This window comes from Cibotium barometz, chromosome 7, assembly GCF_041138505.1.
Source record: "Cibotium barometz isolate CiBa-2024 chromosome 7, ASM4113850v1, whole genome shotgun sequence".
In the NCBI taxonomy this organism is placed as follows: Eukaryota; Viridiplantae; Streptophyta; class Polypodiopsida; order Cyatheales; family Cibotiaceae; genus Cibotium; species Cibotium barometz.
Window position 1 is genome coordinate 2609770 of NC_141052.1, and position 144179 is coordinate 2753948.

General features: G+C 42.2%; 1 protein-coding gene across 2 annotated transcripts; it reads right to left on the reverse strand.

Moving 5' to 3' along the window:
* Positions 1–21511: 21511 nt before the first annotated feature.
* On the reverse strand, positions 21512–103323 carry LOC147636588 (thiol-disulfide oxidoreductase LTO1-like). 2 transcript variants are annotated; one of them, XM_086800009.1, is made up of 8 exons: positions 102969–103323; positions 102534–102816; positions 79908–80209; positions 79675–79787; positions 71281–71428; positions 22066–22203; positions 21866–21955; positions 21512–21749 (listed from the first exon to the last, which is right to left on the reverse strand). In XM_086800009.1, exons 1-7 carry the CDS (start codon positions 103101–103103, stop codon positions 21881–21883), a joined length of 1194 nt encoding a protein of 397 aa, XP_086656135.1. In that variant the 5' UTR covers positions 103104–103323; the 3' UTR covers positions 21512–21749; positions 21866–21880. The 2 variants fall into 2 exon arrangements, with proteins under 2 accessions (XP_086656135.1, XP_086656136.1); XM_086800010.1 differs by having other exon boundaries at positions 21512–21955; positions 79953–80209; positions 102969–103245.
* Between the last annotated feature and the right edge of the window lie 40856 nt (positions 103324–144179).

The window sequence follows — 144179 nt, forward strand, 5'->3', positions numbered from 1 at the left end:
CATTGCACTCAACACGATACAACAAAAACTCTGCCTCTTCTTCAGCACAAGGAGGAAAGGTGTTGGCGAAGTTTCTTCTTCTTCATCGAGTTTGGTATGAGCTCTTCAACAGCTGGCCATTGTGATGAACGAGCTGAGAAGCAAGGCATGCTACCCAGTCAGAGAGAAGAAGAATGTGCCATGGAGCAGCGCAAGCAAGGAGGCTATCGATTCAGTAGCAAGGACGAGGCGAGCGGGTGGGTGTACCAGTAAGCAAGGCTTAGCTCAGCACTCTATGTCAACCCTAGCCTTCTTCATGTTGGCATTTTTTATATTAGAACAAGAACCCTACAGTTCTTCGGATGAAAACCCTCGCGATGTCAAGAATTCTTCAATGCCATGGTCCGGATCTACATGAAAACCCTTTGCAACCCTCAATCGGTTTAGCCAATTCACGGAACCCCGGAATTTCCAAGCGCTGTATATCATGGTAAGGTCTCCATCACTGACATTTATGTGTTCGACTGCTGCATGACTGGGTAGAGGTGAAGGTCTATACTCCACTAATGCAGAAAGAACGGCTGGGAGTGAGCTTCCATCGCTTATTGTCTGCACGAACCTGCAAGTTAAGCTGGGCATACGGATCGTCATTGTAAAGCAGAGAAAGGAAAAAATAAACGCTTCCAAATTAGGTTAGGGTTTCCCCACCTCTGCATGTGCTTGGAAATAATGGAAGAAAAGGGCGCATGATGCGACCACATGGTAGGAAACGGAGAAACAAGAGGGGCTGCAAGCTACAAAAGAAACAAAATCACATGATTCTGCAAAGTTTGATCGAGCAGAAGAAGCTAATGTCATCGAGGTAGGGTTGGGGCGACAATCTCATAAGCATATGGGGCTCTGTAGTGGGGCTTCCTGGTTATGTTCTGCTTTTGCTTCATGGCTTTTGTACAAGTAGCCCTACTAGCATGAGAGGAGAGAGAGAGGCAGTGTAAGGAGGTAGGCCATTAGTTGTGGTGGTGGAAGAGAAGCAGCTTTCTTACTTTGTGCAAAACTTTCACAAGCCATGTAAGCCCAACCAGAGGCAGGCGGGCCATTGATCAGCATTGCTTGCTCCGTTCACTTCATGGATGTAGCTAGATACGTCTCAGTGAGCGGGTGATTTGTGTGCACCTCAAACAGGGAGCAGACAGGAGCAACAACGCCTCCACTTGGTGGTTGGTGGGTCAGAGACTTGTCGTGCAATGTGAAGTCCAACCAGAGGCAGGCATTCATTGGCACCTTTGGCATAGCATCATAGCACAATGGCTAGAAAGCACATAAAAAAAGGCATTTGTATATGTAGGTGCAATCTCAAGTAGTGGGAATGGAATGGACTTCATGCATCCTTTAGCATACATGATCCTCAAAAAGTAGCAACAATACATGCCATCTATCCACTTGACCTTATCTTCCACATTCTTTTAGCATGCATTCCATGGTCTAATTATGCTTCAATGATGCCCTCTCAACCACATCCTAGAAGCACAACAACAACAACAATATATATATATATATATGTATATATATATTTGCCTTGCATCTAATAACATCCTTGCTAGGATTCTATCCTATCTGTAGCTCAATCCCATAGGCTCATTTGTGTTGAAAAAAAAGCAACCCAATCCACGCTTTTGGTCACATGCTCAACGCCACATTCACTTCTTTGTACCAGCTTGGAAGCCTTGACCCCTCATGCAATGCTTGGATGAGCACCCCATGAGAACGTTAGTTTCTAATCTCTTTCTCCTTGCACCTAATAAAGGAAAAGCTTTCGTGGCTTTGTAGTGCGGACTTCATGCTTTGCTATCTCTATGCACAAGTTGCCTGTATTTTGTATTTTTGATCTTTTCATTTTTTGAAATTTTGAAATTTGATATTTTTTCATTTTCTTTTTATTTGTAGACTAAAGAGTGAGATGCTAATAGCAAGGGTGCAACGGAGAGAATCTTGCACCTTTGCAAAGGGCGAGCAAGCAGTGACGTGTGGTATCATCAGATGTTTTGAGGTGCAGCAAAAATGAGAACTATCAATTTTGTCTTTGTCTTCTTAAGCCTTGGTCTCCAATTCGTTCACAAAGATGGTGTTACTAGATTAAATGGTTTACACATAGCTTCACGGTGTGTGTACACTTGGTCAACGTTGTGTATTGCTTTTAGTTATGTTTGTGACCTGATCCTATGTGTACTCTACCCTTGGGATCCCATAACTAGCATGAGAAACTAGGCCATGAGCCTAAGATTTATCCTTGACATAGTATGAGGTAATCACTTGAGGGGGCATTGTTGGGAATTAAGATCTTACTTGTGTGTGAACCCACTCCTAGAGTGAGGAAGTATGTGGGTGTGAACCATCGGGTATCAAATAATATCTAGATATTATATATGTGTATGACATAAACATTGATATCAAGAGGTAATCTTTGCAACCTATAAAGGTACTTGCACTTTCATTGAATTAATAAAGAAAAATAGTCACATCATTCAGTTCATGCAAACATAAGAAGTGACCTATAAATATACTTGTACTTTCATTGGATTAATCAAGCAAAACAATCACATCATTTAGTTCATTCAGTCATGTGATCTTCATCTACATTTGTGCCATTATCTCTCTCCTTCTCTCTCTATCTAATGCCATAGCCATGTACCTCTTTAAGCCCCCATAGCCACTCCTTCTCTCTCCCCCCTTACCATTAAGGATCCCCACAATAGTATATGGAGCAAACGTAGAGTGATTCCCTATTCTCTCTACTTATACATTTTTAGTGCCATTGCCAAGGTCTAATCTCTTGGCTTTTTTGTTTTCTTGTACAAACTTGAGTAGTGGAATAAACAAATAAGAATTTGTTTTGATGGATATGTGTGATTTTGTGGCACAATGCACTAGCATTGGCTTATCGTGTTGGGCACATTTGCATTAGTCGCGTCTCCTCTGAAGCCGACTAGGTGGTTTGGAACCATACAAGTGCCGAGTCTCAACTAGACACCGACACTTTTGGCAATCTTAGTGGGGGTTGGTATGCCAAGTAGGGAAGTAGAGAGATAAAGGCAAGTATAGGTTAACTCCTACACAGTCAGTCAAGTAAACTGGTAAAAAGAAGCCGTGAAAGAAAGCACACACTAACTAGTGTCAAGAATGCTAACTAGAGAGTCATAAGAGCACAATGGAACAGGCATCGAGAATGAAGGAAGCTCAAATAGGGAAATACGGTACCGCCATAGACAGGTTGAAGTTGTAGAACAAGAAGCACCACTCACCGACCAAGAAGATTAGCAAACTGGATTCCACAGCACCTAGAAAGACTGATTCTAAAACAACTAAGGAATCTGAAAGAAGATTAGCAAACGGGATTCCACAGCACCTAGAAAGACTGATTCTAAAACAACTAAGGAATCTGAAAGAAGATCACCCCAGGAACCAGACGGGATTCCATAGCAGCAGGAAAGATTGATTACGGAACCACTACGGAATCATGAAGAAGATCGTCAAGAACTACCAAACAGGAGACAAGAAGTCCAGGAAAGGGGAAGAATTGGCAGCTATGGGCAGGATGTCAAGTACTCGAAATTCAAAGGTAAGAGCGAGGAGGATCTAGATGCCCACATCTTCACCTTTGAAACCACGTTCTAGGCAAACAGCTCCTTTGGGATAAAAGACAGAGTATTTTACCACAACGTTGGGTGGCAAAGCCACCAAAACAGTTTGTAGAAAAGGAGAAGCGACAATAGATAGGAATAGAGGGCAAAGCAAATGGCGATGGGCCAAGGATAGTCTGCACTTCGCGTTCCCACCTTTGCCCTGGCTGAAAGCCGATTTCGACTTGCATGTGTTAAGCATATCGCTTCTAGCGTTCATTCTAAGAGCCAGGATCAAACTTGGTTTGTTGGTACGCTTAATACAGTTTGGAACACTTCCAGACATTTAAAGAGTCGAAGAAGGCTTTCTTGAAAAGATTTAGGAAAGACAAGACCATAACGGAGGTACTAGAAAAGCTACATAGGATGACACAAAAAAAGAGGCTAATAGAAGACTACAAAGCCAAATTTAGAGCAATGTTGATGCGCCTGGACCAGCCCAACCGTTCCACTCTTGCCACATTGAGATAGTGGTTTATGAGAGGATTGAGGGAGAAGCTCTAGAGATGACAGTAGCCTCATACGACCTGGAAGCCCTAACCTTCGAACAAGCGATGGCAGGAGTCGCAAGAGGTGAAGGAGTCTTGAAGCAAATGAACAAAGACTCCAAGAAGAAGAAGAAGAAGAAGAAGAAGAAGAAGAAGAAGAAGAAGGACAAGAGGAAGAAACCTCAGAATTTGATTCTGAAGAAGATACCTTAGAGTCAAAATCCAGTCACGAGTCAGATGTCGAAGAGTGAAAGCCTCGAAAAAAGAAAGGCAGGAAGTAGGCACAGAAAGTTCAAGAAGAACTAAGGGCTGCCCTAGCCAAAATTGCTAGAGGACACAAAGGATCCGGACTCATACCAGATGTCCAATACACGAGGTGTAACAATCAAGGGCACACAAAAGAGGAGTGTCAGTTAAGAGGTACATAACAAGTGTACACCATCTGTGGAAGGGACAATCACTCTGCAGAGACGTGTTGTAAAACAGGAACCCAAGGGTAGTGGAAAGGCAACAAAAAAGCCCCCACCGTTAACCAGGTTGCCACAAGACCTCAAATCAACCTCAAATCAACAGACTATATGGAAGAGGAGGTGGAAGATTTAGGGGGGAGGTGGAAGATTCAGTCCAAGGGGAGCCTGCTTCTATTGCAACGGTCTAGGGCACATATAGAATGACTACCCCATATTTCAGCGCCATTAGCAGGAACTGCAGGAGGCAAGGCCAGTAAGGGAGGCAAACATAACAGGAAATGATGCAGCTGTGAATATGGGGAAAATAGACCATGGGATAGGAAAGGAAAAGCCACCAGAAGTGATGGTCGTGTGACAAGATCACAAGGACTTGTCAAGATGCCGACAGATATGAATGCCAAACCAGAACAGAGACAGAAGCCAGAGCAGTGGGCGGGATAGCAGAGAGTCCATGAGACCATATCACCAAACTAGTGCAAAGTGCACAAGGAATGGTAAGGATAATATAAAAAAGCCCGCGTGTGGGAAATTCTCAAGGAAATCTGAACAAGACAAACTTGACCAAGAAGAGAGGAAATTGCGGTAGGAAAGAAGCTGGATTGCAAACGAGAGGGCAACGGAGGACAAACGCTGAAGCGCAAACCGAAGCCAATTACAGCCCAAAGCAATAAAAGCATCGCAAGAAAAGAAGTAGAGGAAAATCTGGAAAATCTCCAGAATGGAAAACTGACAAGGGAAAGTCAGGAAAAGGAGAGAGAAACAAACTAGGAGAAAGAAAGAATATGTAGAGGCCAAGATGGACCCACTAGCAACAAGGAGAAAATCAGCAATTCCATGAAGGAATATGACTTATGGGAGGATCTTAGCAAGATAAAATTGAATATCACTTTGGATCAAATGCTGAACCTAGTTTCCAACTACAGTTCGAAGATGTTGTTGCAAGCCATAATACCAAATGAAAAATTGGCACAGATGCCTTTGTAGGAACTAGAAAACTCGATGGCAGAATGTAAAAATGTGGAAATGGTTTAGGACTATGACACATCCGTTCCAGAAGTGACCATCAAGATTAGAGGAAAAATAGTGGAAAGGGTTATTTTGGATGGAGGATTGGGAGTGAACATTATATCAAATAGCATGGCCAAAAAGCTGGAAATCATTGATTTGCAGCCATAACCATTTCAGATCCACATGGTTGACTAGAGATGGGTCTGACGAGTTGGAATAATTAGAGGTGAGAAAATGGAAGTGGCAGGATGCATGTTCACTGCATTATTCATAGTCCTCAAGATGACGACAAAGATAGTAGGTGCATATCCCATGCTGTTGGGAAGGCCTTGGCTCAGGAGTGGGAGAATAAAGCATAACAAGGAGACGGACAAGATCATAATCAGAAGAGGCAAAAAGAAAGTCTGCATCTCAGTGGTAGGAAAGGACAGGCTAAAATCGGCAAGCTGATCAATGCATGCAGAAGGCCTAAACTACCTAGAAGGGGTAGAAGATGATGAAGGAGAATCCAGATCTGCCCTTTTTGAAGTAGGCATAGAGAGGATTGTGCAAAGGAATGATCCAAAGGTCATGGTAGCTCATCCTGAATTGATAGTGAATGAGAAAAGCACTTGTAAAGAGGAAGAGAACACTCAGGATAATGTGGAAGAGCTACAGGCAGAACAGGAAAAGGCCATGGTGGCTCTAAAAAATAGGAGGAAGCCGAGCTCAGGAAAAGGAATATCAAAGTTCAAGAAGACGAGTTCGAGGAGGTGAACCTAGGTGATGATCAGCTGCCCAAAAGAGTCAAGATTGGTGCCAAGTTAAATCAGGAGTTTGAAGGGAGACTCTTGGAATTGCTTAATTCCTATAAGGATGTTTTTGCTTGGAAGTATTCTGACATGAAGGGGATTGATCCCAGTTTCTACCAGCATAAAATTAACCTAAAGAAGATGCAACCTCAATTAGGCAGAGCATATACAGAATGAACCCAAACTATGCTAAACAAGTGAAGGAAGAGATTGACAAATTATTGAAGGTAGGGTTCATCTATCCTGTGGATGGGGCAGAATGGCTGTCACGGATAGTCATTGTTCCAACCCCCAAAATGGACAATTTGACAACTCACAAGTATCTACTCATTGAATGCTCATTTAGCCTTAATGAGTTATGTAAAAAAGTGATTAAGAATTAATCAAATATTAATTCTTTCACTAACCTTTTCCTCTTTTACACTAATCAAGGACTCTAATTAACCACTAATCAAGGACTCTAATTAACCACTAATTCCTAATTAATTCACACAATTGAGCACATCGTTGGATAGAGCAAGGGAATGCTAATAAATGTGCATCAAAATATGTGTAAATTAATCTAAAATAGGAGATTAATTGAGCACATCGTTGGATAGAGCAAGGGAATGCTAATCTATGTGCATCAAAATATGTGTAAATTAATCTAAAATAGGAGATTAATTAGACTCTTAATTTGGTTACCTCTTTTAAGGCAAAATTAAGCAAAGAGAGTCAAATTCCTCCTATATTGATGTAATTAAGTTTTTTGATGCATCTAAATGCTCTCAAAACACTAATTTTGACTACTCACATGATCAATTTAGACTCCGATTAACATATTTTCTAATTTTTTTCTCTTGAGCAAGATTAATCACCCTTAATTACAAAAACCAATCTATTAAGAGAAATTTTCTAATTTTTTTCTCTTGAGCAAGATTAATCACCCTTAATTACAAAAACCAATCCATTAAGAGAAATTAGTCGAATTTAAGGATTTTTTAATGGTTTTAATTTTTTTTTGAAAGATTAAGCTACTCCTAATGCTTGGTAACACTTTAATGCAAACAAATTCAACAAAAAATACACAATGAAGCTAGAATTAATGATTTTAGTTAATTACATTCTATTGCATTGTTTGATGCAATGGATGCAAACTAAGCCTAATACAAACTATGTGCAAGCCCTAAGAATACTAAAAACCACATTAACAACAACAAAAACAACAAATTAAGCTAAAAATTAAGCAAAAAGCATTCTTTACAAAAACACAAAAAAGAGAGCTATTCTACACCAAATCACACAGAAATCACCCATCAAATCCACATCTTTTTCATTAAAAAACCATTAATAAAGACAATGGGCAATGGGTAATGCATAGATTAGAGAAAAAATGATGGAAAAAGCGAAGGGATGGCTCCCTGACAACGGCACCAAAAATCTTAAGGCTCACCCTAACCCCCCTCAAAACACATCCAACAAGAGATTACCTAGTGAATCGTAACTATCGTGAGGATCTTTCCAATGGCCGAGCTCGTAACCTTTGAGGTCTCCAAGCTCTACAACTCCTTGAGAAGCAATTCCACCGCACCTCCCATGAGCGTTGTCACACTGCCGCGTTGTACTATGGGTACTCGTCCCTTCTTTCACCTCACTTCACTCACACACACTCACTAGCATGCATTAGTAGGGAGAGAGATTAGTAAGAGGATTAGCAAGAGCAAGACTCAATTAATGGGAGAGTATGTTGTATTATGAGAAACATTCACTTATATACATAACCATAAGTGTTTACACTCACTTAAATTGTGGTCGACCGGACACTTTAGGCTCATAAAAGGCTAATGCTATTACAATGACTACTCTCATAATATATCCATGAAGTACATCACTTAGAACTTCATCTTAACTTACTACTACATGCTCTTGAAGCGAGAATCGCCATAAATACTCCATCACACCATTACGGGCACCTGTCCAAGCCCATATCTTGAATGTATGACCGTTTGGTGTATATATCATGACTCCTTGATGTAAGGTAATGGCGGTACACCTTGTTAACCACCCTAGGAATGGGTTAACAATGCTAGATTAGAGTTGCAAGAGAGAGGGAGAGAGAACACTCCACTTCTATTGAAGAAATGGAAGAATGAGTTACAAACAAGAGAAATTGGCTTTTATAGTTCCAAGCCTTTTCGCACTAGGCTGCTCGAGAGTAAGTGACCCAAGGCACCTAAAACATAGTAACAAGGCTTTTCCCCTAATCAAATGACGGGATTTACAATATAGTGCAGGCGCCCATGACATAAGTATGCAGACATAGTTGTCGTAGGAATGTGTTAACCAACATGTGGTTAACATACTCCCCTTCCTAAACTCGATTGCATCCTCGTGATCAGTAAGAGGTTGTTGAGGCTTGCTGAGAAGTGTCACACTTGGTTGGTTCTCTTATCTCTCCAGAAATGAGAGGAGGTAGCGGAGTTAGTAAGATGGAAAGAAGTTAGTGTCACACTTGGTTGGTTCTCCTATCTCTCCGGAAATGAGAGGAGGTGGGGAGTTAGTAAGATGGAAAGAAGTTAGTGGAGTAATGGCGATTAAGTATCCCGCTAGTCTGATGGGCTCTTATGAGTTTTCTTTCATGCATGTGCCCAACCAGTAGTACTCTTTATTTTTTTTTCAGTGTTTTTCTTTTTTGTCGTCATTACAGCTAAGGATGGGACTTGAGGGGAAAGGGTAGTTGGGGGTGAGGGTGTGTGTATGTTTTCCTCTCGAACGAGGACACAAGAGGACTGTGGTCTTTTTGCTCTTGACTTCCATGGTGGTCGTTTCTTCTTGCCAATTGGCAGTGATAAGTGACATCAATCCACTCTTTTCCAATGATAATCCGGCCTTGGAATGCTCCTGCATCTATGACATAAAATCTGCACTCCAACTAGTTATTTCCTATAGAAATTTTAGGAATGAAATACCCAACACTCATTAAACACATTTCATGTGAAATTTGAATGTAAGTGTTTTCTTGTCTAAGTGTGGGTTTCCAAGAGTTTTCCATGTCTCCAACAAGAATATGAGATTGGTGTGGACCATGGGGTAGATGTGGGCTTGCCACTGTTGTAGACCGTTCTTAGTTGGGTGTCCAATCCATATTCTTGGTGAGTTCAGTTTTAGTGGTAGTTTGGGGGAAGTGGTGGAAGATTTACGAGTTATTGTGGAGGGTGAGATTACTTTCTGTGGAAGTAGCTTTTGCGGGTAGAGGATCGAATTCGATGCACTCCCCGTCCTAGAGAATCATTGTTACCTTGCCTTGGGGAAGCTGTGTGGTCAGCTGAGTTGATTGTACTTGTAGCGTTTTGGACCCAGCTTCCTCAAAGGATGACTGCTTATTTTGTCTCACCTATGGGAACCACATAAAACTTACAAGCCAATGCTTTAGAGATAGTATGTATAGTTTGTGTAAAAGACCCAAGGCTTTGTATATGTTGTCCACTAGGCAATTTAATTTTGACATGGGTAGTGTTAAGAGATGGTTCGCCTAGGGAGACCCATGTTTCCCATGGCAAAAGATTGTGTCTTGCTGTGAGAGACAACAAGGAACGTTTTCGTCACATATTTCTGCCCAAAGGGGAAATATAGCCAGACCCAAAGGGTGGTCGTTTTGCATTGGGGAGCTATGCTTACACTCAAGGTGTTAAGCGAGGCAAGGGCCTTGTAGGGTTTATGAAGGGGCTGGCTGTTGGGGAGCACAAATTGCATGTTGAGTTTGCGATCTGGGAGGGTATCAAGTGTAGTAAGGATTTTCAGCCAGTCATTGGTCGATGACTTTGTCACTATTGACATATGCGACCGTGTATGGCACCCGCACACGTCATCAAGTGCTTGATGATGACAAGCATTGCAAACAAAGAGATTGTCGCTCCTGGCAGTGGTCATAGAGTCTTCGGCAAAGGGACCTCTGGCCATGGGATGTGAGTCCCAGGTATATAAATTTACTTTGAGCATTTGAGACCCTTTGTGGAGGTAGACATGGTGTGTCCCAATAATGGATTAGTTGTGTTTGTCGTATATGAAGGGTCTTCCTAGGATGTTATCTCATAGGCAATATTACGAAAGTCCATGACGACAAATGTGAGGCTGAAGGTCATGTCACAGACTTTTACCTTGAGGTCATGTGCTAGGCCCAGGGGTCGTGCAGATTTCCCGTCCCACAAGCTTTATCATCAGCAATGTGGTGGGATCAAGGGTGGTTGGCCCGAGTTTTCCCAGCATGTTTTGGTCTTAGACTCTCTTTCATGCATCTTTCCATGGTCTTGAGGTTTAGTCTTAACTTCTTTAGATTGTGTAGTTTTGGCTTTCTTCGGTTTGGGAGGTTGTGAATCTTTTTTTGGTTCTTGTTTCAAGACATTTTTCTCGACCCCTTATGGAGAGTGTCTTTTTGAAGGGTTGGCTTGTGTGAGAGCATTCAGTGGTACCATGGACAAGTGTGCATTCTGCATATTTAAAATACTAAGTGACAGGTATTGTGAGGTAGCTTGCAACAAAGCATCTCTCCTCAAGTAGTCTTTGAACATGTGATCGATAGCACATCGTTCACACGGGTTGTGTGGTATATCAAGAACTACATGTGTATTCCACATTGGGAAATCTGTGACCTTGTGTGGTCCATGATAATAAAAGCGTTGTTTTGTTTGTCTAGTTTCTCTTTACCAGCTTCTATTCCTTATTTTGGTTCTGTTTGAGTCATGGAGATTAAATGGGTGCATGGGGCTCCTTGGCTTTGGAGTGATTGTTGTGCACTTGCTGTATGTGAACACACACATTGTGAGATGTTGTGACTAATGTCATGATTTAAAGCCTTGAAATGACCACAGTATAGAAAGACTAGCTTAGGATACATGCAATGCGAATTGGGATGGTGGTGGTGCCTGCAATGTGCACAACACATTAGGCCTATAAGAGAAAGGGCCATAGTAGGGGTTGCTAACAATCTAGCTCATCCCCTTTCTTATATTGACTTGTAAAGCTTTCAACCAAGGCATTATAGATTTCTAATATGGCAATATCATAGATCAATGTCCCTTTGCTCTATTCTTTCACTAGAAGAGCTCATCTCAATGGTATCTTCCATCATGTTGCCATCTAAATGGATTGATTCTTTACAAAATTGATCCAAAGAATCTAAATCACTTTGGCAAGCTACAACCATCATAGAAATCTTTCCAATGGCCGATCTCGTAGCCCTCAAGGTTTCTAAGCTTCACACCTCCTTTTGGGAACCAGGTTCTATTACCCTCCCGCAAGCGTTATCACACCACCATGTTGAACTATGGGTCCTCGTCCCTCCTCTTACCTTACAACACTTATAAAATCTCCCTAGCATGCATTAGAGAAGAAGATTAGAGAGAGAGGATTAACATAAGAGCAAGACTCTATTGCACAATGGGAGAGTATGTTATATTATGAGAGAAAATGACTTATCTGCAAGATCATAAGTGTTCACACACTTAACCTATGGTCGGTGAGATTCCCCACCAAGGCTCATCAATAGCATATTTCTTATACAATTATTAATCTCATAATACACGCGTGAAGTACATTCACAACAAGGACTTTATTCTAGCTTTTTGCCACATGCTCTTGGAGCAAGAATCGCCATAATTATTCCATCGGACCATTTTTGGATGCCCATCCAAATTCTAGACTTGGACACACAGTTGCTTCATAGATTGATCATAAATGATTGTGGTGTCTCCATGTTTGCAAACTATTTGATGAACTCCTGTTTAACCCAAAATGGGTCATTGCTTACTTTGGCCTCTTCTAGTAACGCATTCACAAGAGATTACCTTAGCAAGCTGCACAACCATCATAGGGATCTTTTCAAATGGCCGAGCTCATAACCCTCATGGTCTCCAAACTCCACCTCTTAGGGAAGCACTTTCCATCACCATCTCCTGTAAGCATTGTCACACCAATGCATTGGACTATGGGTCCTCATCCATGCTCTCACCTCACAACACTCATACAAGCTCATTAGGATGCATTAGAGAAGAAGATTAGACAAGATTAGTGCAAGAGCAAGACTCTATTGCACGATGGGATAGTGTGTTATATTATGAGAGAAAGTGACTTATATACAAGGCCATAGTTTAAGTGTGTTTACACACACTTAAACTATGGTTGGCCAAGGGCAAAGGCTCATAAGTTGCCTATAACTTATACAATGCCTAATCTCATATATTGCATGCGTGAAGTATGTTCACAAGGACTTTATTCTAGCTTATTGCCATGTCATGCTCTTAGAGTGAGAATCACCACCATAAGTATTCTGCCAAATCATTTTTGTGTGCCCATCCAAGTTGTAGATTTAGACAATTGTTGCTTTATAGATTGATCATACATGCTTATGGTGTCTCTGTCTTTGTTATTTGATATAGAATTATAGTGGACACTCATGTTAACCCCAAAATGGGTTAACATTTTTTCCTTTCTATTGTCGATTGCATCCACGTGATCAAGTAGAAAACTTTGTTTCAGGGAGATTTGAGAAGTTATTTTATTGATGCATATGTTGTTGCATGAATGTCGAATGGTCATTGTTCCTCTCAAAGGAATGGGGAAGACGACTTAGTAAACAATAAAGTTAGTAAATGGGGTGGGGATTTCTATGAGTGATTTCTCTCTCTCTCTCTCTCTCTCTCTCTCTCTCTCTCTCTCTCTCTCTCTCTCTCTCTCTCTCTCTCTCTCTCTCTCTCTCTCTCTGTGTGGCAATCATAAGCACGTTTACGTTGATTATCTCAAATTAGTAGTGGTTCTAAGGTTTGTTAGCAATGGAGGAGAAGAGAAGGGGGCCTGGAGGAATGTTGGCACAATTACCAAAACAAGAGAGTGAATGTGAGTTCCCTATTTGATACATTGAAGTGATGTGAATGCAGCTTCTTGGTTGTTACTTTGCCATTTTTGCAAGACTTTGTCAGATGATCTTGAATTGATCTCGTTAGGGGACCTATGAAATGATCTTGAAATGATCTTGTATTGGACCTATCTCTGTTTTCTTTATCCCATGTGCTTTTATATATTTTTATATATAAATATGTTTTGTGATCTCACAAGTAGATATACAATGAGTGCATTAGAGTGAGTCAAGCAGGCTCTTGATGTAGCTATTTTGCTGAAGTCAAAATCATTAGAGAAGCATGAAATAATTCTTTTGACTTGCGAGGTTAATTGAAAGGTTCTTCACCTTCTTAAAAAAAAGGTGTGGAATTTTATGTTGAAGAGATTATTGATGAAATGGGTCATTTCTGGCAAGTTTTGAATGGGTGTCATTAAGAATAACCTATCTAGTTTGCACCTGTAAAGGGAAAATCTAGGTGATGGGTTGTAACATTGACTAGACTTTCACCCACCATGGCCCCCCATCCAAAGATGTACCTAGAAGGATGTCGATGATGAGGCTATGGTGCATACAAAATTACACTTTATGTGGTTTCCACCAATGGGGGTGAGTATTTGTGCTGCTAGTCAACTCTAAGAAGAATAGGTAAGTCAATAAGCTTACCTATTGATGATGTGATTAGATTATGATGACAAGACCTGACCTTACAACCATGTAACTTGTGAAATGCTCTTCAGTGTGTGTGATCTGGAGATCTTCTTCTTCTTCTTCTTCTTTCTTTCTTTTCTCTCCTTTTTTTGTGTAGTGCATTCAAGTGATCTATAGGCCTATATAATGATTTGGAAGGGTTCCCCCTGGCGTGAAAGACCAGGCTGGTTTTTCATGGCGTGAATATAGATATTCATGTTTGAAAAATATTATTTTCTTGAGCCACAACTTAGCTAGAATGGTTCACTTATGCAAAAGAAGATGTGATCAATGTGTAAAGTACCATTATGGAATCCTTTTGCAAAGTGATTTTTCACAGCATGAATAAACTTTCACATTTCATGTTCTTTAAGCTGATTTTTGGGAGTACTTAATCAATATGAAGACCTTTATATGATTTACAATGCCTTTTGAACCACCTATTTTAGATGTGAAAAAAAACTCCAGATACTCATGGCCGTGAACTTTGACTTGTTTTTTACACCAATTGAATTTTCTACATTTTTCTTCTTTTGAGGTCGTCTTATGTTTCAAGTGATTAGTTAGACATGCTGGATATGATTTTCAATGCCTTTGGAATAACTTTTTTTGGCGTGAAAAACTCAAGATACTCACGATCATGAGTTTCCACTAGTCTTCCCCACAACACACTCTTGAGATACTCACGGTCATAAGTTTCCACTAGTCTTCCAACCTTAGTTGCAAACCCTTCTCAACAACCACCATCTATCTAATGGAAACCAAGTTCTTCATAATGTTTAGAACATGAAGTACATCTACTAAGTACTTCATTTTGCCATCCCGCATAGACAATGGCACTTTACCATGTGGAATGGGGTGTACAATATCAAGTGCACAACCGATCAAGATAAAAATCCCAACCATGTAATTCAAAGAGAAAAAGTTTGGTTTAGCTTTGATAAACTAGTTTTGCTCATGATAAAAATTACCGCCCACAACAACAAAACAAAAATCATTGAAAAAAGAGGTCACCGGGCTTGTTATTGTAGCATGAGGAGAAACAAACATTACACATTACATGGTAACATTCTCACATGTACAAATTTTTAATTAAAGGCATGTAAGTTTAAATTTCCTTACATGTTTGATTTAGATTAGATGTATGAAAAACTCAATAATTTCAATCAAATTTACAATACATTTTATATGTTCACGATTCATTCTACAAGAATAAGTATGGTTTTATGGAAACTTGGAGCACTTAATGCATGGAGAAATCACATTATCGAGTCATAAGTGTATATTTCAAAAATATTCGTTACGGAGGAGTCAACATTAGAAGCAATCACCTTATAGAAATGTTTGATTGGTTGTGTTGTGTAAGATGAGAAGATCAATCACGATGGAAAGGAAAACACCTTCAAAGCTATATACAAAGAATCCAAGGTGAGAAATGTCAAGTGCAAGCGCAAAACCCATCTTGAAAGACATACCGCTTGGCGTGCAAGGAATGGAGCACTAAAAAGATCAAAATGGATTCGCATACAATGACAGATTTTTATCATCCATGTTTTAGAAGTTATTTTTTTTAATGAATAATATGAAATGTATCTAATTATATATAAGTGAAAATCCCATTTATAATCAAAGATATCTAGTTTTAAAATTAAGCCTTTTTATGAACTAACTATTTTCATGTTTTTTAATATGGTTTTTTTAAATATGTCCAAGTGTGTATTCTTCTTTATAAAAGGGTGTGGCTTCTCTAGTTTTGGGAGACGGTTCTTGTGGTCTTCTTGTTGTTGCTTTGGCCCCCGTAACACCATTCGAGACGTGGGTATGCTTCTTCTTGGCACCAATGTTGGTGGTGAGGCTATTCTTGCTTTTATGGCCTTGGGCACCCAATGAGTAGGCATGTAGGCAACCAAATGGTGGAATTACCATCATAGTATCCTTGAGCAATAAGTAGGCCCCATTTATTATGAATCTTATGATGAGGGTGTTGGTGCCTTCGTTGATGAGGTTACTTCTTTCGTGTAAGTGGAATTACCATCATAGCATCCTTGAGCAATAAGTAGGCCCCATTTATTATGAATCTTATGAGATGAGGGTGTTGGTGCCTTCGTTGATGAGGTTACTTCTTTCGTGTAAGTGGAGGGGACCTTGTGGATCTCTTTGGAATCCACACATTTTCATTACCTTCATAGAATGCCTATGCTTGCAATAATTTCTTGGGAACCTATAACTGATGAGTTGGAAGAATATTGTATCGAGCTCTTTTGGGTTTCTACTCTTGTGCAGAGAACGGGTTTGATAAGTAGGCTTCTTTCCAAGCTTTTGAGATTTACGTTGTGTGTGTTGCCTTGGTTGGTGAGGCAACCAAATCCGATTACCAACCTCATATGGTAGCCTTAAGTCATTACTTTTGCACCCACCTTTCGATACCATGAATATATCTTGACATTGACTTATGGAGTGGATATACCTTCTTGGAGGATTTGGACTAGGGTGAAGTTTAGGTGGTGTGGGGGAGGTTTCAAGCTCCATGGGTGGTGAAGGTTCTATTTCTGTCATAATTGGTCTTCCTATCAAGCTTCAATGTTTTATGACTTATTTTGATCTGGTTCCATTTAAGTTGCACAATCATGTTATCTTTATGTTATTAAGCGACCTTCAATGTCTACAAAATTGATTTTTTTTCTCGTTGGCATTTTAGGTTCTAAAGACGCACTTGAATTTGTTTTTAAAGTTGGTAGGGATGCAAGAGAGAGAGGGCAAGTGTGACACTAGCAATGGCTCATAGCAAGGATAAATCAAAGATATCTCCATTTAATGTCCAATCAAAGAAGGAGAAATGGTGATTGGTTGCCTTTAAAGTTCCCAAAGAAATACATAACGTTCTAATGTGGATTTCCAAACAAACACACAATGTTCTACAATACATTTTCAAGAAACACACAATATCCCACAAACACCATTGTAAAGAAACTAATAGGTCAAAAACTTGATGTTGAAGGGTTGGGGAGTGTCAAATTGAATTGACATTTGGGAGGTGATCTCAATTGTGTTTTCATGTCCTGTTTATATCAAAACTTTCAATTGTGATCTCAATTGTGTTTCCATGTCCTGTTTATATTAAAACTTTCAAAGGTTCAATATTTATTCCATGTCCTTCTTTAATATAAAAACTTTCAAAGTTTCAGCATTGCTTCCATGTCTTTTGTGTATAAAAAATTTAAAAGGTTCAACAAAAGCTATTTAAGATGTGACCTAGACAAATGGAGGGGCACAATTACCTCTTGATTGGTTATGTTGTGTAAGATGGGAAGATCAATTACAATGGAGAGGGAAACTTCTTCAATATTGGTCAAAGCTATATACAAAGAATCCAAGGTAAGAAATGTTAAGTACAAGCGCAAAACCTATCTTAAAAGACATGCAGCTTAGCGTGCAAGGAATGGAGAACCAAAAGGATCAAAATGGATTCTCATACAATAACAAAGTTTGATCATCCATGTTTTAGAAGTTAATTTTTTTGAATCAAGAGTATGTAGTGTATCTATTTTGCTATGAGTGAAAATCACCTTTGTAATGGAAGATATCTAGTTTTAAAATTAAGCCTTTTTATGAACTAACTATTTTCATGTTTTTTATAAGGTTTTTTTTAATGTTCCAGTGTGTATTCTTCTTTATAAAAGGGTGTGACTTGGGAGAGGGTTCTTGTGATTTGCTTGTTGTTATGTTGGTCGCCACACCATTCGAGATGTGGGTGTGCTTCTTCTTGTTGGCACCAATGTTAGTGGTGAGGCTATTTTTCCTTTATTTCCTTCGGCACACAAAAGGTGGAATTACCATCATAGTATCCGTGAGCAATGAGTAGACAGGTACGCAACCATTTTTTATGAATCTTATGATAAGGGTGTTGATGCCTTCATTGACGAGGTTGCTTTGTTTGTGTAAGTGGAGGGGATCTTGTGGATCTCTTTGGAATCCAAACATATTCATTACCTTCACAGAATCCATGTGCTTGCAATAATTTCTTAACTGATGAGTTGGAAGAAGATTGTGTTAAGCTCTTTTGGGTTTCTACTACTATGCAGAGAACATGTTTGATGAGAGTAATCTTCTTTTTAAGCTTTTGAGATTTACGTTGTGTGTGTTTCCTTGAGTGTTGCCTTGGTTGGTGAGGCAACCAAATCGAATTGCCACCCTCATGGTAGCCTTGACCCATTTCTTTTCCACCCACCTTTCGATACCATGAAGATATCTTGACATTGACTTATGGAGTGGATATACCTTCTTGGAGGATTTGGAATAGGGTGAAGTTGAGACGGGGGGGGGGGGGGTACAAGCTCCATTGGTTTAGGTGGTGAAGATAGCATAATTGGTCTTAGTAAGCTTCAGTGTTCCATGACTCATCTTTTTTTCAGTTCCACTTAAGTTGCATCATTTTTTATTCAGTTCCACTTAAGTTGCATCATTTGTTGTCATGCTATCAAGCGACCTTCAATGTCTACAAAATTGAATTCTTTCTCACTTTCATTTTAGGTTATGAAGACACTTGAATTTCTTTTGAAGTTGGTAGAGATGCAAGAGATAAAGAGAGTAAGTATGACACTAGCAATGGCTTATAGCAAGGATAAATATCGTCCAACCACAGAAGGAGAAATGGTGATTGGCTGCCTTGAAAGTTTCCAAAGAAAAACACAACCTTCTAACATGGCTTTTGAAACAAACACGCAATGTTCCATAGTAGATTTCCAACAAACACAATTGTAAAGAAAATAATAGGTTAAAAACTTAATGTTGGGCTAGGGAGTTTCAAATTGAATTGGCCTTTGGGAGGTAATCTTAATTGTGTTTCCATGTCCTATTTATGTATAAAAACTTTGAAAGGTTTAACATTTCTTCCATGTCCTTTTTGTATATAAAAACTTTCAAAGTTTCAACGTCCTTTTTGTGCAAAAAATTTAAAAGGTCCAACAAAAGAGATTGAAGACGTGACCTAGACAAATGGAGAGGCACTCTACAATCACACATCAACACCATATAGAGAGATCAAAGAATAGAATCGGAAAGCAATATTTTTATTTTCTCTTGTTAATTTCATAATATTGAAATTGCACACATAAATTATGCTTACACAATGATGTAGCCTCCACAACGGTCCAAAAGGACTACTAAGAAGATAGAGGAGCTTCTCAATTCACTAAATGTACATGGAGGGCACATCAACAAAGATGGGAAAGCATCTAGACTCAACTATAATAATGCTCAAAAGGTCTCCATGGATGGAGTAAAAGCTAAAAGATTCCCTAGTAATACAATACAAAAGCATACAAATGCAAGATGGGACCATTGGAAGGAGTTGCCCAAGTGCACAACCGATCAAAATAAAAATCCCCACCATGTAATTCAAAGAGAAAAAGTTTGGTCTAGCTTTGATAAACTAGTTTTGCTCATGATAAAAATTACCACCACAACAACGAAACTGAAGTCATTTAAAAAAGAGGTCACCAAGCTTGTTATTTAAGCCTTGTTATTGTAGCATGAGGAGAAACAAACATTACACATTACATGGTAGCATTCTCACATATAAGGCATATACAACCAATCAAGATGGAATCTTTGGAAGGAGTTGCCCAAGTGCACATCCGATCAAGATAAAAATCCTAACCATGTATTTCAAAGAGAAAAAGTTTGGTTTAGCTTTGATAAACTAGTTTTGCTCATGATAAAAATTATCACCACAACGACGGAACTGAAGTCATTTAAAAAAGAGGTCACGATCCTTATTATTTAAGCCTTGTTATTGTAACATGAGGAGAAACAAAAGTTTAATTATAGGCATATATTACGTTTAAATTTCCTTACATGTTTGATTAAGATTAGATGTACGAAGTTAAACTCGATAATTTCATTTCCTTTTTTTTTGGCAATACATTTTATATGTTCACAGTTCATTCTACAAGAATAAGTATCTTGCAGTTTGGTAGGAAAGCAATAAAAAAGCAAACAAAGATTATCGTATAATAATCCATGCTTAAGAATGGGAAGTAACCTGACGAGGTGAACCAAGAACAATTGGTGAGAATAGCCTAATCCGACAATGGAATAGGATCATAATCGACTACTTATCGAGGTGGGGTTTGGGACGATCCTGACTACATACTTATCGGTCTGGCTGCATACTTATCGGCATGGTTCTATGGAAACTTTGAGCACTTAAGAGGAGAAATCACATTATCGAGCCAGAGGTATATTTCAAAAATACTCATCATAGAGAAGTCAACACTAGAAGCAATTACCTCGTAGAAACGTTTGATTGGTTGCGTTGTGTAAGATAGGAAGATCAATCACGATGGAGAGGGCAACATCTTCAATACTGATCAAAGCTATATACAAAGAATCCAAGGTGAGAAATGCCAAGTGCAAGCGCAAAACCCGTCTTGAAAGACATATGCTTGATATCTCAATTGTCAATCATTCAAATATTCAAAAAAAATAAGAGATATATTTAACCGCTCCCAAGTAAACCAGTTGTGTTAACGTGTGGTGTTTGGGAATATGACATAAACAAAAACTTGATCTTGAGAGCTCTCCTTAAGTGAAAACTTGTTCATGGCCGAGGCTTCCTACTGAATGACATTGGAATAAAGCATTTTCCCTAATGTGTTTTAAGTTTGAACATAAGGCTAGGAGATCTGTTTTTACCACCTTGCCCACACAATACACTAAGTAAAAAAAACTACGAACTCCTAAAGAAAAAATATGTTTGTTTAGTGAAATGGACCTTGATTAGTCAAAGCACAAAACCAACTCATTAAAAAACAATCCAAATGCTAAGGGTTTTTTAAAATTACCTAAAACCCCTCGCATGCAATTATTGAGCAGCCAACATTCCAAAAACTCTTAACAGAAGAGGAATTCGTTTGAAGGAGTGGATTCAGTTTATAGTCTTATCAAAAATCCATCTGCAGGAACCAAAAGAAGAATTGCTCCATTTTTCGAGAACCTTTACACACACACACACACACACACACACACACACACACACACGTGTGTGTGTGTGTGTGTGTGTGGGGTGTGCGCACGCACGCACAAGGGCCAAATTTGAGCTATGGGACCAAATCACGGGCATTAGGCCGTGAAGACCTCAGACATAATCAATCAAATAACAGAAAGAGACATAATAATTGGCTTGGGTAGCTCTGTAGTGGAGATATATATCAGTTAAGGACGGAGTTTTCTTTGGTTTTTGAGAGAGAGAGAAAGACAGAGACAAAGAGATTGGGCATCCTTATAGCAAGAGAGGAGATTAAGGAACCTGATTTTGTATAATTTTCAAAGCACTCTATGCCCCCAAAAAAGAAACATACCACTAACAGCTACCTTTTTATAAAGCAGCGGCATGGATTTGAGAAAATTACATAGAACTCCTCACATGTGTTCAAAACAAGCTTATAGATACCACAACGCAAACCTTTCTCATTTGAATCAACTGTATCAGTATGGTAATAAACTGACACAGAACGGAAGATAAACCATCTACTAGCATTTAAATGTCTATTAATTTGCAAAAACATTTTCATGTGCCAAGCTTGTTCGACTCTTGAGCTCAATGTTGATCATTAGAGTCCAAAATTACAACTAAGCATCTCTTATGATGCTCAACGCCAGAGACTGAACTATCCGAACAGTGTCTGCTCATCTTCTCATATCACCAGAGTAGTTGAAACTTTTGGTGTCCTGGTTATCCTAAGACCAGCCTCTCTCTATACACCTTCACCAGTCTTCATAATCAAAGATATCAAACTAAATTCAAACTGAACGACCATCATCCCCAAATAAAACCCTTCACTATTCCTTTCTACGGGCAAACAAGTCAAGCTAAGTTCTTAACTCGTACCTTGAACAGAATTAGTCATTCTGGAGTGTTGAGACCATCAAACCCAGCTACACGAGCAAGCTCTGAAAGCTTTTGCTCACCAGATAGCACCTACAAAGAGAATTAAACAACTAATTAATCCTTCATGTCTACATCATAGCTACAAATAAACATCTTATGATAGTTCAATGCACATGTGCATAGACACACACAGCGCTTACTTCTCCTTTGATGATCCATGTTGGGAAACCTTGAATATTTGCTTCAGCACAAGCTTTTGCTATTTTCACCCCTCGCCTGTACCCTCCAGGATAGCATTCCACATAATCCAAGTATTTCATTGCCTCCTGCCCAAACATCTGCGACGTATCCATTAAAAAAAAAAACTATAATATGGTTAGTTCCCCATAAATCAGACTAGTCCATGTCTTACAAGTCATGAATTAAAACAAAGAGCCTAAATGGGGAAATTGTGAGAAAAATGAGTGCAAATTCATGGGATACAGCCATGTAATCTTGATGCATGAATACAATTCTTACAATTGTAAACTGCCGAAAGAAACGATTACAAAGAATGACCCTTTAGATAACAAGGGCAAACTCAACATAGCCTCTGGACTACCATTATGTATAGGAGGATCTGTAAAAAAGCCTCTAAAGTGGCCCCTAAATGATGCCAAATGTTTAAGTTATCAATTTAACAATAATTGTGTAATTGCACCAAAAACTTGCAGCTTGGCTTCCGCCACAAAAAAGCTTGACACTAGTTGACAATATTCTGAACGGTTATGACACATGCTTCCAAACAATCTTAAAACTTTCCCTTTACCCCCCAACCCAGCTTATAACCATAGCAGAGAATCAAGTTCTCCCAGAAGATAAAACCCATAATGCACATCAAAAACCTTAGTACTCCTAGCAAATTCAGCCCCCCCCCACTCCCCCGCGCGGCCGGCAGTCGCTCTGTGTGGAAGAGGAGGCTTGTTTCATGCAGATGCGTTTAGTCAGTCCGGGCTTCCGGATAGTACACATTGCAGTATGCTACTTCCCACCAGAGACTTCGCCCTTTTCCAGGGATTTGTTGCAGGATGGACAGTTACCGTGTGCCCCTTTGTTTGCAAATATTGTGGAGTACGGATATTTCGCGAGAATGATTAAAAAAAGTGAGAGTACGTCCAAATGAGAAAAGGCATGCAATCAAAGTCTCACACACATGGATAATTTCTCTTTTGTCCATCTTTAAAAAACTTTAACATAGTTTCTCCAGTGGGAAAAAAAAAAAGGAATTTCAGAAACCACAAATATTAACTACAAAAAACAATCGGCTTAATGTTCTTTTGCTTTTCATCCCTCTATTGTGCGTCAAGAACACCTTCCTATAAAACTTAATGGTACACTTGTTGAATCTCTTGGCCTCTATTGATATTCGAGATCCCAACCACCCTTCTGCGTATCATGTTTTAGACTCATGTCCAATGTGCAAACGAATAACAGAGAAGATAGAAAGCGGAATAGAGACACACTTCTTCCTAAACTACTGTATATTAATGTACAATAAAATGTAGTACAACAGCACTCTCCAAGTACAAAATGATACTAAAAATGTAGATCTCTAATCTCAGCCCAAACACTGCCATAGATCACCCTGGGATCAACCCTAGATCAGCCTGCTGGACAGAGAAACGCTCTGCAGCAGGAGTGCAATCGCTTGGTAAACGGAATGACTAAATATCCAACGCATGTATATATAGGGGTCATCATGCCCTCTCAGCCAGTCCTACTGCTGTCGGCCGGCCTGTAGAGTTGTCGCCCACAACTTGCATAAATGCAATCGGTTTCAGACATGTGGCTGCCCGACTTGCCCAACACCTGGGCGTTTCTGTCCAGGCGCACCCGACTGCTCCATATGCTGACATGACTGACCACATGTGTGCCCGGAATACATGGAGGTGTCACACATTCTCCCTCATTTGCATATAAGACCACTTTGCATCCGTTGCAAAGGCTCACAGTTCGTCCTCACCGCATTCGCACAAAAACCTGCAAAGAAACCTGTGGATGACCAACTTTCGCCTGATCTAGCACAATGTGTTCAAATACATGAAGAAGCATGGCAGACCGATGTAGTACAAAGGAAGAACACTCCTAAGAATGCCCTAACAAAATTCCACTATCCAAACATGCATCAACTCGGGTGGATCACAATACATGCTTGCATCAACTCCAACGCACTCTGGCAGAAGAAAGCATAACCGGAAACAATACTTAATGCACCAAATTTGTATCCACCAGTACTGTTCGCAACCTGTATGTCTAGAACATCATCTCCTTGTGGGACATACTCCAAATAATACAATCTTTGATAACACCAAAGAAGAAACTACAACTGTCATCAATACAATCTCCAAGAAATATGTTCGTTGTGAAGACAAACCAATCGGAGTATCCTCCTGAACCTATGTTAAGGAACATACCAACTGGCACATCCTCCTAAGATGAAGATGAAGATGAATCTGGTGACATGACCTCCTGTGGTGTCTCCATGATATCAAACATTGAAGATACTAGATGAGAAGAGTCTTGTACAAGCACAAAAACCAAGGCAACCACAACTAAAGCCAAAGATTCTCTAAGACTATGTAATTTACCCAGATGGGTGTAAACACACTTGGGCACGTCTCGTAAATAGTTAACACTTAAACACTTGATGTAAATGGAGCAACACAAGACAAGGTACAAAGCTGAAAACGAAATGGTACAATAAGCCACCACTCAGGCTGACCCCCCTCCCTCCCTCAATACAGATGTATATAATTGTCAAATGCACCCATGCACTGAGGTGCTATGTGACACACTAGCTCATCATTTGTACATCAATAGGACTTTTTAGGTATTTATTTGTCATATGCCATGACCCCATTGTGAGCCCTAGTCCAAGGACATGTCAGGCACGAGCTACATCCGAAGCCTTAGGTGTCAGTACGCATCACTTAACCCACTTGGAGAACAAAGCATTTAGGTCATCTTAGGATAGAATCCCAAGCCTCTAGGCTCTCACATAAGCACTCTAGTCTCTCTCTCTCTCAAGCCTCTCTCTCCCTCTCTCAAGCTATCGACTTTCAAGTGACAAGCCATCTTCAACCATGGCATCCTCCTCACGTGCCAAGGCTTCCCGTAGAAGGACGATGGGATGGACATGGTGGGAGGAGGTTAACTACACCCCATCTGCTCATGGAAGCGGTTCTCGGCCATGGGCATTGCCCATACCGGCGAACGGGCGGCGCTGACAAAGTACGAGCCCACCTCTTGCATAAGAGTGGGCATGAGGTGCGGTTTTGCACAAATGTCACACCCGAAAAGAGATGGGAACTTCTCAACAAGCTTGCCATCTACAAGGCGGTCGAAGCAACAAGAAGGACACCACGAGTGGCCGTGGATCCCGTGACGATGGGGAGAGGAACTCAAGCCTCTATGATGGAGTCATGTGGTGGATTGGGATCATGCACGTCATCACCTTCACCATCGAGTCGGAATGTTGCTCCATCCATCACGCCGGCACCCTCCATCTCCACCGCCTCTCAACTATTGCGCGGCCCATGGCGACAATCTACACTTGGGGAGAATTGGAACCCCAAGTTGAAGGAGGAGGTGGATATGGTGGTAGCCCATTACTTCTTCCACGACCACATTGCCTTTCAAGCAACTAGGTAAGTGCGATTGATCATCACCGATTCATCATTTCATGTTTTCATCATACTAGTCCCCTTCTCATTAGTAAATTGCTTTCTTGAATACATCGGAATACTTCAAGGCCATGGTTCGGAAGATTGGGGAGTATGGCTCAACCTATACGCCCCCCTCATCCGAGAGCTTGCGCACTACATTGCTTGAGGAGGAGAAGCGCATCGTAGAGCAAGCGGCCGACAACACAAAGCAGCAATGGGAGAGAAACGGAGTCTCCCTCATTGTGGATGGATGGAGCGACACCCGCAAGAGGAGTATTCATGGCGTGGTTGCATATTCCCACGAAAAGATGTACTTCATCTCATCTCATGATGCATCCGGCATTGAGAAGAGCGCGGATGTGCTTGCGGCAAAGTGGACTACCACCATGGAGATCATTGGCCCCGAACATTAAGTGAGCTTTGTTGTGGATGGGGAGCCTTCGAATAGAGTGGCGGGAGCTATCCTCCGAGGTATGTATGGACATGTCACGACTCACGGTGTCCTTTTGTATGGCTCATTGCCTAAACAACCTCCTCAAGGACATAGGGGCATTGCCATGGATCAGCCCGCTCATTGAGGAGGCCAACACCATGGTCTCCTTTGTCCTCAACCACCGACGACTTCGGCATGAGTTCAACAAGAGGTCCTCTCTCTCTCTCTCTCTCCTCAAATATTCCAACACCCGGTTTGCCTACAACTTCCTCATGTTGGGCCGGTTGAAGGATTGTAGTGGTGCTTTGAGGGGGCTTTTCCTTAGCGACGAGTTTGCCGACATGCAAGAGTCCCATACAAACACCGGCCAAGAGTGTAGGTTACGGGCGGATGAAGCCTCTTGGTGGGAGAGTGAAGACCACAGATACTATTGAGGCCCATAGTCCACCTATTGAGGATTGTAGACGCTACGCAACCATGCATAGACACGGTCTATGAGGCCATGGATCGCATGATAGAGAAGTTGAAAAACTTTGTGCGGCATGCCTAACAAAAACAAATACGAGAAGATCTATGCCTTGTGTCTAGGAAGGTGGAATTTCTACTACTCTCCATTGCATGCAGCAGCTTATGTGGTTGACCTAGAATACCAAGGCAACAAGCAAGAGAGCGACCGAGAGGTGAGCGCTGGGTGGAGGGTCATCTTGGACCGTCTTGTGCCTGATGCATCGGTTAGGCGGAAGATTAGGGACCAGCTTTCCATGTACAGGTCATTTTATGGCTCCTATGGTTGTCATGATGCATACATCGCCGCTCCAAGGTTAGTGCCGCTCTATGGTGGGAGGACTTTGGTTCAGATGGACCAAAGCTACAATAGTTGGCCATTCGCATACTTAGCCTGGCCGTCAACTCCTCTTGCTTGGAGTAACTTTGGAGACCCTACAACCACATTGCCTCTAGGAAGAGGAACCAACTGAGGGTAGAGCGTGCCAATGACCTTGTCTTCGTCAATGTAAACTTGAGAATGCTTTGCAAGAGCGTGACCAAGAAGGCAAATCCTTTCGCCGAGTGGGAGATGAGTCAATAAGAAGAGCAACAAGAGAATGAGGTGCGGCAGCAACATGCCAATGAGGATGAGAGTGAGGATGAGCTTGATGTTTCTTTGGCACAAGCTACCCATGACCATGAGGCAAGCACTTCACATGGATGATCATTCATGGATCATGATTCATGGGCCTTATTACTTAGCTCTAGGCTTTAGCACTTTTGAGTCTTTCCATGCTTTAGCCTTTTTAAGTTTTTTGTCCTTCCATGTATTGTGTGTTACGCCCACATGTTTTTCTCTTGACATTATGCAAGTGTGCATGGGGACATGGTGGACAGTGTGAATGGCATCAGTTTGGGGCAATAGCTTCATGGACAGATTGGTAGTAGGTACACCTATAGGGGTCAAAAAGGACTATAAGAATTAAGAAAGGTCCTTTTCATAACCCATGGGGACAAAGGGTTAGAGGGGACAAAGGTTTAAAAGCCTTAAAAATAAAAGAACCTCTTTTTGGGGATAATCATGGCCCTTATGCTATTACTGGGACCTATGCTTCTTTTGGAGGGAGTCGACTTGCAGCTTCAGGTGTGTGCTTTTTCGCTTTCTCTGAAGGCACACAGAGGGCTGGACTACTGGTGCACAGAGCTGCACATGTTTCTCTCTCCTCTCTTGGCTAATGGCGAGCTGCAGACGGTTGTAGGAGGAGAGGTCTCCTCTCTTAGCTAATGGCGAGCTACAGACGGTTGTAGGAGGAGAGGCGCAAGACCGCACCTTCTCTCTCTCTCTTAAGAAAGACGGACTGCAGGGCTGCTGTTTCGTGCCGGTGTCATGGATTAATTTCCTGTCCATTGGCTGTGGGAAGTTCTGCAAAAAGTCATGGCCAAGACCGGAGTTAAAGAGGAGCTCGTGAAGGTGGAGGACAAGCTCGGCACAATTATCAAAGAAAACAAGAAGATGGTCGACTCTTCCGTTACCGCAATCATAAACCGCCTCTCCAAACTCGAGAAGGGATTTGACAAAATCCAAGAGCTCGAAGAGAGAACATCCAAGCAAGAGGCTGAGATTTCAGCCTTAAAGGAGGAACTAGTGGAGGCCAAATTGCATGCTAAAAGTGAAGCGGCTGAAATCTCAGCCCTCAAAAAGGAGTTGGAAGCCACTTCAAAAGGCAAGCTTGAGGATGGAAAATTTCAGCCCTCCTTTATTGAAGAGCTGAATACCATCAAGGAACAAATGAGGATCATTCGAGAGGAGGAGGAGCAACATAAAGAGAAGACATCTTCATGGGTGGAGGTGATCACAAAGACACAAAAGAAGATGGACGAGGCGGAGAAATGGATCGAGGTCGCCAAGAAAGGGAAAGGTAAAGAATCGCCACCCATCCCCACTCCCACCATCATCAACATGACCCTTGAAGAGGAGCAAAGGAGGAAGACCCGAGCCTTACATGTTAGGAGTGTCCGATCTAAAAGACCGTGATGATGCGGAAGGGGAAACCAAGGAGCTCTTCTCTATGATGGGCATTGAAGCCTGAAAGGACTTAGAAAGAAGCAGCTCATTTACATTGTCAAAGTGAATCCCATAGACACAAAGTTGAAGGCTAAAGAACCAGAACGCTTTTGAGGATAGTTTCACTGGGAGGGACATCATCTTCTACTGTGAGACGCATCAGGCTCCTGGACAGTCCATGCCACATGTTAGTGGATACCGATGGGAGACAGCTTGTAGACAGGAGGCTCGTTCAGAGCATAGAGGACGGGGCTCAGGAGGAGTGGCAGTAATGTTTAGAAAGGAGCTACAGCCACTGATACATATAGTCCGCAGAGATGAGCAGGCTAGGTACATGTGGGTTAGACTGAGGGCAGAGACGGGCAGATATCTCTACATTGCTATATGCTATTTTGCTCCTAGTACATCAGTGTATGCATCACCTAGCGGGCAGTCTCCCTTTTCTATTTTGGATGATGACATTTGGGAGTTCTCCAAGGATTGTGACATCATTCTCCTGGGGGACTTCAATGCCACGACCGCCCATAACCAGACAGTATTTTATGATACCTCAGAGGAGATGTTGAGGGAGCTTGATGTTAGGGATATGGGCCTATCTAGACTCTCACAGGATGAGGAACATACAGTGTATGGGTGGTATTTGATAGACATGGGGATTGCACATGGGTTGGCCATCCTGAATGGCCTACAGAGATTCCCGACATCGGGCGGTTTCACTAGCTTTCCACATCGGCATGGTGCTAGTACAGTGGACTATGTTATGGCTCAGCCCAGTCTCATTCCCTCTTTTCAGGATTTTATGGTAGGCACTAGGCCGGTTGGAATAGCAGTGGATCATGCTATCTTGTCCTTCACTCTCACATTTCAGTTTAGCACCGCTCCATTGGGACAGGTCTCCACACACACTCGTTATACCTTTACGAGGGAGACTGACACCGTGTACACGGATGAGATATACAGACGCTTATGTGCCGAGGAGCCGGGACGGCCATTAGATGAGCTCACTCAGATATTGATAGAGACGCTTCATGCTGCACCATCAGAGGCATATCCCCATAGTCAGCCTACACGGAGACGATCTGGGAACATGCCCCAGAACAGCTGGTATGATGAGGAGTGTAGAGAGATGAGGATCAGATTACAGAGAGAGGTGCTCATGGGTGTTACCACTCACAGATAGTCACGGATTACCTTCCGGCACCTAGTGCGACGGAAGAAGAGGGCTTATCTTGCTCAGTTAGAGAGGGATTTGTATCAGTTATTTATGAGTCAGGACTCACGCGAGGCATGGAGACTATTCCATGAGCATTCACCATCACCAGCCATTACCTCCACAGAGATTTGGGGTGAGTATGCAGCATCCCTATACATAGCACCAGGAGAGCCGCCCCTGCCAGACCCATCGGAGCCATGCCCAGAGACATGTGCTTTCTTTACTGCTGAGATGGTAAGGAAAGCTATTGACAGGATGAGGACTCGAAGAGCATATGATCATGATGGTTTGGTAGCAGAACACTTTATTCATGCCAAAGATATGCTTGCATAGCTTATTGCTATGATGTTTAACCAAGCCATGTGTAAGGGTCTTCCTGAGACTTGGAATATGTCCACGATTGTGCCTATCTTCAAGTCAAGGGATCCCATGCTTCCTGGGAATTATCGTACCATCATGATTGGTCACACATTGGCTAGATTATATGCATCTATTCTTGAGCAGGAGTTGAGTAGATGGGCAGAGAGAGAGGGCATACGTGCATCACAGCAACAGGCAGGGTTCAGGAGAGGTTTCTCCACTCTTGACCATATCTTGACACTCATAGCTATTATTGAGGAGGGCAGATTATATGGCAGGAGGATTTATTGTTGCTTTGTGGATTTCAGCAAAAAGCTTTTGACACAGTACCGAGAGCCAGACTGATGCGCAGACTACAGGAGATGGGAGTGCCCGCAGAGCTGATTTGGGGAATCATGGCTTTATACAGGACAATTGTGGGGTAGGTACGTACTACTCAGGGTATATCTGAGATGGTTCACTCCACTATTGGGGTGAAACAGGGCTGCCCCCTTTCTCCCACCTTATTTGGGATGTATGTGGATGAGGTTTCGGACTATGTAGAGCGGGAGGGTGACAGAGGAGCACAGCTAGCAGGGACATGGATTCCCAATTATTGTATGCTGATGATATTGTGCTGATCTCAGATTCTCTAGAGGGGATGCAGCGTCATTTGGATGCATTGCACACGTTTGCGCAGGACAGTGGATTGTCTGTTAACCTTGGTAAAACCAAGGTGATGGTGTTTAACACCACAGCACAGTGGGTTAGGAGGTCAGTACCCACCTTTACATATGGTCAGGAGACAGTGGAGTATACAGCATATACTTACCTTGGTGTGGTTTTTAGTGGCCCACTATTTTCCTTGAGGAGACCAACGGAGACCAGATTGACCAGAGCTTATGCAACATTGGGGAGACTAGAGAGGATGTGTCCGCAGGTTCAGTTTCAGGAACCTCGAACAAAGCTCTGGCTCTTTGACACTTTGGTCACTTCAGCCATGCTGTATGGAGTGGAGATATGGGGACCCTAAGTGGATCACCACAACCGAGGTGGTAGCACTGATGGATGGAGATGTATGGAGAGGCCCTTGGTTTCTATGATTTCCCGGATGATTAGGGCCAAGGCCTCCGTACCACATGATATTATCCGTGCATCCCCCCCCCATTGGTAGTAGAGGCACTCACTCGATCGGTCTCCTTTATACATAGCACTTGGGCTCTCCCTAGAGACAGGTATGCTCGCTTAGCCCTGGAGTCTTCACGACAATTGGCATCACAGGGAGACGGATCATGTTGGTATGCACAGACGACAGCTTGGTTCCAACTGCATGGCTTTAGTATGGACAGGCTACCTCCATTTCAGTACTCCCTGGATGCACCCTCCCTCTCTCTCACGGGCAGAGATTACCAGACTTATCAAGCAGGACTTGACTCAGCTGGACACTAGGAGGACATGGATACAGCCGACACACGAGCTTGGTACGAAGATGGCTTTCTATAGAGATCATCTTCTCCAGCTCACGGAGGATGGGTTTGTGATTAGACCCAACTACATGGATACTCATCTTTCTCATGGGGTACGGTGTGCTATTGGTCAGATGCGCACATCCTCACACCAACTAGAGATTGAGACTGGCAGATTCAGAGGAGTACCAGCTGAGGCCAGGATTTGCCAGCTGTGCCAGATGGAGCCAGAGACAGAGTTACATTACATATATCACTGTCCAGTATATTATGAGATACGAGGCCGTTTTCACTGCCTGTTCAAAGAGGGTTTCGAACCACTTTCTAGAGTCATGAGATACCAAGATCACAGATGCCTTGGATTATACTTGTTGGAGCTGCGTAGACATAGAGAGGGTCTCTTGAGAGGGAGGGGATCAGAGAGGGAGAGACACCTACAGAGGCAGATTACAGACTTCTTTCGACCAGAGATTGGGCAGTCAGGCCAGTAGGCATTGCAGCTAGCCTCAGAGTATAGCCGCACCAAAGGTACACTAATTGATCGGGCTATAGACCTGGGGTGGTCCAAGCGCACCAAGATGAGAGGCCCATCTCGACACCGGCGGAGATTGGGCAGTCAGGCCAGTAGGCATTGCAGCTAGCCTCAGAGTATAGCCGCACCAAAGGTACACTAATTGATCGGGCTATAGACCTGGGGTGGTCCAAGCGCACCAAGATGAGAGGCCCATCTCGACACCGGCGGAGACTACAACAGAGGATCAGGACCATACTAGCACGGCATGGGAGACGTCCAGTCAGAGTACTCACCATGGAGAGATGTTATCCATTAGGAGCTCCTAGTACCTTACTTTTCCTCATAGTTGTTTCAATTTCAGTTAGTTGTTTAGTTGTTTTTAGCTTTTCTTACACAGACATTGTATCAGATCCACCAATTGTTGTAACCTTTTTAGTCTCATAGGTCATTTTGGCCTTCAAAAGACGTTAATATATCATTTCATTTCATTTCTCTCTCTCTCACCATTTGGCCACCCAATTGGTCCACCCGTGCTTTCTTATCATGTATGTACATTGGACTGGTGTCCATGGCAGTTGTTTATGCCGAGGATTGATACCACTCATGTGATACTGTAGACTTGGCTTTCTGTTGGAACTTGTGCCTCTGTGTACATGCCCGGAAATGCTTGGTGGATTGGTCTTCCATTGGTGGATTGGTCTTCCATCGGGTCTGGTACCTCATGTACTTGCCTGGAGCATGTCTATTTTGGTATAGTCTCATGAACAGGGATTGTCCATACCAATGCTGCATTGCATAGCATCTTTATGTGCTTGCTTGCAATTGAAATTGCATGCTGTTTTCATGCTTGCTCGACCAATGTGTAGTTCCGGGTGAGGGGATGCCCGCCCGTGAACCGTGCGTGTGAAGCTGTCTGCTGACATGGTTGTGTGGCATGTGAACAGGTGGTAAGTATTACCCAATCTAGGCTCAAATAGCCCTTAGGACTTAGCCAATATTTATAAGTGAGTGCGTTCCCACTTCATTAAAGTTTTGGCGCCCAAAAGTCACTTATAAATTATGACCGCTTCCAAGTTTTCACTCACTGAAGTCCCGAGACGGACAAGACTCAATGTCCAGGACCTGATCCTCCCCTTTTACTCATAAATGGGCATCTCTCCATGTCCCTTCACCTGATTGGATGTCACGTGCATCCCGCACTTGGATGCCACGTAGACATTTCTGTACAGAAGGTGCAGGACCTGGGATGGTGAACTGGTCCCATGTGAGCCCAGTCCGGGACGAGTCAGCCAGGGATCCATCTCAGTCGTCCGAGGTCAGGTGTGCATTGTCCTGCACATGAGTCCAAGGTCAGGTGTGCATTGTCCTGCACAGGAAGCAGTGCCAGTCCGCGTTGTGAGTCTCCCTCTGGAATGATGTCAGATGTGCTGAGTATTTGGTTTGCAACTGGATGCCAGGCCTCTATAGGCATGTAGGTTTGCATGTAGAGATGGGGCCAGCCATAGGGCTACCCCAGTGTGAGGATTTGCACTTGCACTTGTAGAATGGGCATGGGGGAGGTGTAGAACCACCCCCAAGGGGCCAGGAGGGCCCACATTGTGCCCACCAGCCATGGCTTGGGCTGGAAGGGCAGTCGGCCAGCCCTAGGGCTGCTGGACAGGCAGCCGACAGGGTTAGAAACCCTGCCCAGCCAGTCGGCCAGGTGTGGGGGGCAGTCCCACACCCATGCGCATGGTGCCCAGCAGTCAGGAGGCTGTCCCAGAACTCATGTGCAGGCTGGACAGTATTGGCATAGTGTGAAAGCATTAATTATAAGTGTGCAAGCACTTTATATTCAAGACATAGTCGTGGAGCTCCCTGAAGCCAGCCGACTGCATATAATAGAGGGTATAAATACCCAAGACATAAATCATTGCACTCATCTCATAATTCACCAAGAGCTCCAAGCAACCAAGGGCCAGGACAGCCAAGAACATTGCTAAAGCAAAGGGGTGAAGGACTGAAGGTCAAGGGCAGGTTTTTCCAGCCAAGAAAAGGTCAAGTACTTTGTATTTGTTTTCAGATTTACATCATTCTAATAAAGCAAATACACCATCCATGGTGGGGGCCCTACAGAGGGTAATTGGGACCCAATACTGTGTCCTTCTCCATCTCCCCCTTCTCTCCCTATTTTTCTGCACATCGTCTTTCAGTTTGTGCGTTAATTCCGTCGCGAAAAGAGTGCTGTTTTCTAAGTTTTGAAGTACCGATCCTTCTCCGAAGCTTCCGCATATTACAGTGGTATCAGAGCTCACTTCAAGGACAAAGATTCAGCAAAGAAAACCAGAAAATTTTTTCGCTCGTGTGGTTGGTTTTTAGACGCCGGTGGACTACCCCTTTCGGAGTGACTCCTGTCCCTCGAAGGACGGTTGGTTTTTAGCCTCCGGAAGCCTCCGGAAGTCTCCCACACAGATAGTGGATGGTTAGATTGCGTTCCGGAAAGGAACTGCATTTTCCCGCTATGGCGAACTTCGGCGACGAGAGAGAACCAGAACCATGGGACCTGAGTGCACCAGGCAGCCCAGCTAGGGCACCCGGCTTGAGTGTACAAGACATGTTCCAGCAGATGATGCGAGCAATCGCAGACCAGACAACCAAGTTTGATGAGCAGAAGGCGCGGATTTCTGCTCTGGAGGAGCGTTCTCGCTCTCCAGCGTCGCGTTTTCCATCTCCTCCTCCCTCTCCTTCCGTACCCCAGATACCAGATCCTCGTCACAGGGACCCTCTCGAGGGGTCACAGCCGCAGCCAAGCTCCTTGCTTGAGATGCAGATGCGTGCATTGGAGATTCGACAACGCGAAGACGACGCCATGCGACGAGTGGAACACGAGCGTTACCTCAGAGCTTTGGACGCCAGATTGACACCGGCGGCGCCCTCGAATCATTTTCCCGAGAAAATGAATTTCAGTAAGTATAATGGTAAACTCGATCCCACTACTCTGTATTCATGGTTACATCAATTTGAAGCTTACTTTGCCGCAGTTAGAAAATCAGATATTGACAAAGTGATCTTAGCCAGTTGGTACTTGGAAGGTGAGGCCATTCCTTGGTGGACTCAGTGGGCTCATGCCCACACCAGATCAGGTATGGCAGCTTATGGGTGGGACGAGTTCGTCCGTGACCTTAAGCAGCGGTTTCTACCGCCCCACTACCTTGAGCGACTCGAAGACGAGTTCAGGGGAGCGCGTCAGAACGCGCAACCAGTCCTTCAGTTTGCCAATAGAATTTCGACCTTGTGTCTGCAATTAGGCTTATCTGATTCGGACAAGAAAGGGCAGTTTTTGTATGGCCTGGACACGCAAATCCAATGGGAGGTGCGTATGTTTAGACCAGCCACCTTTGAGGACGCACTCTCGCTTGCGCAGAGTGCAGAAATGAAACACAATGGTGGCAAGCCCAAGACTTCCCAGTCGGCTTCTCCCAAGGCTAACGCCTCGGGGGGCAAAAGCCAGAACCAGACGGGGTCTTCCCCAGGACAGAGCTCGGGAGCCTCTGGCTCCAAGAACTCGAACAATGCGTCTAAGCTTACTCCAGACCAGAAAGCGGAGGCAGGCAAGACAGGTGGCAAGTTGAGTGCTGAGGAGCTTTCTCAGTACAGGAAGGAGGGTAGATGTTACTTTTGTCACACAAAAGGACATACTTCTCGGGATTGTCCGAAGAAGCCTCCAAAGGCCGCCGCCGCCTCCACAGCTTCCGTGGTGAGCACAGCTCCCACACAGACCCCAGTGGCTACCCCTAGTTCTTCAACCCCCGGTGCTTCAGTTGGAGCAATTATTAGCCGGGAGCTCGAAGATAAGCAGAAGGGCGCCCATGACCAAGAGTATGAGCGCAACGAATTGCTCAAGTCCTTTGGCTACATAGGTGGCCAGAGAGTCATTGTCTTGTTTGACAGCGGCAGCACGGAGGATGTGATCACGGAAGAGGCCGCTAGGCGTGCCCGTTTCGAGCTGACTCCGGTGGACAAACAAGTTGAGGGTTTTAGCACAGGCATGACAACGAGCGTCAAGTATGAAGCTCTAGGTGCTAAGTTAGTCATTCAGGGCATAGAGTTTGTGCGTGACTTTATGGTTGCCCCTCTTGTAGGAGCAGACATAATTTTGGGTATCCAGTGGTTTCACAAGTTTCTTCCTGATGTCAAGTGGGACAAGCACACGTTCCAGATCGATCGGAATGTGTCAAACACCCCTGTGACCATTAAGTGTGAGCCAGGTATTCCAAACTTTCCGCTCATAAGCCACTTGCAGGCTAAGCGAGCAGTCAGGAAAGGCGCACAGTGTGCGATGATTTACATCCAGACAGCCCAGACGGTGGCCAGTGCTTTCGAGAAGTACTCGGTTCTCCATGAAAAGTTCCAGAAGATTTTTCTTCGGGACAGTCTCCCTCCCCAGCTTCCCCCGTCCAGACCGGAGGATCACAAGATTGACCTCCTCCCAGGCTCGGAACCCCCGAGCAAGTTCCCGTATCGCCTTTCTAAGGCAATGGAATCGGAGTTGGACCGCCAACTCCAAGAATTGTTGCAAGCTGGCTTCATCCGCCCCAGCGTGTCGCCATTTGCAGCACCGATCTTATTTGTCAAGAAGAAAGATGGGTCTTCTCGGTTGTGTGTCGATTATCGTGCACTCAACAAGCTGACTATCAAGAGCCGATTCCCGATGCCTCGAATTGACTATATTCTCGAGAGGCTGAATGGAGCTAAGGTGTTCTCTAAATTGGATTTAAAGAGTGGGTACCACCAGGTTCGGATTGTTGAGGGGGACATCCCCAAGACAGCTTTTCGTACAGAACGGGCCCACTATGAATTTGTGGTCATGCCATTTGGTTTGACGAACGGCCCAGCTACATTTAACCTCATGATGATGCGTATTTTCCGGGAGTTGATTGGAGTGTGTGTGTTCATATTTCTGGACGACATACTCATATTTTCAGCTACAGTTGAGCAGCATGACATTGATGTGGAGAAAGTCCTTAAGTTGCTGGAAAGCAACGAGCTCTATGTCAATGAAAAGAAGTCAGAATTTTATCTGTTCCAGGTACATTACTTGGGATATATAATCAGTGCCGAAACTTGATCCGGCTAAAGTGGCCGAGATTGTTAACTGGGAAGTACCTCAGACTGCTTATGACATTAGATCATTTGTGGGTATATGCCAGGCATATTCTACCCACATTGACAAGTTTTCTGATCTCTCGGCAGACCTCACCGATCTGCTAAAGGGAGTGAAAACAAGGAGGCAAAAGATTCGAATGACTCCACGAGCGTTGGAGGCATTCCAGAACCTCAAGGTGGCTTTGTCAGAAGCACCTTGTTTAGCCCTTGCCTCGTGGGACGAACCATTTCAGGTGATCACCGATGCGAGTAACATCGCAATTGGAGGTGTATTGCAACAGAATGGTCATCCGGTAGCTTACATGTCTCGTAAGTTACTGCCCGCCGAAAAGAATTACTCAGTCTATGATCGTGAACTCCTAGCAGTCATTCAGGCCTTGAAACATTGGAAACATTTCCTATATGGCCGTGACTTCGAGGTCCGCACTGACCATCAGGCATGGCGCTGGATTCAGACGATGCCAAGTGCACAGTGGAGTGATCGACAACACCGCTGGAGTCAGATATTCCAGCAGTTCGGTGGCATGATTGAGTACCTTCCAGGAAAGGCCAATCCAGTGGCCTATGCTTTGAGCAGGAAGGGACAAGTATCTGCGATTCAGACCACTAGATTGGACCTTGTTGGTACAAGACTAGAAGACATGACGCACACGTACGCGAATTCCGAGGAATTCGGTACTCAGTGGGAACAGGCATTGGATGCCACAGGACCATGCCATTTTCTGATACGCGATGGTTGGCTTTATTACAAAGGCCGACTGTGTGTCATGAAATCATTCCGGGCAGCTCTTCTCCATGATGCCCATGACGCCATTACAGGTGGTCATAGAGGCATGAATTCGACTCTAGAGAAATTAGAACGGCAATACTATTGGCCAAAGATGAGGCGTGATGTGTTTACATATGTACAACGCTGTGACATTTGTCAAAAGGTGAAAGTTCCTCGTGGAAAGAAGATAGGGTTGTTACAGCCTTTGCCAATTCCTGAGGGTCCTTTCCAGGACATTTCGATGGACTTTGTCACAAATCTGCCTCCTAGTTCGAGTAAGCGTAATACACAGTGTTTAACTATTGTTGATAGGTTCAGCAAATTTGTTATGCTTATTCCTTGCAGGGCCAATGTGACCGCCGAGGATGTTGCCCAGCTATTCATTCGACATTGGTACCCGATTGGTGGGATTCCTAGGACCATAGTGTCAGACCGAGATGCCAAGTTTACCAGTCATTTTTGGAGGGCATTGTTTGATAATTTTGGTACTAAGTTGAATTTTTCCATTTCACCCACAGACAGATGGCCAGACAGAGATATACAACCAGTTGGCCTTTGATGTGCCGAAGTGTTATGTCCACGATCAGCAAGGTAAGTGGGAATCGTTTTTGCCTTTAGTTCAAGCTGTTTTGAATGACTCTTTTTCTTCAGCTATTGGCAGGACTCCATATGAGGCAGCGTTTGGAAGGCCTTTCCAGTCGTTGTTAACCAGGACGTCGTCTTCAGTACAGGAGGCGAACAGAGTGACGGAGTCTTACCAGGAGATCCTAGAGTCCGTGAAAGACAGATTGGCTAAAGCGCAAGAGGCCTACACTCGACAGGCCAATAAAGACCGAAGGGACATGAAGTTTTTGGAAGGAGATAGGGTATATCTTCGGATTATGAAGCAAAGATTGAAGCAGGTGGGCAAGCGATGCCCAAAGTTGTCTTTCAGGAGCTTCGGACCATTCCCCATCCGGAAAAAGATTAATGAGGTGTCTATGCAGTTAAAGCTACCTCCGAGTTGGACTATGCACGATGTATTTCATGTCAGTTGGTTAAAGCCATATGCAGGTCCACCCCCTTCAGAGGTCAAAGACGAAGCGGAACCAGACATCATTGATGAAGCAGAAGTAATGGTTCCAGAACAGATCCTTCTGCACCGTTTCAAGCATGGCTCAGGCCGAAGACTACGACAGTTTCTCACGAAGTCTCAAGACCGAGGAACTCATGAAGCGGTATGGCTCGACAAAGAATTTTTCGAAGACTATCCGGCTTTATTGACGGATTATTTGGAGGCTATGCAGCTTCCGTCAAGTTAAGCAGAAGGGGATGTCACGTGCATCCCGCACTTGGATGCCACGTAGACATTTCTGTACAGAAGGTGCAGGACTTGGGATGGTGAACTGGTCCCATGTGAGCCCAGTCCGGGACGAGTCAGCCAGGGATCCATCTCTGTCGTCCGAGGTCAGGTGTGCATTGTCCTGCACATGAGTCCAAGGTCAGGTGTGCATTGTCCTGCACAGGAAGCAGTGCCAGTCCGCGCTGTGAGTCTCCCTCTGGAATGATGTCAGATGTGCTGAGTATCTGGTTTGCAACTGGATGCCAGGCCTCTGTAGGCATGTAGGTTTGCATGTAGAGATGGGGCTAGCCATAGGGCTACCCCAGTGTGAGGATTTGCACTTGCACTTGTAGAATGGGCATGGGGGAGGTGTAGAACCACCCCCAAGGGGCCAGGAGGGCCCGCATTGTGCCCACCAGCCATGGCTTGGGCTGGAAGGGCAGTTGGCCAGCCCTAGGGCTGCTGGACAGGCAGCCGACAGGGTTAGAAACCCTGCCCAGCCAGTCGGCCAGGTGTGGGGGGAAGTCCCACACCCATGCGCATGGTGCCCAGCAGTCAGGAGGCTGTCCCAGAACTCATGCACAGGCTGGACAGTATTGGCATAGTGTGAAAGCATTAATTATAAGTGTGCAAGCACTTTATATTCAAGACACAGTCGTGGAGCTCCTTGAAGCCAGCCGACTGCATATAATAGAGGGTATAAATACCCAAGACATAAATCATTGCACTCATCTCATAATTCACCAAGAGCTCCAAGCAACCAAGGGCCAGGACAGCCAAGAACATTGCTAAAGCAAAGGGGTGAAGGACTGAAGGTCAAGGGCAGGTTTTTCCAGCCAAGAAAAGGTCAAGTACTTTGTATTTGTTTTCAGATTTACATCATTCTACTAAAGCAAATACACCATCCGTGGTGGGGGCCCTACAGAGGGTAATTGGGACCCAATACTGTGTCCTTCTCCATCTCCCCCTTCTCTCTCTATTTTTCTGCACATCGTCTTTCAGTTTGTGCGTTAATTCCGTCGTGAAAAGAGTGCTGTTTTTTGAGTTTTGAAGTACCGATCCTTCTCCGAAGCTTCCGCATATTACATTGGACCCCAATTCACTTACTTATTCAGCAAAACAGCTCTCATTTTTGCTGTAATTTCTGGTCTTTATGCTGAAAACCCTAATTTCAGCCTTCCTTTCTCAAGTTGAACCATAGGGTAAGCTTTCCCAAGGTTCCCTTCATCCTCTTGAAGACTTTTGATGCGAAGAAAGGCGACAAATCAAAGATCTCAACACTCCAAGGACTTCCATCGCGAAGACTTCCGCTGTCATCAACTCTACTTGCTATTGGTAAGCTTTTATGCTTAAATATGGGAGCAAGTAGCAAGAGGGAGGAACCGGATTACAAGATCACATACCCTGTGTAGTGTTCTCTTGTCCTACGTGCTCTCTTGCAGATTGTTGCTACCATGTGTTGGTGAAACAATAGAGAGCAGATGGTAGGGAACATGGGCACGTGAGAGGGTAGTGTGGGTTGCAAGTCTACATCGACAACCACTTGTTTGCAATACTGTATTCATATGCATTGGTATGGAAATCTGGTCAGAAATGCCCATGACACTATGTACTTGATTCTCCCAAGATCAATATACTTTATTTGAGGGAGGGGTCGGCCGTTCCGGCTCATTGTGTCTCTTGTCAATTCAACAACTTACTTCTTCTATTTGAGCAAGTGTCCATCAAATCTTAGTGTATTTAAGTGTATTGATTAGCATTGTGTTCTCTTTCATTTCTATCGTGAGAGACGATCACCGTGAACACTAGCTATCTCTACGCTTAGAACATTATGGACAGCCATACAATGAATGTTGGAGATGCTAATACAAGAGGCAGGGACAATGAAATGGATGCCTCCAATGCTTTACAGGATGAGCAAACTCATGTGGTGCACAATAGGGAACATGAATATGTGGGACAGCTGTCCCGTGGCAAAGAGAAGATGCAGGAAGAAGAGTCCATAGTCTTGAGGGCTGAACTTACTCGTATGCAGGCTCTTCTCCATGCACAACAAGAAGAATTGAATCTCTACCGCCGCGAGGATCCATTGGTACATGACCGTTTGAAGGCCAAGAAAGCTGAATCTTATATGGATCATGCAATGGCAATGATTGCTCAAGAGTTGCACATGCAACCGAGGGATGCAACACGTGCATACTTGGCTCGTACCGAGGATGCCTATGCAGAAAAGGCAACCATCTGTCATGTGCACAGTGTGTATCTACCGTGTGCTACACGCACCCAAGACTAGTTTCGAGGCTTGGGGAAGCTTGGAACTAGGCAGGCTCATTGACGAGCTGAGTTAGGGAAACACTAACGGGCGGGCACCCAAGTATGGACGGGCGGGCACCCAAGTGTGGACGCCCGATGACCGGCCAAGAGCCTATAAAAGGGTGGCCAAGGTTAGTTATTGTATTATAGAGAGTCTCGCGAGTTTGTGAGAGCTCTATGGTCTTGGAGCGTGGATCTAGTGCAGACGTGCACCTGCTTTACACAGCCGAGGCCGACAGCAATCTCGAGGCCCGCGAGGGCAGCTTCGTGGCAGTATGGGACGTCGCGAGGAGGAGATTACGTCAACCTAGTTAGCTCAGCTCGTGGCTCGGTGGGGACAGCCAAGACTGTGGGCTCGCCCACGGTTGTCATGGTTGGGAGGTGAGTCAGGCCTGCACCCCCTTGCTTGTTTGTTTGTTCGTTTGTTTGCAGGATTCGAGTTTCGAACCAAGATCGATCACGAGGGAATCCGTGGGGATTTGACAGTGGTATCAGAGCATACCTCGTGAACGAGCAAGTCGGTAGGTAGAGAAGAAGAGGTCGAAGAACGGTATGTGTTAAAAAGCTTGCTGTTTTTTTTGTGCATACTGCAGTTTCAAAAATAGTATGTGTTTTCTTCATCAAAGACACCCATGTTGATGGGGAGATGGTAGTTTAGTAGGGTCGTTGCTTAGCAAAGAAGAGGAAAGACAGTCGTACGAGAGAAAACAAAAAAAAAAAGGAGCATGTTCGTTGCTTTTTGGCGAACGATTGAGAGAGAACGTTTGTGCGCTGGCAGGTGCTGACATTGTCTATCGAAGGCTGGCGGGTCTCTGTTGGAGGTCCTGGAGGCGGGCGCATGGGCCTACGTGGCCAGGCAGCCAGGCCCATGTAGGCGCCTAGGCCAGGCGGGCAGGCGCCCAGGCCAGCCCAAGCCTACGCAGGCGCTCCAGCCAGGCAAGCGGCCGGCTCTATGTTGGTAGGCGGCCCAACGCAGGTAGCGTAACGGCTGGCGCTGGCGCATCCTGCTGTGAAGGCGCCGGCAGCCCATCAACGAAGGCAGCATCCGCCGGGAGACAAGCATGCGCCGGCAGCTTCAATCGACGACAGCCAGCACACCGACGGGTTATTCCAGGAGGGAAAAAAAACAAGGAAAGCACGTTTTTTTTAGCTTTCGTTTTTTTTTTTGTTTAAATTTTTTTTTCAAAGTTTTAAAAGAAGCCTCCTCCAAGGTTTCCAAGGTGTTTTATTTTTTTTAAGAAACTAGAATATATATATCCATATATATATATATATATTTATATATTATATATATATTTATTTAAGAAAAAAAAACACAAAAGCAAAGCAAAAGCTGAGCCTAGCTTATGGAGATTTTTTGGCTTTTGGGAAACCTTTATAACCCCCTCAAGTGGGCTTCTTGATGATGCATCAAAGGCACTTGCTTTTATTGCCCGGTTTGATATTGCTTTCAATGATGAGAATTTCACTCAGAAATCCATGATCCGGCATGTAAGCATGTTTATGAAAGGCACTGCTGCCCATTGGTGGCTCACGGAGAAGCTCTCACCGAATCCTGTTAGATCATGGGAAGAGTTCAAGGAGAGGTTCTATGCTCAATTCTTGCCTCCCAATGCATTGAATGAGATAACAATGAAGTGGGATTGGGTAAAGCAAAATGAGGGGAAATCGGTAAATGCATATGTACAAAAGTTTTGAAAAGTGCTCTTGGAGGTGTCTCCATTTATGCATGTCACCGAGGCAGAAAGGAAGAGAAGGGTTCAATCGGGATTGCAACCTGTGTACAAAGCGGGACTACAAATGTATCCTAGTCATACCTTACACCAATTAATCGCAGCCGCCACAAAGCAATTGGAACTCAAATTGAGTCAATCCAATAAGGCTAAACCTTCATTTCAAGGCAAAGAGAAGTTGTCCAAAACCTGCAAAATGATGGACAGCAACCTAAAAAGGACCAAAACCAAGATAAAAATGGTCCAAAGGTTCAAAATAACACTACTAAGAAGCGTCCCTTCAAACTGAGAAACTATGGTCTCACTCCGGAGCAGAAAAAGCAATATATGAGTGAGGGGAAATGCTTTACTTGTGGTAGCACCGAGCATATTGCAAAGGCGTGCCCAAACAAGAAAAAGCGTGATAATGCCAATGCATCAAAACCTAATGTGCATATGGTTCCAGATGTACAAGGCAACACTTCACATGATAGCAAAGATAGGGTTGTATGTAAAGCTTGGGGACAGCTCAAAGATCAGCCCGCTTTGTTCATGTTTGATGATTGTGCATCTGAAAATTTCATATCCACACAGATAGCAGCTGCTTTGGGTATTGAAGCGGAGGACATGGGTCCTCAAATTGAAGCAGGGACTGCCTTTGTTGAGAAGTGTAGGTCATGCCTATTTTTGGCAAGTTGCGCATACACATTCAAGGCTATGTGGATCATGAGGATTTTCTTGTGGCACCTTTGAATGGCTGTGATGTATTGCTTGGAAAGCCTTGGCATACACGTATTGATCCGTGCAAGGCTTACAAGACTAACAGGATCACCTTCATGCATAAAGGCCGAGAACATGTAATTGATGCTGGTGAAGAGGGTGATACCATTCCCCTTGTATCTCATGTACAAATTAAGAAAGTAATGAAAAAGAGTGTTTTTGCGTACTTGATTTTTGTACAAGATCATGTTGAGGAAAATAATGTACATGTAAACACTCTTAGTAATGATAGGCTGAAATTTTTGCAAGAGCACAATGATTGTTTTGTTGATGAGTTACCAAATGAGTTACCACCTATACGACCGGAAGATCATTGCATTGATCTTGTGGCGGGTAGCTCACCACCTAATAGGCTAGCCTATCGTGTAAGTGCATCCCAAAAAGAGGAGATCATGAAGAAAGTGAATGAGCTTCTTGAGAAGGGTTTGGTTCAGCCAAGCTCTTCCCCATATTGTTCACCCGTCCTCTTGGTTCAAAAGAAGAATGGATCCTTTCGTATGTGTGTGGATTATAGAGCTTTGAATAAGCTTACCATCAAGAATCGGTTTCTGATTCCACGCATAGACGACATCCTTGACAAGTTGGATGGATCGGCATGCTTTAGCCGAATTGATCTCAAGAGTGGATATCATCAAGTGCGTGTAGTGCCTGAGGATGTACACAAAACTGCTTTCACGACAGCATTTGGGCTTTATGAGTATCTTGTTATGCCTTTTGGTCTTACTACTGCCCCGGCTACATTCAATAGAAAGATGAATCGCATATTCCGTAGGTACAAGAAATTTACAGGTGTCTTCTTTAATGACATCCTAGTCTTCACGAAGACCGAAGAAGAGCATAAAGCTCATTTGGCTATTGTTTTTGAAGAGCTCCATTAGCATAAACTCTTCATAAATGCAAAGAAGAGTGAGTTCTTCTTGTCAGAGATACATTATCTTGGGCATATTGTGTCCAAAGATGGAGTGCGGATGGATCCTACAAAGATTGATGCAATTCGGAATTAGCTCGAATTGCATGAGATCCGTAGTTTTCTTGGATTCATTCGGCACTTTGCATGGATTGCTTCTCCTTTACATGATTTGACAAAGAAGAAGCCCGTGTTCAAATGGACTAATGTAGAGAGAGATGCATTCCTCAAATTGAAAGATGCAACTACTCATGGTTCAGTGTTGATCATTCCGGATGTGCAAAAGCCTTTTTGTGTGTGCGTGTGAAACTGTCTGCTGACATGGTTGTGTGGCATGTGAACAGGTGGTAAGCATTACCCAATTTAGGCTCAAATAGTCCTTAGGACTTAGCCAATATTTATAAGTGAGTGCGTTCCCACTTCATTAAAGTTTGGGCGCCCAAAAGTCACTTATAAATTATGACCGCTTCCAAGTTCACACTCACTGAAGTCCCGAGGCGGACAAGACTCAATGTCCAGGACATGATCCTCCAGCATCTCCCCATGTCCCTTCACCTGATTGGACCCCAATTCACTTACTTATTAAGAGAAAATTCGTGTATTCTCTTCATGAAGATTTTTAGAGACTGAAAACTCTGGTTTTCCACCATTTTTCTCCATTTCCAAGCTCTCCATAGCCATACCCAACTTGCTGGGGTGTTTTCCAAGCTTCCAAGAGTGTTTCCAAGTGCTAATCACTGTCCTACTCACTCCCAATGACTGAAATTCAGCAAAACAGCTCTCATTTTTGCTGTAATTTTTGGTCTTTTTGCTGAAAACCCTAATTTCAGCCTTCCTTTCTTAAGTTGAACCATAGGGGAAGCTTTCCCAAGGTTCCCTTCATCCTCTTGAAGACTTTTGATGCGAAGAAAGGCGACAAATCAAAAATCTCAACACTCCAAGGACTTCCATCGTGAAGACTTCTGCTATCATCAACTCTACTTGCTATTGGTAAGCTTTTATGCTTAAATATGGGAGCAAGTAGCAGGAGGGAGGAACCGGATTACAAGATCACATACCCGTGTAGTGTTCTCTTGTCCTACGTGCTCTCTTGCAGATTGTTGCTACCATGTGTTAGTGGAACAATAGTGCAGATGGTAGGGAACATGGGCACGTGAGAGGGTAGTGTGGGTTGCAAGTCCAGATCGACAACCACTTGTTTGCAATACTGTGTTCATATGCATTGGTATGGAAATCTGGTCAGAAATGCCCATACTTGATTCTCCCAAGATCAATATACTTTATTTGAGGGAGGGGTCGGCCGTTCCGGCTCATTGTGTGTCTCTTGTCAATTCAGCAATTTACTTGTTCTATTTGAGCAAGTGTCCATCAAATCTTAGTGTATAAGTGTATTGATTAGCATTGTGTTCAACCAAGTTTCTCTCTCTCTCTCTCTCTCTCTCTCTCTCTCTCTCTCTCTCTCCACGGGCAATTGCAGCTAGGAAGAGGCGTTTTCTCTCTTTTTGAGGACTGACAGGGCTGTTGAACTGCATTTTCTCTCTCCTTTGGAAGGGGGGACCGGCATACTGGAGACAACGCACAGAGTTGAACAAGCTTTTATCTCTCTCTCTCTCTCTCTCTCTCTCTTGTTTGGAAGGGGGACAGGTAGAACTGCAAGAGGACCAGAGGACTATTTTTGAAACTGTTTATGGGCTCTTTTGGTTGGCTGCAAGTACAGTTGTGTGCATGGTTTCTGGCTGCAAGTACAGGGTCACCTGGATGTGTTTCTTGGCATGGAAGTGATGCAAGCTCGCATGGATGCATGTTCATGGTGCAGATTGTTTTCTTCCTGCTTGAAAGGAACAGAGGGACCTACAGTTGTGGACATATCTATGTTTCCAAATGTTTCATGAGAAAATAGGTCATTGGATGTATGCCATTCTTGGCACTATCTTTGAATGGTGCTATTTTGAAACAAGACAAAGGTTTCAAGGGGAAACAGGCCCACGTCGTAGGTTTCTCGAGGAAACATGTTTTTGGTTTCTCCAGGAGATAGGTCACATGCAGGCAATGAATACAAGGATTGACACATGTATTGTACATCCTTGCTACTGATTGGACAGGGGTCGGGGAATCCATGACTGAGATGAATAGTAACCTTGGAAGGCAGAGAGGGTTGGTACAGGTCTATTGTAATCAAAGCTCTCATGGTGCAGATTGTTTTCTTCCTGCTTGAAAGGAACAGAGGGACCTACAGTTGTGGACATATCTATGTTTCCAAATGTTTCATGAGAAAATAGGTCACTGGATGTATGCCATTCTTGGCACTATCTTTGAATGGTGCTATTTTGAAACAAGACAAAGGTTTCAAGGGGAAACAGGCCTAAGGGTTTCATACGGAAACACGTCGTAGGTTTCTCGAGGAAACATGTTTTTGGTTTCTCCAGGAGATAGGTCACATGCAGGCAATGAATACAAGGATTGACACATGTATTGTACATCCTTGCTACTGATTGGACAGGGGTCGGGGAATCCATGACTGAGATGAATAGTAACCTTGGAAGGCAGAGAGGGTTGGTACAGGTCTATTGTAATCAAAGCTCTTATAATCAATTAAAGAAATACCGCAAGGGGTGCCAGTACGTTTTTGGGGCCAATCAGTGTTCGTGTACTGTTTGCAGGAGCACTCTAGCTCCCCCTATTTGTTTTCTCTAGGTGTTGAAGTGTTGTGTGTGCAAGTTTGTTTTGCACCGCCCTTTGGTTTTTGTCTGAAGACCAAGGCCGTTTTACATTGTGTCTCCTGAAGACTTAGTCCTGACTCTTGAGTCATGACTCATTTTGTATCTACTTAATTATTAATACTGCTACGTGGCATATTTGGTGAGCTTGTTGTAGCAAGGCCATCGAGGACCCTCACTCCACCAACAGAGTTCATCTGAAGCGCTCTAATCACATGCAAAAGCACCATGAGGCCTTCCTACAGACTTGGCCGCATGGTCTGTTTCTCACTATCAGTAATGGTGAGCCCACCAGGCATTATAGCCCCCCCACCCCCCCCCCCCAAAAAAAACACACATGAGGTAGCCCCCTCAAGCGATAGCACATGCGGAAGCTCTAGGAGTCTTCATTCAACCCTAAACAACAACCTGATGCAAAACACAAGCAAGAGATGAAGAGAAGAGAGAGAGATGGCTGAGTTTTAGTATATTCAATATAGTACAAAAAGGTGTAAAACTTTGGCAAGCCATAGGCTGCCCCTTGAAAAGGTGATCTTGACTCAAAAGAGTACTACTCTATGACCCAACCCCTATAGGACTGAATGAACAACAATGATCTTGGCTGAGCCCTTTTATATGCTCTAGACATGCAAGAGACCTGGCCTACTGTCAGCCAGCAGATAAATCCACCCACCCGACCTTTGTCCATTATCCCTGTTTGCCAACTACAGTAGCTACAAGCTGATAGCCTTCTAGTCTTTCTGGGGTTTCTCCTGCACACTCTCGAGCCTGGCTCATGCCTTAAACTTCTGTGTTTTTCTGCTGCCTATCAGAGATTAGCTCAGAGATAAGCATGTACATGACATCCCCCTCTGCTAAACTTGATGACAAAATTCCAACTTCTATACCTGGATGATTATCATCATCCCTTTGTCTCCTCATGGACTCCCAAACCTATCATCCTTCCCTTCTTGGCAACATTTTCACTGAAAACCCTACCTTGTTCTCCAATTCCACTCCAAATCTGATGAAGATCTATGCATCTGTTCCAATTTGTCCCCTTGCCTTCTTGCCCTGTCCTTGAACACTTTCTTGGTCTTCTTTTCCTGAGTATTGAGTCTAGCACTCTCACTCCACCCCTTGGAGGATCATCCTCCCTTGGAACCGTTGCCTGAAAGCCTTTCCTGGTATGCCCCAAGTGGCATCCGACTAATAGGATTGCCATTCCCTTTGGGTCTTGTAGAACACCACCAACCAACCTCTTGGGAACTTCATTCATGTCGTGTTACTCTCCTTGGATTGTGCACCTTCATCTGGGATTGACTCAGTGTTTGGCCTTACTGAGCCTGATGCTCTGATACCAATATCACATGCGGAAGCTCTAGGAGTCTTCATTCAGCCCTAAACACCTTCCTAGAACAACTTGATGCAAAATGCAAGCAAGAGATGGAGAGAGAGAGAGAGAGAGAGAGAGAGAGAGAGAGAGAGAGAGAGTGTTGTATTCACGTCTTCAAAAGGCCAAAATGACCTATGAGACCAAAAGGTTACATCATATCCATGAGGTACATCATCTTGGATACAAAATAGTAATAAAGAAAGATAACAAAAATCTAGAACTATAAAATCTGATTTAGGTACATGAGCAGAGAGCTCTCATATCACCCTAATACATCCCTCATGGGCCACTGTGACATGGTGCTCAAGGTGGTAAAACTGAGCCGGCACGAGGTGGTCCTGCGATGATGGGAGATGATGGTCCGGATCCTCCTGTGGGTGGTGGTGTGGCCATGGCCATGGGCCATGGGGTCTGGGGCGTCGAGCTCTGCATAACTCAGCGGCTTTGTCGAGTGACACACCTCTCGGCCGAGCTCCTGCACTAGCCTGTGGTCCGGGTATGGTGGGCGGATCGGCCCTCGAAGCACTGGTCTGGAAGAAGTCAGTGAGAGCTCTCTGTGCTCGTCCTCAAGCAAGTACATCTGACTTGGATCTTGCTAGGGACTTCCTGTGTCTGCAGAGCTCTAGAAGAAAAAGTCCTAGGCATCTCTGATCCGGGAAGTCCATGATCTTGGAAAGTGGTCCGAACCCAGCTCGGAAGAGGCACTCCCAAATCTCATAGTATACAGGGCATCAACATATGTAATGATCCTCTGTCTCCGGCTCTGTGTGACAAAGCTAGCATATCCTGTCCTCTAGTGTGGCCACCTTGGGCCCATATCTGGTAGTCTCCACTCTCAGCTAGTGGGATGAGGTGCAAATCTGGCCGATTGCACACCTCACCCCAAAAGATAGGTGTCTGTCCATGTAGCGTGGGCGGATGATGAAGCCATCCTCTGTCAAGGATAGGAGGTGATCTCTGTAGAAGGCCATCTTCGTCCCCAACAACGGACGACTATGTGAACTCCATGTCCTCTAAGTATCCAGTCTGGCAATGTCCTTCCTCATAAGCGTGTTCCGCTCTGTGCAGCTGAGAGCAAAAGACGTGGCCTCTATGTTGTACTCGAACGAGGGGAGTGCCTCCATTTGCATGCTGTGAATGCCAAACCAAGTGCCTACCTGTGCATACCAGCACTCTATATCTCCCTCGAGTGTCAACTATCTCGAGGACTCCAGGGCTAGACGGGGATATCTATCTAGTGGAAGCTCCCATAGCATGTGTCACTGTCTGGAATAGAGCCTCTATCACTATCAGTGCAGCCCCCATCTCTGCCCGCACAATCTCATGTGGCAATGATGGCTTACTCGTAATCATGCGCGAGATCATCGCCACTAGGGGCCTCTCCATCAGCTTCCACCCATCATATACCTCCTTTGTATGTGTCTTGGCCAGCTCTCTCCTCTGTCTCCTCCTGTGGTATAAGCTGGGACCCCAAATGGGCGCACCATACAGTAGTGCAAGTGTAACTAGAGTATCAAATAGCCGAAGCTTTGTCCTCAGCTCCTGAAACTGTATCTGTGAGCATTGCCTCTCTAGCAAGCCAAGGGCTGCATATCCCCTCATCAATCTAGCTTCGGCCGCCTTCCGCATCGAGAACTGAGGTCCAACAAAAGTGATCCCAAGGTATACATATCAGGTAACATACTCCACAGGCTCTCCACCGTATGTAAACTGTACTGCAGATCTACTTATCCACTGTGGGGAGGTGTTAAAGATCATGACCTTGGTCTTTCCAAGGTTCACAGTGAGGTCCCGACCCTCGCAAAAGGCCCGTAATGCATCCAAATGCCTCTGTAGCCCCTCTGGTGAATCAGAAATAAGAACAATATCATCTGCATGCAAGAGGATCGATATCAAGACTCCTGCTAAATGTGCTCCTGGTCCTCCCTGTTTGTCTATGTAATCCGAGATCTCGTCAATGTATAGACCAAATAGAGTAGGAGACAAGGGGCAGCCCTGCTTCACCCCGATAGTGCTATGTATGATCTCTCAGTCACCTCTTGGAGCCCGTACTCTGCCTGCGACTGCCTCACAGAGTGTAATCCCCAAAGCATCTCTGCTGGCACTCCCATATCCTACAGTCTCCTCATCAAAAGAGTCCTACTCTATGACCTAGCCCCCATAGGACTGAATGAACAACAATGATCTTGGCACTCAAAAGAGTCCTACTCTATGACCCAACCCCTATAGGACAGAATGAACAACAATAATCTTGGCTGAGCCCTTTTACATGCTCTACACATGCAAGAGACCTGGCCAACTTGCTATCGGCCAACAGATAAATCCACCCACCAGACCTATTGTCCATAATCCCTGTTGGCCAACTACAATAGCTACACGCCGATAGTCTTCTAGTCTTTCCGAGGGCTCCTCCACACTCTTGCCCTAAACTTCTGTGTTTTTTACTGCCTATCAAAGATAAGCATGTACATGTCATGCACATGACAAGCAGCCAGCCTTGGGAGGAGAACACCACCCCTTTCTTCATTTTGATTATCGCTGTCACCAGCCTGGACATTTCCCAGTCTGAAAGGGATCTGGTGGACTCCAGGATGTTTAAATATTTGGAAAGTACAAGCTTTGGGAATGGGGGATTATCCTAGAATACAAAGGACCACACTCCTAAAATTTAGGAGAGTTGCTATTTTTGGCCCGACTCCGATGGAAATTCTGTTCGCGTCATTACATCTGGAATTGAGCAGATACCAAGAGTTGGCAAAGTGCCTATGACAGAATGTCTACCAGTTGGGATATTTTTAGAGATAAAGATTATGGAAGGACCCATCTCTTAGATTGGGACATGTGGCAAGAAAGTGGACCAAAGTGAGACAAGTGGCCTGACACGTGTTATAAAGTGGATCAAAGTGAGACAAGTGGCCTCACACTTGTCACTTCAGCTATTGTGTGGCTCTCCACTTGCCATTGTAGCCATCTCTTGCCATTTTAGCTCATGGGAGGCCTAAATCTATAAATTGGAGCCCTCTCTCTTCATTAATAGAGGCTCTCTTGCTGTACGCTAGCCTCTACCACCGTTACAGGCTGCCCTAATGATGGCTACTCTCTTTCTCTCTCTCTTGAAGGCTGCCCATGAAGAATACCGGCTGTTGGGGACTGTTTTGGAGGCTTCCATCGCGAAGAAATACTGAAGGCAAGGGTATTTAATCATTTATTATGATTTCTAGCCATTGTACTTGTTGTACCAGCATTTGTACTTGTTGTACTTGCTATACCAGCCTTGTACTAGCTGTACCAGCTTCTGTACTTGCTGTACCACCCATTGTACCGGCTGTACCAGCTTCTGTACTTGATGTACATGCTGTACCAACCACTGTACCGGCTGTACCAGCCATTGTACCTACTGTACCGGCTGAATGGAGAGTTGTACTTGCTGTACCCTTTCTATTGCATGAAGACCCGTGGTTTTTGGGAAAGAATCAGTACCCACACGGAGGTATATGGATTATATTGTTGGCTCGGCATTTCTACGGCCTATGTTCCGGCTTGGTTGCCTCGTGTTGGGCTGTGTTATGGCATTTGTATATGGATAATCCAGCATCTCCCGTGGGGAGAGTAAGGCCCTCAAAGCTTGTACATGATATTATTCTCCTTGGGTAATAAAATACTCCAAGGGGGGGGTCGGCCCATTCCAGCCTCTATGCGGTGTCACACGTGCAAGCTCCATTTTCAGCATTTGTGGATGTTTTGTCCAGCTTTATGTTTTATGCAAAGTGATAATGGATATGTGTTAAGGTTGTGGCCATGTTTAAATGTTTTAATATGCATTGATGGTATCAACAAGTGTGTCAAAGGCCCTAGTCCCCTGGGCACCCGCCGCGAGTTTCAATCGCTCCCCTTACGGAGACGAGATTGTTCTTAGCCCACGGGACTTTTTTTGGGTAACTCATAGAAGGATCTCTTTTCTTGGGGAGAAAGAAAGAAAGAAAGAAAGAAAGAAAGAAAGAAAGAAAGAAAGATTTTATTAACGTCTTCCAAAAGACCGAACTCGGCCTATGAGACAAATCGGAGTACCTGTATGGGGTATCCTCTGTCATCCCAACAAAATGAAAAAGTACTGAATAAAAAGCTGAATCTGGGTGTGCAGGGGATGGAGCTCTATTACTAGGAGAATGCAAAGCTATATGCATGGAGTATACAATCATGATATGCAACCTAGCTAGCTCCATCCTGTACCATACTGGGGGTATAAAATGGTATACATCAGTGAAGGGGGTGTCCACAGCTCCCTGAAGAACATGCCTGGGTGTGCTCTGAAGCGAGCCAGTCGCTCCGCACCCTCTCAGTGAAACTGAGCTCTGATCTCTGTCATCTCTCTCTGGTATAGGCGTGGTGTCCGAAAGCCAGGTGTCCTCTGTCTCCTGCGGGCTCTAAGTGTCTCTGCTCTCTGGAGAGTAATTCCCTGCCGTGTAGGGGCTGGGAGGGGTATGGATCTCTGAAAAAATGTAGTAATCTGTGTCTGTCGTCCCCCCTCTGGAGCTGTCTGAGCCTGTAATAATGTCTCTCTGTGGCGCTGTATGTCTAGAATGTATCTCCCCAGTATGCGCTGGTCTGCTGTCTCAAAGATCTGGCGTAGGGAATGTGGCTCTCTGAATAAAATGGGATATCTCTCTCTGATGGCTGTATATGCTCTGCATCTGCATACATAATGCTCCTCACTCTCCACCTCCTCTCTGCACAATCTGCATACCCTCTCCTCTCGGGGGATCCGTGCTGCTCTGCCAGTCTCAATCTCCAATCGGTGTGATGAAACTCTGAGCTGACCAATAGCCACTCGGGAGCCGTGTGGTAAAAAGCTCTCCATGTATCTAGGCCTCTCTATAAATCCATCAACAGTGATACTCATGAAGTGATCTCTGTAGTATAGCATCTTCGGTGGAAGAGGCTGTGTAGGCGATATCCATGTCTCTCCTGTATAGAGCTGCCATAGATCCTGTCTCAATACTCTGTTCCTCTCACTATGAGAGAGACGGATATGTGGTGCATCCCTGTCATACTGGAATGGTGGTAGATGATCCATGTCTAGGCCATGCTGTGAGAACCAATGTGTGACCTGTGCATACCATGATCCTCTATCTCCTACCTCAGCCAACTGTCTAGATGCCTGAAAAGCTCTGTATGATAATCTGTCCTGTGGCATCTCTCTGAATCTGTCTAGCAGGCATATAGTCTGAAATATGGCCTCTACCATCATAGGAGGCGCAGCAAACTCTGCTCGGATAATGTCATGAGGTACTGACGGTTTGCTGCGTATCATGCGTGCCATCATGAGGGCCTGTGGTCTCTCTATCTGTGTCCACCAATGGGTAGCAAGGCCTGGCGCCCATACTGCTGCTCCATACATCAATGCCGGTGTGACTAATGTGTCAAATAGCCACCCCTTCGTCCGGGGCTCCTGAAAATGCGCCTGGTGGCACTGTCTCTCTAGCATAGCCAATGCTGCATATCCCCGTGTCAATCTAGCTCTGGCTGCTGAACCCATGGTAAAGCGTGTGGCTGCTGCAAAGAAGGTAACCCCTAGGTACACATATGATGTCACCACCTCCACCTGGCATCCTGCGAGAGTGAATATCAGCTGACTCCTGCCCTGTCTCGATGTATGAAAGACCATAACCTTGGTTTTCCCAAGGTTCACAGTAAGACCCCTCTGTGTGCAGAAATCATCAAGTGCATGTAGATGCTGCTGTAGACCACCTGGGGACTCAGACACTAATACAATATCATCAGCATAGAGCATAATATGTACTGAGGTACCTGCTAAATCAACTCCATCTCCGCCTCCCCGTGTAATAAAGTCAGCCACCTCATCAATGTATAACCCAAATAGCGTGGGGGAAAGTGGGCATCCTTGCATGGTGCTAGCAATAGTCTCGGACATACCTCCTGGACATCTGACTCGTCCAAAAACCTGCTCATATAATGCATAGATGCCCCATGTCATATCTGCTCGTATGCCAAGAGACTGCAGGCGCTGAAAGAGCCTCTCTCGTGGTACTGTGTCAAATGCCTTGCGGAAATCCACAAAGCAGCAATAGAGTTTTCTCTTCCTCACTCTGGCCTGATCAATCATACATCTCAAAGTGAATACATGGTCAGTGGTAGAGAAAGCTCTCCTGAAGCCTGCCTGCCCTGATGAGCGTAAACCTGCTCGCTCAGCATATAAGCTAAGCTCCTGCTCCAGCACTGCACCATAGAGTTTGGCCAGCACGTGGCCAACCATAACCGTCCTCTAGTTGCTCGGATCGAGCATATCGCCTGTTTTGTGAATCGGCACAATGGTGTGCATCGTCCACTCCGCAGGCAAACCCTCTGCTAGTGCCCTGTTAAACAGGTGTGCAAGAAAAGGAGCTAAAGAATCTACTGCATATATGAGATGCTCACCCTGCAGGCCCATATGGTCGGCGGCCCGTCCATGCTGTAGGCGGCGGATAGCTTCCTGTACCATCGAGTGGGTAAAGAAGCTAGCTGTGGTAGGTCGAGGCTCCTGTGGCTGAGGTATAGGTGGCTGCTGTGGGGCATGGTATAGACCCTCTGCATATGTGTGCCATGTCTGTGGGTCTGCAATAGGTGTCGGGGTCCGGGGCTCTCTGAAGTGCCGCCATGAGACAGGGCTATCTCTACTCATGAAGAAATGAAAGATCTCTAGCTCCTGTATCTCTGCGAAGGCCCGCCTTTTGCGGCGAGTAAGTCTCCTCATCTCTCTCCTCGACTCCTGCTCTGTGATGGCTCCCAAGGCTCTCTGTATGCGGAGTCATGAGTACAGGGCTCTGCACTCGTCATCATACCATCTGTTCTGGGACATAGTCCCAGGTCTCGCAGGCTCGAAGAGAGAGAGAAATGAAATGAAATGAAATGTTATATTAACGTCTTCAAAAGGCCATAATGACCTATGAGACCAAAAGTTACATCATGGTGGATCTGATACAATGTCTGGATAAAAAAACCCAGAAAAATGAAAAATAAAGATGATACTACTGGTACCTAGAAAATGAAACTGGAACTGGAATATAGCGAGGGGGGGGGTACGCTATGGAGGTGAGTGGAATATAGTGAAGGGATACAATATCATGTGGGACGGAGGGGTACACTATGGATGTAAGATTCCTCCCCAGCCAGTCAAGATGTCCAGCATCTTCCCGTGTAATCAAATCCCTCTTCAGAAATATAAAAGATCTTATTTCTAAGTGTTTTAGCCTAGAGAGAGAAAATTATTCTAGAGAGAGAACATTCAGATTATGAATATTTTTGGATAGAAAAATAACTCATCCTATTAAAATAAGTTTCCCTGAAACAAAAATTCAAAAAGAATTTTCCAATGTACAATTGGAATTAATTGGAAATAGGTATAAAGGACCTTAGTCTAAGGGTCTAGATTTTCAGAAATTTTTGGATTATGGTCCAATTAAGGTTCCTATGGACCAATAGCATCAATCCATGTGTAGGGAGGAGATAAATCCAATTTGTAAAAGAAGATACCCAAAAATGAGTAAATGCTCACATAAGATGAAGAGTTGAAAATGTACAAGGTTTATTAGTAAAAAAACTATGAGCAATATTAAAAATATGAGATATTTTGGGTATCCAAAAATGAGTAAATGCTCACATAAGATGAAGAGTTGAAAATGTACAAGGTTTATTAGTAAAAAAAAACTATGAGCAATATTAAAATGATTCCATTATGACACATATGTAAGGAAGGGGAGTTCTTTAAAGGAGGTGCATATTTCACATAAGATGAAGAGTTGAAAATGTACAAGGTTTATTAGTAAAAAAACTATGAGCAATATTAAAATGATTCCATTATGACACATATGTAAGGAAGGGGAGTTCTTTAAAGGAGGTGCATATTTCACATAAGATGAAGAGTTGAAAATGTACAAGGTTTATTAGTAAAAAAACTATGAGCAATATTAAAATGATTCCATTATGACACATATGTAAGGAAGGGGAGTTCTTTAAAGGAGGTGCATAATTCACATGCTTGAATGAGTTTTAAACTCATAAAAATTGAGATATTTCATCTCTCCTCTCTCCTAATTCAAGTCTAGTTCCAAAAAGTTAGCTTAACCGACCTAAAAATGGTCAAAAATTGACCAAACTGATTTGGAAAATTCTAGAATCAGTTTGTTTGGTTAGGAGCTCAATTTTTCCTATAAATAGAAGCCTCCCCCTTGTTGAAAAATAGATAGTGTTTATGCATCGTTACTCTACTCCACCTAAGCCAAGAACTGTGAATTCATTTAATAATTCACTAGTTTTTGGAGCTTCCCTCTTTCTTCAATCCCCATTAGTGGCTCCATCAACATACTTAACCAATTGATTGGTTGGGGGCCTCTACCGTGAACAAAGAATCAAGCAAGTTGTAAGGTAATTAGTGAATATTGATCTTTCTATAATTTCTCAATGTTTCTCTCTTCTCAACCCCTCTCAAGCTTGAGAAGCTTAATTGGTATGTTTTTTTTTAATACTATTGAAGTTAATTGGTGAATAGTAGTGAAGAGTTACATAATTTAATAAATGCTATTGAAGTTAATTTCCATTTATGTTTAAATTCTAATAATTTTTATGTAATTTCTCTCTCTCACTCAAGAAATGGTCATACTCATGGCCCATTCTCAATCCAAATCAAGCTTTTCATAAAGCTTTTCCTTAACTCAAGATTAAGCTATGCTTGAGGCCAAATTAATGGCTTTTTTCTATGTTTTTAGTTTATGTATATTGATGATTCAATCCATTATGGATTTATGATCCAATTAGAGATCATATTAATTATTTTCTTAATGATAAGCTTTATTCCTTAGAAAAAAATTGAGATTTATCAGTCATAGTAGCGGAGCTATGGCAAAATTTTTATAAAAATTATGCATAAAATAATTTCATTCAAAGCATAAAATGAGGACTTCCTACCATATTCTAGGAATTATCATCCTAGATTAATTGAAAGAATTTCATTATAATCATGGAGATATTGAATTTTAATATCATGCATAATGGATAAATTTTTATATCAAAAGTGTTATTTTTACCATTTTTATTTCATGCATAGAAGTATGCATAATGAATAAATTTTTATATCAAAAGTGTTATTTTTACCATTTTTATTTCATGCATAGAAGTATGCATAATGGTTAAATTTTTATATTAAAAGTGTTACTTTTACCATTTTTATTTTCATGCATAGAAATATGCATAAAGGATAAATTTTTATATCAAAAGTGTTATTTTTATCAATTTTTATTTTCATGCATAGAAATATGCATAAAGGATAAATTTTTATATCAAAAGTGTTATTTTTATCAATTTTTATTTTCATGCATAGAAGTATGCATAAAGGATAAATTTTTATATCAAAAGTGTTATTTTTATCAATTTTTATTTTCATGCATAAAAGTATGCATAATGGATAAATTTTTATATCAAAAGTGTTATTTTTACCATTTTTATTTCATGCATAGAAGTATGCATAATGGTTAAATTTTTATATCAAAAGTGTTACTTTTACCATTTTTATTTTCATGCATAGAAATATGCATAAAGGATAAATTTTTATATCAAAAGTGTTATTTTTATCAATTTTTATTTTCATGCATAGAAGTATGCATAAAGGATAAATTTTTATATCAAAAGTGTTATTTTTATCAATTTTTATTTTCATGCATAGAAGTATACATAAAGGATAAATTTTTATATCAAAAGAGTTATTTTTACCATTTTTATTTCATGCATAGAAGTATGCATAATGGTTAAATTTTTATATCAAAAGTGTTACTTTTATCATTTTTATTTTCATACATAAGAGTATGTATAAAGATATATTTTTATTATAAAAGTGTTACTTTTATAAAAATTGATTTTAATGTATAGAGGTATTTAAAAAAAAAGATAAATTTTAATCGGAGATCGACGTAAATGAATATTCCTCGAGAAATCCATGTTTTGAAATTGTAAACAAATATTCATCGTAGGAAATTTTAGAAAAAGAGAAACTAAGATAGTACCTTTCGAGAAGATAATTTTAGAGAGAACCTTTCAGACCTAAACTTGGACTCAGATTATTGATCAAGGCCTAATTCCTTCGTGAGTTTCAATCAATGACGATGTGCCCAGTTCGGGGAAAATGTATTCAATCATCCATCGAATCAAAAACTAAGTTAAGACTTGTGACTTGATCTAAGAATCAAGTTAACAGAATTTGAAGAATTCTGTTTGGAATTGAAAATTGAATCTAGGGATTTATGATATACTCATGGTAGTCAAACAAAAATCAAAACTATAAACTTGCATAGAAACCCTGCCTTCTTAAAAGACTGTCTTACGCCAGAATGCTGGAGGGAGCATTTGGCATATATGTTTATCTAAGGGAAGTTGGTTGCAACAGCTGGCGGGGAGTGTTCGAGGGACAGCTCACGCGGCAAGGCTTGCCGAGGTCTTGACCAGCCTCGGTATGGTTAAAATGGTGCGCTTCCGGTACGATGGACGAGGGCCGACGAAGCGGTCCCTGAGTGAAGTGCCAGGACACCTAAGGAGGATCCTGGAGGGTTCTGACCAGGCGATGCACGGGCTCGCGGTGCCGAGGACATCCATGCGTATGTCGAGGAAGATATTATATGATGGACCTATGTTTTTTTTTAATAATCTATCACTGGATCTCGTTGTTGACTTGCTGGTCTTAACGGAGAGTCCAGAGTGATACTGTTTTGTTGAGAAACAAGGACTCAATGAAAATTTTGAAGTATGACATGTATAAATCGTAAATTGTTTATCAAGGATTGTTTTTATTAAAGTTTTAATAAAGAGGAGTGCGTGCGTATCTGTTTTCTAAAGCTAAAGTTAAGAAAGGCAATTCAATTATGGGTGGGTGAGTACTTATTTGGTTCCACCGATTCCAGTGGTAGGGTGGTGGCTAACCCATGGGCCGGATGGGGTTAGGCTGGAATCAGTGAAGTTTTAATAATCAAATTGCAAAATCTTAGGATTACGCTAAGATTCGAGTAGTTAAATAATCTCCTGATAAATTTTTCAATAAGTAGACGGCTGTGCCTGACCTGGATCAGGAAAAAAGCGTTGAATTTACTAAAATGATCAAATTATATCAGTGATAGTTTTCTTCTATCTGGTTTATCCAGTTAAAGGATAACTTAGAATTGATCACGTTAGAAAAATTCGTTTAAAAAAAATAAAAAAATCATAATGGCGGAATCGCCCCGCTTTCCGGGCATGGAAATTTTTCCCGGTTTCGGTTTTTGGAGTGACCACCAGCCTAGTCTCGTGCCCGGACATTCGAGAGCGAGACTCCGAGTGAGAAATCCCGCCCCGCGCATGTGGGGGCTGCTTCCGCTGTTCGGCTACCGAGAGTCCGGCGCGCGGAGGGATCTCACAGTTGGTATCAGAGCGAAATTGAAAGCTAATAAAGATAATTAAATTCTTATCTGAAATTGGTAAAAGAATTCAGAAACAGCATTTTCATAATGTATTTTCATTCCGTAAGTTTCTTTAATGAAGAAATTTTAATCAAAGAAATTGTTTTTATAGATGGAAGTTCCCCATTTATCTGGTATTTCCGACCTCACCCAGTCTCAAGATATGATTGCATTTGCCTTCGAGCATCTCATCTCTTCCGCTTCAACTCGAATAAGCCGAACAAGACTCGCGCGCCATTTCGAGGATTTATATTTTCCTACCCCAGCGGAGAGAATTCAGCATAAGTGGTTTGCAGGGCAATATGTCCACGCCTCTTGCGACCGCCGTGCAATGCTGTGGGAGAACCTCTCATTGGCTATGATCTTGTTAAAGCTGAAAATCGTACGTGGCGTCATTTTGTATCATTCAACGCCTCGGAATTTCAGGCTTGCATGCCAAGTCTACAGACTTCTTAGTTGTTTTATTCCTAAATGGAATATAATAGCTCCCTTGTCAGTAAGTGGACATTTGTATCAGGGCATGGCTATGGCCCAATACCGTCGTCATATGCGTTTCCTGAGGAGATTTTGAATTCTGGAGCCGAGCTGCTCTATGTACATAATGCAACTTTTATATAAATAAAAAAATGTTTTCCGGAAAAAAAAAATTCCTGTTGTATAAATGATTGTTTACAGCAGTGGACGATCTGCTGATAAAGAAAAATCTATTATCGGACATATGTCATAGATCTCCAATAAGATCTTGTCTTGTTTAAGAAATTGTTTTTTTTTTGAACTCTCAAGTCATAGGATCTCATGAATAATATCAAAATAAAAATTTATTAATATATAAATTTTGGCAGAATCATGAGACGAGGAAACCGTGGTCGTCAGCCAGACCCTGTCTCTGAAGATGACGAGCTTGACCTTGATGTTCGCAAGGCTCTTCATAGGACTCAGCCAGGACCCTTCAAAGGAGAAGGGGAGAACTTGGGCGAGGCTGTGGAGAAATGGGTGGAAGCCATGGAAGAGTATTTTGACGTCACAGGATACAATCAGCGGAGCAAAATGGCTCTTGGCCGGCTGAAAATAGTGGAAACAGCCAGGGTAGCATGGAGGAACCACTGTGACACCAATCATCTGGACAGAAATACTCAATCCTGGAATGATCTAAAAACCTATCTAAGAAAGAGATTTTGCCCTCCTGGATTTTTAGAAACCAAAATGAACGAATTCTTAGAACTAAAGCAGGAGAGCAAAACCATCGAGGAATATCACCAGGCCTTTGCCCTTCTACTCAAATATTCACCACCTCTTGATGAAGAGCAACTCATGGCCAGGTTCATTCGAGGAATGAACGAACCCTTGGACACACTGGTCAAAAATGCCAAGCCAGTGTCCATGGCTGAAGCAGTAAGAATGGCAAAAGATTTTGCCAAAGCTTTTGTAGTAAAGGTCCCACCAAAACCTGCACCCTCTAACTTTAAGAGATTCCAAGCCCAGGGAAGTACTTCCAACTTTCCACCCCCAAAGAGGCAGCAAGGCCTGAATCAGAATCAGGATGCAGGAAGATTCAGAAGTGAAGGAAGACCCTTCCCCCAGAGTAATTTCTCAGGAACCTCACCACTTTCAAAAAATCAAAAGGATGAGCTCAGAACTGAAAATCGATGTTTTGGATGCCAGGGTTTTGGTCACCAGTTAAAAGACTGCCCGACTCCTACCATGTCAAGGGGACAAGGAAGTCAAGAACCCCGAATTCAGAGACCAACCCCTTTATTCCAGTCTAATCAGGGTCCGTCTCGCCCTAGCCAGGGAAACCCCAGAAGAATTCCAGCCCAGCCATCTGCCTCTATCCAGAGTAATCTCAGAACTCCTTCCCAGAATTGGAACAACAAAAGAGAAAGAGTTCTACCTCAGACTGCAGCAGCCAGAGCAGTCACAATTTCAGATGTAGTAGAAGAGGAGAAAGGGCAGATCTATGCTGCAATTGAAAATCAAGGGCCTAACCAGCAGTTCTCAGTCATCCATACTCCAGCAGAGTATCAGGGTAAGCCTTTCAAGCTTTTGATTGATTCAGGCAGTTCTCATTCATTCATTTCCCCTGGATGCTTGCGTAAGCTAGTCTTAGAACAGAAATCAGGGAAACCTATGCAAGTTGAATTGGCCAGTGGGAAGACTCTTTTCACTCACCATGAGACAGATCTTATCGAGTTCAATCTAGATGGTAATGTAACCGACTGTCAGTTCAAAGTCTTACCTCTAGGAGTTTTTGACGGAATCCTTGGAATGGATTGGCTCCACAAATATCAAGCTGACATACACTGTCACAATGGAACCATTTCCTTCCATGACCTTCACGGGAACAAAGTCCATGGAACTGGAGTTTCCGGATCCCCAAACCTTCAGTTAGTAAAAGCTTCCAGGTTACTGAAAGGACTTAGGAAGAAGCAGCAAATTTATGTTGTCAAAATGAACCCAGTAGACTCAAAACTTAAAGCTAAAGAACCAGAATGGTTAAGTGAATTTGATGATCTATTCCCATCAGAGCTAACTGAAATGCCTCCAATTCGGGAATTAGATCATGTGATTGAATTGACCCCCGGAGCTCAACCAGTAGCCCTACGCTCTTACAAAATGCCAGTTCCTGAAGCCATCGAACTCAAGGAACAGCTTAGGCAGCTGTTAGAACAAGGGTTTGTAAGACCCAGTGTTTCGCCTTGGGGTGCGCCAGTTCTCTTTCAGAAAAAGAAAGATGGAACACTTAGACTCTGTGTGGACTACAGAGGTCTAAATCAGCTGATAGTTAAGAATAAGTATCCTATCCCAAGGATTGATGAGCTTTTGGACAGGTTAAATGGAGCCCAGATCTTCACAAAAATAGATCTCAAATCCGGGTATTACCAGATCAGGATCAATGATCCAGATATACCAAAAACAGCCATCAATACTCGCTATGGGCATTATGAATTTACTGTCATGCCGTTCGGATTAACTAATGCCCCAGCTACATTCAATCGCCTAATGCAGGACATCCTCAGAGAATACTTGGATGACTTTGTTCTAGTTTTCTTTGATGACATTCTGATTTACTCAAGAAATGCAGCCGACCATGAGACTCATGTCCGAAAAGTTCTTGAGGTTCTAAGGAAGCATCAACTCTTTGCCAAAAAGAGCAAATGCACTTTCTCTGCCGACCACGTTGAATACTTGGGTTTCCTGGTATCCAAAGATGGAATTTCTCCAGATTCCGCAAAAATCCAAGCTGTCATAGATTGGCCCGAACCAAAGACAGTGAAAGAAGTCAGAGGATTCTTGGGATTGACTGGTTGGTATAGAATTTTTATACCAAAATATGCTCTCATAGCTTCCCCCCTGACTAACCTTCTCAAAAAGAATATCCCATTTCAATGGTCTGCCAAGTGCCAAAGTGCTTTTGATAAGCTGAAGACCGCCTTGGTAACCAGTCCCATTCTGAAACTGCCAGATTTCTCTCTACCCTTTAAGGTAGTAACTGATGCAAGTGGTTTTGCCCTGGGAGGTGCACTCATGCAGGAAGGTCATGCAGTGGCCTATGAATCCCGAAAGCTCAGAACACGAGAGGAATTATGCTGTCCACGACTTGGAATTGCTTTCAGTAGTCTATGCCTTAAAGTTGTGGAGACATTACCTACTGGGTAAAAGGTTTACTTTGATGACAGATCATCAGAGCTTAAAGTGGATCTTTACTCAGAAGGACCTCAACATGCGCCAAAGAAGGTGGATGCAGACCTTGCAGGAATTTGATTTTGAAATCAAGTACCGCCCAGGCAAAGAGAATGTGGTAGCAGATGCTCTCAGCAGAAAAACCTCCTTGCTTGCAATTACTGTAATATCAAATCCTTTGATTACTCAAGCAAGTGAGAAGATCATGCAAGATAGATTCTTTGGCCCTATTGCTACCCTACTTATGCAGGAAAGCAAAACTCCACAGGAGTTGAACAGAGTTCAAGGGTACAGCCTGGATGATGGCATTATGTATTATAACCGCAGGTTATGCATTCCCAATGATGAGGGGACCAAGGACCAAATTCTGAATGAAGCCCATGACAGCCTTATTGCAGGACATCCAGGTTTCATCAAGACCTACATGTCCGTAAAGAAAAGTTTCTTTTGGCCTGGTTTGAAAAAGGATGTGCTGAATCATGTACGTCAATGTCTGACATGCCAAAAAGTCAAAGCTGAGAGAGTAAAAATGCCTGGGAAGTTACATCCATTGGACATCCCCCAGATGAAGTGGGAATGTATCAGTATGGACTTCATTACTGGATTACCTTCAGTGCAATCAGGTTACAACTCCATCTTCGTGGTAGTCGACAGACTAACCAAAGTTGCCCATCTGATTCCAGTAAAAGAAACCTACACTGCAGTGGATGTGGCCAGAGTGTTCCTCAAAGAAATCTTCAGATTGCATGGCCTACCGAGGAGAATAGTAAGTGACCGAGATCCCAAATTTACTTCAAGGTTTTGGACTGCATTTTTTGAAGCAGTGGGAACTTTCTTGGATCTCAGCACAGCTTATCACCCTGAGACCGATGGTCAAACTGAAAGGGTAAACCAAGTAATTGAAGATATACTTCGGACATGCTGTGGCAGAGAACCCAAGAAGTGGCTAAGCTATCTGCATCTAGTCGAGTTCGCCTACAATGCTTCTTATCACCGAAGTATCGGGATGAGCCCTTTTAAAGCTCTGTATGGACAAGATTGCTTAACTCCATTAACTTGGTCTGACCCATTGATTAAGGTCGAGATGTCCAGACAGATGCTTGACGACATGGAGCAACAGATGCAGTCAATTCGTAAAGATATTAAAGCTGCCCAGGATAGACAGAAGCAATATGCGGATAAGAAGAGGACAAATAGAGAATTCAAAGAAGCAGATATGGTCTTCATTCGAGTACGGCCCAAAAGAAGTTCCTTATCTCTTGGGAAGTACAAGAAGTTATCACCCAGATATTGTGGGCCATATCTAATTACAAAGAAAGTAGGTGACTTAGCCTACGAGCTTCTTCTGCCTCCTCATCTCAAAATTCACAATGTATTTCATGTAAGCCTTCTAAAGGAATATGTGCCAAACTCAAATCATATGCTTGATGATGAAATCCTAACCTCTTCAACCCAAGGACAGATGGAACTCCAACCTGAAGAAATTCTCGATATTCGAGAAAAGCTTCTCAGGAATAGAATTCTCAGAGAATTATTAGTAAAATGGAAGTTCTATCCTTTTGAAGATGCCACCTGGGAGAAAGAAGCCGATCTGTTGCGGGATTATCCCCAGTTTGCGAGATGAGGACATCTCGCGTTTTTCAAGTGGGAGAGAATGTAAGATTCCTCCCCAGCCTCTCAAGATGTCCAGCATCTTCCCGTGTAATCAAATCCCTCTTCAGAAATATAAAAGATCTTATTTCTAAGTGTTTTAGCCTAGAGAGAGAAAATTATTCTAGAGAGAGAACATTCAGATTATGAATATTTTTGGATAGAAAAATAACTCATCCTATTAAAATAAGTTTCCCTGAAACAGAAATTCAAAAAGAATTTTCCAATGTACAATTGGAATTAATTGGAAATAGGTATAAAGGACCTTAGTCTAAGGGTCTAGATTTTCAGAAATTTTTGGATTATGGTCCAATTAAGGTTCCTATGGACCAATAGCATCAATCCATGTGTAGGGAGGAGATAAATCCAATTTGTAAAAGAAGATACCCAAAAATGAGTAAATGCTCACATAAGATGAAGAGTTGAAAATGTACAAGGTTTATTAGTAAAAAAACTATGAGCAATATTAAAAATATGAGATATTTTGGGTATCCAAAAATGAGTAAATGCTCACATAAGATGAAGAGTTGAAAATGTACAAGGTTTATTAGTAAAAAAAAACTATGAGCAATATTAAAATGATTCCATTATGACACATATGTAAGGAAGGGGAGTTCTTTAAAGGAGGTGCATATTTCACATATGATGAAGAGTTGAAAATGTACAAGGTTTATTAGTAAAAAAACTATGAGCAATATTAAAATGATTCCATTATGACACATATGTAAGGAAGGGGAGTTCTTTAAAGGAGGTGCATATTTCACATAAGATGAAGAGTTAAAAATGTACAAGGTTTATTAGTAAAAAAACTATGAGCAATATTAAAATGATTCCATTATGACACATATGTAAGGAAGGGGAGTTCTTTAAAGGAGGTGCATAATTCACATGCTTGAATGAGTTTTAAACTCATAAAAATTGAGATATTTCATCTCTCCTCTCTCCTAATTCAAGTCTAGTTCCAAAAAGTTAGCTTAACCGACCTAAAAATGGTCAAAAATTGACCAAATTGATTTGAAAAATTCTAGAATCAGTTTGTTTGGTTAGGAGCTCAATTTTTCCTATAAATAGAAGCCTCCCCCTTGTTGAAAAATAGATAGTGTTTATGCATCGTTCCTCTACTCCACCTAAGCCAAGAACTGTGAATTCATTTAATAATTCACTAGTTTTTGGAGCTTCCCTCTTTCTTCAATCCCCATTAGTGGCTCCATCAACATACTTAACCAATTGATTGGTTGGGGGCCTCTACCGTGAACAAAGAATCAAGCAAGTTGTAAGGTAATTAGTGAATATTGATCTTTCTATAATTTCTCAATGTTTCTCTCTTCTCAACCCCTCTCAAGCTTGAGAAGCTTAATTGGTATGTTTTTTTTTAATACTATTGAAGTTAATTGGTGAATAGTAGTGAAGAGTTACATAATTTAATAAATGCTATTGAAGTTAATTTCCATTTATGTTTAAATTCTAATGATTTTTATGTAATTTCTCTCTCTCACTCAAGAAATGGTCATACTCATGGCCCATTCTCAATCCAAATCAAGCTTTTCATAAAGCTTTTCCTTAACTCAAGATTAAGCTATGCTTGAGGCCAAATTAATGACTTTTTTCTATGCTTTTAGTTTATGTATATTGATGATTCAATCCATTATGGATTTATGATCCAATTAGAGATCATATTAATTATTTTCTTAATGATAAGCTTTATCCCTTAGAAAAAAATTGAGATTTATCAGTCATAGTAGCGGAGCTATGGCAAAATTTTTATAAAAATTATGCATAAAATAATTTTATTCAAAGCATAAAATGAGGACTTCCTACCATATTCTAGGAATTATCATCCTAGATTAATTGAAAGAATTTCATTATAATCATGGAGATATTGAATTTTAATATCATGCATAATGGATAAATTTTTATATCAAAAGTGTTATTTTTACCATTTTTATTTCATGCATAGAAGTATGCATAATGAATAAATTTTTATATCAAAAGTGTTATTTTTACCATTTTTATTTCATGCATAGAAGTATGCATAATGGTTAAATTTTTATATCAAAAGTGTTACTTTTACCATTTTTATTTTCATGCATAGAAATATGCATAAAGGATAAATTTTTATATCAAAAGTGTTATTTTTATCAATTTTTATTTTCATGCATAGAAATATGCATAAAGGATAAATTTTTATATCAAAAGTGTTATTTTTATCAATTTTTATTTTCATGCATAGAAGTATGCATAAAGGATAAATTTTTATATCAAAAGTGTTATTTTTATCAATTTTTATTTTCATGCATAAAAGTATGCATAATGGATAAATTTTTATATCAAAAGTGTTATTTTTACCATTTTTATTTCATGCATAGAAGTATGCATAATGGTTAAATTTTTATATCAAAAGTGTTACTTTTACCATTTTTATTTTCATGCATAGAAATATGCATAAAGGATAAATTTTTATATCAAAAGTGTTATTTTTATCAATTTTTATTTTCATGCATAGAAATATGCATAAAGGATAAATTTTTATATCAAAAGTGTTATTTTTATCAATTTTTATTTTCATGCATAGAAGTATGCATAAAGGATAAATTTTTATATCAAAAGTGTTATTTTTATCAATTTTTATTTTCATGCATAGAAGTATACATAAAGGATAAATTTTTATATCAAAAGAGTTATTTTTACCATTTTTATTTCATGCATAGAAGTATGCATAATGGTTAAATTTTTATATCAAAAGTGTTACTTTTATCATTTTTATTTTCATACATAAGAGTATGTATAAAGATATATTTTTATTATAAAAGTGTTACTTTTATAAAAATTGATTTTAATGTATAGAGGTATTTAAAAAAAAAGATAAATTTTAATCGGAGATCGACGTAAATGAATATTCCTCGAGAAATCCATGTTTTGAAATTGTAAACAAATATTCATCGTAGGAAATTTTAGAAAAAGAGAAACTAAGATAGTACCTTTCGAGAAGATAATTTTAGAGAGAACCTTTCAGACCTAAACTTGGACTCAGATTATTGATCAAGGCCTAATTCCTTCGTGAGTTTCAATCAATGACGATGTGCCCAGTTCGGGGAAAATGTATTCAATCATCCATCGAATCAAAAACTAAGTTAAGACTTGTGACTTGATCTAAGAATCAAGTTAACAGAATTTGAAGAATTCTGTTTGGAATTGAAAATTGAATCTAGGGATTTATGATATACTCATGGTAGTCAAACAAAAATCAAAACTATAAACTTGCATAGAAACCCTGCCTTCTTAAAAGACTGTCTTACGCCAGAATGCTGGAGGGAGCATTTGGCATATATGTTTATCTAAGGGAAGTTGGTTGCAACAGCTGGCGGGGAGTGTTCGAGGGACAGCTCACGCGGCAAGGCTTGCCGAGGTCTTGACCAGCCTCGGTATGGTTAAAATGGTGCGCTTCCGGTACGATGGACGAGGGCCGACGAAGCGGTCCCTGAGTGAAGTGCCAGGACACCTAAGGAGGATCCTGGAGGGTTCTGACCAGGCGATGCACGGGCTCGCGGTGCCGAGGACATCCATGCGTATGTCGAGGAAGATATTATATGATGGACCTATGTTTTTTTTTAATAATCTATCACTGGATCTCGTTGTTGACTTGCTGGTCTTAACGGAGAGTCCAGAGTGATACTGTTTTGTTGAGAAACAAGGACTCAATGAAAATTTTGAAGTATGACATGTATAAATCGTAAATTGTTTATCAAGGATTGTTTTTATTAAAGTTTTAATAAAGAGGAGTGCGTGCGTATCTGTTTTCTAAAGCTAAAGTTAAGAAAGGCAATTCAATTATGGGTGGGTGAGTACTTATTTGGTTCCACCGATTCCAGTGGTAGGGTGGTGGCTAACCCATGGGCCGGATGGGGTTAGGCTGGAATCAGTGAAGTTTTAATAATCAAATTGCAAAATCTTAGGATTACGCTAAGATTCGAGTAGTTAAATAATCTCCTGATAAATTTTTCAATAAGTAGACGGCTGTGCCTGACCTGGATCAGGAAAAAAGCGTTGAATTTACTAAAATGATCAAATTATATCAGTGATAGTTTTCTTCTATCTGGTTTATCCAGTTAAAGGATAACTTAGAATTGATCACGTTAGAAAAATTCGTTTAAAAAAATAAAAAAATCATAATGGCGGAATCGCCCCGCTTTCCGGGCATGGGAATTTTTCCCGGTTTCGGTTTTTGGAGTGACCACCAGCCTAGTCTCGTGCCCGGACATTCGAGAGCGAGACTCCGAGTGAGAAATCCCGCCCCGCGCATGTGGGGGCTGCTTCCGCTGTTCGGCTACCGAGAGTCCGGCGCGCGGAGGGGGCGGAGGGATCTCACAATGGAGGTGCCTCCATCTCATAGTATGTGCCGCATCGGACACTGGCGGATCTCCTCAATATCCTCTGAGAGAGAGAGAGAGAGAGAGAGAGAGGAGCCTAGAAGCCAAGGACGGGAAACACTCAAGGCTTCAGGACCAAGCACACAAGAAGTGGTAAAGAAAGTGGAAGCAATGAAGGAAGTGGAAGACCCGGAAAACATGTGACTAGGAAAGAAAACAAGCATAAAGGAGAGAAAATCAAAGGAAAAGGTCCGTAAGGCTGGACAAACAAGGTGTGGGCACTCATTGGCCACCCGTACTATGAGGCGTAAGACACTGGTAGTGGTGCTAAGCACATAAGAAGCACAAAGAAGGAAAGTTATATAGATACCATCATAAGGCCAAATGCTTACGAATAATTTTAAAAGAAAGAAGAGAATCACTAAAAGTCTTAATATAGACACCCAACAAGAAATAATAATAATAATAATAATAATAATAATAACTTGCAAAACAAGACAAATACATAATTAAATCACACACACCCACATACACACATAAATTCTTTATTGAACCACAACAAAAGAATTTCTAACAAACAAGCTAAAAAAATTTTGAATGACTAATTAGCAACAACAAAACAAACAAGGAAAGGTGATGTTTTTTTTCTCTTTCCTTCTTGTTTCTTTTTTTTTCTTTTTCCTTTTTCTTTTTTTTGGGGGGGGGGGGGGGGGGGGGGGGGATGCTTTATCTTAACAACAACATGGTCTCTTTATGCTTCCCCTCATTCATAGAAGCTGGACAAAATGGAAGATAAAGAAGCCCTATCACGATAAGAGAAACGATCCAAAAAGTAGCCAAACAAAACAATAATCCCATGTCATGTCAACGGGAGATATAATTGAGCTGCGCTCAATATTGAAGCTCTCTGGAAACAAATAAAACCTTATGGCATTCATGCACAAACTTATAAGGAGACCCAGCTTACAAGGTATTAGAAAATACCTGCTTCTGCTCAAAACAATGAGAGCACCAGAATGCACCATACATCTTTGCTCCTACTGATTGAAGATGCTTCGCCAAAGATAGAGTCACAGAACTTGAACTTGTCGTTACCTGCGGCTCCACAGGTGGAAGGTCTATGCCTGCTGATCTGCAGTCCATAAGAGTGAAATCATGCCTTTGCTTGAACAACCCATCACTTGGACTAAATTTCAAACAGTTCGCAGCATAAAATCAGTGAACACAAAAAAATCTCACACGCCATTTCTATTCTTTCACAAAACACTGTACATCTTTAAAAAAAACTAAATTATTGAGAAAATAAACACCTTGTGAGAAAGGTTCAGAATTCATATGTAGATGGACCTTGCAAAGCATTATTAATAAACTACCCAAACACTAGTTCACATGTAGATGGGCCTTGCAAAGCACCAAGACGTCCAGAAGGCTAGGATGTACAAGCTTTGAGAATTGGATATTATTCAGTGACAAAGAGCTAGGCACTCTTGATTTTGTTGATTGTGTCCAAAAAAGGATGACACAGACTAATGAGATGGCAAAAAAGCCTTTGGACGCTCAAAGAAGCGTGGGAAAACTACTCTTGTAGGCCACAAGAAGCAACCTGCACAAGGGCCATGTGAACCAGATATTAAGGAGGACACTTTTGAGTGTTTTTATGGTGACCAAACCACATTCTTTTGAAAATGGTGCACATTTTGAATAAGGTTATAACAAGGGCAACTGGCATTTTAATACATGTGAAAGGGATTACTCATGCAGTCACCCAGTTTCGCTTGTTGCATGATTGGATACTCTATTTATATTTGGACACTCTATTTATGTTTTTCAGCACACATTTAAGAGTGTGGAAGCACTAGAGAGAACCATTTCTACAGTCTATGCATCACAACGGGCAGGCACGTACACTTCCATACAACTTCTGCACCCTGTCCATACACTGAACATGCAGCCGTATGCCTGCTGTACCTGCTGTTTTGGCTGTACTGCCTGACATAACTGTACCATCTTCTATATGTGCTGTACATGTACCAGCTGTACTACCTGCAGTTTTGTTTGTACCAGTTACTGTATCGGCTGTACCATCTTCTGTACTTACTGCTATACACATTGTACCAGCTGTACAGCTTACTGTACCTGCTGTACCAATCATACCACCTACTGTACCTGTCATACCAAATTGTTATACTTCAGGTACCCATTATTGGGCACTCTTTCCAGGTGGTGGGTGCCCTTCCCTTGTGAAATTGCAAGAAGCTGGTACACACACAAGTACACATATAGATGTATTCATGGGCAAGAGTGATGTATCCTTTATGTTGATATTCCAAACAAGCGTTCAGATGCCCATTGTACTTGATTCATCACGAGATGTACTTACCGTCTCCATGTGGAAAAGTGAGAGGCCCCTCGCTTGTACAAAGTAAAATACTCCTGGGTCAATAAAATATTCCAAGAACGGGGGTGGGGGGGGGGCGGGGGGGGGGGGGGGGGGGGGGGGGCGGGGAAGCCCATTTGGGCCCCAATGTAGTGACATTTTTTACAGTTTTGTGTTAAGGTTGCTATGTAGAGATGGGGTTCAAGGTATTGCTTCTTGACATGCAGGTGTGGGTTCCCCTTTTGCTAGAGAAGCATGTGGCCATTTCTTCTTTGGACATGGCCTGCTCCCAGATTGGGTTTGGTTTTTCTTGGGGAGACACTAATAGTTATGAGAATTCACGTTTTAACATGGGGATGTTTGGTCCACATGACCTTATCCAGATGACCGGTGAAGTTATGGGATCCCCGTACATGTTTTATTTGATGATGGTAGTACTTATAATTTTATTGATGCTTCTCTTATCCAAAAATTAAGTATCCCGGCAGCATTGAGTGACATTGGCTACATCAGCTTCTATAGGAGGTTCATCATGAGTTCGTAAACATTGTAGCATGAGCTTACAAAGGCAGATTCTAAATTTCGGTGGGGACGAAGAAGAATCTTTTCAAAAGCTGAGGGAGATTGGTTGCCCACAGCCCCCAATCCTGAAATAACTCCGGTGGGATGTCATCTTCCACGTAAATGTGGATGCATTGGGAGTTACAATTAGAAGTATACTAGCATCACCTAAAGGTACAATAGATTTTCCGATATACTTTGCGAGTCCAAAATTTCTGGATGCATTGGGAATGACTCAGTTTGTAAAACTGACTATTAAGATGCACAATAATCTATCATACTTTGAGGAGTATCCCATGCTCCTTTGTGTAACATCCAATAAAGCGGGTTACAAATTTGAACAAGGGAGAAATGAATAGCCATGCTCTAATAATCTCTCTTTCCAAATCAGCTATAGCACCAAAGCGAATATGTATGAGCACCTTTGTGGAGGTATATGCTATTAAAAATAGGCTAAGTTGACCTACAAGATCACACAAGCAGCTCTTATACCCTATTATAGGCTAGTAGGAAGAGTCACCTTAACATGAGAACTCGAATGCAGATGCCAATGTGACTTTAGGAGAGAACAAGAAATACCAATGGATGCTGATGGAGTACTAGAATGGAAGCTCTAATATATCTGAGGAGAGCTACTTGACTAGTGAAAAACGAGTTTCTTTATATCCTCAATATATATACATCATTTAAATCTAAATTTAAATCTAAACACTCAATAAACACTCAATATATATACATATTTTGAAATAAATCTAAATTTCTTCACTAAACACTCAATGGACGTGTGTTTGCCTTAGGCCAAGCTCATGAAATGCCGAAATCAATTTAAGGTCCAAGTAAATGGTTAGTTATGAATAGTGCCATTTTCCATTGTAAAGCTCAAAAAGGGCACAGGATCTGTAACTTGCGGAGGACCCGGGGGTTTCGCAAAACACTTGACCATTAATGCAATTAAACAATTAAATGGGCCACATCCTTAAACATATGCCACTTCATTCCACGAACTGGAAAAGAGAGATGTCAGCATCTAACACCACATAGAGGTCGGAATGCCCCTTGCCCCCCCCCTGCCCCGGCGCGAGTATTTTATTACCCAAGAAGAATAATATCATGTACAAGCTTTGAGGGCCTTACTCTCCTCAAGAGAGATACCGGATTATCCACCATCATTCGACCATACACGGGCTCAACAAAAGAAGCCCCAAAATACCATGAATGTGTGTAAACCACCTCTTCCAGTGAGGGTACTAATCTTCCCCATCACCACGGGTCTTCAGGGTGCCTTATGTGATAGAAAAACTCAACAATAGAGCTAGTGCATCAAGTGCAATGCCGGTACAATAGGTAAATTGATTGGTACAGTGGTTGGTACAAGTACAAGGGCTGATACATCAAGTATAGTGGCTGAAAATCATAATACAATGATTAAATACCCTTGCCTTCAGTATTTCTTTGTGATGGAAGCCTTCAAAACAATTCCCAACATCCAGTATAATTCATGGGCAGCCTTCAAGAGAGAGAGAGAGAGAGCAGCCAGGGGCAGCCTCCTATAACAGTGGTAGAGAGCCATAACCTTGGAGTAGAGAACCACCAAGAATAGAGAGGAGTTGCCAACGTGGTAGAGGGTAGTTTGCAACAATAGAGTCTCCCTAAATGAAGAGAGAGGGCTCCAATTTATAGATTTGGGACCCCCATTAGTGAAAATGGAAAGAGAAGCCTATGATGACTAGCGTCACTACAGCCCGAAACGTTTCACCTCGAAACGCGGAGTTTCAACCCGAGACAAGTACAGACCGAAACGCCTACATATATATAATCAAGAGAGATGAGCAATAGAAAAAAAAACCCACAAAAAGAATAGTCGTTTCAACCGCACATTTCGGGCAAGTGTTTTAGTGAAACTTCGAAACATTTGAAACATTTCACATGTTTCACGTTTCAGGGTTGTTGAAACGCGTTTCACAATGACCATGATGATGACAAGTGGAGAGTGACACAAAAGCTGAAGTGACAAGTGAGAGACCACTTGTCTCACTTTGATCCACTTTCTTGCCACATGTCCCAATCAAAGAGGTGGGTCCTTCCATAAACTTTATCTCTAAAAATATCCCAACTAGTAGTCCGTTTGTCATGGGTACTTTGGCAACTCTTGGTATTTGCTCAATTTAAGACGTAATGACGCAAACAGAATTTCCATTGGAGTTGGGCCAAAAATAGCAACTGTCCTAAATTTTAGGAGCGTGATCTTTTGTATTCTAGGTGTTAGAAGTCATCTCCTATCTATACATATACACCACGGCCTCTGCTGTGGGTGTGCCCGCCCGTATTAGGTCTTTTCTCATTTTTCCCCACTCTCCATATTTTTTTCCCATTTTTTTCCTATTTTTCCATGGCTTGGGTGGCTGCCCTGTGATGGCAGGATGTCCCAGTTGCTGGCTGACTGCATGTGTTCACATTCTGGAGCAGGCCGACTGCTGTAATCTAATCGTGGACCTCTCAGATGCTGGCCGACTCTTTTTCTGCTGGCCGACTGATGACATATGCTGGTCGTGGGCTTTTGGGTCCTGTCGGCTGTCCCTTCTACTGGCCGACTGCTCTCTTGGAGCCATATAAAATGGCCCCATAGCCCCCATGCCATTGTATCATGTTTTCAAGATGTTCCTTGTGTATATAGAGCAGAGTTACACGCCTTTCTCTCTCTCTCTCCATTGCTATATTTTTTCTGCACTTGCTCTTGTGTTCTTAGATTTTGTCTTCATCTCCACTGCATATTCTGACATGGTATCAAAGCCCTAGGCTCTTGATAGATCTTGGGAATTTTGTGAGCAAGAGGGGGACTGTTGTGTTGCTTGGTGGACTGTTTTGGACTGTTCGGGAAGAGGAGAAGCAAGAGGAAGGTGGGCTGATTTGCTGGACAGCCACTTGCAGGTTTAAGTTCTTCTTTGTTCCCACCCACCCACCCTTTTCAGTTACATCCCCGCAATGGCAGATCTACTTGAGATGGCTGAGAGACATGTGAAGATCCCGACACTCCCCACGTTCCCAGTGGACCGTCAGTTGGACGGGAATAACTACGGCATAGTGGAATCTGTTCTGGAGTCATTCGACCTTGCTAAGTTCATCGTTGTTGGGGTTCCACGGCCGGAGGTAGAGGAAGGGGAGTTACTGCCGATTCGTAAGGACCGGGAGGCACAGGCACAGTTGTGGGATCGTGTCAATGCCAGGGTCCGTTCATTCATCTTCCTCAACTGCACACCGCAAGTAATCAATCATATAAAGCATATGACATTGGCCAGAGGTATATGGCAGCATTTGGCTTCTCTTTATAACAGGGTATCGCCCATGAAGAGGATTTCCTTGGAAGTACAGATGCGGGTTATGAACTCTGCAAAGTAATCGACGATGCGGGAGCACATTAGCAAGCTGCAGGCTCTTCAACAGGAAGTTCTTCAGGCTGGGAAGGAGATATCATCAGAGGATATGGCCATAACATTGCTGTCGCATTTGCCCTCTCAATACTCAACATTCTACTCGTCTTTGATTACCAGTGGGCAGGCTCAACACCATCACGTGGGAGGAGCTTGTACCCATGGTCTTGGACTAGGAGGAAAGATTCTCGAACCCTCCACAGGGCGGAGGTTCGGACGCCTTAACTGGCCAAGGGTCGAAAGGCCGTAACAACAAGGGCAAAGGGAAGGCTTCATCGGAGAAGTCTTTTGAGAAGATGTCCGACGTAGACCGCGAGAAACTAAAGGCGGAGAGGACCTGTAATGATTGTGGCGAGAAAGGCCAATATTGTAGGCAGTGTCCCAAGCGGAACACCGAGAAGGGTGAAGAATCCTCAACAGCAATCATGAAGACTCCAGCATTTGTGCACCTGGAGGTGATGGACACCGATGTTCATTTTCTACGGGCAGGGAGGACGTTGGAGAACTCGCCGCTACGGATACTCGGGAGTGGATTCTAGACAGTGGTGCTTCCAAACACATGACTCCTTCCCGTTCAGATTTACAGGATCTCAGCAGGTATTCTGGTCACATTCTTACTAGGAATACATCCACTATCCCAGATCACAGTGAGGGCAGGTTGGATATAGTTCTCGATGGCAGAGGGGGGAAGCATTCCTCCCAAGTGTTGTATGTTCCGTCACTTGGTTTTCATCTGTTGTCAATGCATCAGGTTTGCAAGACTGGCGTACAAGTGGAGTCTGATGAGCATTTTGTTGCTCTCCAGGACAAAGCAACAGGCCAGGTAGTTTGGGAAGGCGGAATGGAGAATGGAGTTTACAAACTTTTAGCACTCTCTCTCCCAGGTCCTCAGTTTTGTGATGACTGGCAGTCTGGTAATGGCCACTTAAGTGTGGATACGTTGCAGGTGCAGGCTTTCCGGGACCAGATGGAGGATAGCTTGCCAATTGATGGCAACAGTTGGCAAGAACTTCCAGTACAGATGTTGGTAGTTCTTGTGTTCGTCAGTCAGAGGAAACTTTACAAGTAACTTATGCTCTGATGTCTCGTAGTATTCGGGACAAAGAAACTCCTGTAGATGAGGAAGTTCTTTCCACGGGGACCTCTTGGAAAGCCAAGCAAGTGACAGTTGATTACTTGCAGAAGGAGGTGGATGTTGCACATTCTCCAAGCTTTGTGGTTCTGGATTCAGAGGGGGTTGGTTACAGGTTTCCGAAGGCGCTCAAAAACAAAATGGTTCATTGATTTGGTTGATGATTACCAGATTGGACGGGAGCTTCTTGATGAGGAAGTTGAGCTCATGTTTACGGAGGACTCTTTGGGAGGCAGGATTGTGTATCTTGTGGTTTCTACAACATGCGAAGGATCTTGGACTCTTTTACACTAGAAAGGGATTGATGGATGGAGTCCGACTCCACGGTTGGAGTGACTCAAATTGGGGAGGAGATCCAAACAAATCTACTTCAGGTGACAGTTTTACCCTCGGCTTAGGAGCAGTTTTATGGAGCAGTAAGAGGCAGCCATCTATTGCCTTGTCGTCTCGACAGAGGTAGAGTACCGAGCTGCCTGTGATGCTGCTTGCGAGGTGGTGAGGTTGCAGAGGTTACTTGGCAGAATTGGGTTTCCACTAGTGGAATCCTTGGTCATCCATAGGCACTTTGTTCATGAAAAGATCGTTGCTGATGACATCTTGCCAGAGTTCTGTTCGATGGAGGACAGTGCGGTAGACCTCCTCACGAAGTCGCTATCTCAAGCATTGCTCCAGCAGCACTCCAGCTCCCTGGGGTTAGTTTCACAGCCAGGAGCTGAGAGGGGGTGTTAGAAGTCATCTCCTGTCTATACATATACACCAGGGCCTCTGTTGTGGGTGTGCCCGCCCGTGTTAGGTGTTTTCTCATTTTTCCCCACTCTCCATATTTTTTCCCCATTTTTTTCCTATTTTTCGATGGCTTGGGTGGCTGCCCTGTGATGGCAGGATGTCCCAGTTGTTGCTGGCCGACTGCATGTGTTCACATTCTGGAGGAGGCCGACTGCTGTGATCTGGCCGTGGACCTCTCAAATGCTGGCCTACTCTTTTTCTGCTGGCCGACTGGTGACATATGCTGGTCGTGGGCTTTTGTGTCCTATCGGCTGTCCCTTCTACTGGCCGACTGCTCTCTTGGGGCCATATAAAATGGCCCCATAGCCCCCATACCATTGTATCATGTTTTCGGGATTTTCCTTGTGTATATAGAGCAAAGTTACACGCCTCTCTCTCTCTCTCTCCATTGCTGTATTTTTTCTGCACTTGCTCTTGTGTTCTCAGATTTTGTCTTCATCTCCGCTGCATATTCTGACACTAGGATAATCCCCCATTCCCAAAACTTGTACTTTCCGAATATTTAGATAACCTGGAGTCCCCCAGACCCCTTTCATACTAGGAAATGTCCAAGCTACTGATAGGATCAAGTCCCCCACCATAGCGATAAGCAAGAATTTATGTATACCCAGTCTAATTATAGACTACTTCTTTCATCAATGAACACCCTTTGACAAAGGTCTCGCAACACTTTTGTGCAAAAAAAAAATTAGCAGAACACCCAACTCAAAAGAGAAGAGCTCTTTGTATCCATAGTTCGGAATCCTGACTTGCTTAATTTAGAGATGGGTCTCTGCACATTATTGTATCCTGTCATCTTTGTCTCACTGAGATCTTACACCTGTTCAAATAGGTAGAAAATCTAGCCATGCTTGGCAGTTGCAAATACCTTCAGCTTCGATCATGGTGACCACAAGCCAAAACAAACATCTGAACTCTGGTTAAGAGGTAGTTATAGAAGTGAAGAATTCACTGGCCAAATCTTTTTTTGTTCAAAGAAAAAATATGAAGAGGTACCAATTCACAAGCAAGACATGCATCTTGCGCCAAAATCAAAAGATCAGGGTAGCAGAGCATCACTCTGCCGTGATGGAAGGGGAGCTGCATCAACTCACCCTGTCGAAGCAGGAGCTATGTCTGCATATGCAGATGACAAAGCGATTATCACTGCAGCTGTGACGGCTATCTGCAATCCAGCAGCTTGTTTGATCTCCTGCAAGCTGAACCTCTGCAGCCCAACAACAGTAACAACAAGACCGTGCAATTAAACACACATGTCAAACACGAAAACTTCCTTCAACCAAAAAAGACCCTACACAGATCATGAAATTTTCTACCTTTAACATACATTTGCAATCCATGTTCCAAGCTTGCCGAAAAAAGGGCCTCGCACCCGTAATGTAAGGAGAAGCAAGCTGACTGATAGGAATGCTGATGCCATGCAATAGGCGCAAGACGCTCCTTCCAGCTTTGTTGATAAGATATACATGAAATATATGCTTGCACTAGCCATAGCACCCGTACTTCCCAAGAGAAGCCAACGAACGATATCGACAACAACTGGTTCCTCTGAGGTCCTTGTGGTGCCAAGAAATCCTAGCAAGGCCACTGTCCCATATGCTAGAACACCAACCACGGATAGAGGCACCCCTGTGGCACATAACAAAAGTCAAAACAAAACAAACAATAATACCAACATAAAATCAAACGCAAAAAAATAGGCAAAGGCTCTCAGAAATTCCATGTCTGAATTGTATATGTCAAGTGCAATTGGCAAAAGACAATACAGATTTGTGCATACAATAATTGTAGTTAAATGCAGTCTTGTTAAGAATCGTGTTTTTTTAAAAAACGCGTCCTTGTTGTCAATGACGATTGAGTGTGTCTTCTTCCATGTATAAAAGCATTATAACAAGCCAGCATGCAAACTTCAATTTAACAGCATTATAACAAGCCAGCATGCGGACTTCAATGCTTTTTCAAACATAAAAATTAGATGCATGAATGACCTGGGGTTTCCTTTCTCATTTAGGCAGGAAACTCATATTCTAGTGCCTGCCAACTGGCCCCCCAATCAACACTTCCTCCTTAGCCACCCTCACCTTATCAGTCTCAATTAGGTGATGCAAAAAAGTCTATGGAACTATCACACTATGGTGCCTGTGTTTTCTTCATTAACGCCAAGAAATTATCAAACTAGCTCCAGCATGCCACTTTTCTTTGAGCTAAGCCAGTAGGCATGTGAAACCACAATCAACACATCCTCCTTAAAGGCCCCTCGCCTTATTAGTCTCATGAGGTGAAGTTAGCACGGCTATGGAATGGTGACTGCTTTTTTCATTTACATCAAAGTGTCCTTTTTCATCTCCTGTCTTTATTGAGACACCAGGGCCTCTGTTGTGGGTGTGTGTCACCATTTGGCCACCCAATTGGTCCTCCCGTGCTTTCTTATCATGTATGTACATTGGACTAGTGTCCATGGCAGTTGTTTATGCCGGGGATTGATGCCACTCATGTGATACTGTAGACTTGGCTTTCCGTTGGGACTTGTGCCTCCGTGATTGATGTTCCATTGGGTCTGGTACCTCGTGTACTTGCCTGGAGCACGTCTATTTTGGTATAGTCTCATGAACGGGGATTGTCCATACCAATGTTGCAATGCATAGCATCTTTATGTGCTTGCCTGCAATTGAAATTGCATGTTGTTTTCATGCCTGCATGACCTATGTGTAGTTCCAGGCTAGGGAATGCCCGCCCGTGACCCGTGCGTGTGAAACTGTCTGCTGACATGGTTGTGTGGCATGTAAACAGGTGGTAAGTATTACCCAATCTAGGCTCAAATAGCCCTTAGGACTTAGCCAATATTTATAAGTGAGTGCGTTCCCACTTCATTAAAGTTTGGGCACCCAAAAGTCACTTACAAATTATGACCGCTTCCAAGCTCACACTCACTGAAGTCCCGAGGCGGACAAGACTCAATGTCCAGGACCTGATCCTCCCCTTTTACTCATAAATGGGCATCTCCCCATGTCCCTTCACCTGATTGGACCCCAATTCACTTACTTATTAAGAGAAAAATCGTGTTTTCTCTTCATGAAGATTTTTGGAGACTGAAAACTCTGTTTTTCCACCATTTCTCTCCATTTCCAAGCTCTCCATAGCCATACCCAACTTGCTAGGGTGTTTTCCAAGCTTCCAAGAGTGTTTCCAAGTGCTTGGTCTTTTTGTTGAAACCCTAATTTCAGCCTTTCTTTCTCAAGTTGAACCATAGGGGAAGCTTTCCCAAGGTTCCCTTCATCCTCTTGAAGACTTTTGACGCGAAGAAAGGCGACAAATCAAAGATCTCAACACTCCAAGGACTTCCATCGCGAAGACTTCCGCTGTTATCGACTCTACTTGCTATTGGTAAGCTTTTATGCTTAAATATGGAAGCAAGTAGCAGGAGAGAGGAACCGGATTACAAGATCACATACCCTGTGTAGTGTTCTCTTGTCCTACGTGCTCTCTTGCAAATTGTTGCTACCATGTGTTGGTGGAACAATAGAGAGCACATGGTAGAGAACATGGGCACTTGAGAGGGTAGTGTGGGTTGCAAGTCTACATCGACAACCACTTGTTTGCAATACTGTATTCATATGCATTGGAACGGAAATCTAGTCAGAAATGCCCATGACACTATGTACTTGATTCTCCCAATATTAATATACTTTATTTGAGGGAGAGGTCGGCCGTTCTAGCTCATTGTGTGTCTCTTGTCACCAAGTTACATTGGTATCAGAGCATACAGTTCTCTATCACTTCTATCGTGAGAGACGATCACCGTGAACACTATCTCTACACTTAGAACATTATGGACAGCCATACAATGAATGTTGGAGATGCTAACATAAGAGGCAGGGACAATGAAATGCATGCCTCCAATGCTTTACAGGATGAGTAAACTCATGTGGTGCACAATAGGGAACATGAATATTCGGGACAGCCGTCCCGTGGTGGCGGCAAAGAGAAGATGCAGGAATAAGAGTCCATAGTCTTGAGGGCTGAACTTACTCGTATGCAGGCTCTTCTCCACGCACATCAAGAAGAATTGAATCTCTACCGCTGCGAGGATCCATTGGTACATGACCGTTTGAAGGCCAAGAAAGCTGAATCTTATATGGATCATGCAATGGCAATGATTGCTCAAGAGTTACACATGCAACCGAGGGATGCAGCACGTGCATACTTGACTCGTACCGAGGATGCATATGTAGAAAAGGCAAACATCCCACATGTCTTGGAATCCCCACAAGTGCCCGAACAAGAACTTATGTCTAAGAGAATGAATCTCCATGCTATGGGAGAGAAACAATCAATGACTTCACGCCATGCAGGAATACCTTATGTAGCCCGTGAAGGATACAATGTTTATGACAGTGGTCAAAATGTATGTCAAATGCCATTGCTAGCTGACAATGTGCATGCACAACACATGCATCATGGGCTACAAATTTCTGTTGGTGCAGGTATTCCACGTATCTCTCATGCCTTCGAGTGTGCTCGTGAGAGAGAAGCTATGGCTGAAAATGTATCAATGCATGTTGAGGAGTCAGCCATGCCTCATGCTTACAGGGCACATGTATCTATGCCTTATGCATCACCTTTTGGTCCAAAAATGATGCCAGTCACAGGGGCTGTCCCAATGGACAAACATGGGGAAAAACATGTTGAGATGCACACACATGCATCAAACTCTCATGACTTCAAAGCCAGAGACAAATCTGTGAAGTTTGACTCATATCATGGGAAATATGATGCATCAAAGGCACTTGCTTTTATTGCCCAGTTTGATATTGCTCCCAGTGATGAGGATTTCACTCAGAAATCCATGATCCGGCATGTAAGCATGTTCATGAAAGGCACTGCTGCCCATTGGTGGCTCACGGAGAAGCTCTCACCGAATCCTGTTAGATCATGGGCAGAGTTCAAGGAGAGGTTCTATGCTCAATTCTTGCCTCCCAATGCATTGAATGAGATAACAATGAAGTGGGATTGGGTAAAGCAAAATGAGGGAAAATCAGTAAAAACATATGTACAAAAGTTTTGGAAAGTGCTCTTGGAGGTGTCTCCATTTATGCATGTCACCGAGGCGGAAAGGAAGAGAAGGGTTCAATCGGGATTGCAACCCGTGTACAAAGCAGAACTACAAATGTATCCTGGTCATACCTTACACAAATTAATCGTAGCCGCCACCGCCACCGACCAATTGGAACTCAAATTGAGTCAATCCAATAAGGCTAAACCCTCATTTCAAGGCAAAGAGAAGGCTGTCCAAAACCTGCAAAATGATGGACAGCCACCTAAAAAGGACCAAAACCAAGATAAAAATGGTCCAACGGCTCAAAATAACACTACCAACAAACGTCCCTTCAAACTGAGAGACTATGGTCTCACTCAGAAAAAGCAATATATGAGTGCACCGAGCATATTGCAAAGACATGCCCGCGTGATAATGCAAACGCATCAAAGCCTAATGTGCATATGGTTCTGGATGTGCAGGGTAACAATTCACGTGATAGCAAAGATAGGGTTGTATGTAAAGCTTGGGGACAGCTCAAAGATCAGCCCGCTTTGTTCATGTTTGATGATTGTGCATCTGAAAATTTCATATCCACACAGATGGCAGCTGCTTTGGGTATTGAAGTGGAGGACATGGGTCCTCAAATTGAAGCAAGGGCTGCCTTTGTTGGTAGAGAAGTGCAGGTCATGCCTATTTTTGGCAAGTTGCACATACACATTCAAGGCTATGTCGATCATGAGGATTTTCTTGTGGCACCTTTGAATGGCTATGATGTATTGCTTGGAAAGCCTTGGCATACACGTATTGATCCGTGCAAGGCTTACAAGACCACCAGGATCACCTTCATGCATAAAGGCCGAGAGCATGTACTTTATGCTGGTGAAAAGGGTGATACCATTCCCCTTGTATCTCATGTACAAATTAAGAAAGTAATGAAAAAGAGTGTTTTTGTGTACTTGATTTTTGTACGAGATCATGTTGAGAAAAATAATGTACATGTAAACACTCTTAGTAATGATAGGCTGAAATTTTTGCAAGAGCACAATGATTGTTTTGTTGATGAGTTACCAAATGAGTTACCACCTATACGACCGGAAGATCATTGCATTGATCTTGTGCCGGGTCGCTCACCACCTAATAGGCTAGCCTATTGTGTAAGTGCATCCCAAAAAGAGGAGATCGTGAAGAAAGTGAATGGTTTGGTTCAGCCAAGCTCTTCCCCATATTGTTCACCCGTCCTCTTGGTTCAAAAGAAGGATGGATCCTTTCGTATGTGTGTGGATTATAGAGCTTTGAATAAGCTTACCATCAAGAATTGGTTTCCGATTTCACGCATAGATGTCATCCTTGACAAGTTGGATGGATCGGCATGCTTTAGCCGAATTGATCTCAAGAGTGGATATCATCAAGTGCGTGTAGTGTCTAAGGATGTACACAAAACTGCTTTCAGAACAGCATTTGGGCTTTATGAGTATCTTGTTATGCCTTTTGGTCTTACAAATGCCCCGACTACATTCAATAGAATGATGGATCGCATATTCCATGGATACAGAAAATTTACAGGTGTCTTCTTTGATGACATCCTAGTCTTCTCGAAGACCGAAGAAGAGCATAAAGCTCATTTGGCTATTGTTTTTGAAGAGCTCCATAAGCATAAACTCTTCATAAATGCAAAGAAGAGTGAGTTCTTCTTGTCAGAGATACATTATCTTGGGCATATTGTGTCCAAAGATGGAGTGCGGATGGATCCTGCAAAGATTGATGCAATTCGGAATTGGCCCGAATCGAGTTCGGTGCATGAGATCCGTAGTTTTCTTGGATTATGCTCTTACTACCGCAGGTGCATTCGGCACTTTGCATGGATTGCTTCTCCTTTACATGATTTGACAAAGAAGAAGGCCGTGTTCAAATGGACTAATGTAGAGAGAGATGCATTCCTCAAATTGAAAGATGCAACTACTCATGGTCCAGTGTTGATCATCCCGGATTTGCAAAAGCCTTTTTGTGTGGAATGTGATGCATCTGGAAATTGCATGGGAGCTGTCCTTAATCAAGAGGGACATGCCGTGGCTTATGAGAGTCGTAGATTGCATGATGCAGAGCTATCTCTTGGCATTTATGAGAAAGAGCTCTTAGCTGTAATTCATGCACTTACTATATGGAAACATTACCTTCTTGGGGCTGATTTCACTGTGAAGACAAATCACCAGAGTTTGAGGTATTTTCTTACTCAAACTAAGTTGTCAGAGAAGCATATGAGGATGGCCAACTTCCTCTCTATGTTTCATTTTCAGATCTTGCACACCCCGGGAAAGAAGAATGTAGTGGCCGATGCATTGTCACGAAAGCCGTATGTAACAGCTATCTCGGTTGCCTCTCATGGGGACTTGTCTACTATGCGTGATTTGTATCATACGGATGCTGATTTTGCCACTATTTGGGCTGATTTGATGACTGGTCATGCACATGCCTCATATGTGATCAAAGAGGGTTATCTCATGAAAGATAATTGCCTATGTGTGGTGTCTAACATGAGGCAAAAGGTTTTGGATGAGTGCCATGCTCCTCTATATGCTGGTCATAGAGACGTAATGCCTACTTACGCACATGATTGAGCGGTATTTCTTTTGGCCATGTATGCGGAAGAACATAGAGGCACATGTGCGTGCATGTATCACCTGTCAAAAGGTCAAATTTGATAGGCAAAGGACACCAGGTTTGCTTCAACCATTGCCTATTCCCACGCAGCCATGGGAAAGTATTACAACGGATTTCATTATGGACTTGCCTCGTACCCAACAGGGTAATGATGCAATTTGGACAATTGTGGACAGGTTTAGCAAGCAACCTCATTTCTTGCCGGTCAAAGAGAGCATATGGTTAAAATATATCTTGCACAAGTGTTCAAACATCATGGAATGCCAAAGTCCATTGTGGGGGATAGAGATCCCAAGACTACAAGTCTCTTTTGGCAGGCCTTATTTGATAATATGCGCACCAAATTGGACTTCTCATCAGCTTATCACCCTCAAACAGATGGGCAAAGTGAGGCTACAAATTCAGCCGTGTTGGATCTCTTGAAATGTTATGTGGCGGATCAGAAGTCTTCCTGGGAAAAGTACTTACCGCTTGTGGAATTTGCATATAACAACACGGTGCATGCATCTACGAGAAAGGCCCCGTTTGAGATTGTTTATGGTAAGGTGGTTTTGCCACCCATCCTTCACACAAAGGATGAGATCTTTGCAGCTGATGAGTATGTAAGAGACTTGGATATTGCTTTTGCTCAAGTGCGAACAGCCATTGCAAGGTCACAAGACGAGCATAAAAAGGCTGCCGACAAGCATAGAAGGCAATTGGATGTTAAAGAGAATGATTGGGTATTGCTGAAATTTGAGAAAGCAAGACTTGCAAAGAGGCTTGGCAAAGAGGGTGCATATCCTAAGCTTGCAACCAGGTACTATGGGCCTTTTCGAGTGATTGAGAAGATCAATGAAGTGGCTTTCAGATTGGCATTACCTAGTCATTGGCACATACACAATGCTTTTCATGTAAGTCTCCTTCGCAAGTATGTAGGGTCGGAGCCCAGTGAAATGGTCATTGAGGATCCACCAGAAGTGGATGAGCTTGAGGAGATCTTGCAACCAGAGCACATTGTGTATCACAAGGAACGCAAGCTTGCTGCACGCAAAGTTGTGAGGCGTTACCTTGTGAAGTTTAAGAACTATCTTCCCATTGATGCTAAATGGGTAGATGAAGAGTTCTTCAAAGATTGCCTGCATGTGCTTCAAACATATTTGGATGCTTTTCAGTTCCGGACAACTGTTTAGAAGCCGGGGAGGATGTCACCATTTGGCCACCCAATTGGTCCACCCGTGCTTTCTTATCATGTATGTACATTGGACTGGTGTCCATGGTAGTTGTTTATGCCGGGGATTGATGCCACTCGTGTGATACTGTAGACTTGGCTTTCCGTTGGGACTTGTGCCTCCGTGTACATGCCCAGAAATGCTTGGTGGATTGGTGTTCCATTGGGTCTGGTACCTCCTGTACTTGCCTGGAGCACGTCTATTTTGGTATAGTCTCATGAACGGGGATTGTCCATACCAATGCTGCATTGCATAGCATCTTTATGTGCATGCCTGCAAATGAAATTGCATGCTGTTTTTGTAGGCATATGCTCACTTATGGTAGTGCTATGTGTGAGCAGGGCTTAACCAAGGGCACTTTTTCCCATGTGGTTTTTTCCCTTGGACATCAAGTGTGAAAGGACACTCTAACATATAATATTTTGTACTTCTATATTATATGGATGTGGCACACATGCAAGGGTTGACTTGCATTTTGTGGATACCACACTTTTGGCTCTCTCTCTCTCTCTCTCATTTCTGTGTGTGAGCTCCTCTACCCTGCACCTAACCCTAATGTGCAGGTTTGTGTGTGTGAGTGTGTGAGTCCAACACCCAACAATTGGTATCAGAGCTGGGAACTGGGAGCTAGCCCTGAAATTCTGCTACTGGAAGAAAGCCTGCGAACTTCCGTCGTCGTCCGTCCATGAATTCCGTCCGACGTTTCCGTCGTTGCTCCACCGTCCGGCCGCCAGAAACGGGCGGCACTAGTGGATAGTGGGGAGCCCACCACCGCCGCTCAGCCCACTGGCAGCTCTTCCCTCTCCAAGCGGCGCCCAGTACCGCCGCCGCCCAGGCGCGCCCCTGCTCCGTCGCGCTTCCGTTCGATTCCGGCCACCCTTCTGTCTGCGCTCCAACCCGCCATCCGTCCTGCGCCGACGACACCAGGCCCCCGCGAACCTGCTTCGACCTACGCGCTCGTCCTCTCTGCTCCGTTGCACCTGCCTTCGCTTGGCCGGCCAGAGGCTCCCGTCCGTTCGCTCCCGCCACGCACCCGCCAGCGACTCGTGCCCAGGTAACGGCTTCCGGCTCCAGCGCCGTGCACGACTCCAGGCCGCCAGGTCCTGCTGCAGCTATGCGCGCTAGCGCATGCTCTCCGCCTCAGGCAGCTCGTCGGCGCACCTCAGCCTGCCTCGTCAGCTGTGTACACCCACCTCGACACCTGCAGCTGTCCTCGACACCTGCAGCTCTGCACGGCTCCGCCTGGCTGCTAGGTACACGCACCCGCCTGCAGCTCCAAGTGCTTCCCCTCGTCGACACCTGCCCAGCTGCAACAACTCCTCCTCGTCGGCTTCACCCTCTACACGCCTGGCTGCAGGCCCCTCGACTGCTCCCCGCCTAGCACCTGCTTTCTCACACGTGCTACCAAAGGTATTCTCTGTACAATTTTTTTGACAAACACAAATACAAAATTTGCAGCCATACCAGTGCAGGTCATATGCAGATTTTGTAGACACTTCTATGCAAGTCAGATTGAAAGGAAAATTGCAGGTGCAATTTGGAGGATTTCTCAATTTCAGGACAAATTGAAAAAATTGGGCATGTTGCTTTGCCTGCAATTTGGGGGTTTTCAAAATTGAGGTCAAAATCAACAAATTGAGCCTCTTTCAGTTGCAAAAAATTAGGGCTTTGGTGAAAATTTTCCAATTAGATGCACATTGAAGCAATTGGAGTGCATAAAAATTGGGGATTTTCAGATTGGAGCATGTAATTGGGCATTACAGCTGCGATTTGTCGCGTATGTATACACATTGTGTGTAATTGGACAATTTGGTGCAGGTTTACACTTGCTTTGGTTTGCAGGCATACATTTGCACAGGACATTTGGTTGCCTGGTAGTACACATAGGTGCTTGGTTTGCTTGCATATATATTTTGTTGACATGGCACAGAATGCTACAGAGGTATTTGGTATGCTCACCCAGGAGGACAAGCTGGATGGATCTAACTACTCCCTCTCGAGTTTCATGATCTGTAATTTGCTGGTAGCCAAAGGGCTTTGGGGCATCGTGTGTGGTGACGACACACGCCCACTTACCATACAGCTAACCACGCCTCAAAGGGGAGGTGCTCAAAGAGCTCCTGATGTAGATCTTGCTCCCACACAAGAGCAGAAGAGATGGGACTCGAGAGATGCACAGGCCATGTCATTGATAGCCCTTTCAGTGAAAGGGACTATTATTCCGCACATTCGTTCTTGCAAGACATCGAAGCTTTCATGGGACACATTGGAAGCAATGTATCAGGTACGCAACGAGGCAAGAGTTGCCTACTTGAAGAGGCAATTGGATCTCCTTTCTATGGATGAGGGTGACTCTAAGGCAGATCATCTCACCAAAGTGAAAGATTTGCAGGAACATTTGCTCAACATTGATGAGGTTATCCCAGACAGACAGATGGTCACCAACACTCTTCATTCTTTACCACCTTCCTACTTGGGTTTTCACACCTCTCTCAACCTCTCAATGAGAGGAGGTGGTGATCCCGTCACTTTTGAAGAGCTCGTGGGTTTGCTCTTGCAGGAAGAGCAAACAAGAGCAAACTTATCGAGCAACCGTGGTGGAGACAAGGCATTTACAGCCAAGGATAAGGGTAAAGCAAAGAGCTTTAGGCATGGGGGACAACAGTCTAGCAAGGCTGGTCATGGACAGCCCTCTTCTAGTGGTGAAAAGTCTAACATGCAAACAAGCCCAAAAAGAAGGGCAAATGTCACTACTGCCATAAGCCTGGACACTACATCAGTGAATGTAGGAAGCGGATTGCAAAAGAGAAAAGGAAAGAAGCAGGCAATGCAGTAGCAGACTCTTCTGATGACAAAGCATAGCAATCAGCTAATGTAATCCAGGAAGAGTACACTTTTTTGGTCACATGCACTAGTGACACACCAAGTGCTTCAGACCCTTGCATTGCATCTGACAGACAGAATGCATCATGGTATTTTGATATAGTGGTGCTTCGAGCCACATCACTTCATGCAAAGATGTATTTCAGCACTTGGTTTATGCTTCAAATGGCCACACTGTATCATGTGCAAATCATACCACATATCCAGTAAAGGGAATTGGTAATGTCATACTTATTACAGCCAATGGTGCCAATATATGTATGAAAAATGTATTGTATGTTCCAAGGATAAAGAAAAATCTGCTCTCCATCTCAGCCATAAACGACCAAGGTTTAAAGGTTAGTACTACCGAGATGGTTGCTGAAAACTTTGCAAGAAAGCAAACTTGCAGCTCCACTTACAGGTAGAACAAGGGCTAGTTCCAGCCATGCTTTGAATATACATCGTGGGGAGTCTGCATTAGCAATGGGTGGTCTCTTTGATTCAGAAGAGCCTTCTTCTTATGAAGAAGCACATGAGAATGAGCATTGGTTGCAAGCTATGCAAGCAGAAATTTCTTCTATCATGAAGAACAATACATGGGATCTTGTGGAATTGCCTAAAGGCAAGCATGTCATTGGAACAAAGTGGGTGTACAAAGTCAAAAGAAAGTCTGATGGTACTATTGACACGTACAAAGCAAGACTTGTAGCTAGAGGCTACTCCCAGAAAAAGGGAATAGATTATGAAGAGACTTTTGCTCCTACTTCCAAAATGACCACAATAAGATCAGTGACCATTGGCTGCACATAAAGGATGGAAAGTGCATCAATTGGACATCAAAACTGCATTCTTAAATGGGGATTTACAAGAGGAAGTATATGTAAATCAGCCCATTGGTTTTGTAGTTCCTGGTGAGGAACATAAAGAATGTAGGTTGCACAAAGCATTGTATGGGTTAAAGCAAGCTCCAAGAGCTTGGTATGATAAGATACATGCTCATCTAACCAGCCAAGGTTATAAGAATAGTCCAGCTGAAAGCACATTGTATGTGAAGAAAACCGATGCCGATATTCTCATAGTCATCTTGTATGTAGATGACATGCTCATTACAGGTACAAGCAAAGCACAAATTTTAGATTTCAAAGCTGATTTGAAAGCTGAATTTGATATGTCAGATTTGGGATGCCTCATTTACTTGTGTAACACAAGGCCAGACATATCTTTTGGGGTGTCTTTGTTGAGCAAATTCATGCACAGCCCAGGCACAAAGCATTGGCAAGCAGTCAAACGCATTTTTCGTTATCTTAAGGGTACTCTGGATCTTGGTTTGTTCTATCCAAGGGGGGGCAGCTTGCAGCTTTATGCATACAGTGATTCAGATTGGGCTGGTGATTATGATACCAGGCAATCCACCAGTGGGAATTGTTTTTTTCTTGGCAGTTCATGCATATCTTGGTTGAGTAAAAAGCAACCCACTGTTGCTACACCTACTTGTGAGGCTAAGTACAAGGCAGTCTTTACAGCTACAGTAGATTGTGTATGGTTGAGGAGACTATTGGCTGATCTTCGTGAGTGTCAGCAGACACCCACCACCATTCTCACTGAAAGCTAGAGTGCTATGGCCGTGGCACGAAATCTAGTATTTCATGCACGTACCAAGCATATAGAGATTCATTATCACTATGTCAGAGAGAGGCTACATGTAGGGGAGATCAGTTTATCTTATTGCCCCACACAGGATAATGTTGCAGATCTATTCACAAAGGCTTTACCTCGAGAAAAGTTTGAAGCTTTCCGCAAAACTTTGGGCTTACTCTCATACAGAGAGTGATCTGCTACCTTGTACAGGTTCACACTTTCACTACAGGGGGGATTTGTAGGCATATGCTCACTTACGGTAGTGCTATGTGTGAACAGGGCTTAACCAAGGGCACTTTTTCCCATGTGGTTTTTCCCCTTGGACATCAACACTCTAACATATAATATTTTGTACCTCTATATTATATGGATGTGGCACACATGCAAGGGTTGACTTGCATTTTGTGGATACCACACTTTTGGCTCTGTCTCTCTCTCTCATTTCTGTGTGTGAGCTTCTCTACCCTGCACCTAACCCGAAAGCAATTATACGAGTCTAAAATTAGAATTTAATTAATTAAAATCATCTAGATTTTAATCAATCAAATTTACTCATTAGAATCTAAGAATGAAGTCAAGGAGGCCTTAGGGTAATTTTAAGATTTATTAGAGTCGATCTAAATTTATCAAGTCTAAAGTTAGCAGGTTGAATTGAGTGTAGCCTCATGACCAGCTTCATAGTGCCTCCAAAGGATTGTGCAAAGGTTTTGCAAATTCATGTTTTCTCTTCATGAAGATTTTTGGAGACTGAAAACTCTGTTTTTCCACCATTTCTCTCCATTTCCAAGCTCTCCATAGCCATACCCAACTTGCTAGGGTGTTTTCCAAGCTTCCAAGAGTGTTTCCAAGTGCTAATCACTCTCCTACTCACTCCCAATGACTGAAATTCAGCAAAACAGCTCTCCTTTTTGCTGTAATTTCTAGTCTTTTTGCTGAAAACCCTAATTTCAGCCTTTCTTTCTCAAGTTGAACCATAGGGGAAGCTTTCCCAAGGTTCCCTTCATCCTCTTGAAGACTTTTGTCGCGAAGAAAGGCGACAAATCAAAGATCTCAACACTCCAAGGACTTCCATCGCGAAGACTTCCGCTGTTATCGACTCTACTTGCTATTGGTAAGCTTTTATGCTTAAATATGGGAGCAAGTAGCAGGAGAGAGGAACCGGATTACAAGATCACATACCCTATGTAGTGTTCTCTTGTCCTACGTGCTCTCTTGCTCTCTTGCAGATTGTTGCTACCATGTGTTGGTGAAACCGGATTACAAGATCACATACCCTGTGTAGTGTTCTCTTGTCCTACGTGCTCTCTTGCAGATTGTTGCTACCATGTGTTGGTGGAACCGGATTACAAGATCACATACCCTATGTAGTGTTCTCTTGTCCTACGTGCTCTCTAGCAGATTGTTGCTACCATGTATTGGTAGAACAATAGAGAGCAAATGGTAGGGAACATGGGCACTTGAGAGGGTAGTGTGGGTTGCAAGTCTACATCGACAACCACTTGTTTGCAATATTGTATTCATATGCATTGGTATGGAAATCTGGTTAGAAATGCCCATGACACTATGTACTTGATTCTCCCAAGAATATACTTTATTTGAGGGAGGGGTCGGCCGTTCCGGCTCATTGTGTGTCCAACAATTTACTTCTTGTATTTGAGCAAGTGTCCATCAAATCTTAGAGTATTTAAGTGTATTGATTAGCATTGTGTTCAACCAAGTTATAGTGTGCCTCCCCTCGTTGGTGTTTTTCTCATTTTTCCTCACTCCCCGTTATTTTCTCCATTTTTCCCATTTTTATATGGCTTGGGTGGCTGCCATGTGGTGGCTGGAGCTCACAGATTCTGGCCGACTGCTGCATCAGGTCCACAACTTCACCTATGAGCTGGCCGACTCATTATAGCCGGCCGACTGGGTGCCTTCAACAAGTCATGGAGATTTAGGGCCTGTCGGCTGCTTCTGATGCAAGCCGACTGTAGTATGGGGGCCATATAAAATGGCCCCATTGCTCCCTTGTCATATCATCTTGTATCATTTCGGGATCTTGTGTATATAGAGCAAAGTTACACTATGACCTTGCTGATTTCATCGTTGTCACGGTTCCACAGCCGGAAGCAGAGGAAGTTGAGTTACAGTCAACCAGAAAGGACCGCGAGGCACAGGCACAGTTGTGGGATCGTGTCAACACCAAGGTCCGTTCATTTATCTTCCTCAACTGCACACCGCAGGTAATCAATCATGTAAAGCATATGACGCTGGCCAGAGGCATATGGCAGCACTTGGCTTCTCTTTATAAGAGGGTATCGCCCATGAAAAGGATTTCCTTGGAAGTACAGATGCGGGTTATGAACCCTGCAAAGTCGTCAACGATGCGGAAGCATATTAACAAGCTGCAGGCCCTTCAGCAGGAAGTCCTTCAGGCTGGGAAGGAGATATCATCAGAAGATATGGCCATCACTTTGCTGTCCCACTTGCCTTCTCAGTATTCCGCTTTCTACTCTTCTTTGATTACTAGTGGCAAGCTCAGCACCATTACATGGGAGGAGCTTATGCCCATGGTCTTGGACCAGGAGGAACGATTCATGAACCCTCCTCACAGCGGAGATTCGGAGGCCTTAACTAGCCAATGGTCGAAAGGCCGGAATAACAACAAGGGCAAAGGGAAGGCTTCACCAGAGAAGTCTTCTGAGAAGAAGCCTGACACGGATCGAGAGAAACTGAAGGCCGAGAGGTCCTCCAACGATTGTGGCAAGAAAGGCCACTATTGGAGGAAGTGTCCTAAGCGGACTGGGAAGAGTGCTGATTCTTCAGCCTCAGCTGCAAAGACTCCAGCATTTGTGCACTTAGAGATGATGGACTCAGATGCTTCATCGTCTTTGACCGAGGAGGCAGTTGGCTTCACCGCAAAGGATACCCGGGAGTGGATTCTTGACAATGGTGCTTCCAGGCACATGACTCCTTCTCGAGACTTCTTTTTGGATTTAAAACGGCATTTTTAATGGCGACAACTCCTCCATTCCGATACACAGTGAGGGCCGGATGGAGATTATTCCTGATGGCAAGGGGGGTAAGCATTCCTCCCGTGTTCTTTACATCCCTGCTCTTGGTTTTCATCTTCTATCAGTACATGAAGTACACAAGACTAGCTTTCGGGTGGAATTTGAGGAGCATTCACTTGCTCTACGGGACCATGAGACTGGCCAGGTCGTTTGGGAAGGAAGTGTGGAGAATGGTATCGACACGCTCTCCGCACTCTCCTCATTGACAAGTTCTCAAGTCGGAGATCTGTGGCACTTTCGGTTTGGCCACTTAAATGTGGATGCACTGCAGCCAGCTTTCCGAGACCAGATGGTGGTTGGCTTGCCAGATGTTGGCAGGCAGGCAAGGACGTTGCAGTTCTTGCATACGTGGTAAGCAGCATAGGGAATCCTTTCCGAAGCAGACTTCCATGCGGGCTTCAAAACCATTGGAGTTGATTCACACTGACTTGTGTGGACCTTAGCAGACACCATCATTGGGAGGTTCTCTATATTTCATGCTGCTTGTTGATGACTGTACCAGATTCACGTGGGTCTACTTTCTTTCACATAAGGACCAAGCTTTTGCACGGTTCAAGGATTGGCACGTGATGGTGGAGAAAGAGTCTGGTGGAGAAAGAGTCTGGATTGCAGGTAAAGACTCTCAGGGTTGACAAAGGAGGTGAATTCTCTTCAAATGCTTTCGTCAGATTTTGTGCAGATCATGGCATCAAGAGGGAACTGGCCAATACAGGATCACCTTCAGAGAATGGAGTTGTAGAACGCAAAAACAAGACTGTGGTGGAGATGGCGAGGACCATGCTGAAGCATCGTAATCTTCCTCGTCCACTTTGGGGAGAGGCTATGGCGACGGCTGTCCATACCCTCAACCGGTCTCCAACGACTTCAGTACCTAATATGACTCCGTTTGAGGCTTACTTTGGCAGGAGACCTGATGTCTCCCACTTCCGTGTTTTTGGGAGCGATGCGTATGTACATATTCCGAAGAAGCAGAGGGGGATGCTTGAGTCCAAATCCCGTAAGCTTATAGTTGTGGGGTATAATTCTCTTTCCAAGGGATACAGATTGTATGATCCAGAGAGGAATGAGATTGTTGTCAGCCGAGATGTGGTCTTTGATGAGCATGTTCCAGTATCCACTGTCGAGGAGCCGCCACTTCTTCGAGATCCAGAGGAGTCTAATGATGATTCCCAGTCCATTGTTCCAGTTGGTCAACCACGGTCAATACAGGAGGCTGAGCGCACAGCTGGAGTAGAGCCCCCACAGCAGCAGGAGGCTCCGCGATCTGTTCGAGTACCCAGGTGGTTGATAGCCACCCTTCGGGAGTCAAGTGTCACGGAGCTTTCCTCCGAGTGGACCACAGAGGACGGCCCTCGAAGATCGCACAGAGTCCGCAACAAAAGCCATTCAGCAAAGCTTCTTCAGGTAAACTATGCTTTGATGACTCGTATCATGCGGGACAAGAAGCCCACTTCCGTTAAGGAAGCTCTTTCACAGGATACTTGGAGGAAAGCCATGCAGGTGGAACTTGATGCCATCGAGAAGAACAACACATTGGTACCGAGGCTGTCGAAACGATCAGTCATTTGTGTCAAATGGTCTTTAAGACCAAATATGCGTCAGATGGGTCGGTGGACAAACACAAAGCCAAACTCATGGCTAGAGGTTATGCTTAGTGGCCAGGCTGTCAGAATACGCAGCGGAGATGATGACCAAATCTGGGAACACGAGCAAAAACGCAGGCAGCAAAACAGCACAAGAGAGAGAGAGATGTAGGCGTGTAACTCTGCTCTATATACACAAGAAGATCCCGAGAAATGATACAAATGAGGTATGGGGGCTGGGGTCCTATATATACATCCCATAGAGGGCAGTCGGCCAGCAAAAAGAATGCCCACGACTGATGAAAAGGTCCCACGACTGCATAAATGCAATCGGCCAGCAAACAGGTGCCCACGACTGATGAAAACCAGTCGGCCAGCAGCCCTGAAGCCCACGACTGATGAACATCCAGTCGGCCAGCACTGGGGTGCTCCTGGCATCATCTGGCAGCCCTCCCAAGCCTCAAAAAAATGGGAAAAAATAGGGGAAAAATACGGAGTGTGGGGAAAAATGATAAAACACCTCATAAGGGCGGGCACACCCACAACAAAGGCCCTGGTGTATAAATCTAGACAGGAGATGACTTCTAACACCCCCTCTCAGCTCCTGGCTGTGAAACCAACCACTGGGAGCTGGGATGAAGCCTGAACAAATCCTGAGAGAGCGACTTCGTGAAGAGGTCCACCGTACTGTCCTCCGTCGAACAGAACTCTAGCAAGATGTCATCAGCAACGATCTGTTCACGAACAAAGTGCCTCGGGATGACCATGGGTTCCTCCAATGGAAGCCCAAACCTGCAATGTAACCTCCTCCTGCTCCGTAAAACTGCTCCTGGGCCTGAAGTAGATCCCCTCGTGTCCGGATCTCTTCCCCAAACCGAGTCACTCCAACCGCTCCAAAAGAGACATCTGCAACCATGAGCTCAACCGCCTCATCAGGAAGCTCCCGTCCAATCTGGTGTCCATCAACCAGATCCATGAACCATACAGCTTCTGAGTCATAGAGACATCACACTGCTCACAAGGATCAACACCTGTTACGGTGCACAAGCAAGTCCTGGAAACCTGATGAAACCTGTCAACCACCCCCTCTGAATCCGGAACCACAAAGCCTGGAGAAACCACCTCCTTCTGCAAGTAAGCACCTGCCACCTGCCTAGCTTTCCGAAAGGTCCCCGTAGAAAGAACATCCTTAACTACTGGAAGTTCTATGTCCCGAACACTACAAGACATCAGAGCATAAGTGACCTATTCAGCTTCCTCTGACTCACGAACACAAGAACTACCAACATCAGTACTGGAAAGTTCCTGCCAACTGCTGCCATCTACTGGTAAGCTATCCACCATCTGGTCTCGGAAAGCCTGTACCTTCAGCGTATCCACACTTGAGTAGCCATTACCACACTGCCACTCATCACAATCCTGAGGACCTGGGAGAGAGAGTGCTGAAAGCCTGTAGACTCCATTCTCCACTCCACCTTCCCAAACCACTTGGCCTGTTGCTTTGTCCCGGAGAGCAACAAAATGCTCATCAAACTCCACCCGTACGCCACTCTTGCAAACCTGATGCGCTGACAACAGATGAAACCCAAGTGCCGGAACATACAACACCTGGAAGGAATGCTTCCCCCCTCTGCCATCGGGAACTATTTCCATCCTGCCCTCACTGTGAACTGGGATAGTGGACGTATCCCCAGTAAGAATATGACCAGAAAGCCTGCAGAGATCCTGTAAACCGGAACGGGAAGGAGTCATGTGCCTGGAAGCACCACTATCGAGAATCCACTCCCGAGTATCCGTTGCGGAGAGTCCTCCAATCTTCTCCCTGCCTGAAGAAAATGAAGCATCGGTGTCCATCACCTCCAGTGCACAAAAGCCGAAGTCTTCATGATTGCTCCTGAGGAATCTTCACCCTTCTCGGTCTTCCGCTTGGGACATTGCCTCCAGTAGTGGCCTTTCTCGCCACAATCATTACAGGTCCTCTCTACCTTCAGCTTCTCGCGGTTAGCGTCGGACTTCTTCTCAGAAGACTTCTCCGATGAAGCCTTCCCTTTGCCCGAGTTACGGCCTTTCGACCGTTGGCCAGTTAAGGCCTCCGAACCTCCACCCTGAGGAGGGTTCGTGAATCGTTCCTCCTGGTCCAGAACCATGGGCACAAGCTCCTCCCACGTGATGGTGCTGAGCCTGCCACTGGAAATCAAAGACGAGTAGAATGCTGAGTACGAAGAGGGCAAGTGTGACAGCAACGTGATTGCCATGTCCTCTGACGATATCTCCTTCCCAGCCTGAAGAACTTCCTGCTGAAGAGCCTGCAGCTTGTTAATATGCTCCCGCATCGTCGACGACTTTGCAGGGCTCATAACCCGCATCTGTACTTCCAAGAAAATCCTCTTCATGGGCGATACCCTGTTGTAAAGTGAGGCCAAATGCTGCCATATACCTCTGGCCAGCGTCATATGCTTTACATGATTGATTACCTGCGGTGTGCAGTGGAGGAAAATAAACGAACGGACCCTGGAGTTGACACGATCCCACATCTGTGTCTGGGCCTCCCGGTCCTTCCGGATTGACGGTAACTCCCCTTCCTCTACTTCCGGCCGTGGAACACCAACAACGACGAAATCGGCGAGGTCATACGACTCCAGAACAGATTCCATCATCACCTTCCATATGCCGTAGTTGCTCCCGTCCAACTGACGGTCCACCGGGAACGTGGGGAGTGTCGGGATCTTCACATGTCTCTCGGCCATCTCAAACAGATCTGCCATAGCGGGGATGTACTCTGAAAAGAGTGGGTGGGTGGGAACAAAGAAGAACTGATACCTGCAAGTGGCTGTCCAACAAATCAGCCCGCCTTCCTCTTGCTTCTCCTCTTCCCGAACAGTCCAAAACAGTCCACCAATCAGCCACAAAACAGCCCCCTCTTGCTCACACAAATCCCAAGACCTATCTAGAGCCTAGGGCTCTGATACCATGTCAGAATACGCAGCGGAGATGATGACCAAATCTGGGAACACAAGAGCAAAAACGCAGGCAGAAAAACAGCACAAGAGAGAGAGAGATGTAGGCGTGTAACTCTGCTCTATGTACACAAGAAGATCCCGAGAAATGATACAAATGAGGTATGGGGGCTAGGGTCCTATATATACATCCCATAGGGGCAGTCGGCCAGCAGAAAGAATGCCCACGACTGATGAAAAGGTCCCACGACTGCATAAATGCAGTCCGCCAGCAAACAGGTGCCCACGACTGATGAAAACCAGTCGGCCAGCAACCCTGAAGCCCACGACTGATGAACATCCAGTCGGCCAGCACTGGGGTGCTCCTGGCATCATCTGGCAGCCCTCCCAAGCCTTAGAAAAATAGGGGAAAAATACGGTGTGGGGAAAAATGATAAAATACCTCATAAGGGCGGGCACACCCACCCTGGTGTATAAATCTAGACAGGAGATGACTTCTAACACAGGCATCAACTACGAGATACCTTTGCACTGACAGCAAGGATGACCACGATTCGGACCGTTCTTGGCCTTGCTTCTTCTCAGAGGTGACCTCTGTATCAAATGGATGTAAAATCTACGTTCCTTAATGGTGACCTGCAAGAGGAGATGTATGTTGAGCAGCCTCCAGGCTTTCTTGTTCCAGGATCAAAAGGGATGGTTTATAGGTTACGTAAGGCCTTGTATGGTCTTAAACAGGCTCCCAAGACTTGGAATCAAAAGATTGATTCCTTCTTTGATCGGACTGGTTTTCAGAGATCGGTTGCAGATCCCAACCTGTATCTCTTTCGGGAACGCGACATGGTTATGATTATCATCCTTTATGTGGATGACCTCATTCTCACCAGCGATCATGTGGAGCACATTGGCGTGATAAAGGCTACTTGGTCAAAAAAGTTTGAGATGACCGATCTAGGCTTACTCCACTTCTTTTTGGGATTGGAGATATGGCAGACCCAGACGGGTTTTTTCGTCTCTCAGCAACGATATGTCCATGAGTTGCTTGAGGCCTTTGGGATGGAGTACTACAAGCCTATTACTTCGCCGATGGACCCGAATACAAAGTTAACTATTAATGATCCTTGTGAGCCAATTGATGCCTCGCAGTATCGGAAGCTGGTTGGTTCATTGATCTGGTTGCTGAACACCAGATTGGACTTGAGCTTCTCCGTGGGGCTATTGAGCTCTTTTATGCAGACACCATTGAAGTCTCATTGGGACGCAGCATTGAGGTATCTGCAGAGTACGAAGGATCTAGGACTCTTCTACATGGGAGGGGATGGAGTCAAACTCCAAGGTTGGAGTGACTCAGATTGGGGAGGAGATCCAAACACGAGGAGATCTACTTCAGGTTACAGTTTTACTCTCGGCTCAGGAGCAGTTTCTTGGAGCAGTAAGAGGCAGCCAACTATTGCTTATCTTCGACAGAGACAGAGTACCGGGCTGCTTGTGGTGCTGCTTGCGTGGCTACGGAGGCTACTAGGCAATTGGGTTTCCACAGAAGGAGCCCACAGTCATCCAGTGTGATAACCATAGTTGTATAGCCATTGCTCAGAACCCGGTCTTCCATGCCCGTACCAAGCACATAGAGATACAATATCACTTGTACGTGAGGAGATCTTGGCTGGTGACATCTTGTTACTTTATTGTTCGACGGAGGACAATGCGGCGGACCTCTTCACGAAGTCTCTACCTCAGGCTATGCTCAGGCGGCACTCCAGCTCCCTAGGGTTGGTTTCACAGCCAGAGCTGAGAGGGGGTGTTAGAAGTCATCTCCTGTCTTTATTGAGACACTAGGGCCTCTCTTGTGGGTGTGCCCGCCCTCGTAGGTGTTTTTCTCATTTTTCCTCACTCCCCGTATTTTTCCCCATTTTTCCCATTTTCCTATGGCTTGGGTGGCTGCCCTGTGGTGGCTGGAGCTCACAGATTCTGGCCGACTGCTGCATCAGATCCACGACTTCACCTATGAGCTGGCTGACTCATTATAGCTGGCCGACTGGGTGCCTTCAGCAAGTCGTGGAGGTTTAAGGCCTGTCGGCTGCTTCTGATGCAGGCCGACTGTAGTATGGGGGCCATATAAAATGGCCCCATTGCTCCCTTGTCGTATCATCTTGTATCATTCCGGGATCTTGTGTATATAGAGCAGAGTTACACACCTATCTCTCTCCTTCTCTTGTGCTGTCTATTTTCTGCACTCTACTTGCTCTTGTGGTCTCAGATTTGGTTATCATCTCCGCTGCGTATTCTGACACAAAGGATTATCACACAACAAGTGAGAGTTTGGCTGCAGCCGCACCATGCCACTTTATCTCTCTCATCTAGGCCAGACAATCATATACTAATGCCCACCTGTCTGGATTCACATTCGACACATCCTTCATAACCACCCCACAGCATCTCAATCTCGCTGTCACAGTGGCTATGGAATGGTGGCTGCTTGTTTTTCATTTACACCAAATTACTGCACTACTGGGGGCACCTCTGGCTGCAAACTCCCTGATATGCCATTTTTCTTTCAATATAGCTAATGGGCAGTTTGGCTCTGTTAGGCTGGCTGGCTGGTAGGTTGTCTGTACCTTTCATGCTGATGGTGGCTGCGGCCTATGCTATTGATGTGATTTTGTTTGTTAAATGAGAAAACCAAGTTGCAAAAATGCCATTTGCAAACGGCATCTTGCCATTCGTTGCCAGTCTAATCATAAAAGAATGCCGTCAATTTAGAAAAAGGCACATTCAAGCTACCCAAAAAATTAAAAAAGTATAGAAAAAGAAGTAAAATATGAATATTTAAACAAGCCCACACCACAAAATCGAAGAAGAAAATTGGAAACATCCAAAACTATCCTCGTTCGATCAGGCAAGATTTTGACCCTTTGGAGTTAATCATCATGAGCCATAAGAAACTTACCAAATACAAGAGAGTAATCACTGTCTAACACATCGTTGCAGTTGCTGCTACCGATGGGGCAAGAGACAGGCCCACCAAAAAGCTTCATGTAAGTGAGATATGCTGTCTCTGCAAACCCTAGAGTTGCCAGCCCCGCAATTCCGCCATAGACAGAAGAAGAACCGGCATTCTCCAAGCTTCTGCTTGAAGCTACCTCATCAGACTCCGAATCGCCATTTTCCAAGCCATCTTCAGGCTGCAAAGCGCATAACACAGCATGCCTTTGCAGCCAGCAGCGCCTTATCTACATCGAAAAGGAGAGGTCAGTTTGAACTCCGACGAAAACATTTCTGATGACAGTGAAAACCTCTAAAACCTTTGATTCTTTCTATCATCTACCAAAAAGCTACAGAATCCTAGAACTTGCAGAGAGAAATGAGCAGAAATTGTTCGCACCGTACTCTTTGCCCTCAGAGCTACTCCCAGTCGCGCAGTGTGCAGAAACGGAGAGATGCCGCTGAGATGGTAGGACTTAAACGTCGAAGATGGAGTGCAAGGAAAAGCACGAAACTGGACATGCAGAATCGCCATAGCCAGAACTCGATCTATTTTCCAATTTGGTTAACTTACGCCCGATTCAGACGAGACTGGCCGACACTTTCCGGACAACTAGCTTATTGATCTGGGCGCACACAGTGACCCAACACTACCTCACACGGACCCCTTAGGCATGGGATCAACGGTGGAAACCCGGCGAGGCAGTCGGGCCCAACGAGGGCCATCTGATTTTGATTGGAGGACGGCCGCTGGCTGGTTGGACTGCCGGGGGAGGAGGGGGATAAGCTTAAGACCTAACTGGCAATAATCCAGAGCACGACCGGGCGTGGGCACGTGGAGTTTTACCCTAGGACTGCGGTGACCCGAGTTCGAATCCCACCTATACGCATGTTGGCTGAGTTTACAAATTGGCCCGTGTTTACAAAATGCCTGGGTTTACATTTTTGGCCAAGTTTACAAAAAGATGCTGAAGATCTAATGGCCCTCGTTGGCCAGCTAGGTTTCCACCATTCATCCATGCCTAAGGGGTCTTGGGAGGGCAATCCATTGGCGATCCTCCTCATGCCATACCGATGGACAGGTGTGGGTCAAGGAAGGACCCATTGGAGGAAAGAAATTGCAGCTCCCCTTGCTGATATTAGGCTTGGGCTTGTGAATACGTATGGTTGTCCTTCGCTTACACCCACAGTTGCATATGCATATGCACCCCACACATTTGCATCCTGCTCACGCCCCTTTTGCATCATGCACACATGTCCGCATGTATATATATGTATGTGTGTGTGTCACACACATATGTATGTATGTATATACAACTGGCCCTTATTCACACCTCGGTGCCTAAAACTTAAAAAGAGATGATTATAAGAGTTATCCAGGCTTGGGTTCGCCAGCTGTTCTCATAATTCCTCTCAAACCATAACATGTATAATAAACAAATAGCTACACGCATGAGGGGGGAGATCTAACCCAATAGTGCGTTGATGGTGATGTTGCTCTATTTTTCTCTTGTTTTATGCTATGTTATGCTCTATCATATCAATTTGATTCAAGTCTATGCTTTAATCTTTGATATATGTATGAGTTTTTAATTATTTCTTCAAGAAGTACTTGAGGTCCCGTGACATGGTATAAGAGCTATGGGTACTTTCACTTAAAGAAAAAGAAGAGCTATGGGTACTTTGACTTAAAGAAAATGCAAGAAGCTCACAAAAATCCAAAGGGTAAAGAAGACAAAGTCTCAAGAACTCCTCATGGACAAAGATGCAAAAAACCACTCTTTTTAAAAAGAAACCACCCTTCTTCTTCCCAAAACCACCTTCATGAATCTTAATCCTCTCCATAATCCATCAATATGGATGGAATCAGCACATTGAGGAGATCAAGAGCCTAATTTCGGAATTGCTAAGCACTTTGTATGCTCAAAATCCCAAAAAAAAAAGCTTATTGGGTTTTTACAGTAGAATTAAGTTTGGGTTAAAGCTTTAATCAAGTTGAAGACATTTATAGCTGGCGAGACAACGATGGTGATAGGAGCGATAGTTTCTCCTTTTCATTTTTCATAGAAGCGCGCAGTGCTGGTTCGCAGTCATCGTCGTGAAGAAGCAATATTTATATTTATTATTATTCAAAGGCTAAGCTTAAAAGCTTTGAAGTTTCAAAGCCTCAAATTATTTTAAGCCTTTAAAGCTTTGAAGTTTCAAAGCCTCAAATTATTTTAAGCCTTTAAAGGTTTACAGCCTTCAAAAAGCTTCATATATCATTTTTATATAATAATAAAAAAGAGATAGCTGGCCATTTACCCTCTATTCAGTATTGTGCGCAACCGTGGAGTATTTGGTTAAAGCCAAAACTTTTAAGCTTTGCTGTGTTGCTTTTTTAAGAGGCTTACTAATACAAGCTTTAAAAGCTTATATTCATACAAGCTTAAGTCCTCTTTATCCTTCAAAAAGAAAAGAAAGAAAAGGGAGTTTTACAAAAGCAGAAAGAAATTCAGCAACAAGTGGACAACGGGGTTTTCTTCTTTGGCAAGTGGACAACGGAGTTTTCTTCTTTGATATCTTTCGGCTTTTTTTTAAAGACTTCTTCAACCAGTTATTATTTGGATTTATTTCGGCATCAAGGAGTTATCTTCTATATTGAATGTTTCTTGGGCAATATTCTCAAGCTCTTGAAGATTACTGGAATCATGGCTTTTTGTTGCTTATTCAACATCAACAAAAATTATTTCCACCATTCATCTTTCGACATACAAGCTCTACTTCAAATATTTTGCCAACTCCTTGAATTCAAGCACGTCAGCAACACTTTATTAATTGGCCCGTGAATCTAATGAGTTAAGTATTATTATTTAAGCAAATTTTCATTTCTACATTTAAAATTTATAACCTTTATCTTTCCATCTCTCTCTTTCATCAAATCTTTATCTTTCCATCTCTCTCTCCTTCATGAATCCTCTACCCCCTACCATTCAAGAGAAAATCCAGTCACTTCAAAATCAGATTCTTGTTGAGAAAAAGTTGAGGATAGATTTAGAACACAGGTTTTTCCATAAAAAGAGGCATAGACATGTCAGTGCTACATCTTCATATTCTGATGATGATCAAATTTAGAGAATCGTACAAGCTACAAAAGAGCTAGGAGTCTATGAAAGAAAAGACGATTAGCCGCAAAGCTTTTACTTTTCAAAATTTTGATGGCAAGAAGGATGCTCACACCATACTTGCTTGCCTCAGTCAATTGGATGATTATTTCTCAAGGGAGAAATTCTCTAAGAAGGACAAAATCAAATGTGCTACTAATCACTTGGTGGATAATGCAGCATTATGGTGGAACGTCATTAAAACCAATAACAAACGCAAACCAAAATCTTGGAAGAGATTTCAGAAACTCATCAAGAAAGATTTCCTACCTTCACAATACAAAGCTACAACATGACAACGATGGTCTATATCTAGACAGCTTGATAGAGAGAATATATCAACTTATGTGGACAGGTTTTGGTGGCAAACTTTGTTACAAATTCAAGTAATCGAGAAGGTTCGCACCAAGGGTCAAAAAAGGAAGTTCATAGCAGGTTTGAAACCTGCAATTTGATCAGAGGTGAATCTGTTTCAGCCGATACTTGGCTATTTCCTTAGCCTTGAATTGTGAAAAAGAAAAAATAGTTTTCCCAAGGAAGCAGTGACTCCCCAAACCTCGACATCAACGTTTTTTAAGCCCAAAATCTTTCAAAAATTATTCGATACATCTCTTAATGACCATCACACACAGGTATTAACACCAAGGTAGATGAACAAGATAATAAAGATGATTCAAAGAAGTGTTACAGGTGAAACGAGATTGGACATATTGCATCAAGTTGTCCACAGAAGTCGAAGTTTATTTCACTTGGATTAAACATGATCGATGATGATGATGATGAATATCACGATGACTACTCTGACTCTTAAGGTAACATATTCGTTTCATTTGATTATTTTTACAATAAATAAGACTTTTTGGTAAATTTCAACGAGAGTTCGTCTGCAACAAAAGTAGAACTTCTTGGTTGAACTATACTTTATGAATTTATCACTATGTATTAGTCTTGTGGTATGGGACACAAGATTAATCCTGTGTGAAGGATTATGATGACTTATCTCTAGATTTGTGTTGTGGGATAATTTTCGGTGGTATGGGACTTGATAGAGTGTCTATCTGTCATATAATTAGAGAAGATACTCAAATTTATAAATTATACGATAATTGATATCCTTTGCTTGCAATAAGCAAACGCATAACTGAGGTCAGTTACTTGTCCAAGCAAGAGGGATGTTACAAAATGTCCACCCTTTAGCCGCACGGGGATGCCTGGACGCTAGTGTGCCATCCTAGTGAATTAGTATCATGGGTGACCCGCATTAGATACTGGTTACCTAGTGTTATTGGTATACCTAAAAACCATGCTTGACGGGTGTATATTGTTAAGGTGTAACACGTAGTGCCATGCTTGACAACTGTATTGTGGTCAAAGTGACACAAGTGGACTATGCTATGCAACTGCAGATGGTCGAAGCGTAACAAGTGGTTTATACAATTGATGTGCCATGCTAATTAAAGTGTAACAAGTGGTATACCATGCTAATTGAAGTGTAACAAGTGGCAATACACGCCATGCTAGATGATGTATATATTGATACTCTCATCATAGTGAAACAAGTGGTAAGTGTATATTATGTTTGTGCCTATCAACATTTCATATTGGGATGAATTATAGAGAAGGGTAATTAATTGAAACAACTAATGTGTTTATGTTTATGAGATAGGTGATGAGTAGTTCACGTGTCGCATATGGAGGATCTTGTCTATATCATCTTGGGATATTATTATTTCGTATTATTTTGTTGGCCATGTGCCAAATGATTGTACAAATTATTTATGCATGCTTGTGCGTGGGGTTGCTATATTCCTAGCATATATGTTAGAAGAGTGTTAGTCCCATTTTGGATTAACAAAGATGCTCCTCCAATTGAGGACATTAATAAGTGTTATGTAAAGGCACTATAAAAGTTATACATTTGGAGATACTGGCCACCTAAGGCCTTAGTTAGTAAGTTTTGGTCACCCAAGTGTGAATAAGGACCAGATGTATAAAAGGCAATTTCTCATAATGAAATTGCCTTTTATTCACCCAAGTGTGAATAAAAGGACCAGATGTATAAAAGGCAATTTCTCATAATGAAAGAACACAATCCCCCTTTGTGCTATGAGAGCTCTTGCTTTGGAGAGAGAGAGAGAGAGAGAGAGAGAGAGAGAGAGAGAGAGAGAGAGTACTCTAGTCCATGTTCTTCTTCTATGCATATGTATTGGAGAGTGAGAGGAAGATTGCCTTGCATTGTGGTGTGAGCGACTCCGCGGTGATAGCATGGAGGTGGAGAGATTGGAGGAGGGAGCTTCTAAAGGCGAGCTTGGAGAGCCTCAAGGGATATGAGCTTGAAGCATTGGTAAGTACCCAACGATAGTTGTTGTCTATTGCTTCTTCCGATTGTGAATGGGTAGAGTTTTCTCTTGGGAGGTGCGGTAGCTCATAACATTTTTGGCACCGCCTATTGGGGGGAAACACCATTGTTTCTTCCATCCTCTTAGAGCTACATCTCCCATTATGCAAAATTCACTATTGCCTTTCCATTTTGAAGGTGCATTGTGAAAAACTATGTAGATAAGGTTTGTATGGAAGAGAAGAAATTAGAGTAGTTGTGGAAAATTGCATGTTTGGAAGTGTGGGTGAGTACTTGGTATTGCCTAGAGGAAACCTACACTTGGTTTTTCTTTCAATTTTGTTGTTTTTATCACCAATTTCACAAGCGTGAGCTAGCAGTTGGTGACACGCTTTGTTCTGTTTTTCCCAAAAAAGATCACAAAAATTACAAAAACAAAGAGCCATTGGTTGTGTTGGTGACTTGCATTGCATTCCAATTGCTTGGCACAACCTTTCTGGATCTTTTGGATAGGGAAATCGCACTCTAAACATCGTTATGTTGATGCGGCTGTTAACACGTGAACATGCACGAAACAATCCACGACGTGAACCATATGGTCGCTACTTTACGACATGAAACACTCTTCGCAACGCCGAAAATTTTAGGATTACATTACTAAAGTTAGGGTACCGTATCTTGACACGTCTGCACAAAGAAACACCAAAAAACCTTATCTTGTGAAAGTGCAACGAAACAGTTCACGACGTGAAATATATTCTAGTTTACGATGTGAAAAACAAACTAGTTCACGACGTGAACTACACTCTGCTAGTTCACGGAGACATGCTACTTCAGAGCAAGATAAGTCTTGTTCATGGAGTAAGGGTTGTTAGATCAACGGTAAGATAAGTTCATAAGTACACCATAGGAGTCGCCCCAACTCGAATTACTACAGTTCTAAGCTAAAATTTCGAAGCATGAAACACAAGTTGCTCACGACGTGAACCGTAGTACGTAAATTGTAGTCTACTATTTCACGGAGATTTGTTGTTTCATGACAAGAGGAGTCAACTCGACAGAAAACCAATCGTAGCGGTTAGAGTAGTGATTTAGCTTGTTAAAACACATTCTCATGCACTTGAGGTTAGGGAAACTCATTGGAGATGACCTTACCCCCAAACGATAGTAAATCGAATCACCTAGGTTCTTCCTACCAAAGAAGTGTTGGTTTAGGTCGCTCGCACGAGCACTCAATTAAGTATTGCAGCTTGGAGAAATTTGACCACCATAGAAACAAGTAGCGAAGAATCCATGGAAGAAGGGCTAAGATTCTATGGCTTTTGAGAGGAAGAAAAACTAGCTTCTCCTATGAAGTCGAGTGGAATCTTTAATATGGCTAGGGGATTTTTTGGTCTCCAGCATGGCACATAAAATGAAGCACAATTTGTGGGCATGGGCCTGTCAACAAGTGCAGGACACGATCTAAGACCATAATTACCAACCCAACCTTCTAGTGTGAGGATTAGTGGGATGACCCCTAGGGTTAGGAGGGATAAGGAAAATGTTGCAAAGACATGTCAAGTCTTCTTCCCCACATTTAAGGAAGTGGAGGTGAACTTGAAGGTGTCTGAAGCAGAGCGACGATTGTGGCTATTGAGCTTAAAAAAACAAGAGCTTGATACGCGAAGAACAATGGTGGAACAGAGGGAAATATATAATTTTTGAATATGTTTCAACCACGTGGCAAAGATATAGAAACGTCTAGAAATGCCACTGATAACATGTGGATGGGGATGACAAAAGGAGAGATACAGTCCCAGAACCCATTAATGAGGAACTAAAGGCTGATAAAAGCCTTGAAACATAAGAAGAGGTGGGCAATCTACCTAGGGCATCTACATGAGGAGAGGATCGGCTCTACACAAGAGATGATGCCCTAGGTAAATTATCAAGTCTTCTTTCCCACATTTAAGGAAGTGGAGGTGAACTTGAAGGTGTCTGAAGCAGAGCGACGATTGTGGCTATTGAGCTTTAAAAAACAAGAGCTTGATACACGAAGAACAATGGTGGAACAGAGGGAAATGTATAATTGAATATGTTTCAACCACATGGCAAGGATATAGAAACGTCTAGAAATGCCACTGATAACATGTGGATGGGGATGACAGAAGGAGAGATACAGTCCTAGAACCCATTAATGAAACAAAGGCTGATGAAACCCTTGAAACACAAGAAGAGGTGGACAATCTACCTAGGGCATCTACCGGAGGAGATGATCGGCTCTACACAAGAGATGATCAACAAGAAATGATCAATGATCTCGCATTCTTGCAGAGCATGTAACTCTTATCCAACAAAGGCAGGTTGAGGCTGCTAACAATGAGGCAGGTGATGAGGATTTACCTAAACCCTGCCATAGACCTAAATTGAATAGAAGAACTAGTGCGAGAAGAAGACGAGGTCTAGGTAGGGGGGTAACTCCTCGAAGACGAGGTCTAGGTAGGGGGGTAACTCCTCGAAGGCCAATTGTGGATCCTAACACAGATCTAAATGCAATCACAAGGGCGGATCTGTTAAATATGGTTGCAGAAATGGGCAAAGGCATGGTTAAGGAACTAGGCACTTTCCTTGAATCATACCATCTCAGATAAAGCCAGACATCATTTCGAAGCTAGTGCAAAAATTCTTAGGTGATGGGGACACGATCCAACACATAGAGGTCTTCGAGTCAACCTGTGAAACATGTGGGCTAGTGAGCGATGTAACCATGATACATGTTTTTTCTCTAAACCTAGAAGGGAAAGCCTACCAACGGTATCAAACACTAAAGCCTGAGGATAAAGTAAATTTCACTCGGCTTAAGAATGTGTTCATACCGAGCTTTGCTTGAAGTGGTGATAGGTGGAGTCCTACGACATAGCTCCACAACATCAACAAGCAAAAAGACAATGAGTCCATGCGAGATTATGTTTCTCGACTCAAACACTTGAACTCAAGATGCAAAGTGAGGGAAAGGATAACTGATGACCAATTATTGCCCTATTTCCGGAGAGGAGTCCGAGATCATAAGATGCAAGATTATCTGGTAGCCACTCTAGATACGTGGTGTGAGTTGGCGATTAAATATGAGGATAACATGCTTGAGTTATTGCAACTAAAAGACACGAAGGCAGCGTTGGTAGTGGTAGCATCATGAGTATCTAGTCATCAAGGATGCAGGATCCAAGAACAAGCAAGCTGGCTACATGACAGTCGAGGAACTTAGTAATGTCATCTTGGAGAAGTTAAAGGTTAGGGATGGGAAAGAAGCATCGGGGAATGCCCATCTCTACCCCTGGATAGAGTTGATTTTGGTGCTCTATCTGTAGACAAAATCACACAAGCACTAAATGCCCTCACCTAAGACCAAGGTAATTACTTTATTGTGCTCACTGTCAGAGACTAGGGAACCATGGCACTGCCATGTGCAGATATCCAAGGATCCAACCTCTAGCACAACTACCAGCACCCAGAGTGCCTTTAGTCTTACCAGCCCCTCCAATGCAAACCAATGCGGCTATAGGGCAGCCGAATACGTCCTACTTACCACAAGAGGGATGTTCAGAATGCAGGGCATGTCACCATTATCGCCACTTGTCTTACCACCACAGCCTCCACAAGCCAAGATCAACTAAGTGTTGATTGAGGAGCCCTTGGAAGAAGGAGAAATCAGGTGCAAGGTAACGATTACTACGAGGAACGCATGGAGATCACATCGGAGTACTATGTCTTACAAAACATCATGCCAATACCAGTGTTTCAAACCACGGTAGAATGGAAAGTAAAAGTGTTTTCATTGTAACATTGTAATGTACCTCATTGGGTAGCGATGTGTCCTCTAAAGAATCTGGCTAATGCTAGCCAAACCCAGCCAATTGCAGTGCAGACCAACGCCATGCCAACACTTTCATGTGTTAAGTGTGGTGTTGATCATTTAATCAAGGACTGCCCATATCACGTCAATGGCCCTGACTTCTAACCACGCCACCATCATCAGGACTATAAGTGTGTAGCCTGGAAACATTACACCACTGAATGTCCTGACACGCACCAAAGCGAAATAGGTGGACAAAGGGAAAAACCCATGAGGTGTTACAACCTCAAAGATAGGAAGAAGGAGGAGTGAAAAATACAAGCAAGTGTGATACCATGGTCATAACTCAGGATGGATCCGAGGAAGATACCATTGACACCGGATCCACCCAATCAAAGGAAGGAGATGACCGAGTCTCAAAACCAGATGAGCAGCCAAAAGAGAGACCAGCAATCCCCAAGGGAGTTGGAGAATATCCAAATGCTGAAGAAGAAATAAGGAAGCTAGAGGAAGCTAAGGCCCTTTGTTGAGGAATGTCAACGTATCCATGAAGCCAAATTGAGGGCTAACAAGGCTAGGGATACAATGTATCCACGAGATGAGCTATTTAAAGAAAGGATGTTGGATGTGTCTACTCCAATTCTAGAAGAGTCTGAAGAAGGTACTCATAGTGACCTCATGGCAAGAATGTTTGAGGAGGCAGATCAAGATTTGTCGATCCATTCATTCCCTAGGGTAGAATATGCGACAAACACATGGAAGGATCCCTCACTTGTTAGAGAACCTAGAGACATTGGTCGTCTCGCAGCAATACAGTCCACAACTGTCAAAATGTTACAGGGACCATTGCTACGCAATGCGCCAGCATTGTGGGCAGATGTCAAGACTGGGTAGAAGGAAGAATGAACCCAATGTCCAATACAAAGTCAATCACCTCTAGTAGAAAAGAACTTAGTGTGCCTAAGGAAGGAGGAGCACCCAGATTCATCAAAATACTTGTCAACCTATTGGGTCGGTATTATGAGAGTGATGACACGAATGCCATAATTCCAATCCGCCATAATAGGTACCAAACACTTGCTATTCTGCATGGAGGTGCGAGTGTGAGCATCATCACCAAGAGGTGTTGGAAAAATTGGGGAAAACTGGAATTAGAAAGGGTGGATCTAATCATCAAGATTGCGGATGGAACATCCTCAAGACCTATGGGGCTATTGAAAACTGTTCTGCTTAAGGTGTTTTCGTTCTGTTACCATCATACATTTGTTGTAATGGACTTTCTGTGCCAGCCAAATTCTTATGATATTATCTTAGGCAGACCCTTCACATGAGAGAAGCCAAGGTGGTGCATGATTGGGCATTAGACCAAGTGTATATTCGAAGGGATTCACAGAGTCTAAAAATCTATCTCCATGCGTGGAAGGCACACCCCATGGAAGGGCAATTGTTTGGAGATGATTCGGTCACCATAGAATGAACCACATCCTTACAAGTCTACCAACTAGTTAAGGAGAATTCACGGGAAGAGAAAGAGGCCGAAATGTACGGGTCGCTTCCACCTCCGGACGTTAGTGAAAACTGGATGCATGTACTTGCCACCATAGATGTGTTGCCCCCCATAGGAACCAAATACGTTGAATCGGAAATCATTCCCACCACCTCAGTTTGCATGGTAGATGTGTAATCAAGAGAAGAGGAAACAAAGGATGAAGCCTCCAGCACAAAAGGGTCTGGACCGCAAGGTCGCAATAGCACCCAACGCCTCAGGAAGTGGCAAAAACAAAAGACGTATATCACTCGACGAAATGCCACATTACGTAGTAAACCCATGGACGCCCAGTGGCTAAGATATCTCAAAGTCACCAAGATGCGGATTTCATCTATGAGATTGAGCACACGAATTGGCATTCACCAATCGTGAGTGTGCCAAAGAAGAATGGAAAGCTAAGAGCTGTGTTGATATCAAAAAGGTCAATGCAGCCACCAGGAAAGATCACTACCCACCACTGCCATATACGGAACATGTATTAGAATGGGTAGCAAACGAGGAAGCCTACAACTTCTTAGATAGGTTTTCAGGCTACAACTTCTTAGATAGGTTTTCAGGCTACAATTAGGTGTCCATAGCACTAGAAGACCAAGATGGACTTCAACACAATGTGGAGGACCTATGCTTATAAAGTTATGTCTTTTGGCCTCACCAATGCCCCATCAACCTTCCAATGACTGATGTGCACAGCTTTCAAAGACTACTTGCAAAAGTGGCTGGAGGTATTCATTGATGATCTATGTGCACACTCACGCTGGGCTGACCACTTGGCTTGCTTAACGAAGGTGTTTGAGAGATGTCGATTATATCGTATATCCTTAAATCCTTTAAAGTGGCAATTCTGGCTCAAGCACAATGTAATCTTAGGGCACATTGTGTCTAAGAATGGTATTTCCATTGAGACGAGAGCAAAGTGAAGTTGATCTTGGAATTACCCCCATCAACAAACTACAAGGGTGTATAGCGGTTTATGAGAGATGTTGGGTATTATGGACGATTCATCATATTCTATGCTAAAATTGCTAAGCCATTATATAGACTACTCATTGTCTTTGAATGGACTGAAGAATGTCAAAATGCATATGATAATTTTTAGAAAGAACTAGCTAGTGTACTGTTAAAATGCATATGATAATTTTTAGAAAAAACTAGCTAGTGTACTGTTAAAACCCTAAGATCTCTCTAGATAATTGTTATGCATAAACATGCATAAATCAGGCATAAACTCAACCACCCCTGAGCCCAAGGGATGCACACATGAATAATAAATGAAATACATCATACCTCTACCTTGATGTCCCATACCATCAAGAGGTATAACACAATCCAATAGCATGTAGCTAAAGTGTGAAATGGTAGATGAGTAGATATGGATCTCTACACAAGAGACCATAGCATAAGCCTCAAGCTTCCTAGCCTCCAAGCCCCCTTGAGAGTGTGCCCCATGCCCCTATTATATAGGAGGGCCCTCAAGTGACTCTTGACTTTCCATTCCTCATGTGTGACCCTTGGATGCCTGACCCTAACCTTAACCCTTAAGGTTAGTCCTAACCCATGCTCCACTAGAGCTTGTTCCCATGCTCCCATGCTCACAAGCCTAATGTGGGTTAGCCTCCTAGTATATGCACACATAATGTACATATAACATACTTCCCCTCTCTCAAAACATTGCACTCTTGCAATGAAAAGAAGGAGAACTGCACTGAACAATCTCAACCGACTCCCAAGTCGAATTCTCAATTTCCCTATCTTTCCACCTTATTTTAACCTCAGGGATTAGTCAACTACAAAGTTTCCTTTCCCTGAATTCAAGTACCTTATCAGGTTCATGTGGAACATAGGATAATTCATCGACTTCAACGAGTTCTTGAGGAGTAACTGTGTTATCCTCACCTCCCAGTTTCCCTTTCAATCTATCGATATGAAAGACTGGATGAACTCTAACAATTGGAGGTAGTTTCAGTTCATACGCAACCGTGCCAATCCAATGTATAACTCGAAATGGACCACAATATCTAGGAGATAAATTCGAGCATTTTTCCATTGAACAAGTCTGAGAATCTTTAGGAACATTAAAATAAACCAACGCTCCTGTCTCAAAAGACCGAGATGAGCGTCCCCTATCAGCATAAAACCGTGCCCTATCATGAGCACTCCTGATGATAGAATCCCGAGCTTCGGTCAGCATTTCTTGCATATCTCGCAAGAAATCCCTCGATGCATCAAGCTCGATGTCCTTAAGACCGACATCAATAGGTGCCCTGAGTTAATACCCATACATAAGTATGCACGGACTAAAACCAAAAGCTGTATATTTAAAACTATTATAGGCAAATTTCATCATTGAAATATTTTCCAATATAATGATTTTCTAGAGACATATGTACGAAGCATATACTCTATAATCTGATTCATACACTTTGTTTGCCCATCACACTGCTGATGATCAGAGTAATTCACATTCAAAGTAACTTCCTCTTTGTAAACCTTTCGGAATAAAGTAGGAAAACATGGCATTATAACAGCAGAAACCAGGGATTCATCGGCGCCCCGACATACCCACATCTGCATATGGAATAATCGACGTCTCGAGTTACCCATATCAACATAGAGAGTCATCAACGTCTCGATGAGTCACATATATCCATCCGTAAACCTATCAGGTTGATTGTGTAAATCACCTAAAGTACGGAACTAGAGAAAGAAATGCCAACAAAGGAAGAATCCAAATTTCCTTATCCGAATACAACAAGATAAACTTGTTTGAACTGTAAAGAAAGAGATTTCAACAAGTGAAAATGCCGATGAGATTGCCCTCATCACAACATGTAGGTTATAGATAAAAGAAGTTTATCTAGAGAATGCCCACATTATAACTTCTAGTGAATTTAGAAAATAAGATTGTCCTTGAATGTTGAGGTCAACATGCTAAGTGATGTAAGCAAAGCAACAATCTTGAGCCCAAATTATCCCATAAGATAATATATGTGAGGGATCACTAGCGTCCCATACCACCATGATACCACCCATACATACCTTAACAATTTGAAACTCCCTAGTACGCCGTCTAGGAAAATATGAATAAAATCCTGTATAAAAGGAATAAGATGCCCTTATCCAGACTTTCACATACTAAACTTGTCTCTATATACTTGAGATTACATCAAGGAATAAATCCTTCTGAGTACATCATTAGAAAAGAAATTGAATTATTGGCGCCTTTCTAATGATAACTACCCAAAACACAATAAAGTTAGGGTAGAAAAATAACTCGCCTAGATATATAAGCAACTAGGTATCCGAGTTGGAATATGTACAAGAGTAAAAAATATACTCCAAAATTACGTGCTAAAAAACGAAGGAAAATGCTACCTTCAAAGCACATGTATTAGTCAAAAGATCAAAAGATCCTTATAAAACCATGGATAAAAGCATAGAAGCTCCTTAAATCCATAAAAACCATAGTTGATCATAAAAATCAATGCATACCATCTAATGGACATAAATCATGCCAAAAGAAGCTTTAAAATTGGTGGCCAACTCATCAATCTGGAGTATATGAACGTTATGTTGTTCAAATAAAACTCCAAAGTAATAAAGTGAAACACATGTGTGTAGCACTCAATAAGAAAACCTTAGACATAAGTGATCTAGACAGAACCTGATGAGTCCATATAAAACTTGAAAAATATCCAATAAAAATCCACCAAAACAGACCGATCAACTAACCCATGATAGAGTTTGTCTTAGGCTTAAGAAATTGGCCATCAAAAGAAATTAAGGAAAATGTCAAAAAAGAATGGCTAAAAAATGGTAAAAAATCATGAATACCTCATTTAGAATTAATCCAAACATAAATATCCATTAATACGAGATATGATCGTATTAATAATATGCGAATAACCCGCATCTATCTAATGTCAGCACGAGAAAATGTACTTCAACATTAAATAACCCTCGAAAATATTAAATTCTCGAGAAAAAAAATTATCATGATTTTTTTCTAATTTTTTCTAATTTATAGGACCTCAAAATATGATAGTTTTGAATTCCACCAGACCTATCTTATGGCATTCCAAACCTTTATTTTTCCAAAAAAAATTTAGCAATTAAATTTGCCAAAATACCATTGATATTTAAAAAATACTAATTTTTTAGAATTTTTAAAAATAATTTCTAGAAATTTTCTAATTTTTTCTGAGAATCCCATCGTTCACGAAATTTCCAATTCCGCCCGACAATTCTTAAATCCAATGAAAATTTTCAATTTTAATGGATTTTTCTAATTTTTTGGGTCAAAAAATATATTTTTAAAGGAATTTGAATGGTCACGGGCGCCCGAATGGACACATCACATGCCAAACACCAACCCCACATTTTTTCAAAATTTAAAATAACCTTTGTCTAATTTTCCACTAATTTTCAGGAATTTTTTAAACTTTTTAAATTACCCCGAACGCATTTAGAATACAAACGGTCAAAAAAATTAGGAATTCCAACGGTTTTCCCGGAATACGGAAAGCCAAAAGTTTTGGGAAAATGAAAAGACAAAAAAAATCGGAATGTGAAAGGTCAAAGGTTTCCGGAATACGGAAAGTCAAAAGTTTTTCCGGAATTCGGAAAGCCAAAAGTTTTCGGAAAAACGGAAAGCCAAAGGTTTTCCGGAAGATGAAAAGCCAAAATTTTTCAATAAGAAATTTCCAGGAATTTTCAGAGATTTTTTTCCTCAAATCTCGTAATTTTTAGTAATTTCCAGGCTTTTTCCAAGCTTTTTTTGAAATAAATTCAAAAGCTTTTTTTTAAATAAAAAACTCATTTTTTTAAAAAATGAAAAAAATAAGCTTTATTGGGTTATTACCCATTTGATTTTTTAAAGGGGGGGCGATTTTTTTCGCCGGGCCGGCTGTGCAGCGCAGCCCCCCCCTCCCGTCGCCTACGCATGGAGAATGAGAGAGAGATGGATTCTCTCTTCTCCCCTCTCTCCTCCCTTTCCTCTCCATTTCCATCTCTCCTCGAATCTCTTCTCTCTCTCTCTCTGTTAATCAGAGAGATTAGCTTAATCTTTGATTAAAGATTTTAATTAAACTTAATCACAATTATGATTGATTATGATTTATGCTTTTAAAAAAATCATTTTAAAGAGATTTTTCACCCGAAAAAGAGAAAGAAAAATCAGATTTGAGAGGCAGCGACAACCCCACGCACACGGGAGAGTAATTCACGCATCAACACGCTGTCCCCTAATTTCTACTGAATTTCAGTAGAAATTGACAGAAATTCGATCGCATTCTCGCGGAAAAAACCCGTAAAAATGTATAAAAATAAATTTTTAATCATAAAAATGCTCAAAAAATTTCTAAAAAATTAGATTTTTTTTTAAAAAAAAAATTCTAGAAATTAAGGGAATCCATTCTACAAAAATATCCACCATAAACTTTATGGTATTTTTGTAAAAAATTCCATTAATGCTTGATTTTAACCATAAAAAATAGCATTAACTCACGAAATTTTCCCGTAACGTCGATTCGTCCATTGAATTGTAGTTACACACGTTCCAATCACCATATCGATGATCCATGTGCAATTCATCAATACAAATCAACAAAAAATAACATTTTATTAGTAAATATTAAAATTTACTAAAAAAATCAACAACAATTAAATAGAGATTGCTCTGATACCACTGTTAAAACCCTAAGATCTCTCTAGATAATTGTTATGCATAAACATGCATAAATCAGGCATAAACTCAACCACCCAACCACCCCCGAGCCCAAGGGATGCACACATGAATAATAAATGAAATACATCATACCTCTACCTTGATGTCCCATACCATCAAGAGGTATAACACAATCCAATAGCATGTAACTAAAGTGTGAAATGGTAGATGAGTAGATATGGATCTCTACACAAGAGACCATAGCATAAGCCTCAAGCTTCCTAGCCTCCAAGACCCCTTGAGTGTGCCCCATGCCCCTATTATATAGGAGGGCCCTCAAGTGACTCTTGACTTTCCATTCCTCATGTGTGACCCTTGGATGCCTGACCCTAACCTTAACCCTTAAGGTTAGTCCTAACCCATGCTCCACTAGAGCTTGTTTCCATGCTCCCATGCTCACAAGCCTAATGTGGGTTAGCCTCCTAGTATATGCACACATAATGTACATATAACATGTACCAATTCTGAGACCACCCAACTCGGATCTTGTATTCCATGTGCACATCGATGCATCGAATTTTGCATTCTTTGTTGATCACGAGGCCTTATTATATCTAATGAATAATCCTTGCACCACAGGGAGAATCACACACTAGTTGCTCTTACTCTTAGAATTTGACTTTACACAATCACAGTGAGAAAAGGAACACAACATGTTTTGGCATACCATATGTATAGGATTCCAAACAGAGAACCAATTGCCATTGACGATGACCTTCTAGATGCGTGTCTTTTTAAAATTGATATGGTTCCTAAGTGGAGTGAGGAAATATCAGAATACCTTGCTCATGGTTTCCACAAGATCAACCTTTAAACAAAGATAAGATACGTCGGCTTATTAAGCTAGCCGCACCATATCAATTGACTGCGGGAGAACTAAATAAGTTGGGCAAAGACGATATCCTAAGGAGATGTGTGTGAGAAGATGAGCTCATTATTACAGTATTAGAAGAAGTACACTCGAGAATAGCTAGAGGATATTTTGTTGGAGAAGTTATAGCGTGCAAAGTACTTCAAGCAAGATTGTGGTGGCCTATGTTATTTGGAGACACCATAGAATTTGTGAAACGATGCGAGAAATGTCAGCAGTTTGCTATTCTGCAATAGGACATGATGCCACTTACCCCTATAATTGCAAGACAACCCTTTGAGAAATGGGGTATTGATTTCATTGGACCTATTAGTCCAGCAACGCATCTGTCCTTATGTGATTGTGGCCACGGATTATTTCACGAAGTGGGCGAAGATGAGAGCCTCTAAAAGAGCCGATGCTCGAACTACGGCCAAGCTCTTATATGAACAGATCATTTCTAGATTTGGTTGCTCACTGGAATTAGTCAGTGACCGGGGTTCACATTTCATCAAGGAGGTGATTGAACAGTTACTCGTAGGATTCCTTATAGTCCATAAAAAATTATCACCTTGTTACCCACAAGCAAATGGCCAAGAAGAGAGCACAAACAAGATTTTATGTGCTATCTTGACTCAGACTTTGGAAGCCAGTCGCGCACGGATTGGGAACATAAGCTGACTATAGCATTATGGGCCTATCGTATATATCGTATAAGGTAGCAATGGGATACACTCCCTTTCATCTAGCTTATGGCATTAATACAGTAATTCCTATGGAATTTTTGGTTCCAAGTTTGTGTATTGTAGTATAGGAAAGGCTCATAGAGAATGTGTTAGCCGAGAGATTAGTTGACTTAGAAAAAACTAAATCGATGAAACCCGGCTAATTGCATCACATGGGCTTATAGTCAAAAAACTACAAAGAAAACATTGGTTTAACCATAACGTGAAACACAAAGCACTAGAAACAGGGGACCTAGTCCTCATGTATGGTGTGGGAAGCACCACGTAAAAGAAACTAAAATACAGAGGGTTAGGGCCCTTTAGAGTGTCTTAAATCACCCCTCAAGGGTCACTTTGAATTGAGGGGTGTCTAAAATCACCCCTCAAGGGTCACTTTGAATTGAAACCGTCAATGGGGTAGAAATTGAGGGATATATCAATGGAAGTAAACTCAAAAAATATTATATGGACCCCTGACCTAGGAAATGCTCACACAAGAGCATCTTTTAAAACAAAAGAAAGAGCTAGTCAAGGAAAAAATTAGACAAGCTTAAGAGGAAGCCAAGGCAAGGGAAGCCAAAGAAAAACAAAGGTTCTAAGGGAGAACGCTACACGTGAACATGGCTTCACTCACCTTGCTTAACAAGGATGATCTAGATATTAAACCTGCACAACTCAGTAACCTAGCTCCAAGCAATAACTCCAAAGGAGTATAAGGTAAAGGGGTATACATTTCACCCCGTGGAACATGTTCATACGTTTCACGTGTACATTCTACTCCTCTGAATGCATTGTGAGGGGGCTTGGAATGTTTGAGCATATAGGAATCCCTAGGGTATCACCATTTGCATGCAAAAGGAATGAGGCTAGTTCACATCGTGAACTGCTAACGAGTTGCTCCACGCCGTGAACCGCTTCGAGCTGTTTCATGTTGTGAAACACTTCAAGCTGGTTCACGTCGTGAACCAACTCATGTCAGTTCACATCATGAAATGGTCAAAAAGCCTCCGTGTATCATATTCTGACATGTGTCATACCTAATCAAGATGGCCGCCAGTGCCGATGATGACAGCTAGATCATAAATACTTCACCTTTCCTCTTTCGTGCATTTTTCATCGTCTTTTTTGAGAGTTCTCCTCCGCCATCATCTGTGTGATTGCGAGCATTGTTGATGCCCCGTCCGTCCAACCAGCACTCCATCGTCATCGTCTGCGTGATCATTTTTCTCAGGTAGGAGCTCTAAGCTTGCCTATTGATTGCTTTAATCATGGTTATCAATCGTAGTTATGTGTACATGATCATTGGCCCCAATGCTTACATTCGTTGCTTTTTCTTTTCTCTTTTTATTCTTTTAAGCTTCCTATTGCATCGATGATCACTTCTCACACAAAAACGTGAAACAACAGTCTGTTGTTTCACGATATCAAACCCGCTCTTGCTACTTCACGGAAAACAAACTAATGACTAATGATTAATCACTCAAGGAATGTATAGATCACTAACATACATCACAATGTTTAGTTGCAAACAATACACAGTTCACGGACTGCCCGTTCACGCACTGCTAGTTCACGTGTTAAGCCCTTTCATGGGTTAAGCCACTTCACAGCCTAACCACTTCACGAGTTAACATTTCATGTGTTGACATTTCACGGTCTAACTACTTCACGTGTTAACATTTCATGGGTTAACACTTTACGAGTTAACACTTCACGTGTTAACATTTCATGGGTTAACACTTTACGAGTTAACACTTCACGTGTTAACATTTCATGGGTTAACATTTCATGAGTTCACACTTCACAAACTCACAACTCATGCACTGCCAGCTCACGGACTTCCCCTATAGATTCATAGAAAACACCAATTCACAAAGTCCAAATTTTTTTGCTTACATCGATGCTTTATTATTGATTGCTTACCACACTAACACACTTTCCATCATCCTACATCACTTAGAAAATCACACACACACACACACACACACACAAAGGGGCCAACACATGTGTCGTGAACTCCTACTAGTCAACAATGACTGATGCTATTTTCAAAATGTTACAGATGGCATTCTCCAAGGCCCCCAACCCAAAGCGTGAAGGGAACCTCGCTGTCACCCAAGCTAGCATAAGAGGATCACCAGCCGCAAAGAAAACAGGCACAAAGGGGCACAGAGTTGACGTATCTCGGGCCATATGCATAGGATTTACAAGAGACAATGCTCCAGACCGATCAAGGTACAATCATCTTCCAGTACCATAGCCCAGAGTGCCTAAAGATCCTTAAAGACACTGATGTGCTTTATAAATTGGAGAAGGTGGGGCTAGGAAAGATGGCAGAGGTACTCCCCTAAACAATCAACCCATCATTATGTGCAGAGTACATCAAAACCTATGACAAGAATACAAAAAGGGGGACCATCACAAAGCCAGATGGATCTCAAGAGCAGGTTCTCATCACTGAAGCCATAATCAGAGATTCACTACAATTGCCCCCTCCCATTCAATCACTTGTGCACTCACTGGATCAGATGCGCATGGAGGAAATGCTCAAGAGGGTCTCCTTTAATTCCAATGGGGCTGAGTATGAGAATATATGAGAGGAAGCAGATGAAAGAGTCTATCGAGCGATGTCAATGCTCGTGCAAGTGAAACCAGTAGATAGGTACAACAGGATTCCTCTCCACAAAATTGCCAAAGTACATGAAGAGAAATCCGACGATTAGGCATGGTACATCCACAAGGAAATGGAGAACTATCTCCGGTCTTGCCAGTCCAAAGTATGCAACCCTTAACTCCTCACAAAAGTTCTAAGCCATGCAAGTAACATCCCCATACCTAAAGACACTTAGGAAGCGGAAATATCACTAGCCAAAGGAGAAATGGAGCCAGCAATAACAAACATACTAGAAAGAGACAAAGGAGCTTATACAGGACATTGCCAAGGGAGTCAAAGAAGGTAAGAAGACAAGGAAGCCTAAAAAGATGAGGGGCAACCTACAAAACAGGTGTGGAAGAGGAGACCAAGCACCTACAGGAAGAGGTCACTAAGACATTCCTGTTTCTACTTGAGAGAGAGAGAGAGAAAGAGAGAGAGTACTCTAGTGCATGTTCCTCTTCTATGTATATGTATTGGAGAGAGTGAGAGGAAGATTGCCTTGCATTGTGGTGTGAGCGACTCCGTGGTTGGTGACACTGTGGAGGTGGAGATGAGAGGAGTGAAACTTCCAAAAGCGAGCTTGGAGAGCCTCAAGGGATGTGAGCTCGAAGCATTGGTAAGTACCCAATGATAGTTTTTGTCTATTTCTTCTTCCGATTGTGAATGGGTAGAGTTCTCTCTTGGGAGGCGCGATAGCCCATAACAAAGAGTTTTGATATTTACACAGTGTGTGTGAACAAGCTCTAGTGTTTGAGCTCTTTTTGTAAAAAGTAGAAAGTAAGCCCAATTTTGTACACACAACTATTAATAGCATCTTGGGCTATTTATTGAATATAATTCTCAAAATACTCATGTTGTGGAAGTGGAGTTATACACACACGAGAGGGGAGATTGCACCAATTAGGGTGTTGATGGTGATGTTTCTCTATTTTTCTCTTATTTTATGCTATGCCATGCTCTATCGTATCAATTTGATTCAAGTCTATGCTTTAATCTTTGATGTATATGTGAGTTCTTAATTATTCCTTCAAGAAGTACTTGAGGTGCCGTGACAAATAAAAAAACAAAGAAATAAATAAAATCGAAGGGAGTGGCATATGAATGTGTTTGTTGGTCTTTGGCAGATGTAGCAAAGGGCCAATCAACATGAGATGGTCAAAAGCAGTAAATGCACGATAAAAATTTGTGGACCTCTAACTTTGAAAATCATTTTGTTATTATATATCAATATTTTTCTTTTTTTTTAAATGATTGATATTAGTTACCTTTATAATCATTGTTAAATTTTATTGATTTGTCCTAGAGTAGTGGATTCTTACAAAAGAAATGATACGTAGTTAACATGCATGAGTTGGTAGGCAATGGAATTTCAATGAACCATAACCCATGTGTATTAAAATGAACTCAATGCAAGTTCTTTTTCTACTTTCAGTGCTCTTCATGCATCTGTGCCCTTGTTGTGGGGTCTCTCTCTCTCTCTCTCTCTCTCTCTCTCTCTCTCTCTCTCTCTCTCTCTCTCTCTCTCTCTCTCTCTCTCTCTCTCTCTCTCTCTCTCGGTAAAACTCTATGAAACGAATACCAAGGCACGAAAGATACAGTTGAAGAATGAACTTCATACTGTGGAGAAAAAGAGTATGTCTGTGAATGACTATGCATTGAAGATCAAGGGTATTGTGGAATGACTATGCATTGAAGATCAAGGGTATTGTGGAATCCCTTGCATCTATTGGCATTTCAGTAGATGATGATGATAAGGTGGAAGTCTTTCTACGTGGTCTCGGGCCACAATACAAGGCTTTCAAGACGTCTATTCAGACTCGGGAAAACATTCCCAATTTCACAAATTTGGTGTCTATGTTGATTATAGAAGAGAAGAGCTTGGGTGAAGATCAATAGTCTTCACAAAAAAAAAACAGTTCACAGCAGCAACAACAGGCCTTCTACACAAGTTCAGGAAGAGGACGAGGTAGAGGAAGCCATGGATGTGGCCGAACAGGTAATCAGAATTATGGCCAGCAGCAGCAGCAGCAACAGTCCCAAAATTCACAACAACAAACAACAACAGGCAGGTGGAAGAGGCCAATTCAGAGAGGCAGGGGGAGTCAAAGAGGTCATGGAAATTGGCAAAGGCAGTATAATGATACACATGGATGCTTTTATTGTGGGGTAAGCCTAGACATGTGCAGGCAGATTGTTATAAGAAGCAGGCTGACATGCAAAATGGAAAATTGCAGCAAAACAACTATGCATCCTCAAGCAAAAACAATGAGGATAATGAAAGGTTGTTTGTTATGTAGCATGTCGTTAATGCCATATTTGAAAATGTTGAAGCAGCACATAAAGATGATGTATGGTACGTTGATTCAGGTGCTTAGAACCACATGACAAGTCATGGTTGGAGAGTGGTTCAAGGAGATGAAAGACCAGGTTTTGTGGAAACAGGGGATAACACTACTCATCCAATCGCCCATGTTGGAGATGTGCCATTGTCTATGCAGGATGGCAAAGTGAAGTACCTTGCAGATGTACTTCATGTTCCAAACATAACAAAGAATCTGGTTTCAGTTGGCCAGATGATTGAGCAGGGTTTACAGGTTGTTCGGTTTAACAAAAACATGCACATTACTGAGATTGCGCGAGCATTGATGGGAGAGAAAAATATGCCGCATAGTTATTGGACTGAGGCTATTTTTACAGCAGTTTACATCATGAACATGACTCCAACTGCAGCCATACATGATGTAACTCCAGAGGAGAGGTTTACTGGATAGAAAACCTGATTCGTCTCATCTGAAAGTCTTTGGATGCATTGCATATGTGCATGTCTTTTGTGAGTTCCTAAAGAGAGGAAAATAATGTTTTGTAATCCTAAAGTACTCCTCATCTACACACCTATCGTGATAGAGAGAGAGATGTGAAGTGTATTATGAGAGAGAGAGAGAGAGAGTTGTGAAGTGTATCATGAGAGAGAGAGAGAGAGAGAGAATTGTAAAGTGTATCATGAGAGAGTGAGAGAGAGAGAGAGAGAGGAGAGGAAGAGAGAGTTGTGTGACAGATAGAGAGAAGAAACATTAGATGACATTTTTAATGTTTTTGTGAGTTCCTAAAGAGGAAAATAATGTACTGTTTTAATTTTTAAGTAAATAGAGGGAGAATATACATGTTATAACCCTGCTACACGTGAGTTGAGGGTAAGCAGGGATGTTGTTTTTGATGAGATGAGTAACTGGTATGTTGCTAAAAAAGAAGCTGTTGGGGCTTATGTGAGTGGAAATGTGGTTGCACAGAATGCAAGAAGTCAGCAATCACAGTCTTTGAGTGGACCAGGAGAGTCCTCATCTAGTGGTTCAGTTGATAGACCATGGAGTGGCAGGCTGCATCATAATACCAGTCCTGCAAATGTGATTAGTACATCACATAAAGGCAAAGAGAAAGTGATTGAGTCCCTTAGTATGGCTGACATTTCTGCAAGGCATTCTCATGTTGATGGAGAGTCTAGTGGTGGCTCAGAGGAGATGAGCCTTGATGAGGATCTTGGGATACTAGCTATGAGAACACCTGGTGTAAAGAAGGCTATGGAAGCCATGAATGCAAAGCTGCGAAGATCTGGGAGAGTGAAGAATCCTGTGCAGAGGTTTACCTATGATGGTTATGTGGCACATCACTATGCATACATGGCAAAAGTTGTACAGGTTGAAGAGCCCACATGCACTGATAAGGCTATTGGAAATGTGTGTTGGGAGAAAGCTATGGATGAGCAGATGATTGCACTATATGGAAATGAGACTTGGGATTTAGTGCAATTGCCTGAAGGCAAGAAAGCCATTGGATGCAAGTGGGTGTACAAAGTAAAACATAACAGTGATGGAAGCATAAGCAGGTATAAGGCTAGATTGGTAGCCAAAGGATATGCACAGACATATGGCATTGATTATGAGGAAACTTTTAGCCCAATTGCCAAGATGGCAACAGTGAGAGTTGTGATAGCAGTGGCTGCATCAAAGCAATGGTCTTTACATCATGGATGTGTGTAAAGAATGCATTCTTGCCTGGGGATTTGCAAGAAGAGGTGTATATGTTACAGCCACCTGGTTATGAGGATGTGAGTCACCCCGAGCATGTTTGTAAGTTAAAGAAAGCCTTGTATGGTTTAAAACAAGCACCAAGAGCATGGTCTGACAAGATTTCTGAATATCTTGTCACTATTGGCTTTCATGTAGCCAATGCAGATTTCTCGTTGTATGTGAGACACAATGATAGAGGGGTTGTGCTTGTTGTCATCTATGTAGATGACCTGATGCAGAGATATTTGATGTAAAGATCTTGCTCAGACAGAAGTTTAAGATGAAGGATCTGGGGGAGCTCAAATATTTATTGGGCATTGAGGTGATTAGGTCACCACATGGTATTAGATTACTGCAGAGACAGTATGGCTTGGACATGTTGTCCAAGTATGGTATAACAGGCTGTAAGCCTATCTCAGTGCCATTGGATCAGAATGGCAAGTTGAGTGCAGATTCAGGAGAGATTTTGGAGGATCCTACTATGTATAGGCGCATAGTAGGAAGCTTGATCTACATGATGATCACCAGGCCAGATTTGAGCTATGCTGTTGGATTGGTGAGTCAGTTTATGCAGGTTCCTCGGAAGCTGCATTTGGATGCATTGACGCATACTGAGGTATGTGAGGTCTACTTTGCATTGTGGACTATTTTATGAAACTCGGACAGAGATATGTGTACATGGGTATACAGATGCTGATTGGGCTGGTAGTATCCCAGATAGAAGATCTACTAGTGGCTTTATATTTTCTTTGGGGAGTGCTGCTATGACTTGGAGCAACAAGAAGTAGCCTACGGTTGCTCTATCTAGTACAGAGGCTGAGTACAGAGGTGTTGCTATGGTAGCATGTGAGGTAGCTTGGTTGAGAAAGCTACTTGTTGTTTGCAGATTTGGGTCTATCAGTGGTGGGGATAAACAAGCTATCATTTTCTGTGACAACATTAGCAGTATACAGTTGGCCAGGAACCCAGTTTTTCATGCTCGCATGAAGCATATAGAGGTCCACTACCATTTTGTCAAAGAGAAGGTTTTGGTAGGAGACATTGACCTTGTTTATGTCAGTACCACACAGGATCAGGTTGTTGACATCTTCACCAAAGCATTGGGTACAGAGAAGCTCCGCCCGCAGATTCAGGGCTTTGCTTGGTGTATATGAGATGGAGTTGAGCTCAAGGGGGAGTGTTGAGATATCAAGCTCATCTAGTGAGGCGGTGGACACTGATGAAATGCCTGGGGGGGATAGGCCCCACACTTACACCACTAGCATGGTTGGTGAGATCATGGGTGATATGTGGCCAGTGGGATGACAGGCTATGTGACAACCATTCTAGAGATTGGCATAGTTATAGCGCCATCTCATTTAGTTGGGTTCACACTATAGAGAACCCTAGTATGTATTTGGTTGAGTACCTTTTCATATTGTGTGTACTCTTATCTTTGTATATGGTGTGTTGAGTGTTGTGTGAAGAAGAAGAAAATTTTCAGCCTCTCACCTTGTGTGTTCTCTTTTAGGGTTTTGTGAGTGTGTGTGTGCTTGCAAGGGCTCAAGCTCTCTTCTCCCTTGCATCTTTTCATACAATTGGTTGGCCCTAAGTGCATCCAACACTTTGGGTACATGAGCCAAATGCTCCTCTTAACTTTTGCTATACACCAAGATGTTGTCGAAGAACACCAAAACAAACTTGAAGAGAAACGGTTGGAGCACTTTGTTCATTAAGGCTTGAAAAGTGGTCGGTGCATTGCATAGCCCAAATGGCATCACCATGTAATAAGACAAGCCTCTCTCCGTCCGGAATGCCGTCTTAAACTCATCACCACTCTTTATCCTTATTTGATGGTAGCCGGGACCTCAAGTCAATCTTTGTGAAGAATTTGGCACCCTTCAGCTCATCCAACAGGTCATAAATCCATGGGATCAGATACCTATTCTTGATGAAGATCTTGTTCAAATCTCTATAATCAATACACATTCGAAAAGTGCCATCCTTCTTCTTGACCAACAAAACCGGTGATGCAAATGGTGATTGACTTGGTTCTACCCATCCCATGTCCATGAGCTCTTGGGCACTTGCTTGGCCAGTTCGTCTTTCTCCACCTTTGACAATCTATATGGCGGCTTGTTGATAGGCCTTGAATTAGGCTCAAGCTCTATGCCATGATCAATATCTCTCTTTGGTGGCAAGCACTTGGGCATTTGGAAAACATCCTTATACTCTTCCAACAATCTTGCCATACCATCATGTGAGACTTGGTTTTTATCATCATTGTCCTCTTCTTTGCAAAGTTGTATTACATAGATCATGCCCAACTTCTTGAGCTCTCTTTTGAGTTAAGTGTCATTTATGAGGCTCAACTTTGGCGTATGATTACCCCACAATGTAACATTACAGCCTTCATGCATAAATTTCATGTAACCACGCTGCAAATTCATGGTAATGGAACCAAGTGTAGAGAGCCAATCATATCCCAAAATGATGTCAATTGGACCCAAGTCAAGCATTAGCAAATTAGCCTTGCAAACATAGTCATGTGCAAATATCACGGCATACCATATTGCAATCCAAAATTTTGCCCCATTGGCCACTTAAACCTCATGCAAATTTGCCAAACACATGGGCTACAATTTTAGACTGCATGCAGATTTTGCATTGACAAAGCTATGCATACTTCCACTATCCACCAAAACATGAGCAATTCTACCATTGATGTATGCCTTCACCCTTAAGGTACATGCTCCTTTTGCAACCGGCATATGAATCATGAGACAATGAGCAAAGAGTTGGCTCAATGCAAGTATCACTTGAAGTACACATAGGAGTAGGAAATCCATAGGAGTACACATAGGAGTAGGAAATCCATCATCATAGGAGTACACATAGGAGTAGGAAATCCACTTGAAGTACACATAGGAGTAGGAAATCCATAGGAGTACACATAGGAGTAGGAAATCCATCATCATAACAAAGCTTGTCATTGCCATTACTACCAGGGTCAAACAGAAATTCCCCATCCAGTGTAATGTCATGTTCACCATCACATTCAATACATTCTTCCAAAGCTTCCAACTCTTTGTCTTCGTCTTCATTCACCTCTTCGGAAAAGATCATGTTAATGGTGACATTGTGTGCCTTGCAAGGCTTGGCATGCTCCTTACTCCACTTTTCTCCACATTTGAAGCATAAGTTTTTGCTTATCATCTCGTTCAAACGGTCCTCCCTCATAAATTTGCTTTTGTGCACACCACTAGGAGGTTTCCCATCTCCAAAAGAAGGCCTATTTGAAGCATTGCCAAACCTATAATTTGTCTTGCCACCACTATGACCATACACGGTAGGAAACTTGGACACATTTGAAGTAGTGTTGGCATCCCGAGATTGCTTTGTAGAAGGGTTATGGTCAAACCAATGTTTTCTCCATAGTTTTTCAACCATAAGTCCATGCAATGCAATTAGCCAAAGCTCATCAAGTATCTCCAAGCCAACCAACCTCTTGACTAATGCATTTTCTGTGAGCCTTTCTTGTATGGCAATTCGTAGGTTTGGAACTAAAAATTCCCAAGGCATTACCGCATCAACGCCATAAGCTAGATGAAAGGGAGTGTATCCCATTGCTACCTTATATGATGTACGATAGGTCCATAGTGCTCTAGTCAGCTTGTGCTCCTAATTCGTGCAACTTGCTTCTAGAGTTTTAGTCAAGATAGCACACAAAATCTTGTTTGTGCTCTCTTCTTGGCCATTTTCCTATGGGTAATAAAGTGATTATTTGCAATGGACTACAAGGAATCTTGTAAGTAATTGTTCAATCACCTCATTAATGAAATGTGAACCCCGGGCTGACTAATTCCAATGGGTAGCTATATCTAAAAATTATCTGTTCATATAAAGAAGAGTGCATGCTTGGGTTGGTCTTCTCTTTGTCCATCCGCATCATACCATCCATGTCCCCAAACATAATGCCTTTTCTTGATCTTGAAGCATCCATGAAATTGGGGCGATGAGAGGGACCACCAACATCATGTATCCATTCCCCATGAGCTTGTTGTCTTGCTTGCTCAAGACTACCCTTGACCTCACTTTTGATGTCATCTCAGAGACCTTTCATCTCTTCAATCATTGTCTTCATCATTGATTCCACCATGCCTCTCATCATCATCATCATCATTTGGCTCATATCAAAAGGCATAGAAGGCATTGCAGTGGTATTGACATTGGCATACCACATGCACTTGAACATTGCTAGTTGTGGCATAATGTGTACCTCCTTGTACGTAACATGCCCGTTGTTGCTCATTGGTCATAGTGTATCCAGCCTTTTGCATTGCCTCACCCTCCTCCACATTCTCTACATGCTCCATGTTGTCCGGATCCTTCAAATCTTGAGGCACAAGCAATTGCTTATTCAGTTTTCCTTTTGGCATGGTAGGCTGAAAATGCAAGAGGTCGTAGATAAGGCAAATGGTGTCCAAATCTAGTGATCTTTGGCTTCATAGATCTGCCCCGGAGTCTACTAGACATCTATGATGAGAAACTTGAGGTTTCGGGTGTCCTAGTATTCTCTGTTTTGGGATTTGTAGAGGTATAGGCTGAAACACTAATTTGGCTCTATCTTGGGCTTCGGTTATCAAAATTTGAAACTTTTTGGTTCAAATCAAAGCCCTTAATGAGCACTACGAAGAAGTATAAGGCTGGTTATGAGATACAAAATACCCTAGGACTGAATTAGGGTTTATAGATTTTTGCAAAACCCTAAATTGGCATCACTCGGGTATCGGATTTGGGTAGTTGATAGCTTGATGCAAAGAGGGGAATGAGTGCTACTAAAGGGTGTAAAAATATTAGCAAGATGGATTAGGGTTTATGACTGAATTAGGGTTTTTAGATTTCTAAAAAACCCTAATTTGGTGACCCTAGAGATGTCTGATTCGGGGTAGCTATGACTTGTTACAAAGCTCTTGATTGGATCTATAAGAGGGTATAAATGGCTCGACAAATGATTATAACCCCAAGAACTAAATCAAGCTTTTCTCCTCAGCCCTACAAAATAGGGTATTCTCGGAAAATTTCAGCAGCATTTCCCCTGTTTTTGCTTCAACACCATATTAGTGAATTTGGGAATTTCCCAATTCCCATTTTTGAATACTTAAAAAAGGGGGGACATGGATAACGTGTTTGTAAGTTTCTCAAAACCCTATCATATGACCTATCATTGGAAAGCGCTTGAAAAATGGAATCTAAAGAGCTATAAAGCGCTCATTTTAGATAAGTGATATTCAAGTTATGGTTAATCCAAACTTTTGACCACGTGTCCCAAACTTGTGAAAAATTCCCATATTCCCCAATATGGTGTTCTTCCGAGTCTCAATTTCCAAATCAAATAAAAATCATCCAATTTACTTGCTCATCTCTTGTCCAATACCGATAGCATCAATTCCCATCTCATAGCATCAAGAAATGATCAAAGTCGATCAATGGGCCCCCCATTGCCCACATGCATCAAAACCATCAACCTTTTGTTGCTTATGCATACATTGTCCACTTGCTATCACATGTCCACTTGCTTATGCATACATTGTCCACTTGCTATCACATGTCCAATGATCTTGCCACTTGGATGCAATGGAATGTCGATGGTGTCTATCGGTGTAGCGTGTTGAAGCTTGTCGATCTCCCAGAGCCAAGCTCATCCCACCCTCGTACCTACCCTCGTGCCTGGTCCGAATCTAAGCACAAGTTGGGGCCATGTCTTCACCATCGGGTACCTACTAATCCTCCACCGTACCGCTTTACCATGGCACTCACAGCGACATGGTGGATTCAAGCCATGCTCCCCCGTGGGTCTCTCCGCCAATGCCCGAGGTATCCTCACCACATACTAGATTCTATGAAATGAAAGTGGGTACAATGTGAGGTGAGGTGTGCTTGCTTGAATCAAATGAGTGAGTTGGAGATCTTACACATATATGAGGCACGACTCATGCCAACCGTTTCATATGAATTACATCAAGAGCATGAACTCATGCCAACCGTTTCATATGAATTACATCAAGAGCATGAACTCATGCTTCACTCAATCAATACTCATATGTCTCCATCCATCCAAGCACATAAGCCAACCAAATCAAGTAAATCCAATAGCATCAAATCAATAGACCATATATGTGTAATTCCAAAGCATAGAATGGCATCCCTCACAATTGGCTCAATTCACATGTCACATGAATGTCCAATGGCATTCAAGAGGCATACCCTATGCCAAGATTTGATCCATATGGCATCCAAATATTAAATGGAGTGGTAACCAATGATGGGCATAGTGCAATTAGGGCATGTACACCCCCATTCCACATCCAATTCTCATTAATTGTCCCAATTAGTCCAAAATCCCCAAATTAGTAGCTAGGGTTTGCCCAATGTGCTTATGGATGGCTCAAGCTTGCATTAAGCCATCATTAGCATATTAGTTAATTCCCAAGGCACACTAATGAAGAGAGGGATTGACTAATTTTTGAAAATTAGGGTTTATGAGTAGAAAACCCTAATTAATTACCCTGTTTGCAAGAAAATTCACCATTAAAGCAAGAACTTGCAATAGCCACTTACTAATTTGATCACCGAGGCTCCAATGCTTGAGGAATTGTTGAATGAGGCTTACTAATTTGATCACCGAGGCTCCAATGCTTGAGGAATTGTTGAATGAGGCTTCAATTGAATGAATCTTGGAAGAATTTCTGATTTCTGCGGAGTTGTCCATTCTTCTCTTCCCTCCTCTCCAATGTTGATAGAAGCCTTCAAACCTTCAATAAGCTCATCTCACCAAGAGCTTATGTAAGCTCTCTCACAAGCTATTTTAGGCTGTAGGGACGCTGTAGTGCATGACAGCATGCGGCAGCCTCACAGCTAAAAACCAATGACCTAGCTCACAAAGAGCCTAGGTCTAAGTCATATTCCCTTGAGATGTTGTGGAAGGTGAAGATCCATGTGAGAATGAAGCCTATTAGGGTTTGGGGGATGAAGAGAAACAAAGAGGGAAGAAGACCACATAAGTTTTCAGAAAATATGCACAAAAATGGTACTCATCCTAATCCTCTCATCAAGCTCTACAAAATCCCTCAAGAATTGAAGCAGAACAGGGCATGAGTGAGGAGTAATGGCTATGGAAAGCTTGAAAGGGAAGCACAAAATGATAAGTGTGATTAATAGAGAGATTAGCAAAATGATTAATTCAAATTTCCCCCAATTTTGGTCCACAAAACGATGAGATCGTCAGTATTGTGCTATGATGTTGGCAATGGAGATAGCCGCATATTGTAATGAAATAAGGGGGCCATGGCCTAATGTGGCTTTGGCATGGGCATGGGCACATATTAATGTAGTGTGAACCCAATGTCTACTATAAAAGCCAATATTGGCCACACACTAATCATTCCATAATCATGATACTTTTTCACTAATACAATTACAAGCTTCCATAGCTTTTCTTGGTGCAATCCACCCTTGCCATGCTTTAAGTAAACAAGCATACATCTATTCTCCCTCCTTGCCTCTTGCCTCTTGCAATGGTATCAGAGCTCTTGTTTTGATCCTTTGCTTCATCCAATTTTGCCAATTTTCATGAGTTTTCTGAAAATTTAGCTTAATCCTACTAATTTCTACTTAATCTTACCTAATCTAGCCTAATCTCACAAGATTGGATGGATTTGGTTAGGACTTGGTTGAGATTTGTGGGAAACTAGTCCAATTTTGGCCAACCGAGACCAAATTTGGGGCTCTAGACCTAAATTTGGGGCGGCTAGCTACAAGTAGCTTGTCAGGTGGTGCCTCTTCTGAGTAATAAGTTTTTTTTCTTATGGTTCATAAATGCTCTAAGGATTAAGCCTTGTCCTTCAAGGCATTGATGTAAAATAACCCTCCATAAGAGTGTGTTCACACGGTTAATTTCAGGGCTATTCCTACATAGCTCATATTGTAAGCCTTAAAGTTATAAAGGCTATTCACATGTACAAAACTTGCATGTTGCAGAAAGCACTAGTTCTTTAAATGATTAATTTATTCATCATATTGGATTCATGATGCACTGGGGCTAAATGATTCAATTATTCATCACATTTCATCCACGACCACACATCAAAGGAAGCTTGGGATTCTTTATAAAAAAATATTTGGGGCCAAGCCAAACACTCAAGAATAAGTTTAAAAGTCTAGGTTTTGTGGCTAAAAATAAAGTTCATAGGCTCATATGCTTATGCTTATTTAATATGGTGTGTTAGGATTAATTGTTGACCAATGTAATTAATTATTCTAACAAACATGGTTTACATTATTGTGTGATAATATGCAATTAATTATTCTAACCAACATTATTGTGTAAAGAGAATAGTAGACTGTCTAGATAGGCCTTATGAATACATGAAAGTTGCTCCCTGAGATCTTTAATCCTTGTGAGGAACTCATCCATTAAATCATCCTTATTCATATGCTCGGACTCTAACTGCTTGTGCACATAGGCATCACACACTTGGTAAAGCACAACAAGTACTCCTCCCAAGCATGCTTTGCAATTTTACATAAGTGAATATGAGGAATAATGCTCCTTTTCATTGAAAGTACCACTAATGCATGTGCATGTGCATCCTTGCCATCCCACTTGGCTTGTTCTATTGTGGGAGGTGTGAAGATAGATCCCACACTTATATCAAAGCTTATATCACCATCCACAGTACATGTACTATGTTGTTATTCTAGCAAGATAGGGCATGCCTCAATGCCAATAACAACATTCCAAAACCCTTTAGTGACAACACATGGTGTATCTTATAGGACCACAATAGGTAGTTGGTCCCATCAAGATTATCCTTAGCAAAAAAATACATCATTGCCTACAAATAACTAAGCTCTGATATAGAATGTAAATATCCCAACAACCACTTTTAGGTATTATTAATTCCCACTCAATAAATGGCTACCAGTAAAGATCACTAATGACGTTGGAGACCTAGAAAGTGTATGAAAATTTGTAGAGTGTAGAGCATAGAAATGATATATAGTAGAAATGCAAAAATCGATGTGATAATGTTGACGATGATGTTGAAGCTATTGAAGACGAGCTCGAAGATGTGATGTCAAAGATGATGACATCACTGTTTGCACACCAAATGCTACTGTTGTATGCAAAAAACCCAAAATCAAACAAAAACAGTTTGAACTGACACTCCCCTATAGGACGCTTATGGAGAAAACTTAAAGCATGCGAACAAGCCCTAAAATGCTTTGAAACACACAAAATTATTGTTAACAACACACTATAGGGTATACCTTCCCCACCTAAAAGGATAGGTCAATCTAAGACAATCAAAAGAGCAACTCTACGGGAAGATGACAAGGGGTGGAGAGTCAAGAGAACTTGCTCTAATACCAATTGTTTGAGTGGAGATCAATGTAAACACACACATAGATGCAGCAAGCAAGGAGAGATAGATAGAAGCACAATACTCAAAGTAGATTGATGTTGTGAGAATGCGTAAAGTAGTAGAAGTGAAGTGACATGATAAGGTAACTTACACACTCAAATTAGATTGATGAGAATGAATGAAGTGCAAGTGAAGTGACATGATTAGCCTATGTCCACACATCACTACCATATAAATGCTACAATACACACACACACACACACACACACACACACAAACATACATACATATATACATACATACATACATACATATGTATGTATATATGTATGTAAATAAACTACCCTTAGGTCCATTATTAGCCTGTGTCCACACATCACTACCATATAAATGCTACAATACACACACACACACACACACACACACACATACAAACATACATATGTGTGTGTGTGTGTGTGTGTATGTAAATAAACACACACACATGCATGCATACACATATACATAATCTCTCTCTCTCTCTCTCTCTCTCTTTACACATATACATAATCTCTCTCTCTCTCTCTCTCTCTCTCTCTCTCTCTCTCTCTTTACACACACACACACACACAAAATCATATACATGATCTCTATGATTAGTGATAACAATGAGCTTGTTTCCCAAAAAATAATGGCAAAACTTCCACATCAAAGATAATGCAAGAGCTTGTCTTTCAATGATAGAGAAGTTTGTTTTTGCTAGTATGAGATGTTGGCGTATATAATGAATGGGATGGTTTGTACCCTTGTTCATCATTTTGGTTCAAAGTACTCCCAATAGCCTTCATGGAAGCATATATATATGTGTAAAGAATTATATATCCTAGTTAGTTGTGAAACATTCTCTACATAATCACATGAATATGGATATCTATGTAAGGGGTTGAGGGTATGTGTACCCTTTTGCTCTTGTGTTTTCTTAAATTGGAGTTATTTTCATGGTTATCCTTTATGGTAAGTTCCTCTTATCTCAACTCCTAAGGTTAGTAATATCAACTCCTAAGGTTAGTAATATCAACTCCTAAGTTATCATCTATTGTAATTTCCTCTTATCTCAACTCCTAAGGTTATCGTCTATCGTAATTTCCTCTTATCTCAACTCCTAAGGTCAATAATATCAACTCCTAAGGTTATCGTCTATGGTAATTTCCTCTTATCTCAACTCCTAAGGTTAATAATATCACTTTATAGTGGCCTACTTATTGTCTTGTTCTTTGTGGCGAGGAAACACTAATGGATGCTACAAACCTTAGTAATTAGAAGATATAACAAACAATGTGTAAGCTCAAAGTATTTGAGAAAAAACATCTTTTTCAAAAATCAACTCTATGTTTTTTCACTACCCCCTAAAAAATACATTTATGACTTTCTTTATACTAAGAAGTAGTGATTGTATTTCTTCCCCTTAAAAATACATTTATGAGTTTCGCTATACTAAGAAGTAGTGATTTTGCTCTTCCCCTCTATTACACAAGCATAGCCTTATGTAGTAGGAGATTATGAAGCACCTCTTATTGGTTGTACAAAAGGGATATTATGGATATAAATACCATTAATTCATCAATTCAAGGCCAAAAAGAAAGAGCGATCCAAACAAATGGGGCAGCCCAAAATCAAATAGCCCAATTTGCATTAGTAGGGCTTAGCAAATAGCATCAAAGTGGTGGCAACGATAGCTTTTGTGGTCCTATCCTCTCTCTTGAGAAATTATTGGCCTCATAAATAACTAATTTATGAACAACCTATTTGATTGATGTACCCATCCTATTTTTTGTTTAGCCCCTTTTTGGGGGAAAAGAAACTCAACTTTATTCAAGCTTGTATTGATAAGTTGTAGGTGCACATTGATCGCTCCAATTGCCCTCTAGATCAGCATGTGATCTTGGTTAAAATACACCTGAAGTGCAAGGGCTATACTTGGCTACAATATTGAAAATCCAAGAAGTCATTGATACTGTTGTAAAGAACAAGGAAAACTTTGCAAAATTTGCTATACTTTGTAGCATCTCAATGAAGGTTAAAACCTTTGAGGCATATGCCAATGAATTAAGGGAATCATCCCTTGTCATTTTTTACAATCCCAAAAGGATATGGTGCCTCAAAGCATGTACTTGATAATGATCATCAAAACAAAGTGGAAGACGCCAATAAACCTAAGAGGTTAAACCTAGCATGTTAATTATATATTATGTAAAAGTGTATGATGATACACTTGGATCTCGCAAACACAAGAGTACTTATTTACTATCCCACCATGAAAAATTCCAAAAGAAGAAAAAGTGAAACAATAAGAGTAAGAGTATTGGCCCCAACACGAAAGAATCCATGTCCTTGCTCAAGAAGCCAAAAATGGAGACCTCAAAATGGAAGCTAAAAAATTAAGGGTGAATAACTAAGGCTTCAAAAGATAGATACCTTGATCATAGCCACAAAAGTAAGGGTAAATAACCTATGCTTTATGTGCAATTTCCCTAACCACCACACTATGGAGGATTCCACAAAATCACAACCCTCAAAGGATGTGCACATCGTTCTAGGAATGTTTATTGATGTTTCTAGCATAGAATTACTCTTTATTTTTTTGGTGATAGTTATAGTCGACATGCTATGTCTTTACTTCCTCATGGTGTGATCCTTATGAGAGGCTCTCTCACAAATAGGCAATCGCATATTTTATTTGACAATAAAGGTACTCACAATTATGAATGTTGGTGTAGGAATTGAGATTTCCCATAAGCAAGAGTAACCAAGCTATATGGTGAACTTTATTAAGGAAGATTCCACTACATTGGCAAGGAGGATATGGGCTTCCAAGTTTTGGTAACATGGACCGTGTCCACATTCTACTTGGTGGATTACATCAACCATAGTAGCTCTTTTGTTTGTAGATGAAAATAGTAATCCACCAATGTTGATGGTGTTGCTTCTATTTTTAAATATGATATAACCGCTCACACTAGTGAAAGAGTTAATTTGAATGAAGTTTCCTTGTTCATGTATGCTTTGCATGCAAATATGATAAATACAAGGAGGAGTTAGGCTTCCAAGAACATGTAACTACTTGGCAAAGTAGTTTTTTTACAGGTAGATTACATTAACCATACAGTTTTGGTTTTTAGATGCAAATTATTAGAGTTGCAATTGAATATTATTTTTTAATTCTTATAATGTAACCACTCACACTAGTAAAAGAGAGAATTTTTAACTGCAATGTAATCGCTCACATTAGTAAAAGACAGCAGTTGAATTAAGTGTTTGCTTTTGTGTCTAATGCTTTGTCATCTAAAGGTGCTATTTTGGGATTTGTTTCATATTTGGTTTTCATCAAATATTATTTTTTGGTTGCATCTTATGAACCTAAGTTCATTGTTGATAGCATAAAAATTTTATCTAATGAATGTTTACTTGAAGTTATATGTGGTGATGGAAATTTAAAAATTGTGGACAACTAACCCAACCTTTACATGCACTTCAATTAACTATGGATTGCTCCAAATCTGCATGTATAGATGTGGGTCCATCCAAGGTAAGATACCCACAACAACTGAAGCATGTTTTACTTTTAGCTAATTTGGTCATGGATGTGTCTATTGCAAAACTTTTAGTTCTTCCACTTAAGGATTCAAATGAGAGGCTGATATTTTGGGACATGCTTAATTTTTGGATATATTTCTATAGAAGACACCTTATGGATTATCTTTGTAAGGAATGTGTATTATAAGAAAGATTTTTGTTAGTCCTAACCTCTTTGGGGATGCCCATTATTTTATTTTGGTTTATTTATATAATTTACCATGATTAATGTGTTTAATCAGGCTGTGTGCGTGGTGATATGATATGATTAGGATTAATGTGTTTAATCAGATGTGCTGACTATTATTATTTTAGATGTAGGTGAAGAATGAGTGGTGGATTATGTGTTAATTCCAAGTGGAACATGTATTGGACACCACTATGGGATATTTTGCAAGACATGTGAACTGCTTTTATGGTTTCATATTTAGGCATCTATATTTTTGTAAGGCTAAGGCCTCATACCTTTGTACATACCAAATAGTATTTTATACTTTTGGTAGGCTTAAGACTTTATATTAATGCTTGCTATATTTTTATAGAGCTTGCACGCTCACAAACTCAAAAGAACTTGTGCTTTGTTTTTTTCTTTTTGGAAAGCAAGTGCTTTCATAATACATATAAATATGGGAGAGTGGTGGTACAAGGGCTACACTCTACCTAGGGGAGATTCAACCTACTCTTGTGTTGACGGTGACCTCTACTCTATCTCTTTCTTGTTTATTTGATTTAGTTTATTAAGGTTTAAGATTCAATTTGTGCAAGTATATGTTATGCTCTAATTTTTGTGTTAAGAAATTAGAGTTGCTTCTCCAAGTGTCTTAAGGTCCTGATAGTGGTATCAGAGCTTTGGGGACCACTCAATGAGAAGAGTTTTTGGGAAAAAAAAATTAAAAATCAAGGTTTATGGCCAAAGGTTTAATTTTTGGGAATTACTAAAGCTTCAAACAAATCAAGGAGAAATATCACTGGAAAAAAAAAGGCCTATAAAAAGCTACCAACAAGGGTACAAGTGCTTGGAGAAAGAGAGGAGTTCATGAAAGAAAGATCGAAAGGATAAAGAGAAGAAGGCTATAAAAACCTTTGGGCAAAGCTTGGAAGGTTTATGTGAATTTTCTGTGCGATTGAATGAATGGAGATCAAGATTAAGGGTAGCGTCGAATATCAACTTTTTTAAAATCGCCTCTGGAAAAACCAAAAACCACCCCTCAGTTTGCAAAACCACACCTCGGGTTGCAAAACCACATTCCTCAATTCTAAATCTCCCTCAAGAATCAAGCCTTATGGATGTGATTAGCATGGAAAGAGCTTCAACCTCATAATCTAAGATTTGTTAAGCTCATCCTACACTTAATTTCCATAATCAAGGGCCCATAAACTCTCTTTATTGATTTTTCAAAGGGCCCATAAACTCTCTTTATTGATTTTTCAAAAAAAGAAGAGAAGAATCACAAATTCACTCTCCTGCGCTGTGTGCCGGCTTCATCATTCAAAAATTTATGCTTTTTTTTAAATCAACTACTCTAGCTGCCTTCAACTGCTGAAGATCGCTATTGTGCGTTGCGTGCTGCCATCATAAGCTTTTGTAAAAGCTTAAACTTTAATGCTATTAAGCTTTAATATTTATTTTTTTTACAAAAGTTTTTAAATCTCCAAAGCTTTGTGTTCTCAAAAGCTTATAAGCCCTCAACAAAAGCAAGATTGTTGTTGCAAGATCAAGGTGTCTAGTTTTGTCTAGTTTATGCTGGACTGGGGACAATGCTTGGAGAGCAAATTCGGGGGGGGCAAGGTACTTCAAATGAGATCAAGAAACTAATAGAAAATACACATGCACTCAAATTAACCCAATATAACTTAAATTAATATAAATTAGTCTAATTGATAAAATTAATAAAAAAAATATGATAAAATGATAAAAATTTGATCTTTCCATACTTAGAGTGATCCAATTTATTTTTCCATAGATGCACCATTACAATTACACTAGTCCTTATAGGTTTTACATCAAGAATGTAATTTTACCAATTAGATTATTAATATTTGCAGGTTTTCTATAGCCTGGAAGAATTTTAGAAAAGGGATACTTAAAAATATAAACATTGGATTTGTAATTTTGACCAACCACCACATTCTACTAATGTCTCACTATCTACCACTCTTTTGATGTACAAGATTGAGTATTTTAAGTGGTAGTTATTGTGGGTGCAAAATTGGCATATATCATAACACTTTAAAGACTTTGAAATATTTAAAGAAAATATTTAGGACAGGGTGTACACATTGACTTTGTACCTAAGGAAATGAGGACTTTCGACTATCTAATGCGTAATCGGATTATGTAACTACATTCCCAACTTTACATGTGATGTTCCAACAAAAGAACTTGAAAAGAAATTCCTAAGTTAGCTATAGGAGAGATTAGCCACCACTAAAGGTAAACAAATGCCTATTTTTTTACTGTTTACAGGGTTCATGAGTGGATAAAACTGGGTACCCTGATCCTATAACCACCCAGCATCTCTTCAAGCTTTTTAAAGAATCATAATTTTTTACCCCTCCTCATACTTTGTTTTAAAACAAATATATATCTCTCCAAAAAAAATAGGAAAAAAAAAGGTAAGTTCAAAGGCTTGAAAAATTCAAAGTTTTGGATTACTACAAAAGTGGGTTTCTCAAAATTTGATTTTGGGACAAAAGCAAACATCTTAAAAGCAGGATTAGGCTACTTCAACAAATTTATCTCGAAAGCTTCAAATACCACTTACGGGCTTTGTGACAGTTGAAGTTGGGAATTCTTGCTCCAAAAATTTAGGACAACATACAACTTCAAAAAATTCAAAGCAAGAAGGACCATAAGAATTACTCTTACATATTGTTTATTTGCTTATCTTAATTATTATCAAGTTTTTATAATTTTATTTTTCTCTCTCTATCCCTCATCATGTTAAACCGACAACCTCCTTCTATTTTCGAGTAACTTCTATCTCTTCAAGCTCAATTAAATGAAGAACAAGCTAAGAGGATAGGATTGGAAGAACTACTTTCTAACAGGAAAAGATCAAGAAGTGTTGAATCTGATTTTGACATTAGGTGCATCATTAAAGAAACTTTCATGAACAAAAGAAACAAAAAGGAAAGAAAATTAGTTGTAAAGCTTTGATGGTAAAAAGGATGTGAAAACAGTGTTATAATGGATTAGTAAACTTGATGATTATTTTTCTGGGAAAGAATTTTCTAACAAAGATAAAGTCAAGTGTACTGCAAATCATTTGGTTGAAATTGCATCATTATGGTGGAATGCAATTAAGAAAGAACGTAAAAGACCTAGGACTTGGAAATAATTTCAAAAGCTCATCAAAAAGAGTATCTTGCCACCTCAATATAAAGCAAGAGCACGTCAATAATATGTTAACTTGACAAAGAAACTGTACAACTTTATGTGGACAAATTTTGGCAAGTTCTCATTCAACTCCAAGCCATATAATGAGTGAGAACAAGGAGCAAAGACGCAAATCCATTGTTGGGATAAAGCCTACTCTTCAAGAAAAGATTAACTTGTTCCAACCTCATTCTCTCTCCACAGCAATCTCTTTGGCTTACAATTGTGAGTGCGAAAGAACGGAGTACCAAAGGAGGACAACAAACCGCCACAAGATCTACATACTAACAAATTTAGAAAGTTTGTTCCTTTTCGTAAGTTTGAAAAGTAC

Excerpts from the sequence above, each read along its gene's own strand:
- LOC147636588 (XM_086800009.1), bottom strand. The coding sequence starts at position 103,103 with ATGGCGATTCTGCATGTCCAGTTTCGTGCTTTTCCTTGCACTCCATCT. Across the intron at positions 80,210-102,533 it reads TGATTACTCTCTTGTATTTG|GGGTGCCTCTATCCGTGGTT; the intron begins GTAAGTTTCTTA and ends TATGTGCCACAG. Across the intron at positions 79,788-79,907 it reads TTGGAACATGGATTGCAAAT|AGGTTCAGCTTGCAGGAGAT; the intron begins GTATGTTAAAGG and ends GTTGGGCTGCAG.